At 57.5% G+C, this 138,576-nt stretch overlaps 2 protein-coding genes, 1 long non-coding RNA gene, 1 other non-coding gene and 1 pseudogene across 10 annotated transcripts; 2 read left to right on the top strand and 3 right to left on the bottom strand.

Moving 5' to 3' along the window:
• Positions 1–269: 269 nt before the first annotated feature.
• LOC107501206 lies at positions 270–2,665 on the top strand. Of its 2 annotated transcripts, none has more exons than XR_004952161.1 (7): positions 270–385; positions 1,007–1,129; positions 1,214–1,331; positions 1,603–1,713; positions 2,112–2,264; positions 2,374–2,428; positions 2,526–2,665. It is a non-coding gene; the product is annotated as an uncharacterized LOC107501206 (long non-coding RNA). The 2 variants fall into 2 exon arrangements; XR_004952160.1 differs by having other exon boundaries at positions 277–462.
• A 12,132-nt stretch (positions 2,666–14,797) lies between these two features.
• Positions 14,798–92,904, top strand: HPCAL1 (hippocalcin like 1). Of its 6 annotated transcripts, XM_016127103.2 has the most exons (6): positions 14,798–15,088; positions 74,470–74,557; positions 87,263–87,375; positions 89,084–89,476; positions 89,977–90,082; positions 92,067–92,904. In XM_016127103.2, exons 4-6 carry the CDS (start codon positions 89,099–89,101, stop codon positions 92,162–92,164), a joined length of 582 nt encoding a protein of 193 aa, XP_015982589.1. In that variant the 5' UTR covers positions 14,798–15,088; positions 74,470–74,557; positions 87,263–87,375; positions 89,084–89,098; the 3' UTR covers positions 92,165–92,904. The 6 variants fall into 6 exon arrangements, with proteins under 6 accessions (XP_015982589.1, XP_036079908.1, XP_015982585.1 ...); XM_016127099.2 differs by lacking the exon at positions 87,263–87,375 and having other exon boundaries at positions 14,799–15,088; XM_016127102.2 differs by lacking the exons at positions 14,798–15,088; positions 87,263–87,375 and adding an exon at positions 15,583–15,875.
• An 8,242-nt stretch (positions 92,905–101,146) lies between these two features.
• ODC1 (ornithine decarboxylase 1) lies at positions 101,147–107,907 on the bottom strand. Its single transcript, XM_016127112.2, has 12 exons — positions 107,752–107,907; positions 105,396–105,508; positions 105,171–105,304; positions 104,717–104,890; positions 104,347–104,519; positions 103,956–104,090; positions 103,756–103,837; positions 103,579–103,662; positions 102,508–102,670; positions 102,315–102,427; positions 102,019–102,233; positions 101,147–101,628 (listed from the first exon to the last, which is right to left on the bottom strand). Exons 3-12 carry the CDS (start codon positions 105,270–105,272, stop codon positions 101,484–101,486), a joined length of 1,386 nt encoding a protein of 461 aa, XP_015982598.1. The 5' UTR covers positions 105,273–105,304; positions 105,396–105,508; positions 107,752–107,907; the 3' UTR covers positions 101,147–101,483.
• On the bottom strand, positions 106,420–106,555 carry LOC118605875. The gene has a single exon (XR_004952273.1). It is a non-coding gene; the product is annotated as a small nucleolar RNA SNORA42/SNORA80 family (small nucleolar RNA).
• A 29,002-nt stretch (positions 107,908–136,909) lies between the features above and the next one.
• On the bottom strand, positions 136,910–137,028 carry LOC118605997 (annotated as a pseudogene).
• Between the last annotated feature and the right edge of the window lie 1,548 nt (positions 137,029–138,576).

A 138,576-nucleotide genomic window follows, 5' to 3' on the forward strand; every position in this document is an offset into this window, starting at 1 on the left:
TGTGAAAGTTCTTTCCAGGCGGACACTGTTGCCCGGGGCCGCACCCCACGCCCCCCCAACCCCCCGCACTCGCCGCCCGGGCGAAAGCACAGGCGGGAGGGGGCTCGCGGGCCCTGCTTTTCTCTTTTTCCTCAGACCGGCAGATTCACATTTTCCAAAAGGCCCAGTGACCTCACTGTCTCTTTATCGCTCCTGTGGTTCGAGCGGGGTTAAAAATTTTTTTTCCAACTTCCTTTTACTCTTTCCAGTTCATTGAACTTTCCATGCTCAAGGCCAAATCACGCACCAGTTACTTGGTCCCAGTGAGCAGTGCCAGCGTTGGCTCAGCCTTGGAGCAGGCGTTGGGTTCGGAGGACGGGCCCTCCCAAGCCCTCTTTCCCTAGAGGTGGGAGCTGAGGCCGCGAGGAGGGAGAAGGCAGGGCTGGGCAGAGGGGCGGAGGCGACCCAGGGACCGGTACTGCGGTAAGAAGGGCCTCTCCGGCCTGACCCCAAGCTCCACGCCCTGAATGGCTGTGCTGCCCTCATTCCCACCCATCCCTTAGGGCTGGGCGGGGGCAGTGCCAGCTCTGGAAGCCGACCTGGCCCCACGAAGGATGCCTGCCCCTCTGCTACGGTTGAACCATGTCCCCTCCAAATTCATGCAGTGACGTCCTGGTTAATCGATCACGATTGCCTGGGGTGCTATTAACATGTGAAAGGCACGATCTTGTTGGGTGAGGTGTCAGGCAGGCTGCCTGACAAGTGACCTCTAAGTAGGGACAGAAGAAGGAGCAGGGGCTGGGCAGGGGATGGGGCATCAGAGCCTGAGGCATTGGAGCAACAGGAAGAGACTGAGTTGTCTCTGCCTTGCAGGGAGGGCAGGAGGCGGGAGAGGGGGCTGGCGCTCATGGGCATTCAGGCCACACCTCGCAGCCTGCGCCACATTTCTGAGACCAATGGGAGGCTTTGGGGACTTATGCAGGGGAGAGACATCTACTCCTGATCTAAGAGCTGATCTGTTCTGCAGGGTAGTGAGAAAAGGTCGAACACCAGAACCAGGGAGAAGCTCCCCCCGAAGGCCAAGTGCGAGAGGCTGGCAGCGGTCATGGAGATGGAGAGAAGAAGACAGGCATGAGGAATATTCTAGAAGGTGCGCCATGGGGACTTGGCGGTGGATTTGGTGGAGGAGGTGAAGGAGGTGGATAGGTCACAGATGATGCCCACCTTTGAGCAGCATGAGGCCTTGAGTCAACCCCAGCTTGGACCAGGGGTGAATGGAAGGGGTGCGAGTGGAGACCATGAGTCCTTCCAAATTATAAGACGTTCGAGAAATGGAAGAGGAAGACAGGGCGGTGAGTGGGAAGGAGCGCGGACTCCTGGGGAGTGTTGCTGTTCTTGTTTTTTCGGTTATGACTGGGTTTGGCCGAGAGCCTCTCATGGACTGAATGTTCTTATCCTCTGGCTTCATAGGTTAAAGATGTAACCCCCAATGGGATGGATTAGGAGGTGGGGCCTTTGGGAGTTGATTGGGTCATGAGGGTGGAGCCCTCATGGAGGGAATTAGTGCCCTTCTAGGAAGAGGAAGAGAGATCAGAGTCTCTCTCTCTCTCTGTCACCTATAAGGACATAGTGAGAAGGTGACATCCGTAAGCCAGGAAGAGAGCCCTCGCCAGGAGTCACATCCGCCGACACCATGATCTCGGACTTCGCAGCCCCCAGGACTGTGAGAAATGGGTATCTATTGTCTGAGCCACACTGTCCGTGGTGTGTTGTTACAGCAGCCCAAGCCGGCTGCTCCCGAGACCTGCAGCGGGGTCTCAGACTCACATCGGGAAGGATGCTCAAGGGCTGGCTGTCCAGGGCTGGAAAGAGGTGACCCCCTTATGTCTGCTGCCCTGTCTGGCAAGTTTCCCGGGGCCCAAACACGTGTCTCACACACACGGCCCAGGGGTATCACTGCCTCCTGATCTCCCTCCCGCACTGGGCTCGGAACAAGGCCGCGACGTCCCACCTGCAGCCCCCTAGGGATCAGGCACCAGGCAGAGGTTGACCAGCTGCCTTGTTGTCTGGGAAGTGAAAGCCCCGGGCTGTGTGGTCCTGTACACATGACCGTGACTGTGCTGCTTCCCCAGGGGCAGGCAGGACGCAGGGCGGGCCACTCTACAGGCCCTGCACGCCCTCACCTCCCGTCCCCGTGAGGAGCTCCCTGACCCGAGTGCATCCTCTGGTCCCTCGGGAGGCAAGGTGGCCCGTCCCGTGGAACTGCACTTCAGCCGAGTCCTGAGGTGAGGGCGGACCCGGCATGGCTAGGCCCGGGAGGGAGAGAGGGGCAGGCGGCCAGGGAACCTTGGAGCGCCCAGACGCAGACTGAATGTGTGTCCCCTGCAACTTCAGATGCTGAAGACTAACTTCCATGGTGGCTGTGACTGGAGATGAGGCCTTTACGGAGGTGACTGGGGTTATGTGAGGTCATAAGGGTGGGACGCTAATCTGATAGGACTAGTGTCCTTACAGGAAACGAGAGATCTGTCGTCTGTCTCTCTCAGGTGGGGACACAGTAGAAAGGGAGCCTTCTGCAAACCAAGGAGACACCCCCCCCACCAGGATGGAATCGGCCAGCACCCTCATCTCCGGCTTCCAGCCCCCAGAACTGTGGGGAATAAATGTCTGTTGTTTAAGTCACCCAGCCTGTGGTGCATTGTTATGGCAACCTGTGAAATTGCGATTTTTAATAAGAATATATATTTGGTCTTCATTTCCCCCACCCCCACTTCCTGGCACAGAGTTGCTAAAACCCTTGGGATTTCCTAAGTGATCAGAGAGAGAAAGGTATCTTTTGTTATTCATAACAAGCCCCTTTCAACCACCCCTGAGTTTATGTTAATGAGGTGACTCTTGGTAAGCCCCCTCAGCCTGGAGGCTGGGTGCTGGGAAAAGCTAATAAATGCTTAGAGGGTTGAAACTTTCGGTCCCACCTTGTAGAGGGGCTGAAGATTGAGCTCAATCACCGACGGCTGGTGACTTAATCAATCGTGCCTACGCAATGAAGCCTCCATAAAAAACCCACAGTATCAGAGAGCTTCCCGTCATGAGCACCTGGAGGCGCTGGGGCGATGGCACCTGCAGAGGGTGTGGGCGCTCCCGCCCCTCCCCCACACCGTGCCCTGAGCGCCTCTCCGGGCTCACCGGTTCTGAGTGGTGTGCTTTGATGGTGAACTGGTCATCCGGTAAGGAAACCGTTTTTCCTGAGTTCTGTGAGCCACTCTAGCAAGTTAATCAAACCTGCCAAGGGGGTCACGGGCACCTCCAATCTAAAGGCCGTGGCTGAGAAGCACAGGGGGCGACCTGGACGTGTAACTGGTGTGCGAAGGGGGTTGGGGGGGGGCGAGCCCTTGACCTGTGGGATCCAACGCTATCTCCGTGTAGATGGCATCAGGATCGAGGTGAACTGCAGGGCACCCGGTCGTAGAATCGCTTGGTGTGGGGAAAACCCATTCACTGGGGGTGCAGACGAGGCTGTGAGTCGGTGGACCACGGGACCAGACCAGCACGCCAGGCCCGTGCCCAGCGCCACGAGCGACAGAGTCGAGTGCACATCTGCTTCCCGCGCAGCCCCCGACTGGGTGCCTGGCCCAAAAGCCCACCGTGTACGCAACCCAGGGAGGGAGGGGACGGAGCGCCTGGGCAGCGTGAGCAGCGGGGAGGCGGGAGGCCATTCAAGCGCAGGGAGGGTCCACTGCCCTCTCTTTCTGTGCCGGAGGGAAGCGGTCCTGGCCGAGGGCGGAGGCGAGGGAAGGTCAGGCGCCCAGAAATGGGTCTGGCGGAGGAGCTAGTTAAGGGCAGGGGCGTCGTAGCCATGGCCTTGAAGCCAGAGGAGCCGAAGGCTGCCCGCCCTCTGAGGCCACCACGTCCACCTCTCTACCCCAGCCCTCCCCCGCTGACCCAGTTATCACGCGGTGTCACCAGGCACTGCCCAGCTCAAAGGCTTCTTCCCGGCATCCGCCCACACCTGCCGGCCCAGCAGGCCCCCTCTGTGGCCGCTGGTGTCCTGGGCATGGCGGGGAGGGGTCCATAAGTGCCCTGGCCTATGGGGAGGGGTTTGTTCATTAACGATTGACGCCTTGGTCAGCTGCTGGATCCTCCAGCTTTGTCCCCAAGTGGTCCTTCCGGAGGCCCACTCACAGCCCCTCCCAAGCAGCTCACCACCCTCCCCCCTCGTCCCCCACCCCCACAGGACTTCTGCGGCAGGATCAGTGCCCAGCCTTGGGAGCTGGCGCCCTCATCCTCCTTCTCCTCCCCCCGAAGCCCTTGTCTCCTGCTCGTCCACATTGCACCCTGGGAACCTGGGTTTTCGTCCGCAAGGCCAGGCTCGCGGGGGACCCCCAGACACCGCCTGGATCCGCGTTTTCTCCTGGGAGGCGCCTCGCCCCTGGGGCGGGGGCAGCCTTCTTCCGCGGCACAGACAACGAAGAAGAAAAAGTCGTGGTTTCCACCTCGAGCCAGGTCGTCCTGTCTCCTGTCTTTTAGACACTTGTTGTCTGGGCCCTAACGACGTGCCAGGGATGCCTGGGAATAACACTGGCTCCTACCCTCGGCTCCACTGGGGCCGAGGCCGAGCAAAGGCTTATATCACAGGGCGGAGGCGGTGCCAGCGAGAAGGTGGCTCGGAGCCCCGGTGACTCTGGGGCGAGGGTGCCGACTGACCCCGTGCCCCGCAGCAGGGGCCCTGAGGCCCGGACGCTGGGGTGCTTCTGCATTCCCGGGAGAAGATGCCACCTATGCCTCCTCTTCAGGGAGACCCTGAGCCCCCACACCTCGAGCCCTGAGACATGGGGGGCTGAGTGGAGCCCCCTAACACCCCATGTTCCAGGGCCCTCTATCTTTAGGGTTCAGGGAGCTTAGACCTGTGACAGGTTTCTTTTGTCATAGCCTGGTGCAGTGTGTCCTCTGGCAGGTGCTTGTTAATGGACCCTGTGCAGACAGCCACAAACAAGTGCAGCTCGCAGGGGACCTGGCACCCGGGGCAGAGGGCTGCACAGCCTCCCCTCCCGGGATCTGCCTCCCGCCTGCAGCCGCATGCCTGGCAGGCACGCCGTGGCCACCTCGGACCCAGATTCTGGAGGAGAGACCCTTCCCACTGCCAGCCCCACAGTCCTGAGTTTTGGTTCGGAAAACATGACCACAGACCCCAGGCCAGCTTGTACCCCAGGAAGCGGATTGCTGTGCCCCTCATGACCTGCCCCACCCCGATTGCACTAACCTTCCAAAGCTTCCATTTCAGAGAGTGCTTCCTACACACGGGCCATTCATTCCCCATGACAGCCCTGTGAGCGAAGCTCTGACAGCTCCGCCAGCCTCCGAAGCTGGAGTCTAGCAGGGAAGAGAGCGGGCGACCCGACCCGGGTACGCGGCAGAGGCGGAGACCGGTACTCATGGTCCAGCCCCGGCCAGTGCCCCGGGTCCATTGCCACCGCGCCTCCCCTCTTGCAAGAAGGAAACTCCCCCAGAGCCTCTCCCGGGGCCTCCTGGGGACACACGGAGAGCCACCGCCTGGTGCCTTAAGTGCTGTCGTGGGGAGGGGTGCGAAGGGCCGCAGAGCAAGTCCCCTCCCGTGCACGCGGCCTCCCCTAGGCACGGCTGAGCCGGGCCTGGGAGCGAGTCGCCTGCAGACGAGGGACGGGACGTTCGGGAGGGAGGCCGCTCTGTTCTGGGCTCAGCGTCAGGGGAATGCTGAGTTCCAGCCCCTGTGTCTCAGAGACAGGAAACCCAGACCCCGAGAGGTTGTGCAACGCACCCAAGGCTACACAGCTGCGAATGGTTTATCCGAAGTTCAAGTCCAAAGGTCTGATGCCTGGTTCAGGGATGGCAGCTCAGAAACAAAGGCCCCGGGCGCTAGGAGGCAGAAGGCTCCCTGCCGGCGGCTGGCCTGCGGAAGTGGCGGCACTCGCAGTAGGAAGCCTGTCTCCATTGCTGAGTCACTCTGCCCCTGGCTGGTGTGGGACAAGAGGAAGGTGGCTGCTCAGGGTGCAGTGACTGCTCCCCACGGCTCCCAGCAGCCCCACGGGCCCTGTCCAGCGGCCTACGAGCCAGCCCGCCGATATTGCAGGGCCTGGGGCTGCCCTGTCCCCCTCGTCCCACTGCGTGTTCACTAGGCTGGGGGTACCCCCACGGCCATGATGGAGCCCCCCCCCCGATGTTCTGAATACAAGGATAGGGGTGCGGGCAGGCAACCAATCGTTGTAAAGCTGGGCCATATGCTGTGAGGGAGGAAGACAGGAAGTGGAGATGCAGAATCGGGGGGACCTGGCGCAGGCTGCCAGAGAGGGGCTTCGGTGGGGCTATCTCTGGGCTTTGAGGTGAGCTCTGAAGAGTGAAGGATGCTCTGTGCATGGGGAGGGTCTTCCCAGCTTGGGGGGTGGTGGTAAGGCCCACATGTGCAGATGCAGAAGGGGTTCCATGCCGGCTGCTGCGGACTGGCCTGCAGGAAAGGCAAGGGCGGGGGGTGGCCACCTTTCAGGCTGTTGAGCACCTACACTTATGGGGGACCCCGAGTTCTTGGCGTGCTCTGCTGCGATCAGGTGTGGGGCGGGCTCCTGGCAGAGAAGGCTGACTGGGTAGTTGAGGGGTTCTGCCTCAAGAGCAGCCGGGGGTGGGGACTCCTAAGAGGCCTGCAGCGTCTGAATGTCTTCACCGAGGTCAGAAGACAGAGGTCTTGGGTGCAAACCCTGAGGGAGGGTTCCTACCCCCTGTCTTCCCGGATGTGAAGCTCGGATGGAGAGTCCCTTCTGGAGAGCAGGCCCGTCAGGGGAGGGAGAGAGCGGCCTCACTCGACTGCCCGTGGGCGGCCCTGACCCTCACTTCCCTCTGCCCTCAGCCAGGGCAGCCAGGCCTGGGGCTACAGAGGGTCCATGGGCACCAAGACCTGCTCCTCTGAGCTGACACCTTTCCTGGCAAACAGGGCAGTTGGGGCCTCCTGGGTAGGTGGTAGAAGGAGGAGCAGCCCCTGAGCCCAAATCAGCAAATCAGCTAAGCAGAGCTCAGTGCCCGCCAGGTCACCCGGCCCGCCCGCAGGTCCGCAGGAGACGGACAGTACAGGGCGCTTTTCTGCCAGCAAAACGCTTCCAGGGTCCTTCACGGCCAGTGTCCCGCCCGCCCCCCACCCGAAGTCAGCAGCGTGGAGAGCTTCTGGCCTGCGGGGCTTCTTTGGGCCCAGTGTGGGCACAGCGCGGGTGGGACCAGCAGCAGGGGAGTTGGGGGGGGGTGCAGTCAGGGTGCCCTCGCCCTCCTCCACCTGTAGCTGACACGGTGGGATGTTTCAGACTCTGACACCCTGGAGCCTCCTGTGAGGCTCTAGGACAGGGTGCCTGGGCAGTGCGGGGCGACATCTCAAAGCTGGGTGTTCTGTTGGCAGTGGTTCTGAACTCCAGGGACAGTGGGAATAGATAGGACCGCCTTTTCCCTGAGCCAGGGCACGATGCTGTCCGGGCAGCCCGCGTTAGCCCTGATGTAGGCCCCGGGCTCAGCCGGCTTCTCAGGTCCCCAATGGCTTTCCCTGGGAGAGAAGGTGAACTTATGTTATTTCTCTGTTTTGCTCTCTCCGGGAGGGGGAGGGGCGGGCAGGGGGCCGGTTTTTGAGTGCAGAAGGGAGAAACAGCCAGTCATAACGGGTCCTCGGTTCCTTAACTCAGCCAGCGTGAGTGACAGCTGCCTCTGTCACAGCCTGCCTAGGCTTTGGGTACAGAGATGACTACATAAGACAAGCTCTGGCTGCCAGAAAGCTCACATTTGGGTGGCGGAGACAGGCAAACATTGAGCTGATAACGAAACAGTGGGATGAGACTTGTAGAGAAATACGGGCGAGAACAGGAAGGTTGCTGCAGGGCCCGCGGCAGGGCGAGCGCGTGAGGCGCCCAACTCACGCGCAGAACCGAAAGAGGCGCCGAAAACTCAGTCGTCGAGACAAGTTCTATTGTAATGTTTCTAAAACCCAGAATTAACGTAAGAAAATTTGTGATGAACAAAACGTCGCAGTTTTAAATCGAGACAGGCTGTTGTTTGTTGTACGACCCTGAGTTATTGTGCAGTGGGTCCAATCTGCCCGAGGTCACGGCTACGGAGCCTTCGAGTCCCCTGGGTAGGTCTCGCAGTGGCACAGACTGTTGGTTGACAATGGTCTGTGAGCAGGTGGGGTGCACGGTCTGTCAAAGCCCCGGGGGCAGGAACGCTATTGAGTTGACCCCTCAGGAGGATGCAGGACAGTGAAATCTTTTCTCCTTTTTTGGAGGGACAGCTTTATTGAGATATAATTCACATAATACACAGTTTGCCCATCTGAAGTGCGCAGTTCGATGGTCTTTTTTAGTATATTCACAGTCGTGCAGCCATCACCACGACCAATTTGAGAACATTTTCGTCACCCCCAAAAGAAACCCTGTACCGTGTAGGAGACACCCCCATTTCACTCCGATCATTGTCTCCAGCCCCAAAAAACCAGGAATCTGCTAAGAAAATAAAACGATTTTTACGTTAGATGTTGGGTCTCTGCAGATCGACAGCGGGCGCAGGTGTGTGGCGACATTTCCATCCACTGCCTTCCCTGGAAAAGCCGCCTGTTGACAAGGCTGTCTTTCTTTCATTACATTGTCTCGGCGCCTGTGTCAAAACCAGCCGATCACACGTGGGAGGGTTTAGGCCTGAATCTGCAGTTTTACCCCACTCACCGACCTGTCAGTCCTTATGCGGCACCACGCTCGGCCACTGTAGCTTTGTAGGAACCTCACAGTTTTCCCAGATGTAAATCAGAAAGCGCATTTCTCGCTTGCCTCCGAGGACGGTGGAGGCCAGTGGTTCTCCAAGTGTGGTCTTCTGACCAGCACAGCCAGCGTCGTCTGGGAACCTGTTAGACACGCAAATTCTCAGGTGACGGCCCAGACTTTGTGAATCTGAAACTCGGTTTTTGCAAGCCGGTCGGGGGACTCTGATGTACCCCGAAGTCTGAGATCCACTGACCTACATCTGCACCGTCTGTAAAATGGCCATCGGCCATGTGTGGCTATTGAGCACTTGAACTGCGGCTAGTCCAAACTGAGATGCGCTGTGAAGTATAGAACACACCCTGGATTCCAAAAAGACTTTTAGTATAAAAAAACAAAAATGCCAAACATGTCTTTCAAAATTTTTAGATTGATTACACATCGAAGTTATCCTATTTTCTACATATTGGATTAAGTAACATGTATCATTAAAATTAATTTTACCTGTGTCTTTTTACTTTAAAAAAAAAAAAAAGTGCCTCCACATGCGGGGCTGTGTGGGTTCCTTCCCCTCCACGCGAATTGTGGGGCTGTCTCAGGCAGACGCCTATTGTCCTGCTCAGGCGTCAGGAGCTCTGTTTTCTGGAAGGGAAGCCACCGGGAGCAGAGCTGGAAAGGTGAGCAGCCTTTTCTGGTTTGAACTGGCTTGACGCGGCGGTCAAAGCTGCTGCTCGTGTTTGGCTTTGGGCTTTGTGATTGAGCATGAGTGATGCGCAGCCGGATGACTCTGGGGTGCTCCCCTCACGGTTCAGCGGCATGGGACAGGCGTCAGGCTTGGTGCGCAGAGCGCTGGGCTCAGGGAGCTTACATACGGGGGTGGGGCTGGCAGGCTGCCGAAAAGGGGCCCCACTCCTGCACGGGGCAACCACGTTACACGCAGATGATGAGGGCGTGGACGCAGGCCCTCGTCCACCCAGCTGTGCGAACCAGCAAGGAACATCTGCCCCCGGGGGTCTAGTCCCAGGCCACGCTTCGCTGCGCGGCTCCCTTAATGCTTGTGGTCCCGGGCGCGCACTGCGTGCCAAGCCGGGTCCCTGTCCTTGGTGCATCAGACCCTCTCTTCTCCAAGTCACCTGAGCACGGAGCACTCGTGAGGAAACAAGCCCAGCGAGGTACAGTGTCCTGTTCAGGTGACAAGAAAAGACGTACCAGAGCTGGGACCAGACCCCAGGCGTCCTGAACGAGTCGCCGGGTTGGTCTTTGCATGTCTGCAGCGGCCGGTGAGCCTGCCTTCCATGAGGACGGAGGCAACGCACTTACCGTTTGTCGAGGGTCTATCATGGGCCCTTTACGTGCATCGCTTCCTTTAATCCAAGGGAGATATTAATATCCACATTTTACAAATTAGAAAATCAGACCCTGGATTAGGGTTCCACTGGGCTGCTGAAGAGAATGTTCTAGGCTTGCCGAAGGCAAGGAAAGGGAAGGGAGGGAAGAGGGAGGATTTGAGATTGTCCAGTGTTGCTTCTCTAAGCCTCTCGACCACCCCATGAGGTATTCAAGAGGCTAACCGAGGTTAAGGGACCTCCCAGGGTCCTGATGCGAGTGACTCCAGGAGCTGGAACTGGCCAGGTCCACCTGCCCTGGCTTCCTGCTCCTGAGCCCTCACCGGCAAGCCGGCCTCCCTTCCACGCCCTCACCCTGTTCCCTAGAAACCAAGGTTGGGGAGAGGGTGAAGGAGCAGGGGCAAGAGGGCAATGAGCTGCTCAAGGAACGAGGTCCTCGAGGCCCTGGCCTTGAAGATGGAGTCCCGGGGACCCCAGCCTTGAGATTGAAGAGGGGCAGCAGGGCTGATGGGGTCGGGGATGGAAGAGGAGAAGACACAGAGGGTGTGTCTTAGCTCCAGCTGCCACAGCAACATGCCTGAGAGTAAAACACCGTAGGCTTAAACAACAGACATTGATTTCCCGCAGCTCTGGAGGCTGGAAGTCCCAGATCAAGGTGCTGACCGACTTGGACTCTGATGAGGATCCTCTTCCTGCCTCGCAAACAGCTGCCTACGTGCTGCGTCCCCACACGGCCTTGGTCGGGAGAGAGAGAGAGAGAGAGAGATCTCATTCTTTCTTTCTCTTCTCATAAGGCCGCCAATCCTGTTGGATCAGGACCCCACCCTTACGAACTCATTCAACATTAACCCCCTTCTAAAAGTCCTGTCTCCAAATCCATGTGCATTATGAGTTAGGGCTTCAATATATGAATTTGGGGGGGGGGATACAATTCAGTCCATAACAGGGCAGTTGCTCCAGGAGAAGGGACCGTCCCGTTTATAGCGAGCCCTTGGAGCTGGCAAAGATGAACAGAAGAGGAGATTTATCCCAATGGGCCTCTGAGTCACACTTCCTGGGTGACCCATGGGCCACAGCATCTGCTTCAGGGGCTGTCGTGACCACTGGCGGAGGCGGCTTATAATTCAATTTCCCCACCTCTGACCCACCCCTGACACGAGGTGGAATCCAGTGACACCTGCCGCTGGTGCCGCCAGCGTGTTTTCCGGCCGTTTCCTCTGCTCTGCGCTTCCGGGGTCAGGAGAAGGGCGGGCAGCCAGAGGGGCCACCTCTGCCCTGAGTTAGCATTGCTTAGTCTATTCCCGGCAGCCACGCTTCTCCCCTCTGTAATTAGAAATGAAACAGTGACAGACTCAAAGAAGGACCCAGAGAGAAGCTGGCCTCCTCCTCCTCAAGCATTCGAGGGCAGGGTTTTGTGAGCTAGAGCCCCATTTATTTGAAAGAACTTCCCTAGGAGGATACGCACTCAAGTTTATCAAAGAACAACAAATAATTTTTTTTTTTTTAAATAGTATTTTTGCCAAAGCCTGTGCGGGCCCAGTTTTGAGCCTGGCATTGAGTCTGGATTTTAGACCAGGCTGTCACTGATTCTAATATGTGACCCTAGACCTTTCATTTTTCCAAGCATAGGCGTCCTCATTTGTAAAATGTGGAAAGAATTTCAAGAATGTTGGAGGTGGCATTTGCCAAAGTGCTTCAAAAATAATGTCATAAAACGAAATCAGACATTATTATTCACAGTAATCAGAGTCATTCCTGCCTTTAAGTGTTTACGGCCATCTTACAGAAGACGAATTGTAGGTATAGCTTGGCACCTGTCATGTGTCAACGTGTGTCCCCCCTAAAGATGCTGAAGTCCTTACCCCTGGTACCCGTGAATGTGACCTTATTTGAAAATAGGGTCTCTGCAGATGATCGAGGTAGGAAGAGGTCGTTAGGGTGGGCTCTGATCCCATGTCACTCGTGTCCTTATGGAAAGGGGACATTTGAACACAGAGACAGACACACGCAGAGGGAAGAAAGCGTGAAGACACCAGGAGGAGACAGCCTCGACCGAGCCCAGAAACACCCAAGGCTGCAAGAGCTGGGGGAGGGGCCTGGAGCAGAGGTTCCTCACAGCCCGTGGGAGGAGCCGAGATTGCTGACACCTGGACCTTGGCCTTCCAGCCTCCGGACCTGAAACGATAAGTGTCTGTGGTTCGAGGTACCCAGTTTGTAGTAGTGCTTTGTTACAGCAGCTCCAGGAAACCGATACGCTTTAGTCCAAATTCGCTTTCCTACTTGCTCTGGTGTCTTAAATGCCAAAGTACTTACTGAGAAACGACTATATGCTCTCCCGCCACTCAGGTGCCTGAGGGGTTTATCGTCCCTGTTCCGAAGGTGCAACAGACACCGAAAGAGACCAGGCCGAGTCTCACCTGAGGGAGACACGCGCCTTTTCAGAAGTTCAGAGGACAGAGGAGTACAGGTGAGCTGAGAGGCCGGGCGGCGAGGCGAGAGCTGAGCTGAGCCTTGAGGAATGGGTAGGTTCCCGATTGGTGGGGAGAGAGGGGAAGCCGCGCCAGGCGACAGACCTGGCCGGTAGCCGGGGCATGGAGGTCTGCGGGAGAGGCGGGGGTCTGGGAACTCTGCTCTCGCCATCTCCGTGAGCTGCTTACTGCCCGCCCTGCCTCTTGCCTGCGTCTACCATGCTCTGCCCTCCTCGTCTTTTCAAAATCTGTCGCCGGTTCTGTGAGCCTTTCCTGACCCTCTTCCCAAGAGCTGGGTTTGCAAGTGGTCAGAGCCCAGGCCTTGATGACGGGAATTACTGTGCCCTGTGTGGACGTCTGTTGCGCTGTGACTGAGCGTGAGAGAAGTGTGCCCCGTTTCTGTGGCAGAGACATCATGATGCCCTCAGCAAAGCGACCCCCTTCTCCTGGGCAAATAAGAAGACTGCAGTTCCCCGACCCCTTGCATCCACGGACCATGTGACTAATTCTGGTCAGTGATTGTAGCCAGAACCGATGAGCAACCCCTCCAGGCGTGGGTCCTAACGACCCGGAGACCCTGGCTAACGCTTCCCTCTTGCTCTCGGCTGCAAGTTGAGGGGCCAGTGGAGGCTTGGAAGCTCCGAAGGAGGGTGGCCATCTCCAGATGGAAAGTGCCGGGCTTCCTGACACCTGTGCAGAGTCTTCTCCCTGTCCCCCAACCTGCACTGAAGTGGGCTTAGGTGGGTGACCACAGCAGAACATAAGCTATGCATGCTAACTCAGCGTCTGCAGCTACCTGGCTGATGGGCCTGGTCTGAGCATCTGACAGGGCTCCTCACCTGGACCCCTACGCTCTGCATGGATATGCTGCAGGAAGCCTATGCAATGACCTTGGCCGCCGGTCTCTGCTGAGAAGGAAGGGTGGTACCCCAGGTACCAGAGCTGGCTCTGTATGGCATCACTGCCGTGGGTGCCTCTGATGCTCACGGACATTATTTCATGTGATCCTCACATCAGGGCCAAGATGAGACTAGCAACCTCCGGGTTTGTTTTCGCCTTCTGCTTATAGAGGGGTCTGGGCTTGGACTGCCTTGCCTGCCAGTCCCCAGCCAATGGCCCCTCCAAGCCACCCACCAGTTTCTCTCTGCAGCCTCCTGTGTAGTGGGAGTTCACTCACTGGGTTTTTGTGGAGGAGGATTTGAGTTTTCCCCTAGAGACGCTAGGAAGACAGTTTGTCTCAGCCTAACACTAACGCCCAGCTCCACATTTACGGCTGTTTCTGTGGTTACCTTTCTTCAGGGATGTTTGGGGTAGGTGGTGGTGCTAGTGGTGGGGGTGTGTATATATTTGTTCTAAGGCCTGGATGTTCAGGATGAGGAGTTCCTTATTCCTGCCCTTTCACGCCTGTGCCATTATTGTCAGGGGATGGAGGAAGTCTGCAGGAAACACGGTCTGCCTCTCCTAGGAGGCCACCTGTCCCTGGGACTGAGATGCCAACCAGGCCCCCTACTCAGCAGAGACTGAAGACCCACAGCATGTTAGGGAGGGAAGGGCCGGGAGAAGCCTGCTCCTCCTCCTGTCCATTTTACAGGTGGGGGAACGGAGGCCAGGGAGTCTCAGGGGCCTGTCCAAATGGCCTGGAGTCCGCCAAATCAACTAGAGCCGAACGCAGGTCTCCCTCCTCCCGGGCCCAGGCTCCTTCCTTGAAGGTGGCTCAGGAGGCTGGTGGTACCTGCTCAAGGGAAGGGACGGACGGTGGGGGTAGGGAGGGGAAGCAGGGACAATGGGGCCCGGCAGGCGGCCTGGCACGACTCTGCCTCTTCCCCTTCTGGGCCACCCGGGCCCTACTTCCTGCAGAGGACTCCGGAGGCGGGGAACCGGCGCGGGGCCGGCCCCTCCCGAGCGCCGCCTCCCGGCCTCTCCCAAACCCGCAGGCCAGAGGCCAAGGGTTTGGGAGGCGGACTCGGTGCTCGGCTCCTCCCCTCGTCCGAAAATCCCCGTGGGGCCGGGGCCGGGTTAGGGCCGCGGCTCCGCGGGGAGCGAGCTAAAGAGGGGGGTGTGCGCCAGCGGAGAAAGGGCCGGGGTCCCGCGCGGAGGGGACGCGAGGGGGCGTGGCTCGGGGCGGCGCGCGGCGGGCGGGGCCGCCAGGGGGGCGCGGCCCCGCCGGGGGCAGGTCCGCAGGAAACTCGCGCGCCCGCCCCCGCCGCGCGCCCCGCCCCCCGGCCCCCGCCTCCGGGCCCCGCCTGCGCGTCCCTTCCTTCCCGGGGCCGGCGGGCGGGCATCGGAGGCTGCAGGCGCTGGGCCGGCGGACGGGCGGACGGACGGGCGCCGCCACCTCGCTCCCTCCCTCGCTGCCGGCTTCCTTTTGTCTCTCTGGGCGGCGATGAGCTCAGGGCTGGTGCGGCGGCTGCGGGCTCGAGGAGGCCCGCGCTCCTAACCACCCTTCCCGGCCTCGGCGCGCTCGTCCCGGGAAGCGGCCCCAGCGCGGCGGCGCCGAACTTGGGCTCGGGAAGCCGGTGGTCCGCGCCCTGCGCCGGAGCAGGTAGGGAAGGGGCGGGCTGCGGAGCTGCGGGGAGTGCGGGGTGTGCACCAGCGTCCGCTGCGATCGAGCGCTCTGCGTGTGTGTGTGTGTGTGTGTGCGCGCGTGCGTGCGTGCGTGTGTGTCGGGAGGGGGTGCCTCCGTTTCTCCGCGCTGTGGAGTTGCGGGTGAGGACTGTGGTGTGCCCCTGGCATTGCGCGTCCTCGTGGGGAGCCGTGCGTGCACATTTTGGGCTGCGTCTGTGGAACTGTGTGTCGGAGCGCAGTTGCTGGTGCGGACCGGTGCCGGGCGGGCGTCCAGTGTGAGCGGCTGTGCGTGGGACGGGAGTGGCGGGGTGGGCGTGGGCGGCCCAGCCCGGCGCGCGGAGCCCAGGTCCCCAACGGCCCGCACAGTGAGGAGCTCCGGAGCCCGGGGGACAGTTGGGATCTCCGGGCGCTAGCGCGGGCCTCGGGGACAACCCGGACCAGCCGTGCGGGAGGGGGTGCGGGGGGAAAGGCAGGTCCGCGCGGCCCACGTGGGTCGCATTTTCGCTCTGGCCTGGGGAGAGGGCGCAGAGGTCGGCCATCCGCTCCCTCCTCCGCGGCGGAGGGGCGACGGACAGAGCCCTGTTCCCGAGGTAGGAGCCCCGGCATCTCCGAGACCCGCACTGTGATCTGGACCAGACCCTCCGCCTTCCCGGGTCGCGATTTGCTTCTCTATCGAATGGGGACAGTTTCACCCTCGGGGTCTGTCGTGACAGCTATAATGAGGGCGTACTAAAGACAGCTCTTGACCAAGCTCCTGGCACACGGTATGTGCTACGTTCATTGTACTGGAGTCCGTTTTTTTAAAAAATAGGGTTTTTTTCTTTATCGCGGGTGGGGCTCTTACATTCCGCCCCCTACGCGTGTTTCGTGCCTTTCTCTTGGCCCTAACTTAACCGCGAAGCACCCAGATTCGAGAAAGTTTCGGCTGCTGGGCCCCGCCTCCTCGCCGCACCTCGCGGGCGGCTGCAACTGGGGTGCGCGGGAGCGCGCAGCTCCCGCCCTTCTCCAGCCCCAAGGCTCCCGCGCGGGAGCTGGTGCCCCTCTCCCGGCCAAGGTGGCGGCTGCGGGGGTCAGGAAGCCTTTTTGTTCAACAAGTGCCTCGTCCCCGGGGTTTGCAGTTCCAGGAATTTGAGAGCCAAGGTGTGAACGTGGCGCTCCCCGCAGGGGCAAATCTTGGGCTCCCGCGGCATCCCGGCTGGGCCTGGTCACGCGGAAGGCCGCCCCCTTTGCTCCAGGCGAGTACATGTTCCCCGTAGAGGAAGGCGTTTGCCAGGAGAGTCCTGCCTTGGGCCTCCGCATTGGACTCCCTTCGACGCCACCCACCCCTCCCAGCCTGCTTCCTTCAGTCAGTCTTGCAGGAGGCTGAGCGTCTGCCTGGAATCCTGCCTCCTAGTCCCACACCTTAGTTTTTAAAATATTTAGTGTTGAAACCTGCTGGTAACATGGAACTGCAGTGAACGCGCACACAGCTCTAGCCGCGGTGCGCTCTTGGGGAGAACCCTGCCAACGGCCCCATCCCGCTGGCTCAGACCCAGCAGGGCCAGCTGGCCCCAGCTGCACTGCCACCTTCTGCCAGAGCCAGTGGTTCCTTCCTCCCATCTCTGTGGTTTCTTCATCTCAGGACCCTTCCCAGTCTGAACGACAACTGATCTTTCACCAAGGGAGCAGCTGACCTCACAGGTGCATCAGGCTCTCAAAATGGAGCTGGCACTGGAATGGGCAGGGGGCCGGGGTGGGCCAGGCTGCTTTCCAAGTGTCAGGTGCTCCCGCCGGTGTTCTCAGGGGAGCTGGACTACTCTGCGTGCTTTAGGACACAGGAGCAGAAAGCTCTGGTTTGTCTTCCAGCAGGTCGGGGGCCCTGAGATCTCTGCAGTGATGGGGGGCTGGGGCCACCGAATAAGCTAAGTCTTCATTCGGGTTTGATGGCAAAGAACACTTAGAATGTAGCCTATTTCATAAAACGATTTTATATCCTAGAGGAGCAAGGGCTTTTCATCTGAATCCTACTCTCTTCCCTGTAATCGGATTCGATAATGATATTAAAAAAAAAATCTGTCGGGCTTTCTCAAAAGACAGACCAAAGGCTGTTTTTTTTTTTTTCCCCTCCCACCTCGTTAAAAACCAGCCCTTTGTCTCAAGCAAACCAGTGTTTTGGTCCTAGATCTATTTCTGTTTCACTTTTGAAAGTGCCTGTAATTACTGAGCTCTTGAGGTTTTATTGGATAATGTGCCAGCTTCTCGCCGGCCCAGGGGGCTCTGCCTCTCGTTGGCTGTGGGACATAGTGCCGAGATCGAGCCTTGCCTGCCCTCTTTGGGTTCCACTCTTATGCTTTTTGTAAGGTGGAAAATAGATGTCCACATGCTTAAATTGGGAGACTTGGCATTGGGAATCAGGTGCCCAGAAGGTCATTTGACTTGTGGAGAAATCAGAATAAGCCAGAAGAACCCCAGAAGAACAGAGATTCGCCCAAACTCTAGCCGAAGATCCATTCATTTCCAACAAGCCCTCCTAGCGAGGGCCTCTAAGAGAAATAAAGGACTTGGACCGATTCCTTCAGAATTGATCTAAATGCTCCCTTCTGGCCACAGGGCTGTGTGGAATGAGAAATACAAGGACAGGAGTGGACTCCCCTGGTGCACATGCCCGAGGCGGAGCCTCTAACTTACCTAGCTTCATTCATTTCTACCTGGAGCTCCTGTGAATTTTCATCCAGGTGAAGTGGGAGCGCTTGCTTCGGGGGCTGCGCGCACCGCCTGCAGGGCCTCACACGCACAGTTCAACGGGCTCCCTTTCGGATAAAATACCATGCCGAGTGTTGGCGCCTGGGGCAGTCTGTGTCCCCATTACTTCTATTGTCCTTCTAGCCTTGTTCTAAGACCTTGTACTGCCAGTCATGGGTTAGGTAAAGTGCCAAGTTCATAAGCACCAATTTACGAACCAGCCATAATCCGGGATACTAATCAGGAGCCCCAGAGTTTATTTGGCACCAAAGGGTAGGCTGCTTGGCAGCTGAAATGTTATCTAGATTGGGATCAGGTTTGTATTAGAATTCAGCATTCCAGTCAGCCCTAAATTATGCCTGTTTGTTGTGGGATTATGCTTCCAATTTATGAGTTGCCAGCCCAGACTTGATGGGGGATTATGTGTCTTTTGCTCATATGTAGCACCTGATGTCATTGTGCTTGGGGAAGGAGGCGCTATAGACATTAATTGTGCTCAGCTTGGGGACTCACCATTCTCTCACCGTCTCATTGGGTTTCTTCAGTGTTTTCGTGCCCACATGTAAGGCTGTGCACCTGCTCACCTCATGTGATCCTTTGGGTTGGGATTCTAATTAGGGGACGACAGAGGATAATTTTATATGGAGATAGCAGAGTGGGCTTAGGGAGCCTCTCTTGGTGCTACTTGCCCGATGGGGGGAAAAGATGTTTCTTTCACATCACTTTCCACCACATGGAGAGGTCGGAATCTAGCGGCATGGGTTTTAATGTAATCATTTAAGGTCATCAATAAATACAGTTCGACAGGTGGATCATTTCTTAGGCACTGATGAGCAAGGTCCGACTCTAAAGAATTTTTTTTTTTTTATCATCTGAAAAGCACAGTAAATCCTTTAAGAGAGCCATACCTTGGCCATGTCGTTTCAAGTATAATTGAATTTCCAAGGCAAAGCTTCGTAGCTCTGCATTGATGAGGCGTGACTAACTAAAGACACCTTCCGAGAGCGCTCGGGCTCTCTTCCCGTCTGCGGCAGGGGAGGCGAAGACGCCTTCTCGGGTCACTTTTCACGTTCCTTTATAAGCCAAGCGTACCCCTTACACTTGCTAATCCACTGCTGTTTGGGGGGTATTTGTTTCTTCTTAGCACTCAGATGGAACCCAGGTGGCAGGAAGCCAGGAGACTGGGGTAGGGGTGCCGGGCGTCAGCCCCTCCTGCCTGGTGAGATGAGAAGTCTGAGGAGCGCGGGATGGGTCTCCTGCTCTGGCTAAGAAACACTTAGGATCGTTAACTGCTTATTCCACGGACAAAGCTGCCGTGATCCTGAAGACAGGAAGACGTCTTTGGGGGTGCGTGGCTCCCCACGTGGAAGTCTTCCCTGATGGCCTCCGTACCCTGCTGCTCTAACCGAAATCCCCCCTTGTCCCCTGACTCAGGCACTGTGCCAGGCGCATTGACAGGTGAGCAGCCTGAGCTCTCCCGGCGCTCAGACCCGGCGCTGTCGTCCAGAACACATGAGGCAGAGCCCTCCTCCCACCGCCACCCCAGCAGAAACCCATCGTCTCCCTGTTGCGGGGCAGATGACGCTCGCTTGTCTAGTCCTTTATTAACAGCTGGAAATCCCGGGAGTGGCTTTGTGCACTTTGCCCTCTTTTCCCACCCACCGAGTCGGCCAGTTCCCATCGGTTCCCGTTCGCCCCCGCCCCTCCCGCCCCGGCCTCCTCTTCCCAGGAGCAAAGCCTCTCATCCCTTCGCCCGGAGCGGGGCTTCCGGTTCCTTCCCTGCTGTCACGCTGTGGTCAGGCCAGTGTTTAAAACGGGTTTCGTCATCTCGCTCTCGACTCCGCCACCCCCCGGGTTTCTTCTCTTCCCCAGTAAGTGCGCCTCCGAAGACCCGCTGTGCGCCCTGCTCCGAGCCGGCTCTCGGAAAGCTGGACATAGCCTCATCCCTGCCCCAGGTGATGGTGGCCTTGGCCTAGGGGTGGCGAGAGCATCGGGCAGGCCCGCGGAGCATGATGGGTGCAGCATGATGGGTGCAGCGGAGGGGAGCGTCTTCCTTCCCCGGCCTGGGGCCAGGGGCCTCTGGGAGATTCACGGTCCAAAGTGACCTCTGCGAGGGACAGTGGCTGCAGGTGGGACTGTGGGGCTGGGTCGTTCCCGGGCCTGCCTTTCTTCTCTCCCACCCTGACTTCTTTATCTGCTAAACTTCTACTCATCCTTGAAAAAAAAATTTTTTAACAGCTTTATTGAGGTATGGGGCAAATCGTAAGTGCACGATTCGATACTTTTCAGGAAACGCACGGAGGTGTGCAGCCGTCACCACGATGCAGCTTTAGAACATGTCCGTCACCGCGAAAGCTCCCGGGTGCCCATTTGTTGTCCCCGCCTGTTCCCACCCTCAGCCCCAGGCAGCCACCAACTGGCCGTCTCTGGATGCTCCTTCCTTCCTACCTCTCCTCGGACAGATCGGGCTCCGCAGCCTCGCTAGTTCGTGAGTCTCCAGTTAGAATGATCGCTCCCTCTGCACTGGTGGAGTGGAGGGGCGTTTTTCCTCTGCGGGGCTGGTGCAGAGTCCTTTCCCTCAGTGTCTGGTCTTCCTGGCCCCTCGTCCTCCCCTAGCGAGTCACTGGGCACCTGCGAACGCCCAGGCCTGCGGGCCCCACTCAAGCTGGGTCTGCTCACGGCTCTTTTGTGAACTCCCGAGCATCCAGCAGTGTGGGAATTCAGAGGGCAGAGCGTGTAATTGCGATGTGGGGCCAGCTAGGTCCATTATCTCCTTTCGGCAAGATCGCCTCGGGCCAATGGGATCGAACCCATTTGCAAATGAAAAAAATCAGGGATGCCCAGAGCAAAGTAAGCAGCCCCAAGCCGTGGGCAGAACAAGCAGCAGCAAGAAGGCAACCCAGCCACTTACCCCTCGGGTAGTATAAGGGTATTTCCTTATGGAGCTTCTTATGGGCCGATGTTCGCTTTTTCCTGCCACTCCGTCCCCAGCAATGTAAACTCCTTTCAGGGCGTGAGTGGTGCGTGACACACCTTCACCTGCCCCAGTCCCCGGCTTGCAGCCGACCCGTGGAAGTGGCTCCCTGTGAGTGTGCGCGTGCGCAGTCTCCGGACCGAGGCGCGGCCTTGGGGCAGAGGGGGAGTGCGCCTCCAGGCCTTGCGTATTTCAGAATTTCTCTCGTTGCCTCATTTCTTTTGTTGAAGAAAGCGGCATCTTACAGACGTGCAATCCGGGGCACAGAAGTTGGGTACCCGATGCGCGCAGGCGGCTCCGGGTCTGGCGTGTGGACCCCAGGGCCCGAGTGGCCTCAGTTTCACTGATGCAGAGAACTTTCTCGGTGGACAGTACGAGTGTCTTATTTCTTCCTGAAGGTTCAGGGTTATCGGACCCTGTCTTGCAAGGTATCCCGGGGGAAAACCAGGAGGGGGCCAGGGAGACCTGGGTTTGAGTTTACCTCTGCTCGTGTCTTTATTGGCTAGGTGACGCTTTTTTCTGAGCCTGGGTTTGCTCAGGTGCGAAGAGGGTTCTAGGCCCGCCTCAGGCAATCACCTGAGCCCTGGAGGTGGAGCATCCAGTAGAGTCTGGCTGCCCACAGGTCTGCAGCAAACGGTGGCGACTGCTGTTGCTACTTACATGTTCTTGGGGAGGGGAGCGGCGCCTTTTCTGCTACTAAGCATTTCTTTTTAAATTCAGGTTTATTAGGCATATTTGACCCAGACCGCAGAAGCGCGGCGTTTGTCATGAGGGCCTGTGAATGTGTGTGTGGAGGCCCCTGGAGGGGGTCTGGCGAGGGTCGTGATTTGGAGTTTGGGGAGCTGCCATTTTTGGATTGTTCCGGTTCACGTCTTTCGAGGACCATCTCTTGGGGTCCTTGATGGTGACCCTGAACTTGGGGGTCGCACAAAGTGGTTTGCAGTTTGTTCCTCGGGCATAACGAGGTCCGTTCCCTTTGACCCCTGCCCCCCGTGAGTGCGTGGCACACTCCTGGGAACGTTGGCAGAGTTACGACTCTGTGCAGTGGTGGGTAGAGATCACGGTGTTCTTCTCCCAGCAGCAAAATGCTCAGGTCTCTGCTTCCTTCCCGTGCATTTAACAGACATTTCCAGAAAACAGAATGGGCTGCCGTGCACCCCCCCCTTCCCTGTCACCCCGATCCTTTCCCTTTGCTGTGCTGCAATCCATTTTCGGAGGGCAGCGCGAGCCTCTCAAAATCAATCACTTGGGTCTCAAAACACCCTTCCCAATGTCGTACAGTCTTCTGTGTTTATGCGTGTGGCTGGAGAGTCAGTCCCGGCAGAGTGAGTGTGGGATGTCCCCAGAAAAGCCAGCCCCAGTGTAGGGCTAAGGCAGGGCCGTGGGTGGGCAGGACCAGTAGCTCGCCCCTTCTCCCTGCGTCCCTTGCTGAAGCGGGGGGCGGGGGGGGGGGGCGGCAGTGGCAGGAACAAGGCTTTATTAAAAATCCTTCAGTTGTGCAGTGCCGATTGCATGCTTGGTGATGCGGCCTGGACAATCTGTGTCGGCTGCCAGGGGTGGGAGACAAAATGTGGCGGCCGCTTTGGCTTCCTTGGGTGTCTTCATTCTTCCCAGTAAATCAAGGCAGACACAGGCCTCAGGCAGGTGCTTCGGCCCGGCTTTCCTTCGCGCTGGACCTGCGGCGGGTTTGACGCATTCCTCTTCTCTGCGGCTACTCTTCCTTTCTCTCTGAAGCCTGCATAAAGCGTCGCTGCTTTAATGGGCACGTGGTCTTGGCGATATGCTCTCACCTGACCTAAAGGCAATATGCTTGTTCTCAGAGCTAGCTGGAAGGTGAATGCTTATGCTTTGGGGGGTAATTTTCACCACTGTTGGTGGGAATGGGGGCGGGGAGATGTCACATGGGTAAGGAATTCCAGATTCTCTTGGCCAGGGACCCCCAAGCAGTGCGAAGGTCTCACTGTGCCCATAGCTCCTTTCCTGTGTGTCTCGTCCTAAGCCAATTCCTAGCTTCCTAGTATAGGCGCACCTCCGTTCCCATCCTCATTCTCATCCTCACCAACATCAGTGCCATCGCCACCATCACCGTCACAGGCATCATCATCACCACCATCATCAGGTCTCAGCATTGCTCCCTGACCTTTGAGCCACTGCGTCACATAGCTCCCGTCTGCTGAATTTTTGCTGGAGGTGGGGCGGAGGGCGCTGTCGTTGTGGGAGGGGCGGTTAATGAGGAGAGTTAAGGCAGGGTGGGAAGCGCAGGGAACCCGAGTGGGTGGATGCTGGAATGTGACTCTGAAAGTGGCCGCATAAGAATGATCTGGAAGATTCTTGGAAAATCCCCGTTGTGGTGTTTAATTTCATGTGTCACCTCGACTGAGCCTAAGGATGCCCGGATAGCTGGTAAAGCCTTGTGTATGGGTGTGTCCATGAGGATGTCTCGAGAAGAAATTAGCATTTGAGTCAGTAGACTGAGTAAAGAAGATCGTGCTCACCACTGTGTGTGGGCTGCGTCTGGTCCCCCAAGGGCCCAGATAGAACTCGCAGAGGAAGGAGGTCTTCACTCTGTCCCCTGAGCTGGGACGTCTGAAGTCCTGGCTTTGCAGGCCTGTGCATGTGTTGGGCAAGGAGGTGCACGAGAGCTGTTCTCTGTGCTCATCGCTGGTTGGGGTGTTTATTTGTTTGTTCGTTTGTTTGTTTGTTTGTTTTTATACATGCCTCAGAACTGCAGGTCTAGAAGCCATCGGGGCTTTACGGTTTGGTGGATGGAGTGACCCCCATCCTGTTATTAATGTCTGGCTTTAAAAAGCATAGGCGGCTTTTTATCTCCACAGCTCAGTATCCTCATTTGTCAAGTCGAGCTCAGGGCAAGAAAACCTCTGAATTCTGTCAGTTCTACAATTCAAAACAAATGTTTGAAAACGTACCCTCGAGGTGTAGGGCACATCCGACCTAAAGCAGAGAGAACCGTCACAGCTAAACTGACTGCAAAAATAAACGAACCTCTTAGAAGACACTGTAGAGCTGGCATCGTCATTCAGAAGAAGAAAGTGATGATATTGAGGGACCGGTCTGTGGAGTTCGGATTAGAAGGAAGGGGTGGGGCCAGAAGGTCCTCAGGTGAGGGGGGTGAATCTGTCGTGTTTCCTCTGCGTGTCCGTCCACGCAACGCTTTCTTCTAACATCTGTGCCAGGAATGGCACCGCGTGCTAAGGAATCTGAGATCAAGCAGACGGGCCCGTGGTACACAGGAGGTGAGCGGTTTCAGTGGGACATTCGCTCTGGGGGCACAGAGGGCGGCTGGCAGTGGAGCTGACTTCCTGGGCTCTAGATCCCATGCCGCAGGCAGGAACTTTTTACCGTTCCTTTAAGACGACACTAGCAAGAAAAAACCGGCGTCCAGGATGCTGTCCTCCTTCGTAATGGGGCAATTCCGTTCTTTCTAGGAAGTCTTACCGCTGACGATCTCAGAAACCGGTGGACTCAACTTCTTGTTTTGGCTGCTTGTGAGTTAGAGAACCATCGGAATTAGCAGGTGTTGCAGAAGACGAGTAATTGTATTATTTTTAGACAGAAGTATATGTATTCATGCAAACTCCTGACCAGGTTTCACCTCAAATTGGTCTTTATGATGAACTACTAAGAATTCTTTGAAATGAATACAAACGGTAGTAGGCTAGTAGGTATTTGCTAAAAGGGTTGAAAATAAGCAATGTAAACATTTCTCCTCAATATTGGTCTGGGAAGCAAGATATAGAACTATACAGACAGTTTTATTTCAATTCTGTTTGGGAGAGAAAAAAGAGGAAATAAGTGGGAAGTAAATAGACCGAACTGCTAACAGTGGTTGGTTGAGTCTGATCATGGGTGGTTTTCTTTCCTGCTTTTTCATATTAGTCTCGATTCTAAAATTTTATCGATGCGCATATTATTTTTGCAATTTGGGGGGAAAAAAGTTTTTAAAAGGAATCCAAGAACACATTTCTCCGATAACCTTGTTTACCTTCTGTATTTGCTTGGCAAACTCGTTATAGTCAGACTGGCTGGAACCCACGAATTCCATACTTGTGATGAAATTTTAATTAATGGAAATTTATCATGATGCATCATTAGCATTTGTTAACCTCATCTAAATTCAGTACCGAGTAACTATTAACCAGGATATAAAGAAAATGCTCTGTGTCTTCCAAGAAATTGATCATTTCAACATGGCAGAGGATGGGCTAAGTTTATGATCTAGAATGTGTTCCTTTTTTATTTTGCTTGAATTTGGGTGTTCGCTTTGTTTCCTAACCTGGAGCCGGCCCTCGTGGCTCCTGCGGTGTTGACTTCGGTTATTTTAACGGGGTGATTTGATGTCCTTGTACAGCCCCCCCCCCGCCTCCTCCCCCCCTGTTTTCCTCTTTGCTTTTCCTTCCCTTTTTCTAATCACCGCGCATTCGTGAGATGGCCCCCTTCCAGGAATAACCTACTTCTCGTTTGCCTGTCAGGCTGCTGTTTCTCAGCTCCCTTTTTGAAAACAGCTTTCTCCGTTCTCCATCCCTGCCTTTCCTTCGCGGCGCCCCTGGAGCAGGACTGCCGGTCTTCGGCTCCTGTGAGGTGGACGACTCCTAGGGGTGCTCTCTCTCTCCCATCCCCGTGCTGCCCCCGCTTCGAAATTCGAGTTGACCTTGAGCTGACCTTGGGCTGGCCTTGGGCTGGCCTGGGGTTACCTTGGGCTGGCGTTGGGTTGACTGTTTATTTACCGGCTGGTAAGCAGGGCCATCGGAGCCTTTGTTGCAGCCGTCCTGACTTCTGGCGGCATTCCTCCAAAGGCTTCTTAGGCTGTTATCCATCGTTTTTCAGAGGTTTAATCTGTCTGAGTCCAGGATATTGAGTCAGCAGTGGAAAGTTATGAAAAGGAGGCCAGCCGTCAGAGAAATTGGCTAATATAGAAGATTAATTTCGGGGTAAATGAAGGGGAGAGATGCTTGGGGCCTGGGCTGTCTCTCCAGGCAAATCATATTCCTATAAAATGTGAGAAACCAGAGGTTGCCTTTGCTACCAGCTCGGTGCCTGCTTATACTTCCTGGGATTACAAAATTTATTTTAAATCACATTTTAGTCATCTGCTGTCCATATTTATGATCTTGAGAAAAAAGATCGAACTGTCAGCAAAATTTATACACATCCGGTGAATTATTTCAGGATCTTCACCGTAAGGAAATCATATTTAAAAAAAAAAAAATTAGTATGGCTCCAGTGTTCGGAAATTGTTTTTTTCAAAAGCCGGGCCCTCAGGTTATTGCAGGATTCCATACAGAGACAGGAAGGAAGTCCTATCACTGGAAACAGGTAGGTAGCCATGGAGACTGGGTGTGTCCCGTGGGTTCCTGGGTATCCCAGTTGACCTGGGAAAGGAATAAGCCTCACCTTATGTGCTATTTCGGAGATGATGTGTATGAATTGAATTTTTCTAAACAAAGGTCATAGGTTTTAGTTGACTCACTAAATAAGTGATTTCTGATGTAATTTTGCCCTCCGTTCTGCTTGTGTAATTATTAACACTGTGTAACCCTACCTTTCCTGCCAGAACACTTCAATGCATCGAGGGAACACCTCTCCGAAACAGCCAGAAGAAAATCTTTTAACAAAGCTAGGAGTGCTCTCTTTAACGCGTATGATGAATACCCCGTATAACCCAACAATTATACGGTGTGCGCCAAGCCTGCTCTGGGCCCTGGGCTGCACGGCGGACGAGATCACCGGGGCCGGTCCCTCGTCCCTCGTGGGTGGTAATGGGCTCCGAGGCGGGCCCGTGGGCTGACCCGCCCCCGGCTTACGCCACAGCCACACTCGGTGTCCTGTGGGGTGAGCCGGCCCGGGTCCCACTGGAGCGAGGCCTCAGGGGCTGCTGGGTTTGACACGTCCCAGTATGCAGAACAGTGCTTTATCAGTCTGCTTCCCATCATTTTACATGCTAAAAAAAATCCCGTTCGCGCCTATTCTTGGGTCCCTCCCCATTTAATCGCTTCGTTCGTTTGCTGGATGGTTAATTGTGTGGAAAGCTCTTTGGCTTCTGGGTCTTGTCAGACACCTGGCAGGATTCTTTGTCCTTTCATCCGGTTCTTCAGCGTCCTCAGACCCACGGAAACGGGGCGCCCACAGCACCAGCAGCGGGGGGCCCGCGGCGGGCATCCCTGCCCCTCTCTCCCGCCCTGCGGCTCTTTGCAGTCGGTTGGTTCATCAGTGAAGGCACGCCAACTCTTTTTCCTCCCTTTGCGGGTCTGCCATAAGCAGAGGCCTCCTGCGGCCCTCCTCCCGGACAGCCCATTCTGCACCAGCTTGTCCACTGGCGGGGACCCCCGGTGGGCTTGTCACGACCTGAAGAGGCCGCACGTGGGCGCAGGACAGAGTTGGTGGCCCGGTGCTGGGTGTTGGCAGCGCCGAGAAAGCGGCGGGCTCCAGCCTCTGTGTGCACCGTGGCCTGCTGGGCGAGCTCGGTCCCCCGGCCACACAGGATGCTGCGGCGTGAACAAGAAAACGAGCCTCAGGTCCCAAGCACCCGGGGGGATGTCCCACCTCGCTGAGCTCCAGGTCTCACGGAACCGCAGACCGGAGGTGTCTTCTTGGTGCCGTCTCATGGATGGCGAACGGTGTTCTTTCTACGGGAAAAGGTACCTTTACCGGGGCCCTGTTCCTAACCTGTTCCCCTTCCCGAGGCTCACACGGCATCCGCCCTCACCTTCCCTAGAGTCTGCAGTGAAGTGGGGATTATAAAACCTCTCTCCCAGGGTTGCTGTAAAAACAGCCATTAGGCCTCTCGTAAACTCTGAAGTGCTGTTTAAATGAAAGGACCATCCCCACCGTCATCACCGCCTGCATTCGCCATCATCGCCGGCACCATCATCGCCGGCACCGCCGCCAGCATCACCATTGAGCGCTTTGTGTCCCTGTCCTCCTGCCTCTGACGTGATTGTCTAAAACAGCAGATTTCCGTGCTGGGTCTTCACGGCTCCTCTTGTGGAAATGGAGTTCCCAGTCTGGGGTCAACCCCTGGTTTTCATTTTCGTCCTGCAAGATGTCAACCCGCAGAAGGGGCCAGCAGAGCGGATTGTCCAGGCCCCACAGAGGAAATGGGTTGGCATCTGAATCTGTTCACCCACTTCCCTGGGTCGTGGCACCTGCCCCATCTTTTCTGCCTGCCAGGCAGGGGAGTGACTGGGTGTTTGTGGGCTGGGCGGCCTGGGACCTTCCTGTTCAGATTAAAAACGCTCGTTTAAATACAGTCACCTCGGCTCATATCAGGGCACGTATTGAGCAAGCAGTTCCCCTTAAACCTGCTCCTGGATCTCAGCGGGCAGTGTGGTCACCTCTGTCGGGGTGGGGCGGGGCCTCGCGGTGTCAAACTCTCAGGGGTCTGTTCACATGGGACTCGTGCCTTCTGAGGGAGCTGGCGCCGGGCTGCAGGGCGCTCCCCGTCACGGGCCTTGGTCCTTGGGTCGTGGGGGAGGAAGGACAAATCTTGATTCTCGGCGCCACCATTTGAGGAGAGGAACATGTGCTTCTCACTAACCCTCCTGCCCGGGAGGCTCTCTGGCTCCTTGCGCCCTCCCAGATAGCCTTCGCAGCTCCCAGTCTTGTTCAGGCGTCGCCTCCTCCAAGAAGCCTCCCAGGCCTGCTCAGACACCTTGCTTTTCCTGGTGCATTGCTGCCCGGGCTCCCACGGCCCGGCCACCTGCCACGTTCTGGTCCTGCCTGGCCCAGTCGCCTCCCAAAGGCGGGTGGGTCTCATTTTTCCTCCCTCCCGGGGACTCTTAAGGGTGGTGCCCATGTAGGGAAGGGTGCGTCCCCATCGGCAGCTCCCTGACAGAGCTCTTGTTCGTTCATTCATTCATTCATTCATTCATTCATTCATTCACTTAGCTACCACTGTGCGCCAGGCTCTGTGCAAGGAGAAGGATCAGGCGAAAATCCTGCCACCTCGGGGCTTATGTTTCTGCTTGGGGGCAGCAGACAGTAAACGAGGCAAGGCGGCTGTGCAGTATAAGGCAGTAGGGCTTCGCTGGAAACTCAGTTAGTGAAGGGGGGTGGGTGTTAGATGGGGGGTGGGCGAGATGCAGTTTTAAACGTGGCGGCCAGCGGAGGCCTCACGAGAAGGTGGCGTTAGAGCAAAGACCGGAAAGATCAGGGCGCCGGCCGCGCGGAAGCGGGTGGGACAGGAGGACAGGGCGGTCACAGGCCCTTCGACTCAGCGCCTGGACAGCTCGAGGTCTCGCCTTCCGGCCGGGGCGCCCAGTGAGTCTGAGCCAGCGAGGCGTCGGTTCCCGGCTGCCGGGAGGCTCCGTCGCCCCAGCTCCCTTCCCAGGTCAAAGCCCCAGTCCCAGGACAGAAAGAAGGCGCTTGGCCCCTTCCTCTTCTTTCTGCCCGGAAAGCGGGTGCACGTTCTGGAAGCAGGGCAGCCAGCCTGTGACCGCGAGGCTGACATGCGCGTGGTCAGGACGGTAAAGGAGGGCAAGGCTCTGGGTTTCCGACGGCGTTCTTGACCCACTGCCCCTGGACACAGGGGAAACCCTTTCTTGCCTGAGCCACTGCTCGCGGGGTTTCATGTTATCGGAGGGATTATCCAAACCACATACGCTGCGTGCCCCCAGGTGTGCCACACAGACCATTGCCTGCTCGGACACACAGCTCGCCGGCCCCTCCTCAGCCGCCCTTCTCCTCTGTCCAGTCACACCGGTGTCTAAGTCAGTCGTCAAGACTAAGATCCCTGCTGCTGCGTTCACTGTCCCTTGCCGGCATTGCTGTCAGCTTCCGGCCAGCTCCTGAACCCCCTCCCTGACCTCCCACAGGCCGCCCCCCCCACACACACACGGCCCCGGCAGTGAGCCCTCCCAAAGCCTGTCACTCACGGGGCTCCAGGCTCCGAAACCCTTGCTCTCAAGAGCGGAGTCCCGATGCTCAGCGTGGCCGGAACAGCCTGCCTTACCTCTTCCAGCTCTTCGGCCCGCGTGCTGACATCTTGACCTCCGTTGATTGGCAGTTCCCGGTCGCCCTTTCTCTCCTCTGGGCCTTGGCACGTGCTGTTCCTTCTGCCGGGACTCGCCGAACTGCCCCTGCCCCGCCGGGCGAGCACCCACGCATCCTTCAAGAAGCGAGCAGGGCTGCTCTTGCCAGGGGACGCCTTTTCCCTGCGTGGGCCCCGGACACCCATGCTCCACTGTCTGTTAGAGAACCTCTCGGGGGGAACGAATGGCATTTTTAAAAAGGCCTCCTTCTTCCCAAGTAGCTAGAGACCAAACGCACCTCCGTTCTGTGCTGGGCTTTGCACCAGGCCCAGTTGGCCCTTGCGGCAGATGGAGGTTCAGTGGCATTGTTGAGGCAGTCACAGGTGTTGGTCCCAGGTGAGGTCCCTCCCCTCCCACCTGCACCCTGTGTCCTTACAGCACGAGGTCTCAGCACCTTCTCTAGGCACAAACCGCGCCTCGCTTATGATGAACTAGTAACAGCAACGGAATCGCTGGCTCGTTTGTCGGAGTTGCGCGCGGTTTGTCTCAGGTCCGAGGACGAGCCCACATTCATCCACTCGACAGTTACCGAGTGCCCACTGTGTGCCAGGGTTCCTTCTGGGCACGGGTCACGTCAGTGGGGAAAAAATAAACCCCGAGAAACAAAACCTCTGTCCTCCCGGAGTTCATAGGTCCTCCCATCGTGGCCGATGCATTCTAATCTCTACTTTTAAAATGCGGCGTAAGAACAAAGTCTAAAAGATGAGCTTCAACATGCAAAAAAGGCCTTGCTGTCTTCTGGAGTTGGGGGCGGGGAGGGGATTAAGCAAAATGTACTTCCAGAAAGTCAGTGGAGAATTCTTCCAAACAGGAAGATTTAAATGATTAGCTTTCATCTTGCTGCGTTAAGGGTCCTACTCTGGAAGCACGCACCTTGTTGGTAGTTATTACTACAGGTGAAACCAAAGACTTATGTAAAAGCCAACTAAAATAAATTGAATGCAAATACTGTTTCATTGTAATGTTAATTTTGAGTACTGGATCAATCAAAGGTTGTGGAAATGCCAAAGTTGTTAAGGCCTCAGTTGCCATGACGACAGTACCATACTTGCCGGCCTGGCCTGTCTTACGGAATTTCCTTCTCATCTGGCTCCGGGTGGGACTCTCCGGAGTCAGGCCCTGGTTCTGCGGGTCTGCCTGCTTCCTGACCTTGGGAACACTGGCCGTGGGCCTCAGTTTTCTCCCGTTAGGGACAGCCACTCAAGGGCGTGAGCATAACACAGCCGCTCTCGGCCCTTCTCGGAAATCACTGAATTCAGCTTTGGGATTGCTGAAAGGGCCGCTGGTTTCCGGCCTGCATTCTTGGTGACTGTGCCCAGGGAAGGTGAAGAAATAGCTCCTGGTCCTGCCTTACCTACCTTCACTGACCTTTGGCGAAAGTCGAGTTCTTTATCGTCTTGGCGTGGCTAGTGTGCAAACTGCCTGGGCCGCTGTTTGTTCTGGGGTGGGTGTGTGTGTGTAGGGAGGGTTGTTGGGTTGGACTGTGAGCGCTTTTAACCCATTAGCTGCTATAATCACATTTCCCAGGAGGTTTTTCTTTGGGACTATAATTGTTTGACAGACGAGCACACCGGGATTCAGAGGCGACCTGCCCCTCCCTGTCCATGGTCTTGGCCGTCAGGTGGCCGTGCAGGCTTGGTGCGGGCTCCGGAGTGCTGGCATGCCTGTCTCGCAGGGAGCCCGGGGTCCCGCGCTGCGGGGCCTTTCCTTGCACCTGCCTCTTCCGAGGGCCGCTCGGAGCCGGTCCCAGCCACGTTCCTCGCCAGCGTCCGGCTGACGAGGCCTCCGTTCCCAGTGCTGGGGCCAGGGCCACCATGATGCTTCCTCTGGGCTGTCCCTGCAGAGTAGCGACCTTCCTCACGCACACAGTGTGTGGCTTCTGGGTGTAGAGCGCCGGAATCGCAGGTGCGGTTAACACCTGCTCCAGCTGGGAGGAGAGCCCGGAGTGTCGGGTGCCACCTGGCTGGCTCACGCTCCCTGCCCCAGGGTCCTGCTCTCTCGCTGAACCGGGGCTAATTAGTGCCTGTGTGGGACCGTGTGGGACCGCAGCCTGGGTTCTTACTGGTGAGACCTGACTGGCCTTTTCCCGCTCTCTGGGGGGCGGCGGCTGGGGAATGATGAAGCAGTTGGGGATTTTTAAAGCTCCCCTGAGAAGCAGGTCATTGCAGTGACCTTTAACCCGCTGCAGAGCAGTCTGACTGTTTGCCTGGGCGCCAGGCCCGGAGGATGCAGATGGCCCTGAGGTTGCAGGCTGTTTGCTGTGGGCCATCGTCTGTCCTCCGTCCGGGTACCGATGCCTGCTAGGTGCTCCCCGAACACGTTCTGGATGGATAAAGCCGGGGGCGGCAGGTCGCCCTGGAGGGTGTAAAGGGTAATTAAGTCAGCCACATTCTCTTGGCATTGCTTCTCAGAGTAATTGTGGAGGGGTTCCCCTGCCTCATGGGGTCACTGGCCAAGGCGCCGCAAGCGAATGCTGGCGGGTCAGCCCCACACAGCACTGGGAAGGTAGGAGGCGGCTTCGGCGCGTGCGAAGGAGGCTGGCATGTCATCCCGGCTGGTTAAGCAGATGACGGTGTCCTGCGGTTGACTTGATCCTGCTTTCAAAACGTTGACCAGTCACTCTTTAGGGGTTGGAGAGTCGGTCAGGTGGGGGTGGCTGGACTCTCGGGTCGGGAGTTAGCAAACGGGGTGTGTGCTGGCCCGCCTCGGCGCCCCGAGCCTCTGTGTCCTCGCCTGTGAAGTGAGGTGAGGCCCCCTGCCCTGGCGGGCTCGCTGGGCCAGGGCGAGGTCACAGGGGAGGAGGAGGGGGAGGCTGGTTCGAAGCCGGCGGAGCCTGCGCGAGGGGCTCGCTGCCCTCCCTAGCGCATGAAACGTGTAGTTTCTCCTTTTGGGGAGCATCGAGGAAGTGTCACTTGACACTTGTTCTGCTTTTAATGGCGCACTCGCCCCCTCCCCGTCCCCACGCACGCTGCGATTGGCTGGCGCGGGCCGACGGATGCTGCGCGCCCAGCCCGGGCCCCGGGCCACTGCGGCCTCTCGCCCCGTAGCCGTCCTGCGTTCCAGCCGGGTCGGACCGTTGCCATCGCCCACGTGGGCCCTGCCAGCCTCCAGCCCTTCTGCTTGCTGCCTCCCGCTCAGCCCCAGGCATCGGCTCCTCTGGGAGCCCTTCTTTGCCAGGCTGCTGTGCGAGCTCTTTGTCTGGGTGGCCGGAGCATGTGGGGCTGGCTGGCCCTTTTTAACCTGTGGACCCCATAACTTAGAGGGAGGTGGTGCCGGTGCCCCCGGGCTGCAGCATCCCCAAGGGGGGGAGCGTGACCAGGGCCTGAGCGGGGTGTGTCTTCCCTGGGGCCCCAGCACCCCGTCCAGCGTGTGGAAGGCTCCCGTCACCTGAGTCAACCTGCAGTTCAGCTTCACCTTCTCTGTGATCGGCAGCCATGGCTAAGAGTTGGGAAAGTATTTTGCGTTGCTCTAGGTCACGTTAGACGAAATTTCAAGATGTATGTTGAGTGGGGTGTCTTTCTGTTACCCCAACAGGTGCAAAGCAGCTCTGCAGGTGTCTGCTGTGGGCGATGCGGGCAAGCTTCAGGAGAGACTGTCCTGCTCGCTTCTTTGGGTCCCTCCCGATGGCTTGTGGCGGGACTAAATCCTGGCCATCTGCTTCCTGGCGCTGCGAGCCCGAGCATGTCGCCTGGCTGCTTAGAGCCTCAATTCCCTCACGCGTAAACCGTACGGACCTGGCGAGGCCGTCACAGGATTCTGTGAGCTTGTGTACATTCACGTGCTATGTTCATGTTAGTTTATTAACGTTGGGGCTCAGTGGGGTGTTTCTGATTTATTTACCTTTATTTTTAAGACTGGGCAGGGACCAATTTACCAGAGTCATCTGTGGGTGTATCTCACCTTCAGCCAGGACTTAATTCTGGCCAGGAGCGGCGTCTTATTTTTGGTAGAGAACAGTGTTATTCAGAGCCAAACTGTACGGGACCGAATTCCTGGGTAGCATTTTTCTGCAGATGGCGTTCACGCTAATGACTTTCCATATTTATATCGCAAGTGGGTGATTTACGGTTAACACCAGACCCGTAACTTTTCGTCTCCTGACTGATGTATCAGAAGCTTCATTGGCAATGGCCTTTTAGATTTAGCGAGTGTGAAAAGCCTGCAGTCGAGGCCATTTCTGTTCCCGAGCCGCTCACGTAATTCGGGAGCCACCCGGCCCCGTGTGCCGGAGAAGGGGGGCTCAGTGACAGTCTGTGTTGGGACACAGTGTGGAACGGGGCCTAGCGCAGAGCGGGTGCTCAGTAGGATTCGTTGATGAAGATGCGGGTTACCCCTCTGCCCGCACACTCTCTGCCCCAGGCCTTCGGGCCTGTGGGGGCTTCTTGGGAAGATGTGCAATGCAGCTTCCCTGCCCCACACACCCCTCCTGTGTCGGGGACAGCAGGGGGGGCCTCAGAAGGCCTGTGAGCTGCCCGGGGGGAGGGAAGTGTGTGCAGCCAGGAGCTCGAAACCCACTGCACAGCTTTGTGGAATCCTCATGGTTAAAGGGCTTTGGGATGTCAGTGAGATTGGATGTCTTTATTTTTGTATTTATTTATCTATTTGTTTATTTTAACTGGAATGAGACCATTTTAATCACTGCAGAGAGTGTCCTGGACTATGTGGGTGGGCCCAGCGCCATTGTTATGAAATGCCTCCTTAAAAGGGAGGAGCCATCCCTAGCTGTGGTCAGTCGATGAGGAAGGGGATGGAGGAAGGGGCCGTGAGCCAAGAGATGCGGGCGGCGGGTGTGAGCGGGAGAAGGAGTCCCCTTCACGGCCTCCAGAGTGGGCGCAGCCCTGCAGCACCTCCGTCCCAGTGAGGCCAGTCTCTTCCGCCCACCCCGGGCGAGCCTTCCCTCCAGCACATTCCCCTTTCCCGCCTTCCTGGCCGTCGCCGTCGGCCCCGCCCCCGCCCAGGCGGCGTAGCCAGTGGCAGGAGCCCCGAGTCACCCGTCCCGCCACCACGTGCATCTGCGGTGATCCTGGTCCCATTGGCTCAGCCTCAGGGGTGCGGCGTTTTTCCTAAGCCGAAGCGGCTCTGCTGAGCTGGTGTGCGTCGGGGCACAGGCTGTGGCTGTGACGAGCACAGGGCCCCCGAGTCTGGCTGCATGACTCCTGAGCAGCACAGTAGGACCGATCCGAGCAACACAGTGGGACTGATCTGCTCCTTCTGCCTGCACGTGCGGTCGTCAACCCTCAGAACACTTCCTGTTATTTAAATCTTGATCCTTTTGAATGTTTTTTTTTTTTCCTTTTAAACCAAAGACTTGCCTCCATGTAGCGTCTGTGGCGAGCTAGAGGTGTTTTTCTGAGTGGCAGGTGCACGATGAGGGCCTTGTGTAGGTGCCCCAGGGAATGGGGGACAGCGAGGCCAGCTTGATGGCCCAGTCTAGATGTTTCTGATGCGGAGGAAAGACGACCAGCCCTGAACTTTGGGCTGGGTGACGGACCCTTTCACGGCAATGTCCTCATTTAGCCCTCTCAGGAGAGTGGCCGGGAGCACTGGCCCTGGAGCCTCAGCGGGGGACGAGGTCCCCCACTGCCCCTCCCCACCTCTCGGCAGGCGGGTCACTCAGCCGCACCACGCTCAGCGTTTTCTCTGACCGCGCAGCTTAACCGTCAGCAAGTCATTCTCTCTCAGTTCCGGAAGCCGCAGGTCTGTGCTCAGGAGGCTGTCGGCAAGGTGGGTCCTTCTGAGGCCCGTCTCCTTGGCTGGTGGACGGCCGGCGCCGTGCCGTGTCCTCACGCGGTCGTCCCTCTGTGTCTGCGTGTGTCCCGACCACCTCTTCTCAGGACACCGGTCAGATTGGATTAGAATTACCCCTCTGACCTCATTTTAACTTAATCACTTCTTTAAAGAGCCCGTCTCCGAATACAGCCCCATTCTGAGGTCCCGGGGTTAGGACATCGGCCTGTAAATTTCGGGTGACACAATGGCCCGCGGCCCGTGGGAGGGATAACGAGGCTGTAAGGGATTAATTTAGATGATGACATATTCGAGTGCTTAGCACTCACCATGAGAAGGAAGAGGCATTTCGCTCGAGCGCCAGGTCTAGGTCCTCGCTTCGCGCGTGTGACACTCGCCGTCTGCGCCACGCTCCCCAGGGTGTGGGCCCTAGCCCCCGACCTGAGCACCTGAGCGTGCACACTCCCAGGCCCCGCGCCCCGCTTCTGGGGTCAGAGGCTGCTGGCCTGGGGCCTGGGGATTTGCATGTTAAATAGGGTTCGGAGCACAGCGATTGCAGTTCAGAACCACCGCGCAGAGCCGCTTGGCCCTGCCCCCGTGGTGTGCCCCCCCCAGCACACCCTCTCACCCTCGTCCCCCCCCCCCCGACCCCCCCACCTCCCCGGGCAGCGGCTCTACTTCCATCTCACGCCTCCCACCTCTTCTCCGGCCACGGCCTCGGGAGTGACTTCTCTAGGGTGCATGACCACGCCACCCCCCTGCTGCACGCCTCGGGGACTTGCCCGTAGTCTGCAGAGAGCCCTGGGGACCGGCTCGTGTCTGGGTTTGCCCTGCCCGGGATCCTGCCCACCTCTCCCGCCACTCCCCAGGCGCCCCGGCCCCAGCCCTCGGGAACGAGCCTCTGCTGCCTCCTCGGCTTTGCACGTGCCCTTCCTGCCCGGCCCCCCTCCTCCCGCGCTTCCTGCTGCCTGGGTTCTCAAGCACAGGGCCGGGCCCTCCTTCACGTCCTTTGTGTCACTGAGCACCGTTTCCGAAGCCAAGAGACACTCAGGAAATGCTTGTTGAACGAAAGGGTACGGGGAGTGCCTTTCCTGGGTATGAAATGAACTCCCGGGGACTTTTCCGAGGCCGCGTCCCGGCCAGCGGCGACGCTGAGAGGGACGTCCTGCCTTTCCCGCTGTGCTCCTTGGGCCAGGCCGCGCTCGCAGGGCCGAGACCGCCGGTCCCCGGACTCCGGCGCGCTCACGTCTTTCGCACCATTTTCCGCCGCCGCCTCCTCTGTTCACGGCTCCGTGTGATCTCCGGCCGCTCGCTCCTTCCTCTTCCTCCGTCGCGGTGTTTCTGATCTTCTGTGGGCCGCCGTCGATCGCTCAGCCGCCCCGGCCGCCCCGTGGCGGCCCCAGCCTGGCCGAGCCTGCGTGCAGGCTGCAGCAGCGCCCTTGGTGGGGCGTGCCGAGGGAGCCCCGTGTCCCCGTTCTCGCCTGAGGGAGCACCATGTCACGTGTCATTTCGAGAGGGTGCTCCTTGTCACCCGTTGCCATCCCAGCAGGGGGCCCCGATACCTGCCGTCACCTCGCGCCCGTGGGCTTCCGGCTGTGCGGCATCCCCCGCACACCTGGGCCCTCGCTCCTCTCCACGCGGGCCCTGGGTGGGGCCGCGTCGTCCCGGCTGACCGCTCTGCAGAAGGGCCGCTCGCTGGGGGTGACGGAGGACAGGGCCTAACTGGGCGCACCCGAGCGGGCGGTGGCAGCGCTGCCTGCCTGGCTATCACCCTGCGTCTGCAGTTGTTTATCGAGCGTCTGGGTAGGGTTTCATTTTAAAATCCTCAGCCAAAATGTTTGAAAACACTGACCCAGACGATCTGTAAGGCCCTTGCAGTGCTAACCTTGTAAAACATCTCTTCATAGCTGTAGGTATATTTGCTAGAGGTCGCTGAGGTCGGGGGGCCTGTCCCAGCCGTCCCTTAGGGCTGCCCTGGCTACCCAGAAAGGGAAGGTGAGCGTGGCTGAGACCGGAGCCAGCTTGGGGCGTGGCGGGCGGAGCTCCCCGGGGTGGCGAGGGAACTGGCATTTGTCTTGGCCTGGGTGTCCACGGTGGTCCCCTGCTGGTCGCTTCCCAGAGTGAGGTGGCAGGCAGGGAGCTTCGAGACTCGCTCCAGGCCACACGGCTGAGCCTTGGGCCGCAGCTGACCTCTCCCTGTGGCCTGGCGGATGTGAGCCTGGGAGCTAAGTTTTAGGGGACAATCAGAGCTTTGAGGAACAAGGAGACGTGTGGGGGTCCACGCCTGAGCTGATGGGAGGTGGCAGGTGCCGGATGCTGAGGCTCCGTGGGGTTCGGTCGGCGGTCGGCCTGGGCATCGGAGCCGGGGGAGAGGGACGCCGCTGTTGTCCGCTGGCCAGCGCCGGGATGAAGCGCAGCCTGCCAGCGGGCCGCTTTCCGGAGCGTTCTAAGTCTAAGAAAGCCTGTCAACTCAAAGGTTAGTTTTGTGCGTTGATTTGCTCCCAGGCTGCGGGATGTGGATTTATTTCCCTGGTCATGTGACTAGCATCACACCTGGAGTGTGTCGCGCCTTGGGGGCAGGGTGGGTGCAGTCCCCTCTTACCCAGATGGACAGGAGAGCAGGACCGACAGGACAGGACGGACGGGAGGGACTTGATGGCAAATGCGCAGACCGGCGTGTTCGGGACTGCCGGAGACGGTGCCTTACCTCATCCCCCCTCTCCTCTGAGGGGGACAAGGGCGGCTCCAGGGGCGGGGACTCGCCCGAGGTCACAGAGTTAGAGGCAGCTCGTCGTCCAGCTGCCGTCCTTTTTCCTTCTGGTCCCCTGAGCATTTCCCACCCCCTTCCATTTACAGCCTCCTCACCGGAGCACGAAGCCTGGCGCGTCCTCCGAGCTTTGTTGAAATGCACGTTCACGTCCCACCTCCCGGCAGGTTGCTCTCTTCTCTGCATCGGGGCCCTCCTCCCCTCCAGGCACTGCCCCACCCACCACCCCGAGGTCCTTGCTTGACCCCCCCCCCCACCTTCGGGCAGCTCTGCGGGTGTGGTGGGTGGCCCTGAGCTCCCCAGCCGGCGGTCATTCTCAGACTGGCCCGATGTCAGGACGACTGACGGGGGAGAGGACGTGGCGCGGCCAAGTGGGGAGTCACGGCCGAGGAGCAGAGTGAGGGGCACAGTGGGTGGACTCTCGAAAGTTAATGTAGTCTCTGTGATGGGAGCACTGTCCTCCTAGTAGGCGCTCGGGCAGTAGAGAGGAGCGTAAATCAGGCGGCCACAGTTCATTGTAGACGCTCGTGCCTGCGCGCGGGGAAGTGGTTTGGCATTTCTCCTCCCGACTGCCGCGCGCTGTGAAGCCTCTGGGGGACATTTTGCCCGCGCAGGAGGTCGAGGGAGCCAGCATGCTGGGCTCGGTGGCCGCCGGCCTTCAGCGCAGGCGGCAGGAGGTGGTCCCTGCGGGGAAGGCGGTGGCTGCAGCCTCGCAGGCAGCTGCCCAGGGCCCTGACAGCAGGTGCGCCTTCACCTGGCCCCAGACTCTCCGCCGTCTGCCCGGAGGGGTGCGTGAAGTCTGGAGACAGGCGGGTAAGGCGCCGGGTTGTCGAGCACATCTTCCGTCTGCAAAGGAATAGACGCTTGTCCTCCGCATCCAGACTTTAGAGGTGCCTGATGGCTACGGGTAATAGAAATGTGTCTATTTAGCAAAGAAATAAAAATAAAAATAAAATTTAAAAGAATCGCATTTTCGTTTAGTTTTGACTGATTGTTCTGTAAAGGCCTGTACACGTGACAGGCCCCGGCAAACCCGCCTTTCCTTCTCCGGCCCTCCCCTTCCCCAGGGGGCCCTCCGCCGAGGGAGGAGGGGTTACGTCCGCGTGCGATTTCTGTTCCTGCCGCACGCACGCACAGCCTGCAACAAAGCGTCGGTTTTTGTGAGTGAGAGGTCCTCGCGAGCCGTGTTCATGCTTTCTGTTCTCGCCCCTTCGCAGTTTGCCTCTGCCGTCGCGTTCGGCACCGTCTCTGAGCGTCCGCGTGTCGATGCGTGGATGTGGCTCACGGTCCTCTTTTCTCTCTTTCATTCACTGCTGTCCGGAGTTCCCGTGTCCCGCTAAGCCCCCATCTCCCCGTTTCCTGAGTTACGTGCAGTTAGGGCATTTGCGTTTTCTCGGCATGATAAGGAAATGTCACGAGCGCCGGGCTCCATGGAAGGGGAGCCTCGGAGTCTGTGCCTGTGGCCCCTGTGCCCCGGCATTTGCACCTTCTGGAAGCCCCTTCCCTGGAGTGTGGTCGGGACTTACTGATTTGATTCTAGCCCATAGAAAACAGCGGAAGGGTGGGCCGTCACTCCCAAGGTCAGGCGATGAAGACTGTGGCTCCCACCCTGGGTGCGCTCCCTCCCTCTCTCTTGGGTCCCTGGTCCCGGAGGAAGCCAGCTGCCACGTGGCGGGGAAGGCCGCCGCCGACCCCATGGGCGAGCTGGGAAGCAGAGCTCCACACGTCCGTTTCAGCCGAGCCTGCAGGTGAGGCCGCAGCCCTGGAGAACGGCACAGCGGGACCCTCACGTGAGACCGCGAGTCGGAGGCACCCAGCTAAGCCGCACCCAGATTCCCGACCCAAGGACCTGTGAGATAATCGTGTTTGTAGTTTTGCACCGCTAAGTCTTGGGGGTGACTTGTTACGCAGCGATAGACGGCCACCGCAAGCAGACCCCGCGAGTTCCCGCAGCCGTCTGGAACGCCGAGTGTAGCATTCCCCGATCCTGCCGTGTGCTCCTGCTCACGTTGCTGTTGGCTACAGAATCGATCTGCAAGGTGTTCGGGGCAGTTTATTCTCTTCTCTGCAAGAATAAGCATCTCCTTCCCCCCTCCGCACCTCTCCAGCACTCGCCCTGTCGGATGTTACCATTTTAACACAATGTATCTGATGAGTGCACAATACTATCTCACGGTTGTTTTAACTTAGGCTCCCCTGAGTTCTAGGGAGGTCGAACCCGCGTTCCGTGTTTTTATTGTCTTTTCTGGTTTCCTCTGCTGCGAATTACAAGTTCGTTTTCTTTGCCCCATTTCGTTTTGAGTAGATTATCTTTTTCTTATTCACTTTTAGATTTTTAAAAATATTCTGGAGGTTAATCCTTTGTCAGCAATACCATCGTACACTTTTGCTTTTTAAAGTGAACGGCATACTGAGAATGTTTTTCTATGCCAATGTGCATACCATGTTACTGGCGTTCTATAGTAGTGTTATATCTATGTGATACATATTAAGGTATGTTACATAATATATGACACATGTTATATATATAATTACGCATGTAATTTATTGAGCTGGCCATGCGGGTTGTTTGCAGTTTTGTGTTAGTAGGGACAGAGCTCTGTATCAGTCAGCTGGGTTACGTTCTGGTAACAAATGACCCACCCCCCCAACCCCCCCTGCATCTTCGTCATTTGCAATAACTTAGCTCGCTTTCTCCCTCAAGTTACACGACCGACCGCTGATTGTTGGCCATGGCCCTCTCTGTGCCCTCGTCTGTCTGGGACCCAGGCTGCTAACGGCCTGACCGCTGAGGTATGACCCACGTGAGGCATCACCACTGTCACGTCAGGGAAGGAGATGGTGGAGCGACATGAGGGTTCCTCTTGCCTCTGCTAAGGAGTGGGACTGGACACGCACCACCGGCAGGCCCCCCGCATTCCATTGGCTAAAGCGAACCGCACGGCCAGGCTGCCCGTCAGTGTGGTGGGGCGTGCGACCCCCACGGGAGGGGCAGCGAGCGAGCGCTCTGCCCCCCAGTCTGCGCGATTTTGCCTCAGGATAGATTCTTAAAAGTAGAATTGCTGCCAGGTTAGAAACAGGCACGTTCTTTAAAGCTTCTACTGTTGGCCGTATTAGCTAGGTTTTAGTCTGTTACTGCATGTCTGCTGTGGAAGAAAAGTGATTATTAGTCCCAGAGACCATTTTTAAAGGGGAAAAAAAACACCTTCGTGGAAATACTCCTCTGCGCCAACCAACAAAGTGTCTAGCTCGATCGTGACCGTAACAAAGTGTCTGGCTCGATCGTGACCGTAACAAAGTGTCTGTCTAGCAAGATCGTGTTCAGATGACTTCCGTGCGGCTTCCTTCATGCTATTTCCTGTCTGTGGCTGCCCGTGAGGTTCAGCGTCGCAGGTGTCCTTTGCTGTTTTTACAGACGCGACGCCCGGGCTCAGAGAGGCAGAGGACCTTGCTCAGGGCTGTGCCGCTGGTCTGCGGAGCGGGCCTGGCCCCTGGGTCTCTCCCTGCCGACCCGGCCGTTGGAAGCCGGGGCTAAAATCTCCCTCGGGCTGCGTTGCCGGTTGCGCCCAGCGTGAGCCGTGCAGTCTTCTGGGAGGCTCTGGGCCCTGTGCCTTGGCCGGTCCCGTCTGCGTCCCTGGGGATGGCCGCATGGCTGTGGCTGCAGCGGCTTAAGGTGTATTAAAGTGTCGCTGATCATCCTTGGGCTGGGGGAGGGGAGTTGCTATTTTTAGGAAAAGTTGAGGGAGCGGGTTAAGGGTTAATCCCGTTAGTCAGTTGGCAGGGTTGAGGAGAAAGAGGTGTGATTGTCTATGGAGGAGGGTGACTTTTTCTTAGGAGTGGCGCTTTTTCGACCAAGTAGATCGGCGTGAATGCGGCTTGGTTAAGGCCACAATCTTTACAGGTGGAAGGGCACGATTCCTTCCTCCGTCCCTCGTAGAGCTCACTGCAGGTGTCTGGTCGGCCTCCGGCCCGGAGAAAGAGTGCCTGCTGCTTTTTGTTCCTTTGCGATTGAGGTGACATGCTATCAGCTTTGAGTCAGGTTATTCGTTTTCTCTGAGCCGGCAGGTCACTCATCTGTGAAAAGTAAAATCCTTCTTTGCCTGCGTTATACGGATGCTGTGAGGAGCCTGTGGGGTCTCAGAGGCATGTCATGTGACCTGCCAACGGGGACCCCCCGCCCTGGAAGGCTAGAGTCACAAAGGTGGGTGACCACAGTAACAGGTGTTGGCGAAGACCTGGCGAAGTTAGAAATGCTGTGCGTGATAAATAGATTTTGTTTACACAATGCGGCAGATCCCCACAATGGAAAGTTAGTCACCCAAAAAAGGAAGGACGTACTGATGCGTGCTACAACACGGATAAACCTCGAAAACATGCTGAGCAAAAGAAGCCAGTCACAACAGGCCACCTATCGTATGGTTCACTTATACAGAATGGCCAGAAGAGGTACATCTAGAGAGATAGACAGTAGATTAGTCATTGCCAGGCTTGGAGGTGAGGTGGGACGGGGAGTGACTGCTGATGGGCAGGGGACTTCTTTGGGGGGATGAGGAAAGTGTTCTGAGTTAGGTAGTGATGGTAGCATAACCTCGGGAATATGCTAGAAACCTCTGAATTGTATACTTTAAAAACAAAACAAAACAAAACAAAAAGCAAATAGCGGACAATATTTTGACAAATCATTGGGAGGCAGCGTAAGGGAATAGACAGGCTTGGTTTGGATATTAGTTGCACGTCTTTTAAAACAGATCGCTTCATCTCTTTAAGCCTCAGTCTCCCCGTCTGTGAGGAGGAGATGATGGCCGCCGTGCAGGGCCGAGCTGCAGACTCGGCGAGATGCTTGCCTGGCTCGGCGCCAGCGTGTGCTCGTGGAGTGGTGGCTGTGACTGTGCGGCCCCCTTCTCTGCACCCGGCTCGCCGAGGCGGCCGTGCCGAAGCGGTCGCGTCGTCGCCGTTCTTTGAGGACGGCAGGGAAACGAGCCGGCGTTTGCCGAGCACTCGCCACGCGCCAGCTGCTGGCGCCCGGGTGATCCGCGTGTGCCGTCTCTTTAATTCTCAGAGCAGCCCCAGGGCACACTGAAGTGGTTAGTGATGGACCGAGGATGTGTTTCCAGGGAGACGCCGGGCGGGGGCAGGGAGCACGGCCCAGGGGAGGTGCGATGGGCCTTCTTCAGTGGGGCTTCTGAAGCCTGGTGACGGGCGCCCCATCGTTTATCACCCTAGCATCTCTGTTGTAGACATACTGGGATTTTTTCTTACAATAAAAAGTTTAAAAACCAACAACTATACGAGGTAGGTACTATTATTCATGTTTCGGATGGAGAAATTGAGGTACGGAGCGTGCAAGGTCACGTGGCGGGACCAGGAGACGGCTCGGTACCCTTCTATGAATTGGGGCTTAGCAGCCAGGCTGGCGACGCAGCCCCCTGGGCCAGCGGGCCTCTCGGGGTTGGTTACCGGGACCCAAAACGGCCGCGGGCCTGGGGCACCCGCGCCACCCCACCACGGCTGACGTACGTCCCTCTCTGCCCAACCCCGAGAGACGCAGGCTTGACAGGTGGGAGATTAAGGCTGGGGATTAACGAGGGAAGACATTTTCCTTCTGTCTCTAAGTGCGGGGGGCTCTTGGGTAATCTGGGCTTCGCGATGTTGGGCTGAAGTTCTTTCGCTTGATTATGTTGATCCGGTAAAATCTGTGGGCACGTGACATCGCTTTGTTTCTCGCACTGCGACCTTCCAAAACTTTGGGAATCGAATGCGAGGAGGGGGTGCGCCTGCACCTCTTCCCCCCGGCCGTCCCCCCCATCCCCACCAAGACACAGACCTGAGTGTGGAATTTCGCCCCCGACGAGCTGTGTGCTGGGGAGAAGCGGCCTAACCCCTCTGAGCCCAGCCTCCGGCCTGCGACAGGAAGGGTGTGATGCGTCCTCCAGGGCTTGCCGGAGGTGTCCAGCCCGCTCGACCTCGGGGGACGTGGCTATTATGTCTCGGGGCCTGTTGCTAAAAACCGCACCACAATCTGGTGATCAGGACGATGTTTTCCAGGGATTGGCAGAGAAATTATTGTGCCTTTCCTGTGGGAAAGCACAGAATGTCACTTACAGTGGGAGAGGAGGTGACTTTGAGAGGCCGCCTGTAAGTAGTTGCGGGAATGCCCGCCGGGGTGGCCCCTCGTGTGTCCCGTGGAGACGCTGGCTTGGGGGGCACAGAAGCTGCGGGCCACACACGTCCGTCGGTGGCCGAGCCGGGCTCCAAGCCTGAGCTTGTCGCTCCCAAGCTTCACTTTTCTGCTGTCTCTTCAGATGCCGGGGAGGCCCCCTTGGGACTCAGTCTGATCGCTGAGGCCCGTCTGAGAAGAAGCTGGTTTGCAGGGCCGCACACACGTGCAGGGCCCTGTCTGTCCAGCGGGCACTGCCCAGACCCCTTCACCTCCCTCTGCCTACACGTCCCCGTCCTGTTCCCTTTCCTCTGGGTGAGAAGGAGCTTTTGCAGCCCTGACGATTTCCTTTAATTCACCCTGAAATTGCTCTCCTCTGGGCTCTCTCCTAGACCCACGGAAGCAGCCAGACGACTTCAGATACTGAGGCGGGAGCCGCGGGCTTTCATAGCACTGTGACGTGATTCACGGCCGCCAAGGCTGTGTCGCAAGGCTGCGGAGGGGGTGGGGAGGCAGGCGCAGCCGGGGCTGGCGTGGACCCAGCGCTGCCTGCGGGGTGCCTCGTCTCAGAGGCAGCACCGGGGATGACCCGGGGGCAATGCACATGTCTTGAAAAGGACCCCAGGTTTGGAGTCGAAGGGGGTCCGGGGTTTCACAGTTGTGTTGTTCCCTTCGGATGGGGGTTTGAGAGGCTGAACACAGGATTCGTGTAGCGGGGGGGTCATTGTAGCTCGGGGGTGAGGGCCGTGGGCTCTTCAGGTCCAGGGCGCACACCGCCTTCTCTCCAGGGCGCCCCGGAGTGCCTCAGCTCTGCCTCCCGTGTGCAGGGCCTGACAGCTCTGCGGCCCGGTCCCCAGCCAGATGGAGGGCGGCCAGACATAAATAATAGTGCCCATGGGACGATCAGCACCCAGAGGGCTCCGGGAGGGACTAATTACTGCAGCCCGGGAGGGACTAATTACTGCGGCCCGGGAGTGGCTCTTGCCGGGCCTTTGAGGCCTCGGGCATGGGAAGAAATTGGGGTGAGTGCGTTCCACGCACAAGGAACAGCACGTGCGGAGGCGCCGTGGCTCCGTGAAGAGCCACGTGCGTTTAAGCCACGCGTCAAGTCCTTTCCGGGGCTCTCTAGCTGGGTTTTGTTTTGTCACCAGACAAGGAGGAGGCAGGGTCTGTTCCCGGGCGGAGCCGCCACACTCCGGAGGCCGACCCGCTGGCCTCTGAGGATTCTCCTCGCCTGTCTGTCCTGTGACCTTGAGCTCAAGGCTATGGCGTGTCCTGAAACACAGCGTGCTTGTTACTCATCCTCTCTTCCCCCGCCCCGTTGCTGAGAAGGCCCTTCCTGGCAGTAGCGGTGGTTAATTCTCACTAGCGTGTGAAGGACTGGCGGCACCTTGCTCCCCCCGCCCCTAGCAGTGTGCGGATGGCGGGCCACCAGGCGGGCAGGCGAGCCAGCCGAGCACCTTCCTGCTGCTTCCAGGGTTGTTTTTCCTCTTGCCTCCGGCTTCGGAGGTTTCTCGAAGTCCGTAGCGTTCGCGGAAGCAGGAGTGGCTTTGGTTGGGGCCCCCGGTGAAAGGGTTTGCAAGCCGCAGGGGCCTCTGACTGCAGAGCCTGGACTGGGTGTGGCTGCTGCCGGGTCAGCGGTCCGGCCACAGCCGACTCCGTTTGAAGGCCAGAAACAAAACGCATCTTTGCCGGGGGGCAGTTTAGATCGGCCACTGCTGTCGAGTCTTTCCGCTGTCCTCTCGTGGGGAGGTCGGGCGGCTAAGGGGGAAGAGAAGAGGACCTCTCTGCAGTCTCTCCACGGCGCCCGTGCTGGACGGCGGCCCGCGGCCCCGCTCTTCCCAAGCTCGTCGTTCAGAGCAGGCCTCCTCCGCCCTGCCTCCCGGAAGCCCTGCAGACCGCGGGGAACATTCGAGCACCAGGTCTTGGACGTGCACGCCCAGCGGAATGGGGCCAGCAGTGCCCAGAGCCGCTGACCTCTTGTTGCTTTTTAACTAGGTTATCGAGCTGTTGACGACCAGGCACGAAGGGTCCTTATAAAAACTAAACAAAAGCCACAAAGGCAGAACGAGCCGCACAGAAGACCCGAGTGCTGCGGTGAGCCCATCAGCCTCGTGGCTTTGATCTTGGAAGACATGGTCTTTGATCTTCCCTCCTTCTCCGAGGTGGCCGTCCCCGAGTGAGGCCGTGAAGGGAGTGCTGTGCCTCTGAGCCAAGGATTAATTATGTAACAGGGCCCCGGGCGCGGGGTGGGGGGCGGCCGCCAGGAACGGGCGCCAGAAGGCCCCCGCCCAGGGCCCGGTGCCCCCGCCGAAGGCCCGGGCATCTGGGAAGCGGGCATGCACGCACACCTGTTTAGGGGCAGCCTCGGGCGATGTTCCTTAAACTGTGCAGCCACCGTCTGTCTGGAGCTCCCGACTGGCTTCCTGGTGTCACTCACTCTTCAGGTCCCTGAAACGGAGCCCCGTGCGAGGAAACCAGGAAAAGCTATCGGGGCATCTGCAGCCGCCGTCGTGCCATCTGGCGGCTCAGAAATATTTTATAATCAAATGAGTAAGACAAGCTTCTCGCATGCCGCACACACGGTGCCCCTCTTCCTGCAGGATCCCCATCCTTCCCCGCTCCTCCCCCTCCCTCCCTCCCCCCCTACCCCCCCCCCACGCCCCTCTGAAACGCTGGAGAAGCCTTTTCTCCCAGGAGGGAAGATGCCGAGCCCTGGGTTTGGGGCGCGTACGGCTGGGTGGCTCCGTTCTCTCATCCTTGGCGCTGGTGCCCAGTGCTGTCGCGTGAGTCAGATGAGGTTCATACACGAGTGTGCCCCGCTTATCACGAAACTCACTCACTGCTTGTCTGAGACTTCTAAAAATTGTGTGCTTGAACTTTCTCTGAAAATAAATGTGATGCACGCGTGTTCACTGAGGAATATCTGGACAATACAAAGGAACTGGAAAACAAGTTGATCATCTGGGATTCCCCCTCCCCTTAAAGGGGCAGCCACTGAGAACACGAGGCCACACTTGCGAAGCGTGAGCCACTCAGGCGGCCCGATACCCAAACCACGAGGAGGACTTGCACACGTAAATGGAAGTCCGAGTGTGTGCTCTGGAGCGGGGTGTGTGTGTGTCCGTGTACGTGTGAGTGTGTGCAGACATGTGTGTGAAGCCTTGGGGTCCAGAGAGCTCCCGTGGTCAGAGCCGGGGACCACAGCTTCTGCGCAGGGCACCGGCACAACTTCCAGAGCAAGTGGGGGGGCTGGTGTTGCAGGGGACAGGGGGCGGGGGACGCGGCTGGCCTCCCCAGTGACCTCTCTCAGCAGAGCTGCAGGTGAGGGAGTGGTCGGGTCCAGCAGAGCCAGGCCAGGAAGCCGGGACGTGGCGGAGGAACTTCACTCGTCCCGGGGTCGCCAGGAGGAGGCGGAAGGGGGCAGCCCCAGCTTGTCATGCACCCAGCGGCCCGTACGCCTCCTGCAGGGCCCACCTCAGCAGTCTGGGAGGAGGTGCCCCCCGCATCTCCAGGCGCTGGCCGTGTACCCCGAGTCCCCTACCCCATCTCCTCCCCTTGTGGCTTTTTCCCTCTTTGAAGCAGGAAGCAGTTCTTCCTTCTAGAGACAGTTCAACAAAACAAACCTGCCGCTACCCATGCGGTGAGCCGGTTGGTATAAATGATCGATTAAGGGTGTCCCCCCAGTTGGGGTGAGCGGTCAACGAGCTGAGAGCCACAGACCCGAGACGGGCGAGGACTCGGCGTCCTCACCGTCCAGCGGAGCTGCGTGGCTTGTGTTTGCAGCACGACGGCGTAGGAACCAGAACGTGACGGTGCCTGACGGCCCCCTCCCCGTGTTCCCCATGTCTGTCGCGGCCCCCGACTCCCCACACGTGGTCGCGGACGCCGGCCCTCCCCCTCCAGTTAGAGTCAGGACAGGTTCCATTTTAAACCTTGCTCCTCTCTGCCCCCCCTCCCCCCGCCACCCGCCCAGACTGGTTTCTAAGGGATCTTTATCAGGTTCCATTTTAAACATTGTTCCTCTCTGGCCCCCGGCCCCCCTTGCCTGCCCTCCACCCCCTGCTCAGACTGGTTTCTAAGGGACCTTTATCAGCGTGTGGAGCCTGCTCACTGTTTTTGTCCCCAAGGAACAGAGTGCTCAGAGATAAGCCTGAGTGTAGCATTACTGGAATTCACCTTCAGAAGTCTCTAGAAACCCCTGACCCAGTTTATGTGGGTTCAGTGTGACGTGCCGGCCGCCCTCAGGGAGGGGGAATGTGCCTGTCTGCCCAGGGGCTCTGGGGGCCCAGCGGAGGGCCTCGGTCTTTGGAAAGACCTGCTCACTCGTTCATTGGTTTGGTCATCAGGTACCAGCCCAGCCCTTCTGGGTCCCTCCTCGGGCTCTGCCAGGTCAGGACCACATGGGGACGGGGCGCCCAGGGCAAGCCTCCTCCCAGCCCGTGGGGTCTTGGGTCACAGTGACCTCACTGTGCCTGCCCCCGCCTGGTAAAGCTGTCCCCCTCAGCCGCGACCTCGGTGTGGATGAGGCGGGTGGCGGGCAGGTGGGTGGGGAGGAAACAGGTTTCGGATGGGCGCACCTTCCACCCCTCACGTGGAGGTGCCTCCTGCTCCCCTGGGGTTCCGAGGTCTGATTTGGGGTGTCAGTTCCATCTGGCCACACCCTTCCCTTCCTTCGATCCTAGGTCGCACACCCTGGTTCCCCCGCAGGTGGGAACGCCCCGCGATTCTCCCCCGTTCCGTGGCTTGGCGGTGCGCGTGTGTGTCTGAGGGGAGGCTGGGGATCCGTGGAGGCCGCCTCCGTGCCCCGGGACCCGCCGTGTGCCTGGCACAGAGCATGGGCCAAGGCGACTTGCTCTCAGCTTCCCCAGCCCCTGGTTTCTGTGTCCTCGCTGACTCAGACAGCGTCCCGGCTGAGCACACTGTCTTTCTAACGTGAGAAGACGTGATTACGAGAATGCGGGGGGGTGAGCTACGACAGAAGGGGCCCGGTCGCACTGCGGTGGCCCGTGCCATTGCGGAAGCCTGGTCCCGGAGGAGGCCCGGCGGCCTGGTCAGCCTCATCCCTGCTTCCATCCCCGCTGTCGGCCGCCTGCCGTGGACCCAGCATGGCGCAGGGACGTAGACGCAAGAAGTGTGGGGACAGAGAGGGACAGCCCCCCTAACCCTCTTGTTTTGCATATATCAAAGCAGAAAACCCATGTTTCTTTCAAAATACTCTGAACCCCGGCCCTCTCCCAGGAAGCCCAGGTCTGCGTGGTGCGACGTTACCCGAGCCGGTTTGGTCCAGCCGCCGCCTCGCCTGATTACGAGCCTCCGTCTCCGAAGCGCTCGGGGAGGGGTCCGGCTTCATTTCGGCCAGTTTAAGGCGCGCATTCCCGTGTCGATCAGTTCGCGGCGACAGCAGCAGCACACGCCGCTCACGTTGCTCCTTCCCCGTACTGCCCCCCGCTTCCCTTCATCGCGCTGGGGGTCCTTTCTCCAGGGACAGCGCTGACCAGGGCGGCGCGGCAGCCCCGAATTTCTTCCTGTCGTTACCTGGAAGAAGTGGAATCGGAATCTTAAAGAAGAGGTGTCACCACACAGTTCCTGTACCATAAAAGCGGTACATACCCATTAGAACGCCTCGAAAATACTGAAGGGTAAAAGGAGATAGAAAAGAATGACATCTTGTCACACCTGCCCAGGGAAACCACCGTGAGACTCGTGTCCAGGAAAAGCACTCCTCGGTGCGATCAGCGTTGGCAGCGAGTTGCTTAAGTGAAAAAGGTTATTAAAGAGAGGATCATAAAAGCGATACAGACATTCCACGAGCATTTTATTTTCCTACAGAACATTTCGTCGTAACATAAAACATGCATTCATTCCCCCGTCTCCTAATTTCGGGCCAAGGCTCCCTCTTGGATTTTACGGAAGCGCCGGATGGTGTCTGCATTATCCTTTTTCTGTTATACTTTAATGGGTTTTCCATGATTCTCAGTTTCTCTCACGTGAAGCGGGAACCGAGTGCCCAATCCAGGCAGATTTTCATGTACCCCTAATATCATAGAGCTGTTCTGTTCATGCCTAATTTAACAGCGATAGCCCCCAAACATTCAGCTCTCGTTTGATGAAAACAATTCATTTTTAACTCCTATTCCAATGGTTTACGTAAAATTTAATTCAGTTACATAATTATATAAGTACAAGTGGTATGAGCAGGTGTGAGTCTTGGTCAGCTCAGAGAGCCCCCGCCCTGAGGGTCCAGCAGGCCCCTGCCTCACAGAGGGAGCTGAGCGTGCCCCCTAGTCCAGGGCAAGGTCAGGGCAGGCAGCTAAGGAAGCTCTGTGTTTTCCTGGTCGTGTGTGTGTGTGTGTGTGCGCGCGCGTGCGTGCACGCACGCGCATGAGTGCACACTGTGTATAGAACATTTTGTGGGATTCCTCTCTCTAAACTACTTGGAGAAACCTCACAATGTTATCAAGTCTAGGTTGAAATTTTTATTTTTATTTATTTATTTTTTTCTAAAATTTTGAGCCCGCGGAGACGGAAGAGCAGGGCTGAAGTTTTTAAACTTGAACGTGTGACAGATAACATCGTACTTCGTGGTGAGAGACGAAAGCTTTCCCTGCAGCCTCAAGAACGAGGCAAGGATGTCCTCCACTGCCACTTGTATTTAATGCTGTATTGGAGGTTCTAGCCACAGCAATTAGGCAAGAAAAAGAAATAAAAGGCACGTAGATTGAGAAGTAAGAAGTAAACTATTTGTAGATGAGACGGCCTTTTTTTACAGAAAATCCTAAGGAATTTACTAAAAAGCTATGAGAGTTTGTAAACAAGTTCAGCAAGCTTCAGGATATAAGACCAATATAGAAAAATGAATTATAATTTTATACGCTTGCAATGAGCAATCCGAAAGTCAAATTAAGAAGATAAATTAAGAAGATAATTCCATTTTTAATAGCATCGAAAAGAAGAGAATGCTTAGGAATAAATTTAACAAAAGAAGTGCAAGACTTACACCCTGAAAAACCACAAAATATTTTGGAGGAAATTAAGACCTAAGTTAATGGAAAGGCATTGCGTGTTCATGGACTGGCAAGCTTGGCATTGCTAAGGTGGCATCACTCCCAAATTAACCTGCAGATTCAGCTCAGCCCCCCATGAAATCTTCAGCTGGATTCTTTGCAGAAATTGACAGTCTGATTCTAAAATTTAAATGAAACTCCAGAGACCCAGAATAGCCAAAACAGTCTTGAAAAAGAAGAACTGAGGAGGGCTCACACTTCCTGATTTCAAAAATTATTACAAAGCAACAGTAATGAAGACAGTATGGTATGGCATAAAGATAAACATGCAGATCGATGGAACAGAATTGAAAGTCCAGAAAAACCCTCATGTGTGCAGTCAACTGGTTTTCAAAAGTAGCAGATAATTCATTTGGGAAAGAATAGTCTTCTCCCCAAATGGTGCTGGTACATCTCAACAGCCACGTGCAAAAGAATGAATTTGGACCTCTACCTCACACCATTTGTAAATATTAACTCCACATGGATCAGAGACCTAAATGTAGGAACTAAAACTGTAAAATTCTTAGAGAAAAATCGGTGTAAACCTTCTTGACCTTGAATTAGGCAAATGTTTCTTAAATACCAAAAGCGTAAGTGACCAAAGGAAAAAAATAGATGAATTAGACTTCATCAAAATTAAAAACTTTTGTCCCTCAAAGGGCACTATAGAGAAAGTGAAAAGATGGCCCACAAAATGAAACAAGATATTTGCAAATTATATATATTCCAGGCTCGTACCTAGGCTCTATAAAGGATTCTTACAACTCCATAATAAAAGACTAACCACTTAAAACACGGGCAAAGGCCTTGAATAGACATTTCTCCCCCCTCTTTTCCTCGCTCCTGATCCCTCAGAGCGCCTTCTGAGGATGTAGGATGCACCCCGATCCCCATCTTCATGTCGCTAAAACTTCTCCATTCCAGTCTTGGCTCTCTTTCTCCTACTTAATGGACTGATCTCCCAGTCGATTCGCGTCTGGATCTAAATTAATTATCCTGGAAGCTGTCGACTTCATTCCTCCCTCAGCCGGTTCCCTTGGCAGAGGTCATGCCAATGACCTCTGTGGCGAGACCCAGGTTAACTGCGCGGCTGTCCTGGCAAACTCGTATGCTCCCTGCGAAGCCCAATTCGAAAGTCCTCTCTCTGCCGCCGCTGCCCCCCAGGAAGGTGCCACCCGCTGTTCCCCCGGCCTTCAGAAGGCGGGGCGCACGTGCCCCCTTTGCTCCTGACCTTCCACTAGCCCGCGAGCTCCGAGGACACTGCTGTCCTCGTCTCTTGTCTCACCAGCGCCCGACACAGTGCCTGGAACACGGAGCAGGCTCTGTGGGCTGCTCAACCGAAGGACCTGTGAGGAGGTGGCCATAGCCTGCAGGTCAAAGGCGACATCGCAAGTTAGGACAAGAGGCTCTTGGAAAACCTGGCGCACTTGTACGATCAGCCGCAAGTCTCCATCCCTGCCTTGACGATAGGGAACGATGGAGAGAATGTGAGATCTGCAGCCAAGCGGCCTGGCTTTGAGTCCCGAGGCCCGGGCCTCCGACTGTGCCGTGAGCCCCGGAAGGGCCAGGTTACACACCCCCGTACAAGGAGGATGATGATGCCCCCAGGACACCTTGGCAAAGGAACCCGGATGGCAGTGGGCCCTGGCCCCGGCCTTAGCTTGGCGAGGGCAGCCTCGGTTCCAGCCCAGAGTTTCTGAGAAGAGATTGGAGGGTCTGTTGAAGTGAGCGGCCGGGTGAAGTGGCCACTCACAGTTGAGGAGCAGGAGGGCAACGGGAGGCTCTCGAGCTCTGTTAACTGCCTGTCAGGGAGGGGCACTCAGAAGACATTTGTGGAATGAAGAGAGAGGGTGTGGACGAGCTCACAGCCGAAGGGCTGTGGCCGGGGAGAGAGGGCCGACTTCCGCTGGGCCTGGCGGCGCTGGCGCTGGCGTCGAAGGCGTGGGAGCCGAGGCCAGCTGCGGAATGGTTGCGCAAGGGATTGCCCAATGCCGGAGTGCGCGCCCCTGGGGGAGTGAGCACGCCGTCCCTGGAGGAAAGCAAGTGCAGAGCAGACGAGAGAGAGCCCTTCGCAAGACTGTGGTCAAAAAGACCCCGAGCGCCGGGCGGGGGTGCTTCGAATAAAAACTCTCTCAGAAAGACCCTTTCCACGGGGTTTCAGCAGCCACAGCTTAGGCCAAGGGGTGACGAGCTCCTATAAAGGATCAGAAAGAAAAATGTGGGGTTTTGCAGGCCCTAGGGGGTGTGTCCCAGCTCCTCAGCTCTGCCTGTCTGGTCCTCACGCCAGAGCAGCCAAAGAATGGTGTAAAGGGTGAGTGAGCATGGCTCCCCCAATACACTTTTATTTGCGGAAACAAGCAGGGGGCTGGCTTTGCTCTTGAGCCGCCAGTGGCCTCCTCGAGGGATGCTGTAGGCAGCGGCTCCTGCCGCCTGGCGGGTGCCGAGCCCACGTCTCTGCCTTCGGGACCGATCTAAACCGCCCCAGGCGCCCCGTGCTTTCAGACGTCCACCGTCCATTTGGCTGTTCTTGCTGCATTTGCATATATTTGAAATTTTCTACAATAAAAAGTTTAAAACAGAAACCGCCCCAGAACCCGGACCTTTTCGGAAAGCCTGCTTCGTCCCGGGGGGTGGCCGAGTGGGACGGAGCAGGTGTGCCGGGCGCACGGGAGGCCGGGCGGCAGGGGGAGCGGGGTGCTGGCCCCGTGACAAAGCACCCAGTCCCCGGCCGTAGCCCGGCGCCACGTACGGACTATCTCAGGGTTTGTTCCTTCTCCGTGCATTTTCCTCATTCTTCTGCAGTTTCCTTCTCTTTCTTCTTCGCCGACGGTGCGAGCTGCGTGGGGTGAGCCTTGCTGTGCTGCGCCGGGGGCCAGACAAGTCCTCCCTGACTGGGCTCCCGCCGCAGAAATGCCTCCCGCATCTCGGTCGGACCCCCCCCAGCCCCGCCCCTGAGAGCCGCACAGAGCCAGGCTGGAAGTCACGACCTTCCCGCGCCGCGAGGTGTTTGCCTAACGATGCCATTTACTTCCGTGGCTTCCCCGCCTGCCTTTCGGAGAGGAAAGCCGAGCCTTCACGCTTTCTCTCTCCCATGCGATCCCATCCCCGACGGGAATAAAAACACAACTGTCTTCCTGTCACGAAACGGCGGCAGGTTCTCTGGGGGGCAGGAGTGCCGCGCGTGCCGGGCAGGCGGAGGCCTCGGCAGTGCCGGCCACGTCCTCCCCCAGGCCCACAGCGCAGGGCTTCTGCCCCTGGGAAGCGGTGACCGTGACCTTGAGCAGTCGTCCCCCCGTTGACGCCCCTCAGCGGCTTGCCGTGTGCCGCCCCCAGTAGAGGAGGCGTGCTCCTGGGCCACGAGGAGTTGCTGGAAGGAAGGACGTCTGCGTCCGGTTTCTGGCTGAACGGCCCTGAGTGAGTGCAGGGACTGGTCCCGCTTCATCAACGGGACGGATGTGGTGTCAGGTTGTCGGGCTGGGGGCGGGGGTCAGGCGCTGGTTTTTTATTAGAAAGTGTGCGGGGAGAAACAGGGATAAGTCAGCAGCGCAGCCATCTGAAGAGCCTTCTCTGTCTGTGGAAATCCCGGCTGACCGCGATCGTGGCCGGCGAGGGGCTCCGGGCAGCCTCCGGGCCGAGCCGAGCCGCCAAGGGCATCCGGGCGCCTGGGCTGCCCTGCGCCTGGGTCCTGGGTTCTCCCACAGCTGTGTCCCTCGTGGCCCGCACAAGCCGCAGCCCTCACTTCCCTTCCTCCCGGGACCCTGTCTTCAGTCACGTCACTGCACCGATGGGCGGTGGCCATCAGGCCGGCTCCTCCCCACTCCGGGTGAGGTGCCCACCCCGGACCGAGCATCCAGCGGTCCCAGCAGTAGGGGACAATTTGATCTCTGTATTTGCAGATGCATTACCCCTCCTCAGAGGAGCTGGGTGACTCTGCTGTCTCCCCACAGCTTGGGGGACCCGGAATTTGCTTTTATTAACCCTTCCCCGCCCTCTCTGTCTCTCCCCCCCACCACCCCCACCCCAGCCTGTCTGTCTGTCTTCAGACCTTTGGACTTTCTTGTTTTTCCTTACTCGTCCGTAAGCATTCTGTCTCTTGATCCCCCCCGGATCCTGGCGTGTGCCCCGCATTGGCAAGGTGCTGGGGAGGTGTGGGCACGAGACGGCCAGACGTGGGCACTGCTTCCTGTCGGCCGGGGACTCATCGGGGCGGGTGTGACTGCCCTGCAAAGCCCGGTGTGCGCGGCCACTGCAGGCCGCTGTCACATCTGAGACTCGAATGTCACTCTGATGATGGCCTTCAAATCACTGGAAGGGACGACTCCCCACAGAGGGCCTTGGCCAGGCCCGGCAGTCAGGGTCTTGGGGCCCTCTTCTCGTTGGCGCTGGGAAACCAGTCGTGTGGGAGCTTGAGTTGTGGCGACCTCCGTGTGACGTTCTTAGCATTGTGCCGACGGCCCTTGTCGCGAGCCTGTCTGTCATGGGACCATGGTCTTTTCATAATGACATTATCGACACATCTCTAGCTCTCAGGAGCTTGCCTGATGCTCTCCCGTACAGCAGCGTGTTTGATTCCCACGGTAATGCTATGAACTGGCGCGATCCTCTCTCTCTTATAATGAGGAAACTGAGGCTCGGAGAGTAACGTGCTCAAGGTCACACGGCTGGGAAGCAGTGAGCAGGACCTCCGGGCTGGTTCAGCGTGACTCTGCCGTCACTGCGTTCAGGATAGTCAACCAGCGAGGCTTCACGGAGGGCCCGCAGTGCGCTGGCAGCGTGGAGGGGGAGGGCAGGCATGGCAGTCCGAGCTCCACAGCTGCACTGCGGGAGGTGGCAGCCGGGGCTTGGGAGGACCTGGGCAAGGGGGAGGAGCCCGTGGCCAGTGTGTGGGCGGGCGCTTCGGGCGTCAGGCAAGGATGGCACCTGCAGGAAGGTAAAGTGACAATAGGCAGAGCTCCGAATGCCTCTGGGTCCTGCTCCCCGGGGGGGTCAGGCTGCAGGTTCCCAGGGTTCACTTCTGCGGGGGATCATCCGGGTGAGTGGGCAGGCCCGGCTTCGCGCGGCGGGGAGAGCAGAGAAGGACCGCCTCCGCGCGTCCCTCTGTTTCCTTGTTTGGAGGAGTCTTCGTTCCTTCGGGAGAGAAAGGTGGGCCGTGGGCCGTGGGCGCGGAAGGCGGCCGTGGCCTCCGCAGCGCTCTCTCCCGAGGCCCGGCAGCTGGCGCCCGGCCAGGGCCTGCGGGGCGCGGATCTGCAGCGGCGGGACCCGGGAGGGCATCGGCGCAGTGGCACTGGAGCCCGGGCGGGGCCCCCCGTGCTGTGCGGGGCCCTCACGCCTCCTGAGGTCCTGGCCCCGCCTGCCCTGGGACCCTGTGTGTGCACACGCGTATGTGCGCGTGCGCGAGCACGTGTCTCGGTGAACATGTGCATGCGTACGGGCGCGCACACGTGTGTTGTATGCGTGCATGCCCTCGTATGTGTGGGTGTGCCTGTGTGTTGATTACGTGCTTGTGTGTGCACACGTGCATGTCAGCATGTGTGTGCGTGCACATACACACGTGTGTATACGTGTGCGCGTGCCCACAGACACCCGTTCACTAGACCGGAGCCCCCTGTGGGCAGGGCAGGTCCCGCCCGTCTCTGCCCCCAGCGCCCAGCACAGGCCAGGCCTTCAGTCGGGCACTGAGTGGCGCCGCGGCGGCCGCCCGGGGCCTCCCCTGCCCGCCTCCCGACGCCCCGCCTGCAGAGAGCTCGCTTTCCCTGAGCTCCACGTGGGTCAGCATGTCCCCAAGCCGCTCACCTCCCGAGGTCTTGTCAGTATCAGCTTGGGCTGGGCCCTTGCTGCCTCCCTCGGGCCCGCCGTCCTCAGCCCGCCGGCCGGTGGCGCCCCCGCTGCCCGCCTCCCGCACAGCGCCAGGCTCAAGGTCAGCAGGTGTGTGTTTGGGTTGAAAGATGATGTGTTTACTGAGCGTCTGCACTGGCAGCTCCAAATGACATTTCAGGAATCGAATTACAGCGTTTCAGTATTTGCAGAATTCGGAGAGAGATAATTCGATTGTATCTGTTGGAAGTCCTTGCCACAACTGGCTCCGTTTTCCCGGCGGGGAGCGAGGGCAGGGCAGTGTCTGATGACCGGGTTCTCCCCAGGGCGCGCCTGCCGAGCTGGCGGCAGCCCGTGGCCTTTCCCTGGATGGGAGCCCAGGGTCTGGAGGCCGCCCCTGGCAGGGCCCACGCCGCCACTGCCTGCCGCGCACCTGTCTCCCCTGGCAGGACCCGCCCCACGCCCAGCCAGCCCACTGGCCCTACAGATGCTGCTGCGGGGTGGCGGCTGCCGCAGAGGGCTCTTCCCCCCAGTTCCGCGGGCCCCGGGGGAGGGAGCGGTCTCGTTCAGCCTCGGACGGTCACATGATGCCCGCGCCCGGAGTCTGTGCCCCGTCTGGCCCTCAGGGGTTGTTTTCTGGGGGCTCATGCGTCGCCCGGGCCTCAGCCACCGCCGTGGCCAGCTCCTCTTTCCTCCGTCCCTTGGGAAATGCTCTGCGCATTTTCTCAGCCCCACGGCATCATGAGGCCACCTCTGCGATGCCCTTCTTGGCCAGGCAGGGTCCCCGTCCCCTGCCTTTAGTGTCCAGAGTCCCTAGCGGTTTCGAGGCTGGGAGGCTGGGCTGGGCGCGATCGGCCGCTTGCCCCATGCGGCCTTGGGCTCTGCGTGGAGCCGGCCCAGGGTGCGAGTCCAGGGCTGCCTGCCGCTGCAGAGGACCGGGAGCTGCGTGTCCCTTCCCAGCAGCGGGACTGGAAGTGGGCGTGAATCCCGCGTGCCTCCCGGCCCCGCTCCTTCCGCAGAGACGCGAGTTTTCCTGAGCATCTTCGGAGGAGAGTTTCGCGTGCACAAAACAGCTTCCAGCTCTTGGCATGGCCCCTCTCGCTGCGCCCTGCACCCACACCCCTTGCCGTGGACGTGGGAGCCTTGCTCTGGGGCGATGTTCTGTGTGGGGCCAGGCCCGCCGGGTCCGCAGCTGGGCCTCTCCACTTTTGTCTCCTGCCTGAGGATATCTGTCCTAAGAGATGAGAGTCTGGCCAGCACATGAGTCTGTTGTTGACAAAATGTGCTTTTGTTTGTGGTTGTTTTAATGGGTAGTTATAGATACCAGAGCTTGTGGGCCTCCGGGTTGCCTCACAGGTCAGTTCTGTTTCTTTGTAAGCACAGGCCTGTTTGAAAACAGGGACCCTCCCTGCCCCTGGGCCCTCAGGGTGGCTCTGGTGGGGCTCAGCCAAGACCGCTGGTGTAAGCCGGAGCCCGGGGAGGGGAACCCGAGGCCTTCCTGGAGGAGGCGGCGGCTACGCCAGCCAACCACGTTGGACACGGTCGCCCTTCCCCTGTTCATCAGATGATGATGAATATGTCGTGCTTGGATCCACCGGGAAACGCGGAACGTGAGCTGAAGAAAGCACGAATGCCACTGGACCAGAATCGGTTATGCTTTAGGGAGTTCAGCGTAGGATTCTGAAACAGGAAGAGGCTCCGGCCCCGCTAGGTCACCCCCAGCGCGTCCTTGAAACGGTTTCGCTCCTGGAAACGTGCTGCTTAACACTGCGGAAAGAACCACTGTCTCCCTCTATACACGGCCGTCGACTCGATGCAGGGCGCAGGGCGCAGGGCGCAGGGCGCAGGGTGCAGGGAGCCCCAGTCCACTTATCTTCAGGAAACCACCGGGCGAGGCCCCGGGTAGTGGGGACAGGTACGACGTTTGGCCTTCGGCCCAAGTGGAACTACACGCTTGTCTGTCATGGGGCCCCAGGGGAGAGAGGTCGGCCAATCCAGGGGCCATTTTCCACGTCCCCCCAGTCGTGACTACTTTCCCATTCCAGAAACGTTCTAGTTTTTTCTCCCAGTCTGGTTTCCGGCAGCCCTAGAGTGGGTGGGGCGTGGGGCAGGGGACAGGGCAGCAGCTCGTGTGGGTCTCGAGGGACTTGCGGGCAGCAGCCCTGTGGGGGGAGGGCGCGGGTTCCGGCCTCCGTCCCCGTGGGCCTCAGTTTCCTCATCTGTGAGGCGGAGGGGCCCGTCTGGACTGCCACCGAAGTGCCCATGTTATGGAGCCCCCGCCTTCGCTTGTGCGGAGCTGGTGCCTGTGGCAGGCCGTCGTGAGTCCCCGGGCAGGGCAGGGGGTGCAGGACTCGGGGGCGGCGGAGGCCGGCGTGGGGACGGGCGAGGTGGGCTCAGCGGTGGCGTGTGGTGTGCGTGAGGCTGGAGAGGTTGGTTGTGAGCCTGGCCGGCTGCTGGGTCAAGACGGAGGCCCGGGGGGGAGAGTGGCCTGTGCGAGGTGAGCGGCCAGGACGTCCCGAATGGAGCGGCCCGGGCCGGAGGGGCTCGTCTGGGACGGGGCAGAGCCGGGCAGGCCTCCCGCAGCTTCTCCATCCACCATGCGGCTTCGCCATGAATAAGACATGAGCGGGTGGAGGCCTTCAGGGATCATCATTATCCTCCGACTCGATAATAGAAAAATTAAAATTTAAAGTGATCTAAAGTGACAGGCGACAGGAACGTTCCTAGAAACCGGAGATTGGGTGTGAGAGCAGAGCTCAGCACAGATGATATCAAACACAGCCTTGTCCAGAGTTGGTGGATTTTCGCGTTTCAGACTTCTAAGCCTAGGACAAAAGGTTCTTTTATCTGGGGCTCTGGGGGTCCCTCAGTCTTCATTGCTCTGTATCGTGGGCTCAAGACTGAGTCTCACAGTTTAGTTTATTTCAGGGTGGCTGCCACCCTGGGGTGGGCTTCTTCCCCTGTTGGAGATCAGAGCTGGACACCCCAGGACCTGAGGCCCCCCCATCCCACTCAGATCCCCCACCAGCCTTGAGAAGCAGAGTCTCCTCCCGCCTGGCCCTCGGCCTTCTGGAGCCGGCAGGGGCAGTCAGCTGGGCACGTCCCGGCCCTCGGGACAAGCTGGGAGATCCGGCCTGGCCCAGTAGGACCACTGCATGGATTCGTGCCGTCCTCGGTCCATGGGAGGCCCAGCCCCTGTGTCTGGGAAGTCCCCCTTGTGTCCCCTAGGAGCTTATTGGGGTTAAAACTTTGTACCAGAGTGCCTGTGGGACCTTAGTCCAGCCTGACCGGCCTCCCCTGGACTCCTGCACGTTAGCCTCGAGGTCTGCGTTTTCCCCGTGGGCCTCGAAGAAAAGCCAGCTCAGACAGTCTCCGACTGGCTGTCCTGGGAGCTCGGGCAGCCTGGCTGGGGCAGCGAGTCTGTGGGCCCTAGGCTTCCAAGCCCTCCTTCCTCCTTCAGGGTGACCTGGGTGCTCCCCTGAGCGTCCTCCAGGTCAGTGGGGCGGAACGCCATTGGTCAGGGACAGCGGACTATCGGAACACTTATTTTAATTAGAAGAGTTATGCAACACTACATCAGAAAGTTGGCAAAATGCAGGGAAAAAGAAAAAAAAGAACCGCCGTCGGCGGCCTTCTGACTCGGTCGCTTGCGGCGGGCCCGGGCGCCTCCCACGGTGCTGGCGCCTCCGTCACACGTTGACTCCCGACCCCGTCCATCCGTAGTCCTTGCCGTCCTTCGGGGCTGCAGTGCCCAGGACGCAGAGACAGAGGGCCCCGGCCCGCCCCCCCGGGAGCCGAGCGTCCAGCCGGGACGCACAGTTCGAACCGCCCAAGGCTTTATGGCGCCTGCTGTCTGCTGGCCCGTGCTGGGTCCGGGTGAGGTGCGGCTTTGAGCCAGGCCTGCCCCCTGGGAGCGTGCAGGGAGAGACACAGGTGTTTAGTTCAAAGATAAAATATGTGACAAGGGTTCAAGTAGAGGCAGAAGTCGGGCATTGGGGCCAGGGGGTGCTGGGTGGAAAGAGAGAGGAAGCTGTTGACTGGACGGGTCTGAGGAGGGCCAGGGAGCTGAGCTGGGTGTGTGCGTTGGGAGGATTTGGGCAGAGAGGGGGTGGGCAGACGATTCTCCCTGTCGGCCTGGAGGTGGTGTCCTGACCCATCCTCCCGGCGGGGACCTCAGTCCACAGTTACCTTGCTCGGTGTGATTGGTTGATGGTCTGTGTCCTCCTCTCGGGCAGAGGATGTTCGTGGGGTGGGGACTTCCCTGACCTTACTCACCACACAGAACAGATGCCCGAACGTGTTGACAGGAAGGATGGAGCGGGACCAGGAGGAAGAGGCCGGCGTCTGTGTGACGAGGGATTCCATGGGCGGGCTGCAGAAGGGGGTGGGGGCCTGAGCCCGGAGGCAAATCCGGGGTCTCTTCCTTAGCCAGCTGTCTTCTGGGACGAAAAATTAGGAAATCACACAAGAACGAAGAGGTGGGGGAAGGGAGAGAAGGATGCCTCCCCGTGGCGCCAGCACGAGAGGGGACGAGCGTCTTGGAGTCTGTCCTGCCCCAGGGTCCCCCCGCTCCACCGGATTCCTGGAGAGTAATTTCGGATTCACACCACTCCTTATCTGGTGTTTGAAAAACGGTCGTGTTTACTTAGTGACTCTCCACCCTTCTCTAGAATCCCCCGGGCAGGGCTGTATCGACAAGACATCCTCCCGCCTGGACACTCAGCTGCTCGGCGTAGGGCCGGGGGCCGCGGGGACGTTTCGTATCTGGGTGATAAAGGAACGGGAAACCAAAGTGGGCCATGGGGACGGGTCGGGCCACTTCACGAGGGTTAGGAAACCCCAGGCGGAGCCGTCAGGCGGAGCGCGGAAGGATGAGCGCTCCTTCCAACAGCGAGGCTGTTACTCCAGGTTATTACGTTAGCCCTGCTGTTATTCTCTGGGAGGAATGTGGATTCTGCAGTCAGAACAGACCTGGGTTTAAGCCCTCGGCAGCTGCATGACCTTGGCCAGGTCAGCTCCCTTCCACACTGCGGTGTGCCTGCGAGGGTGGCAGGGAGCGTTCCTCCCTCTGAGAGCTGGAAGAGGAAATGGAACCCCAGAATCTCTAAGATAGCGCCTTCCCCATGCCAGGTACCCAGCAAGTGCTGGCTCCCTTTCTGCCCTGCTTTTGTATCTGGGGGGGCAAAAAAAAATGAAGGAATCAATTGAAAAACTATCAATTAATAAAATAATCACAAGAGTAGTTGGAGAGAAGTACTACAATTAGCCGTGACCGCTCACTAGACGTAATTTCCAAAGATCCCATTCTTGTGCTGCGAATGGTATGCCCCTGGTTACGCAGCTCTATACATTTGTCTATACGTTTGTCAAAACTCACCGAACCATATACCTAACGGGAGGGGATTTACCGTGTGCAAATTATACCTTAGAGAACTCGACCTTAGAAGAAAAGAGCCCATTCTTAATGTGGCCAAAGCGGGTGAAAAGACAGTCGGATGTTAAAGAGAAATGTGCCCGCCCGGCCTAGATGAAGGGAAAAACACGACACTTAGATATTTTGCCTTTGCTCGTTTTCCGTTATTACAAAGAGTGTGTGTTAATCCGTCATTCAGCAGGGGTCGTCGAGTGCCTGCTCTGCGCCAGGCACTGTTTGAGGCTCTGGGGGATCTGCCTTCGGCGGGGGGGAGGGGGCACCACAGACTTGATGTGCGAGCCAGTCGTGGCTTGCGTCAGACGGTGCCGCCGGCCGCCGTGGGGACCCGAGCGGGACCACGGGGCGCGGGCGTGGTGGAGCATCTCGCAGGCTTAGATGAGTCGGTGGTAGCAGACCTCACTGAGACGGGACGACTGCCAGGGCCGGCGGGCGAGGCGGGGCAGGCGCAGGGCATGCCGCGAGGAGGAGACGGGCCTGGCGGGCCCGGGGAGCCGCCCGGGGAGCGGGGAGCGGTTTCGGGAAGCTTAACCCCCAGGAGGAGGAAGTAAACGCTCCAGCCGGGCAGGGCGGTTCTACGTCACATTGTCTTATCTTTCCTACTCTCCTGAATGTCACAAAAATACATATATATTTTTTTAAGTTTACCATAATGAGACTGTGTTTTTCACATACTGCGACGTAACCTGTTTAACATAATAGCGTTCTGGATGCGTTTTTCCGTTTTATTGCAGTCATCCTTTGTGGCCCAGTTTTGCAGTCTTTGGCAGCATTTCATTCCTGAGCATTCGCTGTAATTTATTTAACCAACGCCCTGCTGTTCAGCACTCAGTGCTTCCAGAAGGCACCAGGGAGAGGCATGGGACCAGCGGGACCCGCCCGGTCCAGGACGCAGGGCCTGGGTGAGGTTGCTGTCCCGTGGGCCTCTGCGGTGGAGAAGCGCGTCCTTCAAAGTATTTCTGGTCTGGTTATATACGTTAGGTGCTCATTGTCAAACAGGTGGAGCCTGCGGCGGAGGAGGAAGCAGATATAACCCGCAGCCCCGCAGAGTGGGAAGCCGCCGCTGAGCCCGCGCGCCCCCTCCAGCGGCCGTCGCGTGCAGGGCGGTGGGGAGGGGGGCCGGAGGAGGCGCGCTGCTGTCGGCCGCACGTGACTCCACGGCCCGCTTTTCCCGTTCAGTATCGTGACACCCCGTTTTCCCGTGTCATTAAAAAGCGTGCTCGTGTATTTCTAAAGTGACAGAGGTTTGGGGCTTGGACACGATTCAGTCCAGGCTCCTCGTTCCATGAGAGGCGACTCGTGTGCGCGCGGTACCCTCCTGGAGACATCCCGGCAGACGTGAACCCCCCGCCTGACCGCCCCGCCTCCGACTGCGGGAAGCTCGTTTGCGTCTCCCGTGAGCAGGCCCGCGATCGTCCACCCGGGCAAACGGGTCCTTCCAGAGACCGAATCCGAGGCCCCGACACGTCCCCCAAACCCCGCCTCCCTCTTTCTGCTGGTCAAACGCCCTTCACTGCGCATCTCTCAGAAAAATCGTGAAGACCAGCACGTTGTTACCCGTGGGAGTTACTTTGAAGGGGCGGCGTCGATGGCGCCGGGAGGCGGGTCGGAGGTGGCCACACGCCGGGGCGCTCGCTGGGGCTCCTTTCCCGGTGGCCACGCTGGGGGAAGCGAGCCGCAGACCCAGCCCTTCAAGCTCAACAGGTGGCGCCTCCGGCGATGCGGGGCTGGCAGTGGTAGCTGCATGACCCGACCCCAGAGGCGCGGGTGATGGGGTGACAGTTGCCCCTGGATGTCTCTCGACAGGTGCCACATGGCTGCGCCCTGAACATGACAGAATGTTTGGTCCACCACTGTATATGAGTGGCACGGATGTCGGATTGCTGAAGATAAAAAACCAGAGACAGATTAAAGTCCAGAAACTCCGGTAGGTTGAAAGGAGGAGCTGAAAAGAAGATGCACTCAAACAGGGGCGAGGGTGAGCTTGGCACTGTGGTTTAGGTACAGATTTGCTCGTTCACGGGTGTACAGGTTTGAGAAAAATAAAAGGCGTGGGAGGCCCGTGCTCACGCCGGCTCAGCGTCTCTTCTCGGCGGATCCCCGCGGGCTGCACGGCGGGCTGGGCCTGCCTGTGGGTCCCTTGGGCAACGCTTCCGGGAGCCAGGTGTGGCCTCTCATAATGGAAGGCGGACTCCCTGGCCCACGTCCACCTGGAGGTCCAGTCAGGAAGGGCAGTTACCGTGGAAGACTGTGTGGTCGTAATTGCACAAGTGCCTACCGCAGAGACGAGATGCGCGAGGAGCTGGTTGTGCAACCCTGGGCTGCTTTTGCCTTTGCCTCAGTAACTGTGCAACTAGAGAACATCCAGTTCTCAGGCAGGAAGTGCACGAGGTCTGGTGTGGAGGCTTCTCCGCTCCGGGGATGGCGAGTGGTGTGTGGGCAGGGCGGCGGGAAGGCCCGGGTTTCAGCCTGCCCTCCTGGTGGGTGCACCGGCCACGAGGGTCCGCGTGCGAGAGTCCGCGTGCCTCGGCGCAGGGCTGCGGCCGTGGGCGGGGCGGGGGCGGCTGCTCGCTGTTTGCGTCTTCAGTATGACCAGCCCCCCCTCCCTGGGGCTTTTCCAGCCAGGCTGGCTCTGCCGGAACAAGCTCCCCCGTCAAGGCCTCCCCAGCTGGGATCCACTCAGCCGCCTCTCACGTGACAGCTAGGGGTGCTGGCCGCAGCTGCCCACTCGCTCCGTGGCGTCTCATTGGGGTGCCTGCCCAGGCAGGGTGACGGAGCTCCTTGGAAAGTCCCTGGCAAGGAGCTCCCTGCACCCCACCCCTTTGCGTTGTCTTCCCTTTCTCTCTCTGCACGGCGAACTCTTATTCATCCTTCGGGTCTCTGTTTAGACGTCGCCTCCGCCTAGAAGCCTTCCCGGGTCCGTAGGGCTGTGGGCCTCTGTGCCCCCCCCACCGTCCTGCGCTCGCCCTCGACCTGGCACGTGTCACTTTGCCCTGTCATCTCCTGGGACCCTGGCGTGAGCTCCTTGGAGGCAGGAGTTGGTTGTGTTCACTGTTGCACAATGACGGTGTCTGGCAGAAACTAAGAATTCAGTTAAATGTGCTTCGAATAAGAAAAAAAAAAATGCATGAATGAGACTTAAGTTTTAGCTCGAAGGCCAGCCCATCACCCCGATGAGAAGGGTCACGTGTGGGGCCCGCTGGGCGCCTCAGGTGGCCGGGTCGCCCGGGCTGCTACTCATGCAGGGTGGAGGCGGCCCCCGGGTCCTCACGGGGCGAAGGCGCAGAATGGGAGGCCTGCCGCCCTGCATCGAGGGGCCCGGGCGCCCCTGAGGGGGGTCCCACCGGGGAGGCGCTCACCGTGAAACACCAAGGAGGCCCTTGACCCACACAAGGAGCCGCCCACGGGCTCCCGGAAAGGGTCTAAGGTCCCTAGGGATGCCGTGTGCTTCGAGCGACACCCCAGGCAGGCGTCGGCGGGGCCCGGCAGCAGCCTCGCCGCACGGTCTGGCATTGGGCGCGGACGCTGATATGTCGGACAAAGGGACTGTATCCGTCTGCCTGCCTTTCCTCTGAACAACTCGGGGTGTCCTGGCCCCCTTCACATAAACTCCTGCCAAGGTCCCTGGTGCCACCGAACCTAGTGGCCGTAGCGCTGTCCAACAGACTGAGACTGGCCGCAGAGCAGCCAGTCGCTCCCGTGCGATCTGAAAGAACACAGGGCTCCCAAGCAAAATGCGACCCTGAGGGCTGGGCTCCCCCAAACACCGTCCCCCCGCTCCTGCCGCCTGTGGTCTGCATGGCGAACCGGCTGCAAGGGCGGCACCTCACCCTGCTCCCGCCGGCCGCCCGGCAGGCCCCCACACTTCCCGGATGCTTGGAGCGCGGCTTGCTGGAGGCCCTCCCCACCCCCCCACCCCCGACGGGGAGAAGCGCGCCGCGGGCATGGCTCCCCGCGCAACGACCGTCCCAGGGCTGCGCCCTGCGGGACCCGGGCCCTCCCGGGCATCGGCGTCTCCTTGCCGGCCTCCGTCACTAGTGGAGAGGTGACCCTGAGAGACGGCACGGGGGACGTGTGCGCCGGGGCCTCTCGCCCCGGGCGCTGTCCACATCTGGGGCTGCGTGCTCCTTCGCTGGGGCAGGCGGGCGTCCTCCGCGCCGAAGGATGGGTGACCGCAGCCTTGGCCTCCACCCGTTAGCTGCCGGGAGACGACCCCAGGACCCTCGCTGTAATAACCAAAAATGTCTCCAGACATGGTTGAGCGTCCCAGGGAGGGCAAGGGGCCCTAAGTCACATGTGTTTCTCACCCGGGCGTGCACACGCGCGCACTCTCACACACGCACGCCGTTCTGCGGGTGGTTCTGGGCGGACCAGCTCGCTCTGTGGCCAGAGTCGGCTTCCTGCTACACACTCACACCCTTAGAAACACACTTCCCAGTCAGAGGCAGACAGCCGAGCAACCGCCGACCTTCGCTCTCGCGGGGCAGACTAGGGGAGCGGGCGAGAGGCTGGAAGCCTGTGAGTGCCGTGCTGGCAGAAGACCCCCTCGGGGCAGGACAGGGGCGGAGGGACAAAGCCCGCCTCCCCACATCCCATGGGGCAGCTCTGTGAGGAGAAAGCTCTCAGTTAAATGCCCGGCGGCATGATTTGCGTTGAGTCACCTGCTTCACCCCCCACGCCGACCATGGGGCTCCATGCCGGGTGGTCAGCTGGGCCCCGGGTAAGACCCTGTCCCCTCTGCTGCCCTTCCCCTATGGGGCCACAGACACAGATCACGAATCCCAGCAAAGTGCAATAAAGAAGACTGTGCAGTGCTATAAAAGCGAGGGGCTAGGCATTTGGGGGTGTCCCCGGAGGAGGAGCGTGAGCTGGGATCTGAAGGGACAGAGGTTCTGTTGGTGGGGCAGAGCTTGGCACCCTTTAAAAGACCTCACAGCCTTTTCTCCCAGTCGCGAAGTCAGCCGAGTGGACTGGAATGCAAGACACAAGACAGGGTTGCGGGGCTCTGCAGAGAGCGGCTGCGTGGCCGCTGCCGTGTTGGTGCTGAAAGTGGCTTTGCAAATGCTTCTTCTCGTCATCCTCAGAGCACCGGGGGCCCCAGACGCCAAGACCCTGCCCGGGGGCTGCGTGCCGTGCGTGGGAGGCCGGCTGCTTTGTGATTGATCCGGGGGTGACTCTGGGACGGGAACCCTTGCTCCTGGTGGCCTTAGCTCTGAGCGCTTGTTGGAAGGCTGAGTCTCGGAGGTCACCTGGGCCTGGGAATCTGAGTTTGAGCACCTGCCAGGCTCCAGGCTCATGTCCCCGACCAGGATGGTGGCTCAGACCCTGGAGGGAAGGTGCGTGTGGATGACCGGCGGCTCCTGGGGGCCGAGTGTCTAGGGCACATGTGCTCTGCCCCGGAGCCCTGCGTCTGCCGGGCCGGCCGGGCTGCCTGTGATTTTCCATTTGATGCTGTACAGGACAGAGACCCGTGTGGGCAGATTGTGGGGCCACAGGGACCCGGCATCTGCGGGCTGAGCGGTGTCGCCAATGCGATTCGCCGAGGCCTCGGCTGTTTGTGGCGCGCTGGCCGGTGCAGGAGCCCAGAGGCTGCTCATTTGTGAGGAATGAATAATTTATTGGTGTTTTCAGATGACTTGTCCCTTCATCGCAGAGAGGCCGCCGAGCCCCGCGCGCTCTGTCGGTTACTGAGTAAGTGGCTTTAAGTGGCTTCGGCTGCAGAACCCGCCTCACTCCGCCAGGCCCTGGACGCCTGTTTCCGGGCCATTGATTTGCAGGCTGCATTCCAGGGGGCCCGGAACTTGTCGCCCTCTGGTTTACAAGGTCCTACCACAATTGTGCTTAAAACAAAAGGCGCGCTCCTCCCCAGCCCCCAGCCGCCCTCCCCGGCCTCCCCACGTGGGGCGTGAGGGACGACTGGGGTGCCTGGCTCTCTCTCCCCCTTTCATTTTTTACCGACGTTTAACTTGCACGCATTAAAGTGCACAGGTTTTAAGCACACGACTTGTTAAATGTTCACGACATGAGCAGACGCGTGTAACCAGCGCTCCGAAACGCCCCGCAGCCCTTCCTCGTCGCCGCCCCGCCGAGGGAAGCCGCTGCCCTGCTGTCCCCGGCCTCGCCTCCGTAAGGGGAGCCGCACAGTGTGGCACCATTCGCGTCTGGCCACCTCAGCCGCACCACGCTGGGCGCGTCATCCGTGTTGTGTGGCGTGGCGTAGGGGCTCGTTCCGGTGGCCCCGTGGCCTTCCGTCGCGTGGGGACTGTAGTCTGTTTATCCACCTGTTGCAGACGGCCATTGGGACAGCTCCCCGTGGCCACCCCCAGCCGTGCGGCCGTGGGCATCCTTGGCGTGCGTGGGTCCGTCTCTGCGGGGTGATGTGCCGCTTCACGGGGGCGGAGCCTTCAGCGAATGCGTCTAACGGGTTTTCGGAGTGGTTGCAGGTGGCAGCTTCCTTTGCTCTGTGACACAGCTCAGAGACACCGGTTGTGGCAGTGGACTTGGGACGGCCCCAGTGTGACGGAGCACACGGCCTGGGAGCCGGAAACGCGGTTGGCCAGCGCCCCAGGCGGCCGGAGGGCAGGTTCCGGGCCCTGGTCGTGGCCTGCGGGGCTCAGGGCTCAGTCACCGGGGCCGTCGGGTGTCTTTCCAGCCCTGACCCTCTTGCAAAGCTTGCGGACTGGGAGGTCTCGCCTGCACTCGTTAGCACCCACAGTGTGTGGGATGGCTGTCCCCAGACCGGGCCGCATCCCGGGCACAGGACATGCAGGACACCCAGCATCTCTAACTTGGCTCCTGGAGTGGACGACGGAAGGCAAGGCCGCAGCGAGGAGATGTCCGTGTGGAAGTGTCCGCAAGCAGCCGCCTCGCCACGCGGGGCCGCGGGGAGTCAGTCCTCGCCACGCGGGGCCGCGGGGAGTCAGTCCTCGCCCCGCGGGGCCGCGGGGAAGCCAGCCACCCCCACCGTTGTTGTCACCCCCAAAGCATCCATCTCTGGTTCCAGACCCCACTGTGTTTCTCCCCCTCGGGGACTTTGCTCCCTAATTAAGTTGGATCTCAGGATATATTAAACGAATTTGTCATCTCGAGCACGCACTGCCCCGCTGTGCGCGGGGAGCAGAGCCATCGGCCTCCCGCAGACCAGTCAGTGTGGGCGCCCGGGCGTGTCCAGGAAGAAGACGCTTTCCTAGCAGCCTCTCCCAAGGACTGGCCCACGAGGACGATGGGCGCTGAGCCCCTCCGGGCCTGGACCACTGCAGGGGGACCTAGCCCCGGAAATGGCCCCAGAGCCGTGAATTCTTAGGTGGTGACCCGTAACACCCTGGGGTGGCTGCCTGGGCCGCTTTAGGAGCTGAACTGAGAGTTCGGTGGAACCTCCTTACTGACCGGGCTGCGTGTGTGTCCCGAGGGACTGTCCCCACCCCGGGGGAATGGATCACCCCCGTGAATGCAGGCAGATAACGAGGCACCCCTGACACCTGGCGTCCCCCTGAGTGTGCCCCGCTGGGCCCTGGGCTCCTCCAAGGCAGGGCCGGTGTCCTCACGCCCAGCATACACGTCGGGCGCTCGGCCGCACCCCTGGACCTTGGGTGGCAGGTTCTCGCGGCGGGCCGAGTCCTGGCCGAGGCCTGTGTGTCCCCTGGCGGCAGCACCCGGGGGCCCTGCGGTTTGCCTCCCTGCTCCTGTGACGCGGCTCTTTGTCCTTCTGCCCTCTGGGGCGGAGGAGTCCGAGAGCATGGCCTCAGACTCCTTTGTAAAGAGCAGCTTCATCGAGACACGATTCCCATGCCGCACGGTTCGCTCGGAGCGTAACGTATGCCGTGCAGCGTTTCCAGCGTGTGCACACGCGTGTGCGCCGCCGCCACGGGCGGTCTTACACTATTCTCCCCGCCCGGAAGGCGACCCCACCCTCGTCAGCTGTCCCCGCTGAGTCTCCTGCCCCCCCCACCCCCACCTCCAGCCCTGAAAAGGCACTGCCCGCTTTCTGCCTCTACGCAGCTCCCCTTCCGGACACGTCACGTAACGGAACCGTCCGACGTCTGTCCCTGTGGGCCGGCTTCTTCACTCAGCGCGGCGTTTCCCAGGCTTGTCTGCGTGACCGACGGCCTGTGACGTCGTCATGTCATTCCTCCTCACGGCTGAGCGGCGGCCCGCGGTAGGAGCGGAGCACGTTTCATGCATCCGGCCGCCCGTCGGTGGACGCGTGGGTCGCTGCCGCCTTTGGGTCGCTGCGAGGGTGCTGCTGTGACCACTGCGCACGTTTCCCCGTGGACGGGTGTTTGCGTTTCCCCGGGGCGTGTGCCCGGCAGCGCGGTTTCTGGGTTGCGTAACTGTCTGATCGTTTGAGGAGCCGCCGGGCTGACCGTTTGAGGAGCCGGCGGGGGGCACACGTTCTCCCCAGCGGTGTGCGAGGCTTCTCGCTTCCCCAAGTCCTGGCCAGCACTCATTCCGATCTGACCGTTGGCGTCTGGAAGTCCCAGTGGCTGTGCAGCGGTGCCTCGTGCTGCTTTTTTGATTTGCATTTTTTTAATAACTAATGACGCGAGCATCTTTTCATGTGTCTATTGGCCTTTGGTCTCTCTTCTTTGGAGAAGTGTCTGTTCAGATCTTTTGCTCATTTTTTTAATTGGGTTATTTGTCTTTCTATTGAATCGTAAGAGATCTTTATATGTTCTAGATTCAAATCAGGGATATGATTTGCAAATATATTCACCCTTTTTATGGGTTATGTTTTCATATTCTTGGCTGTGTCCTTTGAAGCAAAGGTTTTACATTTTAACGAAGTCCAACCTATCTATCTTTTCTTTGGTCATTTGGGCTTTTGGTGTCATGTCTAAGAATCCTTTGCCAAATCTAAGACTGTGAAGGTTTACCCCTATGTTTTCTTCTAAGAGTTTTATAGTTTTAACTCTTACATTCAGATCTCTGATCCATTTCGATAACTCAAACCTTTCTTCTAGGATGGGAGGTGAGGGTCCATTTTCATTCTTTTGCATGTGGGCATCCAGTTGTCTTTTGCTTGTGGTTAAGCATTTGTCGAGAAAAGACCCTTTCCCCATTGGAGGGTCTGGGCTCACTTGTTGAAAACCAGTTGGCCGTAGGTATGTGGGTTTGTTTCTGGATTCTCAGGTCCATTTCACTGTCTCGATCACTATTGCTTTGTGGTAAGTTTTGAAATTGAGAGGCGTGAATCCTACTCTGTTCTTTTTTAGAATTGTTTTGGTTCTTCTGGGTCCTCTGCGATTCCACGTGACTTTTGGAATCAGCTCGTCAGTTTCTACAGAGGAGTGAGCCGGGAAATGCATTGACTCGACAGCTCATTTTGGGGAGTCCTGCCACCCCAACAACATTAGTTCTCCTGACCGTGAACATGGGGTATTGTCCCAATTCATTAGGTCTTTAAAAATCTTTTTCAGCAGTGTTTTGTAGTTTTCAGAGTGTGAATGTTACAGTTCTTTTGTTAAATTTATTCCTAAGTACTTTATTGTTTTTATGCTATTGCTGATAGAATTGTTTTCTTAATTTCATTTTGGAATTTTTCATTCCAGATATATAGAAATACTGTTGACTTTTGTACCTTGATCTCGTATCCAGCAATCTCGCCGAACTCGCTGGTCTTGTAAACAGGTGGCATAAACTTAATGGTATTAATTACAGTATTGGTACAGTTCAGCACTGCTTATGTATTTTCTCTATGATTTTCTTAACGACATTTTCTTTTCTTTAGCTTACTTCATTGTAAGAATACAGTATATAATACACAGAACATACAAAACATGCATTAATTGTTTACGTTATCGGTCAACAGTCGGCGGTTAGCAGTTAAACCTGGGGGGGGAGCAAAGTTAGTTATACATGCATTTTCGACTGCATGGGGGGCCAGCACCCCTAACTCTCGCGTTGTCCAAGGGCCAGCTGTATTTCTTTATTTCGGGTCGTCTGTTTCCTCTCGGGTCGGGTTCAGTGGTCCGTGACTCCTCGGTGGGCATACATCATAGCGAGCGTGTTTTCGAGGCCTGTCTCTGCTGCTTCAGACGTCACTGATGTTTTCGGGTTCTTCCCATGTGCCGAGCATTCTTCGGACCATCCGCTCGTTGAATCTTCATGGGGACTTGATGAGCTGGATAGGATTATTATCCCCATTTTACACGCTAGGAAATTAAATACTGCGTCAGGGTCACACGGCTGGGACACAGTAGCGCCAGGACCTGAGCCGGGTCCGGCCACACAGACCTCTGTGCCGTCCCCCTCCCAGCTCTCCCAAGGCCCTGCTCTGTGCTAGTCAGCCGGTCACTGCCCGAGCCATTCCCCAGAGACCCCAAACCTACGAGAAGGGAGAGGAGCGCCTGGGGCCTCACGTGAGCTGGGAGGTCGGGGGTCAGCGATGGCCCCACAGAGAAGGGGACCTATGAAGGGGGCCTTGGAGGAGCAGCCGGGGCAGGGGTGCAGGTGGGTGAGTGTGGGAGCGTGCCCCTCCCAGGGGCTTTGTCTCCTGCATCTGCTCTCCCCTGAGTGCTCGGGGAAAGGATGTCACAGACAACCGCGCCCCCGTCCCGCCCCCGAGGCCGGAGGAGTCTGGAGTGGGAAGCAGGGCCCGCGGGTCTGTTCCAGTCACCCAGGCCTCGTGGTTTGCCTCCTGCAGAGGACGAGGCATGACCATTTCTATAGCAATTGCCAGACAGAAATCAGGAGCAACCAGACATAACTCAACATAATGATTTCTGCATAATGACTTCGGCTACAATTTGGTCTGGAGCAATGACTGTCATCTTTATCTGTCACGGGAAAGCTGGTGGGCCAGGAGCCCCTGCAGCGTAGAGATAGAGCCAGGAGGAAATTTGCAATTGGAGTTAATGGGCTGTCTCCCCGAGCAGCCTGCAAGCCGGAGCCTTCACGGCCTCAGGAATGACGGTCCCTCCTCCTGTGGGAAGCCGGGTGTCAGAGCCAGCCCTCTCCCGGGGGTTTGGCCCACCTGCTTTGTTACAGATGGGGAAACTGAACCACAGAGACGAGAGGGGAGCCCGAGTCACAGGGGCAGAGGCGCACCTGGGGGCGAGCGCTGCTCTGCGGTCCCCGGTGACAGCGGTGTGTGTCTCAGCGGGGCGCGGTGGGTGTGGCAGGAGGTGTCCGCGTGGCTCCGCGGAGCCGGTCAGCGAGCATGTTGGTCACGATGCCTTCTGCCCGTTTGTCGCATGCAGGGGCTAGAGCTTGGCTGTGGACGCTGCTGGGAGCCTGCCCTGCGCCAGCCTTGCCGTGAACCACCCATCTGGCCCTTACAGTGACCCTGCGGGTCAGAGAGCGAGGTCAGGCCGCAGGCCGCGGCGCGACGAGCTGCCCTGACTCAGTGGTGCGGCTGGCACTTGAATCCCGGTTGCAGAGCAGAGGCCGGGGGCCACAGCGAGCTCTGGCTCAGGCCTTACCCGGGGAGTGGCCGGTGTCTCGCTGGGCGGTGTCTCCCGTCAGTACCGTGGTGGCCTTCCCGCCCTCCTGGTGCAGGGGGTGCCCATGTCCTGGCCCCTGCCCTGAGGTGCTGGCCCGAGGCCAGCAGCCAGGCTCTTTCTGTCCTTGGTGTGGGACTTGCAGAAGCTGGTGCCCCCACGGGCACCCGGAAGCACCTGGCGAGGGAGGCCCTGGGCCTGGACGTTCGTGACCTGTAGGTCCTCTGTTTCAGGGCATGGTCTAGGGGCCCGGACAAGGACGTGGACCCAGCCCCCGGAGGCTCCGACCCCTGTTCTAGCTCTTTCTCCCTTCCGTCTCGGGTAAGTCACTCCGGGAAGCATGATGGGTCTGGGGGCCGGGGAGAACTGGGGGCCGGGGCGCCACTACTCGATGGGGTCCTGCCCCAGTGCCGGCTGGTGGGGACTTGACCCAGCTCAGCGGAAAGCAGGGCGAAGGCGGGGAGTAGGGGCACAGCCGGCCAGCACCCCTGTGGGATGAGTTGGGAACCTGAGGCTGCGAGATGAGACGCCCCCCCAGGCCCCACGGTGCCCTGGGCTCGCTCCCTGAGCCGCCCGCGTCTCTCTGGGTGAATCGTTTGACCGAGGGGGTGCTGCGGTTCCGGGATGCGTCCAGCGAGAGTCGGGACGTCGGAAGTACAGAGGGGGCACTTAGAAAAGGACGTCGTGGAGGAGGCGCAGGGGGCGCCCTCTGCCTGTCGTCTCGCTCCGGGCCACCCTCACGCCACTGCCTCGGGCGCAGGGGAGACTCTCGCGAAGCGAGTGGCCGTGAGCCCCCCGGCCTCGGCTCAGGGGGCGCCCGCTCCCTGGAGACCCCCGCTGCCCTTCGGTAGCCTGGCCCACTCCTGTGCGCCGCCTGCCACGGAGCTCGGGGTTCTCGGGGGCCGACCGCCTGTGCCCTGGCCTCAGAGGCAGTCCGGAGGGCTCCCTGTCGCCCTCATTGCCGCCGGCGGTGCTGAACAGGCGGGCGGTGTCTGTCGTCCTGAGGAGCCAGGTGACGGGTGGGAGAAGGGTCTCTGACCTTGGATTTGTGCGCCCCCGATCTCGCCAGGCCACTAAACGGGCTCCCCCATTCTCGTTTATAAGAGGGTTAATCACGCCTCGCTCTCCAGGGCGGTTCAAAGACTTGAGCTAAGAATAAAGCAGCCACTGCAGTGCCTGGGGGGCTGGGGGGCGGGGAAGACTCGGTCACCCCAAGCGCCTCTCCCTCCTCCCCCCAGCTGTCCAGTAAATAACAGAATGGCCATTAATCGTCAGCCTCAGTACTGTGTTAGCTGAGGCAGGGATGTGGGGTTCAGAGGAGGCCGCCATCGGGGGAGGGCCTTTGGGTCTCAGCCCAGCCCAGGGGAGCCTACTTCGGAGCCCTCACAGGAAGTCTGGAACTTTCCAGGACCCCCAAGCAGGGGACACCCCTCTGTAATCCTCATCTTCCCACCCGGAAGGAATCACCTTTAGGCGCTCAGCCACGAAGCTGAGACTTGGATCCAAAAAGCTGTTGACGCGTCACCGCCATCATTCAGAGGCTGCCCATGCTCAGCGTGACCCCTGGTGTGTCAGAGGGTGGCGAGGCAGAGGACAGGTACCAGGTCGTCGGTTCCGCTTGAGGACCCCCACCCAGCAGGTGTGAGCTGTGCAGGCCAGACGGCAGGTTCCCCACAGGCCCCCGGCGTGGTCACACCCGCACCGATGTCTGGGGTGGCCCGGGTGGTGCTGCCCAGCTAAGTGCTCCCCTCCCTGACGCCGGTCTCCCCGCCCCGGGAAGCCACAGCCCCTGGGCGGGGCTTTCCTGCCTCTCTTGGGGCCTGCCTCCTGCCTCGCCTTCCCGAGGGAGGGGCGTTTCTCCCACCCGGCCCTGCCTTCTCTGCCTCCCGCTCACCTTTGCTCACCTTTGTGAAGGTGCTCACGCGGTTGGCACCAGAGATCTAGGTCAAGGACTCCGCCTCTGGGGACAGATTAGTTAGCGGTGGGGTCTCTGGGCTTTTCTCCTGGACATAAACAGACACATCATGTGGAAGACACTTTCACTGCGGCCGACCCTCAGGCAGCTGCAGGGTGAGGGGCACCGGGCCCCTGGGCAGCCAGAAACCAACAGACCCTCCTCGACTCCTCAGAAACGCACCTGCAGCCATCCCTCAGTATCCGCAGGGAACAGGTTCTGGGCCCGTCTGCCCCGCGCCCCCGGCCCTGCGGACGCCCCCGTCGGAGGATGCTCAGGCTCCTCGTGTAACATGCAGGGGACAGTGCACAGGGCCGGCCAGCGGGCTCTGCGGGTTCCCAGCCGCAGGCCAGAAATGCTGTTTCCAGCCCACGGTCGGTCGAACCCTCAGATCTGAAACCCAGGGATGCGCGGGGCCGACTATCCGTTTGTGTGTAAGTGGACCCGTGCAGTTCAGACCCGTGTTGTTCCGGGGTCGGCTGCAGTTCGATCTCCTTCCGCCAGCCCTCGTGGCGCTGGGCGTGGGAGGGATAAATCTGTGGGCATCACCTGCAAGCATGCAGCCCGGGCGGAGGCCCGCGGGCTGGCACAGGTGCACAGGGGAGGCGCCTGGCCCGACGGGGTCCTGCTGAGGCTGGCAGCCAGGTGTCAGGATGCAGGAGCAGGCGGAGGGTGCCTTGGGGGCCGGAGGAGGTGGTCAGCAGCGTCTCCTCCCATCCCGAGGCCCCCTGGGTATTTCACTGCACACATAGCAAATACCCAATAACCCCACCTAGAGATGAGGAACCCTGGGAATCAGATGGTACTGCTGGTACCTGAGCATCCTTGGCCATGGACTCCTCGGTCAGGCGATGGACCATGGGGGGGACCCCCTGCTCTCTGCCCACCCTAACCCCGGGCACCAGAGCGGAGACACCAGTGTGCTCAGGCGGTGGGTCCCAGTCTCCACACAGCAGTCACACATTCATGGACTCAGCAAGTAGTTACTGATCACACACTCTGTGCCAGGAAGTTTCCAGGCTGTGGGCTGCCAAAGGAGAATAAGCCAGAATATAAAGCCTGGCCCCAGGGACCCTGCATCTGCGTTTGGGGAAGAGAGACAACGAACTCGATAAGTGCAAAGAAAAAATACAGTAGGAAAGGGGGCTCCAGCACGCAGGTCGGGGCTTCGGGGTTGGAGCGCATGCTTGGGGAAGACCTCGCCCACAGCCTGGGCCCAGACCTCATGCAGGGGAGGAAGCGGTTTTATATCCGAGGAGCCGCCAGTGCGAAGGGCTGGCCGCAGGGCGCGCCCGAGGTGACAAGGAGCAGCAAGCAGGTCATCGTCATGGGGGGAACGAGCGAGCGGGGCATGGAGGTGGGCCGGACGGGGGGCTCACACCTGAAGGGCAGGACACTCGGAACGCTAACCCGGCCGGGAAGCAGGTGGGAGGGGCAGCTCAGTGCGGCCGAAATCACTCTCCCGACGGGCCGCCTACATCCTTTCGATGGCGACCCGTCCTCACACATTCCAAAGATAACTGTTGCTCGTAGAGATGTTGAGCCACAGTCCTTCCGGAAGATGTTAGATTAATAGGCGCATGGGGATTTCGGGTTCTGTAGGAGAGCATGACCGGGCTAACCTCCCCTCTGGGTGTCAGGCTGATGGCTCCCCAAAAAACGTTGGCTAGTCCACAGTTCCCAGAGGGCCGTCCACCTTGCCTTCCCGAAATGCCCTGCTAAGTGGAAGCCGCAGTGGTTTGAGGCAGGACCAGGAAAGGGGAATCCTTTCTAGCTTGTAAGTTGAGGGTTATTTTTAGAGTGATTTGGGGTGACTTTGCAGTATCACTTCCTGTGGGCGTCCCTGTCAAGACTCAACCACAGGGGCAGATTCTGCATAACGAGCACTTTGAGAGAACACGTGTGTGTGTGTGCGCACACGTGCACACACGCACACACAGTGGGCATGCGCAACTTAAGGGGGCATTCTCATCCGCCGTGGGGTCCGTAGGGGTGAGGACCATTGTCCTGGCCTATGTGCAGGGCAAGGAGTCATGGCCCTCTGCCTGAATGAATGAGGTTTGGCCACACTCTAAGTGAGACCCAGCCCGGGCTCACCGCCTGGTCGGGGAGATGAAAGGCAGAGGTGAGAGGGAGGGCGCCTTCACGGCCAGTGAGTCCTGGCTCAGTGCCCAACAGGGTTGGGGGGGGGCAGGGAGGCTCCACAATGAATGAATGAACGAATGAATGAATGATCTCGCTGCTCGCCGGTGCCTGGGTCGGGCCCGAGCCAGGCCTGAGCCCCTTCGATCTCTCCGGCTCCACGTCGCCGGCCCCTCGGGGTGAGCCCACACCCATCCTTCCCATTTCCCCAAGCGTCTGTCCAGCACAGTCCCGGGCACACAGCCCAGGTTTCTGGGACAGCCCGGCTTCCCCACTTTCTGCTCTGTTGACCCCTTGAACATTCTTGGACCCGTCAAATCCCACGTGCAAATGTTCTCACTGCGAACGTGCTCAGCAAATCCGCGCTCGCTCCATGGGCTGCCTGGGACCTGGGGGGTTCTCCGGGACACCGGCTGCCTCTGAAGTTAGACACCCTGCGGGCCAGGAAGTCTGTCTCCGATGGAATGCGGAGACGCGCCTTGCGGGGAGAGGGTCAGGAAGGGACCTGGGCCCCAGCCCGGAAGCTGGAGCCTGCCGGCTTCTCTTGAGATGCTGCGGTCCTGTGTGCCCCCTTCTGCCACCCAGCACCCCGCCCAGCACGGCGCCCGGCTCCCAGCGGCAGCTCCCTCGGTGCGGGGAAGCGGGAATCGATGCCTTGCATTCCCGGAGAGACCAGAAGCCCTCCGGGGGCGTGCCACACTTCTGTGCGTCCCCAGCGCGCGCGCCGTGGCCTGTCCTTAGCAGGTGCCCGGTTATTGCATGCCGATGGACACTTTCCGTGTGTGAGTTTGTGCCTCGGCCCCAGTTCTCCCCGCAGAATCTATGGCTTCTGGTGGCGTGATTTTTAAAAATGACAAAAGGCAGCTTTTACGAGCTGTCTTCCCCCCGGATCATAAACACACTCTAATAACAAGTGCAGACTGCAGCAGCCGAGGCCACCAAGGGGCAGCTGGCATGTGACCAGTCGTGCGCCTGGCATTTGAGCCTGGCTGATGCCATCTTCACTGAGAATGACTGACTGTTTTTATTTCTTCCCAAAGACATTAAACATGAATCAAAGAGCATATGAGATGATTCACTGGAAGTTTTCTTCCAAGTGTAAAAAAACAAAAACAAAAAATCTTCTTGGATCGACATGCTGGGCATAAACAATACCAAACAGGGGACTGGCGCCAGGCCTCCCTCCAGGCGCTGTGGGGTGGCCGTCCCTCACGGAGGGGACGCGCCCTGAGACGGAGCCCTCCGTCGGGGTGCACAGAGCCTGGGGGGCCAGGCGTGCCTGGAAGACAGCCGCAGCGTCACGTTCATAATCACATTCTCGGAGTTTCTGTCCAGGATGTCTTAGAGTGTGGCCAAACCTCATTCATTCGGGGCCCACAGATTCGAAATTTGGAAATGGTTCATTTGGGGCCACGAATTGAAACTTTAGTCATCACGCAAGCGGGAGCCTGGCGGGCGTTGAGCTCTCTAGCCGTCCCCTGGGACAGGAGCTGAGTGCGGGGGGCTGCCAGCCGGGGTCCTGGGGAGAGGGGCGGGCGCGCCAGCTGAGTGCGGGACGCCTCCGCCGCTGCAGAAGCCTCGGCCGGGGACCGTCGCGAAGGCCTCGTGTGACGTGCCTCGGGGCCACGTCGTCCAGAGTCGCATCTTACAGACGAGGAACGTAAAGCTGCGAGGCGCGGACTGACCCAGGGCCGCCTGGGCCTCCGACCCTGTTGTGAAGGTGGGGCGACAGACGTGCAAACCGCCCCGCCACGAGCCCCCCCTCAGCTGCCTCGCAGTGCCCGGCGGGCCCCGTCCTGCCCCCGAACCCGCAAAAGAATCCAGAGGCGCCGCATCGAGTGTTTTCGACGAAGGCTTCGCAGACTCGCGCTGCCCGGTCGAGTGATTCGTCCGAGCTCCTGGGGTGCTGGTGTCTGTTCCCCTCACGCATCGGTCAGTGCCTCCCCTTGACCCACGCCGATCCAGCCGGCTCCGTCCCCCGTCTCCTTCGTACGGCCATCGCGCCTTGTAGGCGTCCGGGGAGGCGACGAGCTCAGAGCCGTGTAGCAAGCGCGAGGCGCTCGCTCGTGGTGGTCTCCCCAGAAACTTGGACCTAGGAGCCGCTGAAGCTGAGATGCCCTCTGGGGCTCCCTGCAGCCCCAGGGTGACGTCCAGAGGCTGGCCCTGCCCAGCTCTCGAGCCGGCCCTGGTCTCCTGACGCGCCGCGGAGTCCCACAGCGCGGCTTTGACCCCTCTCGCCGGGCGAGCGGGCAGTGCAGGAATCCCTTCCTGGCTCGGGCCGCACCTCCAGCCTCCCGGCCTGGCCCTGTGTGACACCGTGATCAGGCTCGCTGAGCATCCCCCACATTCCTTCCATTGGAAAAGCTGCGACGAAGCCTCTGTGTGTTCGTCCGATGCTTTAAATCAAAGCCCGTCCACACTGCTCATGTTCCTTCATCCTCGTGGCTGCGCCGCAGAGTCGGCAGGTAGAGACCGTTCTTCCCGCGTGGCGCTCAGAGAAACAGGGGCCTCCTGAGAAGTCAGAGACAGCTGAGACCGTAAGGCGGGGGCGGGGCGCTCGAGGAGCCCGGGGCGGGCCATCGGCTGTGTGCCCGCTGCCCAGCGTGAGTCCCCGACACACACGGCCACCATCCCGGTCCCCGAAGCTGGCGTTCGGTCCCGTTTTATAAAAGAGCAAACAGAGGCTTGTTCTGGAGCTTCGGGACTGGGGGTGGCTCGACTCCAGGCCCTGCCCAGCACCCCAGTACCTGCCCGTCTGGCCGTGTGTCTCCTCCAGGGTGTGTTGGGCCCTGGCCTGCAGACTCGGCTCCCACCTGCTGGGGAGGACTTTGTCCTGGGGAGGACTCTGGCTCACATCTGGGCCAGGAGCATCAGAGAGGAGTCAGACCCTCTCCACCGGCCGGAACTTTCCCACAGCCCTGACTAGTGCCTGAGTCATTCTGTGCCCGGCGCAAGTAGCCAGAAGGAAGTGACTCCGAGATGTAGGGGTGCTGGCATCCCACGGCTCCACTCGTGAAGACACGGCCAAGCCTGTGGGGGGCCCTCCCCTGACTCTGCCCCTCCAGGGCTGACCAGACGGGGGGCCGGATCTTTGGAGGGGCTGGTGAGGCGCGTCTGAAACCTCAGACCAGCTTCTGCCAACCGTCCGATCACACAGTGATGGGGTCCCCGGGTCCTGACTGGTCCATTCATTCTGAGTGTTTTCGTGGGGCTTGGAGTCTGGGGGGAGGCAAGCTGGGGGGAGCTGCAAGGGATCCCACGCTCCCGCCTTCCAGTCCCCTCCCGGGTCACTGCCTCCTCTGCAGTCAGCACTGCGGTCTTGGCCTTCACGAGCCTGCCGGATACTGACATCCCAGCCTGTGAGGCCTGGCTGGGTGCTCTCCCGGCCTCCTCCCCTTGTCCCACCTGGAGAGCTCCTGGAACCTTTGAGCCCAGCTCAGACCTCACCTGTCAGACCGCTCGACCGTCGCACAGGGGTGAGGGGACAGGCCAGCTCCCCTCTGGCTCTCTGGCCCTCATGAGGGAGGCTAACTATGTGCATTACCCGTGTGTCTCAGGGTAGGGTGGGGGCTGGGAGGACCATGGGCCTCTGGGAAGGGTCTGTGTGTCTTGTTCATCCAGGTGTTCCCACGGCCAGCACGGGTGAGCCTCAGACACGTTTGCATACACAAGGGGACACACTCAGACTTCACTCTCCACTCCAGCCTGGAGTTTGGGGGGTCTACCACCATAAGCCCCAAAAGCAGCCCCGGGCTCTGTGCCCCGGATCCACAGCTGGGTTCGCACCCTCTGGCCCACCCCGCGCCTCGCCTGCCATCCGGCACCTTCTGCAGGGACATGGAACCCACTGTGGACGGACACACACGGCCGCTGCAGCCTTATGGCGAGTCACGTGGCCTTGCTTTCGTCTCGCCTGGGGTCCTCGTCCTGTTGCGTGGGCAGGTTCTGTGCTGGAGAGGCTCCTTCTCTCTGGCATTTCCTCTTCCTCTTCCTCGTTCTTCTGCCAGAGGCTCCTTCAGGTCCACGCCGCTCACCTGCCTTTCTCCATTGGGGAAGCGCCTCCCCAGCAGACTCATGTGGCGGAGACATTGGCCCTAGGCTGAGACGGCACCGCTTCCCCGGCCGGGGACCCTGTTCCCTGGGGAGGGAGGAAATGGCTCCGGTTTAGTGACCCCGAGTCTGACACGCCCCAGGCCCTCTTCCCGTGCTGGCCGGTGGAGGTTTCCACAGCACCCCGTCTGAGTTACGGAACAGCCTGTCTCGGAGCCTCGGACCTGAGCCAGCGAGCACTTTGCCATCCTGATGCCTAATGTTCTCGTGTCCCTAGTGCTGGGGGAGCCGCCAATGTCAGAGCGAGAGGGGCCTGGAGGAAGCCCACCGGTCACTCATCTGCGCCTGCATCCGGGCCCCGCGGGCGCAGCGGGGATGCGGACAGTCGGCAGACGCGTCACATTGTGCCACGCGGTGGGAGACGCCAGGGTGAGGGGCAGGACGCGGGACCAGGGCGTGAGGCAGGTGCTCTTTGGGATGGTTCCTCAGAGGAGGCGCCCCCAGGAAGACTCAGGGAGACCTGGCCGTTGAGGGGCGTGCCCTGCAGGTCCCCAGGGGAAGGAGGAGCGGGCCGGTGGAGGGAATGGCGAATGCCAGGGCCGTGAGGCTCGAACGTGCTTAGCGGGTTCTCCTGCTGGCATGGGTGAGACACTGTCCTCAGGGAGCCCACCTTTTCTGAGGGGAAAACACAAGTAAAACGATGCACTAGAAGTTGAGGTCATAATAGAAATAGTTAAAAAAAAAAATAATAAAACGGCTGCAGGAATGCAAAGGGAGGAGCAGTCGTAGCGGGGCTGGGAGATGCGTGCCTGAGGAGGTGACGTTTGAATTGGGTTTTTGCTGGATGAGTAAGAGTTCGCTGGGCGGCTGAGGCCAGCAGTCACATGGATGAATCAGTGTTTTCAGAGGTACAGGGTATGTGGGGAAAGTCGCCCACAGATCCTCTTCCTGTTGCATTAGCTGTTTCTTTAAGGGAAAGAACATTCTCTTGGGGGTTTTTCTTTGCTTTTCTCTCTCTCTTCCTTTCCTCCAGCCTCCTTTAGGGCACTTCGACCTCAGGATAGTGGAAAGGGAGGACGGCTCAAGATGGGGAGGGGGTTTCGGTGCCTTGCCTCCCTCCCTGCCTCCCTCCTTTTATTTCTTGTTTTAAGCTCTCAGGAGTCATGGGGATATTAAGACTCTGGGGATGGGCACAGAAGTCAGGAGCGTTTTCAGTTGGATTTCTTCATCACAAGTCATTGGCCTGGAGCCCATCTCGCTGGTAAAAACAGGTTTTCAGGAAGCCGTCTGGAAATGGGCTCCCCGAGGTCAGCAGGCAGAATTCGATGCAGGCACAGCTGGTAGCTGTGCGCTCCAAATGTGTTAGTGACCACCTCCTTCCTGGGCTCACTCAGAGGCTTGCCTGCCAGTTAGAGAGGGGGAGGCACGCTCCTTTTCCGCAGCCCCTCCCCCTCTGCCTTGCACCTCACCTGGGACCAGACCTGACTGCAGCTGCTGGTCTCTGGCAAAGTTCTTGAAGCTACTGGAGACAGAAACTTGTGGGACTCACACGTAATTGTGAATGCAAACACCATTATCTTTACCCCAAGGGCACCAAGGAGTGAAAGAACCTCTCCCAGCTGGGTTACAGTTCACATTGGGCCTGTAAACTGGGTGCTAAGGAACTTGGAGGGTCCCTGTTTGGCGGCTCCAGATCCATAGTGTCCCAAGGATTATTTATCCAGGGCTGACCAGCCATTAGAAATACATCATCACACACATGTGTAGTTTTAACTTTCTAGTAGCCACAGTTCAAAAAGCAAACAGAAACGATGAGAGTAATGTTACCGACATGATTAATTCAACCCACTGTATCTCAGATGGTATCATTTATCACTTCACATGTAATCAGGATAGAAAAATTACTGAGATGTTTTACATTATTTTTTCTGCATTAAGCTGTCAAAACCCAATGTGTATTTTACTCTTAGGGCACATACATGAATTCAGACCGGCCACATTTTAAGTGCTCAATAGCTACATGTGACTGACTGGTGGTCACTGTATGGGGCAAATCTAGTTAATAGATGGAGAAACAGGGTCCCACGTGTTGGAAGAGGCGTGGCCGGGGCGGGGACAGGAAGCCAGGGGGCGGGGCTTCCCCCTCAGCTCCTGGGGAGCCTGTCGGACTGCGCCCTCTAGCGTCCGCCAGGGCGCACTGCAACTAGAGCCTCCCCTGGCGACTGCTTCCTGAGCTAGGTCCTGGCAGCTGTCACCCATTCCCTGGGGACAGGACTGGCCGCCTCCTCCTCCTCCTCCCCGCCCCCACCGCCCCTCGGAGCAGCTGCACTAGAAGCCAAGGCTGCCTGCTTGCTCTCACCTGCTGACTTGGAGGACAGGAGGACCCAAATGCACCAGCCCTTCTCCCCCTAGGACAAGGCTCAGCCCCTGGAAGAGCATTTGTCCTGAGGGCACCAGGAGGGAACCCTGGGTCTGGTACTGTGTGCGAAACGGCACAGACTGCCCCTCCTGCCCCCACTGCCCTGTTCTGCCCCAGACAGAACACGCGTTCATCTCAAACGAGCCCTCTGTTTCCCTTGAAGTTCAAATTCATGGCAGACACCCCTCCAGCCTCATCCTGAGCTTTGGTGTTCGGGAGGGAGTTGGTCCCCCCCTCCCCATCATCTTCCCTCCAAGTGTTTCTAAGTCTGCTTGGCCCAGCAAGCTTTGGAGATCTGAGCTGATGAGCGTTGCAGAGCAATGGGATGAAATGTGGCCCCATGCCATCAGCCAGCACTGAGCCGTGATTAATGGGGCATTCGAGCACTTGGTTCCCAGGAGCCTCGCCGGGCAGCTGATAGAACTACGCCATTAAAAAAGCTTTAATTTGCAGGCAATACTTACTTTGGGTTAAATATCTTCATAGGGCTCCCCGGCTACGTGTTTATGTATTTTTTAAAAATTTAGCACATTCAGAACAATAAGAGCATAACTGAGAACCAGAGAGAGATGGACATAAGTGCCACATTAACTCCCTCCCCCATTTTTCCATTACTGTGAATTAATGTCATCTTTGATGCTCTCAGAAAACTATTACTTGTCTGATCCAAGCCCTGCTTGGCGATGAAGCTTTTTAAGCCAAGTGAGAGATGCCTCTGACCTTGAATCAGCCCCCCTCCCCTGGCACACACATTCTCACTCCATCTTCGACTGGAGATGAAAGTGAGATTTTCTGGTAATTGAAGGCTGTGGTGTTTGCCTAACGACCAGGGCCAGGAGGCCACTTCTTTTGGGAAACAGGAGCGGCGGCTTTGTCTTTGCAGAAATGTTTGCTTTTTGTCAGCCGTCTCCCAGCCAGCCAGTCATCAATAAGGTTTGTTCATTGTCTTAATTAATAACGGAGGGGTCACCGTGCATCCAGCACCCCACCCGTTCCCGCTCCTGGTGAGGCCTCCCGCTTCGGGCCGAGAGCCTCCAGGAGAAAGCACAAATGAGGTTCTTCTTCTGAACGATTTCTTCTGGGCCTTCGGCGAGCGCACGCAGCCTGGCCCTGAGATGGGCATCCGCGTGGGGCTGCGCCTGGCGTCCGCGGGCTGCACCTCATGGCTCTGTGGACGTCTCAGTGGGAAGGCCATCTTGCGAGACCGTCCTGGCGAACAAGTTTAATGGCGAGGGAGCAGAGCTGGACACCAGCTGGGGGTACCTCAGTGGCCTCCACACTGCCCGTGGACTAATTGTGCACCATCCCTGAAAGGACTGAGAAAATGGGCACTCCTGTCACCGAATGCAGGTGTGGGCACGTGAGGAGGCCTGGCTGGGAAAGACTATGAGGTCTCTGCCCTCCCAGGCTTCCGAGGCCTCCCCTGGGTGCTCTGTGTCCAGCAGGCTGGCACATTCCATCAGCCAGAGCTCAGTCCTTGCCCACCAGGCTGCAAGGGACTGTGCCCAGAAGGAAAAGGAAGCAGGGTGAGAGGAACAAGGCTCCGTTTCTTACCCGTACTGTCAAACCGTCCCTCCCACATCCCTTTCCAGCTCGTCTTCCCTCACCTCCCAGGGCCCTGGGGGTCCCCACTCGCTGACCCTTCTGGAATGTTCCGTGGTGCCGGTCGGTGTGCATCTCCTCCCTGTCCCCTTCTCTGCAGGCCCTGAGGTTTGACTCCCCTCTTCCCTGCTCTGTTGTTTGCCTGCCTTCCGCTGGTGTGTGTTGGCTTGGGGTCACAGACGTGACCTCATAGACGTCAAGGTCACAGAGTCCCACGTGTGGCCTTTATTTTCTGTTTCTTGTTCTCCTCGTTGTTGGAGGGGGCGTGGGGTTAGGAGAAAGGGGCAGAAATATTCCACCATCGTGGTGTCTCTATACTCTTCGGCCACACGGTTATGCTGGTGGAGTCGGGACGTCACGATGAGCAGGTCCTGGTGTCAGACTTGTTTCTGTCAGCGGAACCCTTTCTCCAAATGAGACTGGATGCGGAAACAGATCAAAGGGGTGCCACTCTGGTTGGTGCTAGGCCAGAGACGAGAGTCCTTCCTTCTGCCCTTTCTCCATCCCACAGGCCCCCGAAGCCCTCAGGAAGGGCCCCCCAATAGCACCCCCCAAAGGTGGTCACCCAGCCTCTATGCCAGCTTTGCCGAAAACCTCTCTGCTTCCAAAGTTAGCAAAACCTAAAAGCAGGTGTGAGCGTGCACATGCTCTGCGCCAGGCCCCAGGAGGCGCGGGGTTCTGCAGTCACCTGTGTCTGCCTCCTGGGACACGTGGGAGGGAGCTCGGAAGGCACGAAGCTTCCCCCGAGGCACACCGCGGCCCGCCGTACCTCTCGCCTCCTTACAGGTGTGTTGGCCGCACTCGTCACTCTCCCTCATCTGGTACCTTCCTTTCCGTGAACATTTGTTATTTCCGACAGAGGAGGTGTTGGGAGTTGGGCACTTCTGTGAGCTCGGGGAGAACGTGTGTCACAGCTGCCTCCTGAAGCAAACCGATAGCGTCGTTCGGAGCGGCAGTTTGCTTTTCAGCGAGGTGAGCGGTTGCCGAAGGGCCCCACTCTGAGCCCCGGGAGTCTCAGAACTCCACCGAAGGTGGACTGTTTCCATGAGGAAAAGTGCGGGAATGCCGATCAGGGGACGTGAAGTGCCGTGGACTGCCGAAGGTGGCCGAGCGAGGGCAGTGCTCGTGGCCACGCTGCCTCCCCCTGGACCGGCCTCCGCCTTGCTGCCCACAGCAAGATGTGGGACAGGTGGCCAGAGACACCTGGCCCGAGGGCCGGCTTCTTCACGCGCTGCTCCCTCACCGGGAAACGGACAGGCAAGTGAGGTGGAGATGTGCCGGTTTCCGCTTTTCAGGATCAACCGCTAGGTGAAGCAGAAAGAGGTCATGAACCCTGACAATGTGAAAACAATGGTCCCCACGGCAGAGCCGGACAGGGACGGAAGGCAGGGGCAGAGGACCAGCTCGATCTCATACAGGGAATCGAGAGGTTCCATGCCAACTCGCTAGATCAAGAGGTAGAGGTTCGGCTCTTTTTACTTTTGTGTATTTATTTTTTGAAAAGAAAATGCAGAACTCAACATTTTAAAATTGCAGAAGGTTTACCGTAAAAACTCCCCATTTGGTTCATCAGTGAGCTGTCTTTCTCTAGCCAATGTTGTCGTTTCCCCACGAGTCCTTCCAGACACACACACACACACACACGCATATTGCCTTCTCTCTTTTTTGCAAATGGAAGCTGGGTTATTACAAAGGCGCAGCACTCACACGTTATTTGCACGGGCTGAGGCGAATGTGTGTTTGTAATTTTGAAAGAAATTGCCCGACTGCCGTACCCAGAGGTTAGAAAAGGAAATTTAAGTGTGTAATTTAAAGTTACCAACGACGAGTATAAACCATGTGTGTATGTAAAGTAATAAACGCTGGGCGGGGGCAAAGAAGGAAGGAAGAGATGGCAGGGAGAGTCGGCGAGCTACACGATCTTTCATGCCGGGGGTTTGGCGTCTACCGTTGCATAAATGTGGGAGTGGTTCAAAGTGGTCACCTCCGGGACCCGGACGGGAACACCTTCTTATTGTCTAGTCTCCCACGTGCTTCAGAAAGGACGAAACAGGTTCACATGCTCCTGGTCGTCAGAAAGTCAGGGGTCAGGTGCAGTGATGTCTGGCAGTGACATCTCCCCAGGGCCGGCCCGACACCCAGGCCCGTGGAAACCGCACCCGACAGGCGCCTGGTGCTTTACCGCTCACATCCGGGACGCCGTGTGCTACTGCCTGCTGCTAATTCTGGGTCCGCCCACTCTACCTGTTCTAAGGACAGAGGCAGACCCAAGTGCCCGAAAGAGGAAGGAACTGCTCAGAGCACAGGGTGTGGGGTGCAGTCGGTGTGGCAACTCTGCCTGGAGTTGGAGAGGGTGACGGGACTGAGGCTCATCCCTCAGATCTGTACCCCCAAGTCCTCCCCCGTCAGTGGGCATCCCAGTGGTTTTAAATGCGTATATATTTTTTTTCACATTTCCTCATTCTCAAAGTCCAAATGCGTCCTGCAGTGCATGGGCAAAGCATCTCGGCCTTCCTAGGGGTACGTAGCCCCGTGGCCTGCCTTCTGCAGGGGTCCTGGACGGGCTGACAGCCGTGCACAGGGACAGCCTGATGGGGGGCAGGGGACATTTCTCGGCCTACTCAGTGGCTACAGGTGGGGCGCCCCCGTGTCCACAGCTGACCCCTTCCTCTGCCCGCAGGTGTAGCCGGCCGCCATGGGCAAGCAGAACAGCAAGCTGCGGCCCGAGGTGCTGCAGGACCTGCGGGAGAACACGGAGTTCACGGACCACGAGCTGCAGGAGTGGTACAAGGGCTTCCTCAAGGACTGCCCCACCGGCCACCTGACCGTGGACGAGTTCAAGAAGATCTACGCCAACTTCTTCCCCTACGGCGACGCCTCCAAGTTCGCGGAGCACGTGTTCCGCACCTTCGACACCAACGGCGACGGCACCATCGACTTCCGGGAGTTCATCATCGCGCTCAGCGTCACGTCCCGCGGCAAGCTGGAGCAGAAGCTCAAGTGGGCCTTCAGCATGTACGACCTGGACGGCAACGGCTACATCAGCCGCAGCGAGATGCTCGAGATCGTGCAGGTACCCGCGGCCCGCCGCTAGGTGGCGCTGCCCGCCGGCTCCGGGGCGCGCGCTCCTGCCGGGGGAGCTCTGGGTCCCCGGGGTCCAAATTCTTTTTCCTCGGGTCACCGCCTCCCTCGGCCAGCTGCGGAGTGCTCCCGGGCCCCCCCCCCCCCAGGAGGCTCCCTCAGGTGCCTTCCGGGCACTGTCCCCCCCCCCCACTCCCCCGCAGACCGCCCCCACCTCCCCGCCTTCCAGCCGTCACCTGCAGGTGGGGCGGGGGGCGCCCCCCGTGTCCGCAGCTGACTCCTTCCTCTCGAACTTCGCATAAGTGTGTCTGCTTCCTATGTCCCACCTGCATTATAGTGGGAAAGGGTCCTTTCTGGAGGCTGGTGAGCACCCGACCTCTGTGCCACCGCGATGTGGGCGGGCGGAAGCGTGCGCCTGCCTCCTCCCCCCCCAACCCGGGGAATGTTCCAGAATCTCTGAGCACACGCTTCCACGTATGCGCCCCTTTGCAGGCGATTTACAAAATGGTGTCCTCCGTGATGAAGATGCCCGAGGACGAGTCCACTCCGGAGAAGCGGACAGACAAGATCTTCAGGCAGATGGACACCAACAATGACGGTGGGAACCCGGGTGCCCCCGCGTCTGTGTGGCGGTGCTGGGAGCGAGGCGTGTCGGGGCCTCTTCCCTCCGCCTCTGCGGCTCCTCGGGCCCCCCGCCGCCCGCCCAGCCCTGGTCTCGCCCGGGCAGGGCGGGTGCTGAGGGAGGAGCCGGGACTCAGAGTCGGGGAGATCTGGGCGGGCATCCGGCTCCGTCCTCACGGTATTGCTGCCCCCTCCCCCCATCCCGTGGCCTCTGAGCTTCTGAGATGGGGAGACCAGCAGCCCCTACGGGCATAGCGGGTGTGTTCATGGCACCTGGGTCCTGGAGGAGGGGGCAGTCCCCCCTTCAGACTGTCCCCTCCCGCCCACCCAGGGGTTGGGGAGTTGGCTGGTACAAGTCACACCAAGGTAAAGAGAAAAACAAAGCCCGCGCACCCGTCTGCACGAGGGGGGGGGGGCGGTCCTGGGGAGGGGGCGGCTATCCAGTGCCGCCCTTGGTCTGGGTGTTGTTGCTTAGTCCCCGGGGGGCCAGCCCGCCTGCCCCCTTCAGGAGACCCACGGGAGGTCCCTGAGGCAGGGAGCATGTGTCCCATGCCGCCTGGTAGCAGCCCATTAACTGAGTGTCCCCCGGGCCAGGCCTGGGCCGAACCCCTCGGAGGCAGCTGAACCCCTCAGAGGCAGCCTGCGCGCTAACGCTCCCCACGGCCAGGGCGCCCCCGGCGCGTGACTCGCTGGGACGTGGGGAGGCCGCTGCTGGCCCGCGGCCGCAGAGCCAGAGCCTGCACGTCCCTCCTGCCCCTCCCCTCCCCCCTCCCCCTCCCCCTCCCCTCCTCCCTCCTCCTCCTCCTCCCTCCTCCTCCTTCCTCCTCCTCCCTCCTCCTCCTTCCTCCTCCTCCCTCCTCCTCCTCCCTCCTCCCTCCTCCTCCTCCCTCCTCCTCCTCCCTCCTCTTTCTCCTCCTCCCCCTCCTCCTCCTCCCTCCTCCTCCTCCCCCTCCTCCCCCTCCTCCTCCTCCCCCCTCCTCCTCCCTCCTCCTCCTCCCCCCTCCTCCTCCTCCCTCCTCCTCCTCCCTCCTCCTCCTCCTCCCTCCTCTTTCTCCTCCTCCCCCCTCCTCTTTCTCCTCCTCCCCCCTCCTCCTCCTCCCTCCTCCCCCTCCTCCTCCTCCTCCTCCTTCCTCCTCCTCCTCCTCCTCCTCCTCCTCCTCCCTCCTCCTCCTCCTCCTCCTCCCTCCTCCTCCTCCTTCTCCTCGTGTGCTGGGCCTGGGCCCCGGGCTCCCGCGGTCCCTCTACAGCTGTGCCCCATACATGTCACTGCTCCTGTCCCCGCTGCAGAGCCCCTCAGCCAGGCGGGATGCAGGCTCCCCGGGGCACAAGCCGCAGGGCACAGGGTCTGCCTCAGGCCTCAGTCCCGCCCGGGCCTGCCCTGGGAGAGGGCCCGCCCCTCACCAGCATCCCTGCCCCTGGGATTCAGCTGCTACGGCAACTCGGCCTTAAAACCTGCTTTTCTGTCTCCTAATCCTCGAAGTAACGGGGTCTGCAGGGGAGCAGGGAGGAACCGAGATGAGGGCGCGACCAGCTGGACCTCGGCCTGGCCAGTCTCTCTCGTCCTCCGCCCCCAGGGGACGGCCGAGCTGGACGGTCAGGGAATTGTGCCCTGGTCAGTGATACAGTGGGGCAGAGACCCTGTTCCTTCCGGGCGAGCCGCGCCTTTCTTCAGTGATGCGCGGGGCGACGTCTAAGGTGATTTAAGTCTCCCCACCGGCCGCAGCCTGCCGCCCCACGGGGTGTGTCCTTGAGCTGCCCGATGCTCCCTGGGGAGCAGTGAAAGCAAAACAGGTTTTTCCAGAAAACGCCGTCAAAGTGGCACCTGGACAGCGTCCAGTCTCAGGAAGGTTTGAGACTGGACCCAGAGTGGGTGGCCCTGACGCGGGCACTGTCCCCGTGCCCTGGAGAGTGCAGAACAGTGAGCCCCGGCTGACTCCCACCTCCCATCCTCCCTCCCACAGGCAAACTGTCCCTGGAGGAATTTATTAAAGGTGCCAAGAGTGACCCCTCCATCGTCCGGTTGTTACAGTGTGACCCCAGCAGCGCAAGTCAGTTCTAAGGGACCCGGCGTCTGGACAGTGACGGAGAAGCAGGATCGTCTCGCCGTTTAAGCTTTGCTTGCAAAAGTGGATGCCTCCTGAATCATTCCCGCTCTCCCGGGCCGGGCCAGGGGACACGGACCACCTCCCCGGCCCTGCGGCTAGCTGCGCCTCCCTCCTCCGCCTGGCCTCGTCCCACCCCCTCCCCTGTCCACCCAGGGCGACCCCCGGGGATGTTTACACGCAGGGCCCAGCGTTCCCACTTCCGGGGCTCTCCCCGCCCGCGGGGGGCCCAGAGGACGCTGCCAGGGACCCTGGTGGGACTTTCTCAGATGGTGCCCGGGCCAGCTAATTTATTTTGTGACTGCAGGCAACTCCGCGGGTCAGGCGGGGACGAGGACGGCGGGAGAGTGGGCGACGGCCGGCCCCCCACCCCCCCGTGCATGGCAGCACCTCGCACGTGTCTCTGCTGTGGCCCCCTTTCTTTTAACATATAAATTATGCGTATGGTGGAGTGAAACGTCACGCGTAGGTCCCGAATTTAATGCCTCGACTGCCTCCGAAGCGTGGCTCCCCCGTGGCCTGTGACCCCCGCCCCCGCCCCCGCCTGGTGACTTTGTGGTGTTTGTGCACTCGGTCTGCCCGCTTCACGCGGGAGTGCATGTGTGCCCTCCGTGCGCACAGCGGCGCCGGCGTCCGTGTGAGGCGCGTCCTGCCGTGGACTGGCCTGGCATCTCCCCGATTAAAACGATCAAATAAACGGAGCGCTCCGCGTGTTGTGTTGGCCCGGGGCCCCCGGCGGTCATCGCGGAGTCTGCACATCGTGCAGCCCATCCGTCGCTATCTGCCCAGAGGCGGGAACACTCGCGGAAACAGTAGACGGGTGTCCGTGACAGGTGTGACCGTGACGCCTCTGCCTGCCCCTCCCCCCGCCCTCCCCCTGCCGCGTGGTCTAATCGGCGAGGTGGCGGGACGGCCCGTGCCCAGTGAGGACGCAGTGGGGGCCGGGGGCGTCAGCACGGACCCTGGTTTCTCAGCCCGTGGCCATCGAGATGCTTAGGGTCCCAGCAGCAGAAAAGCCAGCAGAAGGTGCTTCAGCCGTAGGGGCGCTTGTCCCATGCGCCGAGCAGCCCGGCGCAGGGCAGGCTCGGCTGGTTGGGCGGCTGGAGGGCCCCGTCGAGGACCCCCAGGGCGCCTCGCCTCCCGCCGCCCCGCCCCCCCGCCCCCACCCCCGGCCTCGCTGTTGGCCTCTGTCCTCACCTCCTGTGTCCTCGGAGTCCGCACAGGGCTGTCACCATTCCAGGCAGTGCGGCTGACGCGGGAGTATTCCACAGGCAGGAAGAAAAGCAGCCCCATCTTCTGCTCTTTGAGAAGGAGAACTTTCTAGAATTCCCCTCCTTACAAGCCCCGCTTCTCACTGGCCAAAACCCTGGCCGGGCCTTGGCCAGGGGCACGAGGCTATGATGACTGGCCAGTCGAGATGCACCCCGACCGAGGCGGTCCCACCTCCCCCGAAGGGCATGGCCCCAGGAAGGGCGAACAAGATTGGGGTTCTGACTCCAAGATGGCCACAACGGTGTCTGTCACACCTGCCCACGGGCCACGCGACCTCTCTGAGCCTCACCGGTAGACGGGGCCCAACGGAGAGGCAGGTGATCAAGGTGAGTGGGCCGAGCCTGGAGCCTGGAGCCCGACTCACACAGGCTGTCAGGACGGTGGCTCGTTTGTTGGTTTTAGTAATCTTTAATATGTCGTGAGACTTCACGCTTCTGCACATAAACAATGAGCCGGTCCGTGAGTGCCTTCCAAGCTGGTGGCACCAGCAGCGGCCGGTTCCCGGTGAAGCTCCTGACGCGCCCACAGCCAGGAGCCTTGATGGACAGCACCATCGGGTGGAGTTGAGGGGGAGGCCCGGTGGCCTGGAGGTGGCCCCGAGTTGCTACGAAGAGGCACGATGCTGCCTTCGCCAACTCCGCCTGGGCTGGAGGGGTCTCCCCTCCCACCGTGGGGCTAGGACTTTGCAAAGATGGAGCTGGAGCTCGCAGAAGTGCGTGCTGGGGTGGGCCGCAGGGCCGCAGGGCTGCCATGGGGCCGAGGCCCAGCGGACACGGCCAAGCATGACCTCCAGGTTAGGGCTCTGCAGAGAAACCACCAATGGCTCGCTCTCTGTGGGACTTCGGATGTTAGAGACGGGGGCGAGGAGCCCTGTGAGCCTGGGCCTGGGGGCGGGTGTTGGTGGAGCAGACGTTCTGGAAGGTGAGCCTGGGGCTCGGCCAAGAAGGGCACTGCCAGGGGCCGAGGGAGCCGTGGGGTCGAGTGCGGGGGCCAGGGGAGGAAAGGCCGCCACCCCAGGAGGGCGGAGCACGGGCTTCCCCTCCACCTCCTGTGGGCTCTTTCCAGCCGCTTCCGGGACTGAGCTGGAGCCCGGACCCAAAGGGGGGCCATCTCCAAGGGACTGCCAGGCTCTCTGCCTTCCTGCATCACGAAAGGGCACAGTCGAGCCCGTCCTGGTCCTGGCCAGGCCCGGAGGAGGAAGCCACTCTCTGCTGCCTGCGGGCGGTGTGCGCTCGGGGTCCATGCACACGGACGCGCCCCCGAGGCCTGTCACGCACACATTCTCCAGCTTCGAGTCCGCTCTTACTTCACGCCACAGTTTACAAGGACTTCGGGGTGCACCTGCTCCTCCTGCAGGGGACAAAGAAACAGGCCCCGGGAAGGGAAGGGACCTGCCCCACAGACCTGTCACCAGCTCCCAGACTCCACTAGCCACCGGCCAGGCCCCTCAGGGCTCACCCGAGTCCCCCAACGGCAGTGGCAAGCTCAGAGCTAGCCAGACCGCCTGACCCCACCCCGATAGCGCTCCCGTGGGCGTGCGTGCACCATGTGCCTGCGTGACCGCCTGTGTGTGTGGTCTGGGGGTGTGTGGTCTAGGTGTGTGTGTGCGTGTGCAGGGGCGGGTGGCGTGGCCCCTTGCCGACTCTGCAGACGCGGCCCGGCAGGTGGGTCCAGTCCGGACTGTGCCCTGTGTGGAGATGTCACAGGTGTGCACCCCCCAGCGCGTCCTGTGTGGAGACCTGGCGGCAAGGGTCGGGAGCATCTGGCCTGGACAGGTGGGGGGCTCCTGGAGATGTGTGTGAGGCCGCGCTGAGTGGCAGCCCTGGTAGCTCATCCCGGGTGGGCGGGGAGGGGAGAACCCAAGGCCGCCTGGGCTGGCAGCTGGCCCGGCCCTGCTCCACCCATAGGCACCCACCTGCTCCTGGCCCCAGCTGAGCCAGCATTGGCCAACGTGAACTTTGTCTCGCCCACACACCAGGCCATTCCTGTCTCTGTGCAAATGTCCCTTCCTCCGGAAGCTGTCGCCACAACTCCCTAGACACTCCCTACACTCCCGGCAGAGTGGGGAGATGCAAAGCTCCCCCATGGGCCAGGGTCTGCCCCTCTGGCTCTGCTCAGAGCAAGGGCAGCAAGTGACCCCTGGCTCCCCTAAATATGGGGCCAGAGCTGGACCGAGGACCAGGTACCCCTAGGGAGCCCTGGGGTGGGGGGGAGCAGGGACCAGGGGGCTGTGCAAAGATGGGGAGAGAGGACACTGGTACTTACGTTCGAAGACAAGTGGGACCTGGACTCTGGCCTCAGGGCTGGCTCGGGGGCGGTGGGGGGCACTGGATAAGCTCTGCAACCTCCACTTCCCACTGCACTCGCACTTCTGCGGGGAGGCCGAGCTGCCCAAACAGCCGGAACTGGGCTGGGAGCAGGGCCCAGGGCCTGATGGGCGGCAGGTGGGCCCCAGGTGCTGCGTGGGCACATTAGGAGGTGACGGGGTGCACTACCCACTCCTGAGGGCAGGGGGAGCCAAGAACACAGGCTGCAGACACCTGCCAGCTGCTCGCTGGGAGTGACGCAGGAGGGCCGGGGCTGGCGTGGGCTTCCCTTGTGGGGCTCCGGAAGAGTTTCGTGGGGAGCATCCCGGCTGGGGACAAGACTGCCTGGGAGCCGCTTCCTCAAAGCCCTGGGTACCCTGAAGTGGCTGGCCCTGGAGCTGCCTCTCGGCCAGGCCACACTTCGGTTCCCACAGCCTGCCACAAGGGGCTCTGTCAGCATTCGCTGAGTGACCAACCGACCTGATAACTTAGTCACAGCGCCTGACCCACAGAGGAGCCGCCAGCACTGGGTGCTGCTGCCCCCTGGTGGCTGTGGACGGGAGAGCGGGCCTGGCCCTGCAGATCCCTATGGCCACCCAAAACCTGGTTTTGGAGCTGCTTGGGCCCGCTTTACAGTGGAGCTTTCTGTCCTTGTCCCACCTAATAGAGGAGAAGACCGAGCGCTGCAGGAGCACTTGATTTCCCGTGACCCACACAGCACGCAGAACCTGAAGCCGAGTGCCTGGTAGCCCGGACTCAGGCCTTGTCCATAGGGCTCCCAGTTAAATCTGAATTTCGGATAAGCAACAAATAATCTTTCAGCATTCATGTGTCTTGTGCAGTATTTTATATTTTAATTTGGTATCTGGTAATCCTACTTTTCAGGCCATGGAGCTGGGGCAGGTCAGAAGCTGGAGGAGCCAGGCCACCTCACAGGCTACCCACCCCCAGGGCAAGAACGCATGCCCCTCCTGGTGGACTCGGGCTCTTGGCCCATCCTGTCCTATGCTGGGCCCACTTGGAGGCCCTCCGCCCTCCTGCTCAGCCCTCACTGAGACCGCGCGGTCTGAGGAAGGTCACCCCTACTGAGGTCACTGCTACCTCAGTGACCGCCCCCCTGTGGCCAGAGGTAGAGTGCATCCTGGCATGAGCTGACCCTTCTCTTTCTAGAGTCAGCAGTAAGGATGGAAAAAGATCCTTGTACTCCCCAAAACAAGCAGCAAGGATTTCCAGGTGTTTTCACTCAGGGTGCTAAATTCTGAGCTTCCCCAGTCCTGCCTCAACAGCCCCTCCAGGTGGAGGCACGTGCCAGGCTTCCTTTTGAGGGGGAGGGACAGTCCCTAGGAGCTCCAGTGTCAGCTGTGTTGGTGCGGCTGAAGAAGCCACCTCTGCGTGCCTCGGAGCCGCAGGTGCTCTGGGTCTCCTGCTGCTGCCGCCCAGGGCAGGGAGGAGGCTGGGCGGGAGCAAGGACCAGGGGCCGTGGCCCTGCTCCTGGTGGGACAGAGGAGGAGGCTCACTCTAGTCGCGGTGGCCAGGAGCGGAGGTGGCCAGGGAAGCGGGAGACCTACAGTCCTCTTAACTGGCTGGCTCGCCGGGCACGGGCGCAGCCAGGCCAGGTGTCCCAAGTCAAGCTTGTTTTTGCACTTACGCACAGGTGACTTCGCTTGTTCCTTAAGGCCCTTGAGCTGGTTTGAACCCGCGACAGCACTTTGCTTAATATATTTAAATATGAAGAGCCCAGCGAGACAACGACTAAGTAAGGATGCAGACACACTAACGAATAAGATTGCAAGCATGCGAGGGTTTATTCATACCAGATCCTGATGGCTTTCAGTCCTGGCGGACCACCCGGCGATGCCGGCCGCGACAGACACACGACGAGCGGGAACGGTGAGCAGGAACGGCGCCGTATCGACGCCGGGTCAGCTGCCGGTCGATCAACCGTCGATCGCCGAAGAGGCCTCTCGTTCGGATGGGCAGAGTCTTGGACCAAGAAGGAAATCAAGGGACGGAGAGACACACTCTTGTGAGACAGAGAGAGAGCTCTGAGTCAGGCAGAGAGTCCTGGAGATTTTACGTGTAGCGTTGACGTCTTCAGTGTCTTATTAGCCAGGTGCACGGGTGTCTGGTTATCACTCTTGGTCAAAACAGTTTCACTCTTGGGGTAAACAACTTCAGTTCGGCAAAACAAGCTGGTTACACTTCTGAGGTTTAACATTAGTGGAGCCATTTTACACACATGTAATATAATTCAAATCTAGTTCACACGAGGGCAAATAAACTCACAATCCACATGTAACAAACCACTGCAACAGCGGGCTTCGTCCCATCTGTTAGGAAGGAATGTGGGAGCGCTCGCAAAGCCTTTCTTCAAATGACATCCACCCTCGAAACCCGAAGCATTAAGCAGGCTGGAACAGAGAGGGCAGAACCCCCAATTGTCTTCCACTAGTCACCCCCAGGTACCAAAGCTCAAGACCCTAGGTTTGGAAAAGGTTAACCTCACCTCCTCCAGGGCTAGTCCTCCAGCAGGGCCTAGGGGTGGCTTGAAGCGAGTCCCCAGGCCCGTGCTGAAGAAAGGATGGGGTGATGGCTGGAAAAGCCCCCTAGCAGAGGAGGTGACCAGCCAGCAGGCGAATAACCTAAGGAAACCTAAGTATAAATGGACTCTGCGTAGAGATGCAAGGTCGCCGTCGCAGGGGTCACTGGGTGGGCCATGGGAGCACACGACTGTAAGACAAGCTGGGCGAGGCCTGGGCAGAACAGCGGGTCACACCCGAAAGGTGGCACCAAGGGCGGCCAGCCAGGGGGGCGGAGGGAGGGCTGCCCAAGGCATGGACGCTGGTCTGTCCCTCGGCTCTGGCCCACCCCTAGGTGCAGACTGGTCCTTGAGGGGCAGTGGCCCAGCGGGGCGCGCTCGGGCACTCAGGGTCTGACCCTGGCCCCGAGGCGGACCCTGGGGGAAGGTAGGTGTTGACCCGTTACCGTTCCAGAGTGGACGGATGCTCTCTCCTTGGCTCCGGTGCCTCCGCTGTGTCCACCAGCCTCGCGAGCCGGGTGGCATCAGCCAGCCCTGGGGCCCTGCAAAGCTGAGGAGCCTGCCTCGGCCAGCCCCACCCAGGTCCCCTGACCCGACCGCCAGCGCAGGCGCCGCAGCACGGTGAGCTGGGAAGCACACACAGAGGGGACGCGCGAGGCACTCGGCTCGAGGACCTAACCTCTGCGCCTCTTTCCTCACTGGGAGGCTCGTTTTCAGATTCCTTTGAAATCAGTTTGCAGACATATGTCAAGTGCACGGGGGTCGGCCTCCCCCTCCTCCTCAGGCCTTGATTCTCCTGCTGCCGGCCTATCAGCCCCTCCTCCAGGAGCGCCCTGTGCGTGTGCGAGTGTGTGCGCACACACGGGGCGAGTGGGTTTGTTTTTTACCCACACGGGAGCACATTCCACCCCGCCCCTCGCCTGCCTGCCCTTCCTCCTGCTCGGAGACTGTCCCACACGGTTCCCGTCTGCGCCTCATGCAGCATGTCCCTGCCAGGGCCACCTCGTTGGCACCCTCTTGATTTGCATGTGGGTCGTTTCTAATGTGCTCTTCCTTATCAACAACGCCGCCATGAAAAGCCTTGTGAGTGGATTTATCAGGAAATTTTAGAATTACTGGTTCAAAAATAATGTGGATTGTTTTGATGTGGCCAAATTCTCTCCAGATTCTTGTGATCCGTTTTCCTATCTTTTGTGGGTGAGCATGCCAATCTGACAGATTTTAAACAGATTTTCAGGGTTTTAATATGCTTTGAGAATCTCATGTAAAACAGGTTTTATTTTCTTGGAACCTGTTCATGTCTTGCCCACTTCTATTGAATTGTTCTTTTTATTGACTCATTAGAGCCTTTTTATTATGAAAATTAGCTCCTTTCTTGTTTGCCGGTTTCCCCATTACTCCCTTGCCTTTTTGACTTCAAATGTTTTCTTGCAATAGTTTTGTGGTTGAACCTGCTACATTGAAAACTTTCATCTGGACTTGACAGTGATGTCAGCTGGGGATACTTTTATTTTTCTAGTTGGTTACTCAGTTGCCCCCCAGTTCCCACTCCGTGTCTGGGGTGGGCCCAGCAATCTGGATTTTAAGATGCTCCCTGAGTGATTCTTATTAATTCCTTCCCTTTTTAAGTTGAAGACCTCTAACTTACCAAGATTTTAGGCTTGATGTCTAGCTTGCATTTTGGGGGACTCTTAATTGCTTCATTTGTAGCAGGAGCAGCAGGCATCAGACCCCAAGGGAGCAGGCAAGGACGCGCTCAAGGACGTGGGGCCAGCCACCCTCTCCCCGCCCCTTCTCCAGGAAGAGCCCGTTTTCTCTGTGGCTCCTGAGAAGCCTTTTCATGTTCTGGCACCTAAAGCCACACGCTTGGGGGCAAGGAGGGAGGCCAGAGCTGCTGAGAAGCCATGCCCTAGTCGGGCTGAGCGGCCAGGTGAGAGGGATCAGTATCAGTGTCCATCCCCTTAGGCCTTAGGGGAAGGTGCTTTCGAGGACACAAACTCACTCCCCTCAACTCCTCCTAAGGGGCTAACAGCAGCCGCCAGGCGGCGTCCTCGGCTCCTGGGAGGGAACCGGGCCACAGCGCCCCCATCGGCACCACTTGCTGCTGACTCCCCCGTCCCTCCCATGCAGCTGGGGGCTTCCTAGAGCAGCGTGTGGCTTTATATGGCCTCTCTTCCTCACTCTGCAGCTCTGCAAGGGTTCAACATTCCCATTTTGAGGGTTAAGTAACATGAGCTTGCTTTTCTGGGGAATGGGGGAAGTTGGTAAGAAATCATAAGGCCAGTCAGGGGTCAAGGTTAGACACCTGTAACACAGAATAATTGAATTTATTAATAAGTTTACTGCCACATGCCACACTACATCCCTAACTTGTCTGCAAACCTGCAGCTTGTGCTGGGAGGGCCCTCCAGGTGGGAAGGGGGCGCCTCTCTCTGGGGGTTGGGCTCAGAGGGCCCCGCGGTTAACGAGGGGCTCCGGGCGTTCCGCGGTTCGGCCATCCCTGGGGACATGCAGGGTGGGCTGAGCCACGGAGGTGGACGTCTGCCACTCTTGGCAGCAGAGGACACGGCCGGTCTCGTCCACCCTGCTTCCGCCTGTACGTGGGCTAAACCCGCAGTCCTTTGTGAGAATCTACACCAACCCGATACAGGACTCCTGTACCTGAAATAAAAATGCCCAACAGGAAGAAGGCTCTTCCACGGAGCGCCTTAGTCCTCTGGGACAACCTTTCCAGCCCGTGGGGGATACGGCATCAGCTCCCACTTGTAAAACACACGCAAGGTGAGCGTTTGAACTGGACACACTGCAAAGATTTCCCAATGCCTAATTATTTCAAGATACTTTATTTTTAAAACAAGTCACGATACTAAGCTTCTGGCCCGTTTTGCCAATGTCCAAGCTACAAACGCTTGCTCAGCAGCTGAAGGGCCCTCTTTAGTAGCATGTCTGAAGAGTGAATAAAAATCCATATAAAACAAATATTCAAATAGTTTCCATAGGAACACAGATAAGTGTGACCCCACCTCCTAGCCTTCCATATTGTTCCATCTGTGCCAACCCGACTTACAAAACATTTCAAAACTAGCAGTAATTAAGTTAAAGGCCCCCCCAATCCCTTAATTCAAGCTACACTCGCAGTAACAGCTACAAGAACGGCATCTACACATTGACGCTGGCGGACGCGCAGGCCGCCGGGGGGCGCTCCATCCCGCTCTCCCAGGCGCACGACGTCCTGCAGGTGCCGATGTCCTGCTCCTCCGCTTCGGGCTTGAAGTCCCGCGTCTGAACCTGCTGCATCAGTTGCCTGAGCGTGAGAGAGAAGGAAGGAGCACAATCAGCACCCGAGTCACCCGTCTCTGGGCGGCTTCCAATCACTCGTCCGGGAGCCTATTTGCTTCCTCGGTCACTGTGTCATCAGGAAGCAATTCGCTGCACTTCTGAAGCAACTATTTCTTCAGAACCCGCTTTTTGGTAATAAGGAAACCACAGAGCATGTGCATTCATTAAAACATTCTCATTACCCAGAAACACCTTAACCGGTCTTTTCTAAAATGGGTACGCCACAGGGAAAATCTGAGAATACAAATCACTATCATTGGATTTTTCCCCCCAAATTTTCTTAGCGTGGGGAGAAAACAAACTCTGAAAGAGGTGCCTTTCCTCATCAGGACCGCGCACGCGCATTGCCACTCACCACGTGGGCCCCGACATCACGTAGTGGATCGTCGGCCTCTGGAACCCGTTGAAGGTGGACGCGGCGGCCACGGTGTAAGCGCCCATGTTTTCAAAGAGCATCCAGTCCCCGACGTGCATCTCGGGCAGGCCACAGCGCTCGACGATGCGATCGAGGCCGTCGCAGGTCGGTCCCCATATGCTGGATGAGTAATACTTCTCGTCTGGTTTGGGCCTCTATGTTTGAGAGAAACGTACCTAGTTACACCAGTCAGGACCCATCACTTAACTCTTACACACAGTATAGTCGGAAGGTACCTTCTGCAGAAGGGGCTTCACGTGCGCGTGATCATAGAGGATGCAATTAAACGATCCGTATACACCGTCGTTCACGTAATACATAAAGGTTTTTTCGCTCGACTCATCTTCATCTAGGAAGCAGAAAGTCTCCATTACCACTTTTTGTACTAGCTTTCAGGTCCGCACACCACGATTCACTCTTTGTACCCACCGTCAGAGCCCGTCTGCTCCTTTAACACGAGTTTCTTAGCGATGATGTTGACTGCGAGTGTGAAAGCTGATGCTACGTAGTATCTGCCTGGCTCCGCTATGAGCCTCACTCCCGAGTCGGACGGGAAATACTTGTCCAGCGCTGGGTTGATGACACTGGTGACCTATGAGAGTGAGACAGACGAGAGGGTCAGCCACCGAGGTGAACCGCGTGCAGGAGGACGCAGTGCTGCGACGTGACAAACGTTTCTGTTTACGCGCGGCCATCAGGAGGAGCTTAACAAGCAACAGCAGCAAAAAATAAAAATAGGAATCTCCCTGAAAACCACCTTCACTTCCCTGTGGCTTCACTGTGACTCCTCCTCAGAGAGCCTTCCTTCCTATCCTTTTTAAGATATTATGGGTTGGGTTTGATTTTACCAAACAGTATGAAACAAATTTATTTTCACCTTCTTAGTACCAAAGTGCCTAAATATTTTTTACATGCCAACAAGATAAAACACTTTTTCTGCCAACCTCACATAATTTTAACAAATAAGAATGTGGATCTTTTGTTATAAATTTGAGCACCATGTAATGTCTTAAGTGACTAAACACTTAAAATGTTTTAAGAAAACACAAATTCTAGCATAGCACGTATGGTGTAGAGCGGATCCTCCAATTACATTTACTTTGTCCGAATGTCATTTCACTATAACGTTGATGAGACGTCACAGGAACTTAATTCTTGTTTCTGTCAATTAGCTTGTGGTAAAATCGGTTTTGTTACACGTCCTTTCCCCTAAAGCTACAGAACATATTGATGTTAAGGACTTACTGTACTAAAGCCATCACGTTCTTATTTCCAGTGACATTTCTTAACGTCATCAATTATTTTCTAAGACTTTTTAGACTCAATTTAGAAAGCTAAATGATGTTAAATACAATTTTAAATCACACAAAGTCGCTTGGAATATCACACCAGGACATTTACTTTCATAGGTGTAGTCTCTTTTGGTATTGGCTAAGCAGTTTTAACATTCTAAAAAGGGACTTGCTACAGTAGCTCTAGTACACTGTCGTTGTGGATTACCTCCTCGAACTTAAGCTTCACATCCTCGGAGCCAGGAAAGCCGCCACCGATATCAAGCAGATACATGTTGAAACCAACCTCAGCCTGGAGTTAAGAAAACGAAGTCAGTCAAATAGCCAGAGTCATCATGCGTCAGTTCTGCCCCCCACCTCCCACTTGGGGTTCAGATATACTCACCCCCATGTCGAAGACACAGCGGGCATCAGAGATGGCTTGCACGAAGGTCTCCGGATCCGTACAGCCGCTTCCCACGTGAAAACTAGGAATAAGAAAGGAGAATCCACCATCCCTAAAAAGAACTACTTACAGTGGGGGGGAGGGGGCTGTCAAACTTGTGTCACCCAAATATCACCACCTTAGCCTCTCTACCATCTCACCTGACACCAATGACGTCGATGTTCAGCTCTCTGGCCCGTTCCAAAAGCAGCCTGCTGGTTTTGAGTGTGGCACCAAATTTAACACTGAGGCGACAGACTGCCTTGGAATCATCGGTGGCAATCCGCAAAACCAACCTAGAAGCAAGAAAAGGGCAGCAAATTTACATGATGTAAGGATCACCTACGGCCACGGTCAGAACACAAAGCGAACCTTTGGCTCTGATGATGATACTCTGTGCTTCAAGCCCAAAATGGTTACGTCAGTCTAGAGACGTTAAGTGACTTTCTACTTTGTCTCTGATCCAGTGCACAGATAATTTACTAAAGTGCAGAAATCTAACACGGGTGCCACACCGGACCCTCCCCTCAAATGGAGGAGAGAGAAACTCACTTCGCCTTTGGATGTGCCCTGGCAACTTTCATCAGCTCAACTTCGCTGTCAAAAGTCATCATCTGGACTCCGTTATTGGCAGCATATTTAATCTGAGACACTTGCTTACAAGGATTTGCATAGATAATCCTTTCTGGAGGTACCCCGAGACTCTGCACCAATTGAATTTCAGTCTGAAAAAGAAGAGGTTACACTGTAAGTTGCTAATAAATGCAAGAAGCAGAATAACGGGGAAGCTGTCACACCACAGTCCCCTCTACCTTTATCAGCATTTACCGCCCCAGAAACGTAACTCCGATCTGCCCCGCTGGGAACACCAGGGCCGTTTGGCGGGATCATTTCCGAGTCCTGTGGCTGGCTTTTCGCTTACCTTGCTGGCGCAGTCGAATCCCGTCCCGATGGCAGCGAGGGTCTTTAGTACGGTTCTGCTGTCATTGCATTTGACTGCATAAAAGGGGGTGACCCGGGGAAGAGCTTTCAGCCACTTCAGATGTTTCCTGAGAATGTCTCCCAGGTCTGCCACGTAGAAGGCATCCTTGTCGTCCTGCAGCAAGTGTGGTCACAGGGGACTCATTAGCTGCCTAATGCGTCCGGCATGCGGCCTCCCTTCACTTCCCGTCATTCCCAACGAACCCCACTCGCTTGAGTCTAGTCACCGACACGAATGTCGCTGTTATCGCTAAATAATCCGCAGCCAATTAAATTCTAAATTCCCTAACAAGACCTAAGTTCCATTACATTTCCTTCAGACCCCACTGAAGTTTCCCACTCATCAGCTCATCTCTCTCCGAGGTACACCGCCAACGTGGACTCATTCCACTTACGGAGGAAGAAACTTCATTAATTTTTTGGTCCAGAATGTCCTTGGCGGTAAAGCCTTCATCGAGGAAATGGCAGTCAAACTCTTCATTGACAAAGTTGTTCATGGCTTCTGGATATTCTTTCAAAATACAACGATCTGTGAATAGAGTGGAGATATTTACTCAGGAGCCTTCGAGATACTTAGTAATTTTTAACAAGATGAACTTGCAACAATCATGGATACTTACAAGGAAAACTAAGAGATGGAATTTAAAGAAACGATTGCCAGCTTCACAAATTCTCCAGGAGTTCCAAGTCCCGCTGAAGATGGGTATGTTCTCCGTGCAGCAGTGGAAATGTCCTGAGAAACACAGAATTTGCTGTCCCCATTAGGAACACATCATGTGGAAAGATCAGGTCCCAACCGTGCACACCCAGGAAGCAGGGTTACTCAAGCAGCTCACTCTCTGGGTGTGGAACCCCATTAGTCCTGGGTGGAAGTCTCATGATTCCCTAAACTTCTGTAGTATCCGAGGACACCAGAGTCAACACTGCAGATTTTTTCCAAGTAGCACACTAAAATTCCATATATAGCACTGTACATCTCAATAAGCACTTCGAATATTCATGGTAAAAAATGAATGTGGGCTCCAGCTTTCTTGCACTTAGTTCACTAATAAGGGAAAAAGTTTTACGATGGTCTGCTTACTTTATTTCAGAGGTGCCCCAGTTCTTCAGAAGCTTAAAACAGCGGTTGCAGCAATCCAAGTTGCCACATAGACTAGACATCCTGCCCTTTCCTACTTTCAGTAAGCCTTACAGTGGCTGACAGGCACCACGGGAATGTCCGGGTCTCCCCACTTCCTAAGTACTCGTAAGTTTCCTGAGAATTCTCTGAGCTAATTTTCATGCTATTTTACTTTCATGCTGGGCATCTATTTTTAAAAACTGCATCGTCATCAAATCAACATAATGTACTATAGCTACTCTATCTGATCAGAAGGCAGTATTCTTGAACCAGTGTTGCCTACTGAATTGGCAATTCTGGGACTCCCAGTGAGCACTCTAATATTCGCTTAGCTATGAATGATAATCACAGGAGAGTAATTTTTAGTCTTAAATGATTAATAAAAATAAGCATAAATGAATTATGAATAAGCAAAACTAAGCCTGTACCAATCAGAGCCTTCATGAAATGTGACATTGGTGAGTGACAGTTATCTTAAAATTATTTTAACCTATTTAACTTCCGCCAGATGGAGCCTTCTTTTCCAATGTGTAACCCGCTTCAGAGCCTGCAGCCTACGGGCACAGAGGCCAGGCAATGGTTCGGGGCTACGATTTGCTCTGGCATGGGGCACTATGAGAGGCCCAGGGGGACGGGCCTGCCATAAATCCAAACCCATGCACGGGAGAACTTGTTTCACGACGTGATCCGAAGTGACTTGTTGGCATTGTCAACCTCCTAAACCACCCCTCGAGCGAGGCAGCAGACTAAGGTCAGCAAATCCACTGTCTATATAAACATTTAAACAGGCTCAAGCGGTGACAGATTGGATTAACTTGCGTCTTGTTAAACATCTGTATTTAAGGCAAAGTTCAGGCTTAAACTTGGAAAGTTTTCTTTCAAATACACCGCTATCAAGTATTTTGCTTTCCTGTATCTTTGAAGCTTTATTTTTTGTAGCTTGCAATCAAGAAACTTCACCCAAGAACACCTCTTGGCGCTCTGGACAGCGAGGTTACTTGAAAAGATGAATTGATTAGCACAAGACAGCACTTTTCTGCTGAGTCTCTGCTGCCAGCGGGTAATGTAATAAGAGCCAGGCACCAATTTAAACCGAAACGGAAAAAAAACTGCACAAGTCAACTACATTACGCCCAGTTTTAGGTTTGAATAAAGTCAACACATTCTTTGTTCTCCCCAGACGTTTCTAAAAGGTTCTGCTCCCACATTTTCACGGTTACTTAGAACTCTCAAACAACAATCGGGCTTTTCTGAAAACCGTGGGGCTGCCTCCTACCTGTAACTGTCCCTGAACCGGATATTAATACTCCAGGCTTTTCTTAAATCACTAAGTCATTCACAGAGTCCTTAAATAGACAATACTCAGCCACCGCTAGCCGAGTATTTATCGCAGCTACCACAAGGCTGGCTTAGCGCTAGCAGCTCCTGTGGGTCCTACACCGGGTCGCTGGCTCCGCTCCCAGAGCAGAAATAAAAGCCAAAGGGGAAAAACTGCAGGACGAGGCGGAATGGTACGTCTCCTCTCGACGCCGAGATGCGCGACGGGAGCCGCGCGCCTCCCCTGCACCTGCCGCCCGGCTCGCCGCATGGGTGTAGAAAAGGAAAATAGCGGTTGGAGGACCGGCAGGGCCTCCTCCGGCGCTTCCGGCTCGGAACCCCACGTCAGCGGCGCGGCGCCCCGGGGCCCCGCGGGGCGCGCGCTGCGGCCCGGGGGTGCGCGCCCCGCTCCGCGGGCGGCCGGCCCCGCGACCACGTGCCCCGCGGGCCCAGGCGCGGGTCTGCCCGCGCCCCGGCCCCGGCCCGGCGCGCAGCGACACGTGGCCGCCCCCCCGGCGCCTCGCGAGCGCCCCTCTCACCTGCGAGCCGCGGGCGCCTCACGCCGACCCCATGCGGACGCCGCCGCCGCTGTGCGCGCAGGCCCGCCGGCCCCCCCGTCGGCGCGCCGCCTCGCTGCCCTCCGGAGCACCGCCGGCCAGGGGTGGCGCCGCAGCGCTGGCACAGGGGCGGCGGCGGCGACGCCGGGGGACTGACAAAGCCCGCCGCGCCGCGGCCGCACTACTTATAGCGCCGCGCGTGTCGTCATGGAGACGCACCAGCTCAAACCAGCCGCGATCGGTTCCGGCCGGGCGTCCGCCCGGGGAGGGGGCGGGGCGCGGGGCGGCGGCCAACCCGGGCCCGCGGCGGGGCGGGGCGGGGCGCGGCGGGGACGCCCGCGCGTCAGAGCCGCCGGGCGCCCCGCGGCTGCCCGCGCCTGCGCACGCGCGCCGCGCCGCCGGCACCCCGCCCCCGGCTGGCGCCCCCGAGTGCCGGGCCGCGCCCGCGCCCCGCGCCCCGCGCCCCGCGCCCCGCGCCCCGCGCCCCGCCGCGCCCCGGCCCGGGAGCCGCCGCCGCGTTGCGCAACCCGCCGCCGCCCGCCGCCCGCCGCGGAGCTGTCCCCCCACTTGGCATGGCACGCCTCGTGCCCGGGGGCAGAGAAAGGAAGTCGTGGGCGCGAGCGCGCCACGTGGACCCTGCCCGGCCGACTCCGGCCTCTCCCGCCCGGCGCCTCCTTTCTGAGGAAGGGCCTGGGACTGATTCTGGAGCTGCTGCACCGGAGCGGGACAGGGACGCTGGCGGGGAAGGGGCGTGCTGAGCGGCACCTGGCGAGCCACCGTGCCAGTAAACTGTGCCCGACACGTCCAGGTGCACATCCAGGTGTTTTCCACCGGGCTGGCAGACAGCGGTAGACGCGGTCCACCCGATTAAGCTGGAGACTCGTCTAAGGGCATTAGGGGGAGAGGTAGGAGACTCGTCTAAGGGCATTAGGGGGAGAGGTAGGTGACGAGGCCCCAAGCCACTGAGCAGCTCGCTGCCCTTTGCCGTGTGGATGGCGCTCGTCCTCCACTGGACATCTTTAAGGGCAGCTCCGACAGCCCTTGGAGTTTGGAAAACCCAACACGCCGACGTTTGCGCGGTAAATGCATATGGCTAAACCTGCGTAGGAAATTGGTGGTCCCCAGCCCCCGGGGCCACGATGGGGACCATCCATGGCCTGCGAGGAACCGGGCCGCTAGGCAGGAGGTGAGCGGTGAGCAGAGCTTTATCTGCATTTGCAGCCGCTCCCCAGCGCCCGCGTGACAGCCTAAAGTCCACCTCAGATGTCAGGCATTAGATCCTCATAGGAGCGCCGTCCCTGGTGCCAGAGTAGTTGGGGATGGCTGCCTAAGATTGTGGCCGGTGCCTCGGGTGGAGGACTGTGCTTTTCTGGGGTGTGAGCCACCAGCCCCAACTGGAGGCCCCAGGGAGAGACTGAAGGAATTTGGGATTTGATTTTTCCATTTTACCATTCCTTCCCTCGAAGACAAAATCCAACAGACGTTTACGTTCCAACCTAGGGTGTGGGTCGTGACCAACCCGAGGGCTTCCGGTAAGAGTTAAAGAACGTGTAAAACTAGCCCAGGCCAGGGTGTGGGTGCAGGGGGACTCTGGAGCTCAGGGCTGAAGCCTGGCCCTGGCCCCCTGCTCGCTGAGTGACCTTGAGTGGAGTCCTTCTGTGGGCCTCAGAGGAGGCTGGAGTAGATAACCCAAAGGTCTTTACAGTTACAGAACCCTGGGAGATTTTGAAAAACCTCCATATTGGCCCCCGGGCCTAGCCCCTCAGGCCCTAGAACCCAGAGATAGTTGTTCAAGGAAGGCATGCCCGAGCGAGCGATCTCACTCTCTCTGGAGTGGGCCTGGCCTCCATCGACTCCAGGATGGGGAAAACAGCGGTAAATAGGTAAATAGAAGCGGTAAACAGAAGCGAGTCTTCATATGTAAAGGGCCGTGCCGGGCAGAGTTCCCTTTTGTCTTGGGCAACCAGATCAACTTTATTTTTACGCAGTCCTGGAAAAACCACGGGGTGTCACCAGGGATTAGGGCGAGGGACCGGGGAGTTATCTCCGCCCTAATAAACTTAATTCTTAAGGAGGGATGAGATTAACAAACCCATTAGAGAGCATTACAGCCTCGGGTGCTAAATGGGGCAGTTTCGACTCCATGCGAACACATGGGGATTCGCCCCTGGTTTTCGTTCGCCTTCTTTGAAGAAATGTTTTGTTCCAGTGACACAGTTTTCCTCACACTCCAGAAGTCTTCGTGTCCAGTGCCGAGGCCAAGAGGGGCCCGCCGTCCGCCCCACCCAGCTGTCCGTGGCACAGCAATCAGCCAGTGATTGCAAGGGGAACACCGTCCTGCTACGCTACATGGCATCCTCCCAGCAGCGGGGACCGGACGTCTCAGCGTGCGGGATCCTGGTTGCAGCCTGGCATGGAGGCAGGGACAGCCAGCCTCCGTCCTGCCAGCAGCTCGCAGCTGTGTGACCTTGACCACCTCCCTGACCCTCTGTGAGCCTGTTTCTCCAGCCGTCAGGGAAAGAGTGGGGGCCGGATCTAGGGTCCTTTCAGCTCAGTCTGTGATTCTTTTTCAGGTTGAGAAGTATTGGCTGGAATGGAGAGTCGCGTTCTCGATGCAGGAGCCAGGCGGTCTCTCCCACTGCCGTGCACGTGGGCCACCCACACTCCAGTCACCCACACGTGCTGCCTCTCCTGACCCACCGCAAACACGCAGTCTCGCCCACACGCCGCACTCTCCTCTGGGGCGGCCAGGCCTTGTCCAGATGACCCATCTGACCCCCATGGGGAAGCAGAAGCAGGGGCAGGAGGCAGCACTGCTTTCTCAAGTGCTGGCCCTGAGCAGGGCCCGAGGCCTTAAACCCCGTCACTAACCTGATTCCAGAACGTAGTCCCATGGGGTCTCAACCGGCCTTATTCAAAGGCATGGCATTGATATCTTTCTATGTATTTTCAGTACACTTCATCCTCTCCCTTACTGTTTTTTTTTTTTCATTAAAGAAAAGCAACCGATTCTTGTAAACTGCGTGATACCCAACACCTAGAAGTTACTCCTAACGTGGACGTGAGGTTTTTATGTTTGGTACAGAAGCAGTGAAGGAAGCGAACAAAAACCGCGGAAAGCACATCGGGCATCGCCAAGGAGATCTGCATCCTTAGGTGTCCCACCTAAGTTCTGGGACCTCTCAGCTCCTCCTGAGGCCTTGGGCATCGCTTCCCCTCTGTGGGTCTTGGGCTCTTTCTGTAAGATGCTTCCTGGCTGGATTGGACTGGATTGGAAACTAGGACCTTGCACTCCGATCTTCTGTGAATCTCTGACTTCTCTTACAAGGAGAGCTCTGTATGAATCCGCTGACCACATTTTCTGAACTAAAAATGACAACATATCAAACAGAGGTGTGTTTTTCTTAATTAATGTATTTACACGAAAGGGCTTATAAAGGTGTGTGGTGATCGCAAATTTAAGGAGCCGTCTTTACTAGAAAGAATTAACATAAAAGATGATAGTGAGCATTTAAGTATGCAGGTACTCGATACTGGACTATTTGATACTGAGAACTTCCTAGAATGGGTTTGTATGCTGTCTGTGGTCATATTCTGCACCCAATTTCTCCCCAGAAGCTTAGTAAGAGTTGACTATGGAGTGAGGCTCCTGACATCTAGCCACATGGGGACTTTGGCTGGTTAGGATCTGTCTTGCAAGGGTGCCAGCAGTCAAGACCCCTGAGTAAAGGCAATAGTCAAATGGGACATTCTAGTCACCTGTGGATGTTTGGCCAAAAATAAGTGTTCTGAAGCTCAATCATCTACCAGCTCAATCACTCAACTCCAGGCTTGCCCTTGAATTGTTTTAGGTGTTTCCTACAATCCGATCCACCCTCCAAGGTAGGATGTGTGCCATCCTTGCCAATACCCGAATGACAGTCCCCAGGCGCAGAGAGCTTCCTGGAGGCCCTCCTCGCTCTGAGCAACACAGCTGTCATCAGAGGAGTGGAGCGCTTCCAAAAATATGTGCTGGAAGCCAGACACCCAGGTGTGAGTGGAAATCCCAGGATGTTTGTTTTATAAAGTGTTTTTGCGTCACGGCCCCACCTTGCCCCCGCCCTGGTGCGGCTCCCTGGGAAGTTGCTGGGACTTGGGCCATCTGGCAGGAAGTGGGCCAGGGCGTCCAGGAGCCCAGCAGTAAGCCCTGCGGCAGGTCAGTGACCACGCAGTACACTGCAGAGTCGAGGTGGCTTCTGTCCAGAGGCTGGAAGCAGTTCATTTGACTGGCAAATGATTTCAGCAATGCTTTCCTCCCACGGCCTGTGTTTCCATTGGACTGGAAACAGAGTCCCAGCCAAGCGTGTAGACATGCCAGCGTGCCAACGTGCGGGCTGACGGCAAGCAGAAGGGTTCAGATCCTACTGCTCTGCTCATTTATTGGAGACCCTTCACTGCTGGCGCTCGGTCTACAGGATGTAGTTCCTACACCTTGATCCGGTACCCGGGACACTCCAGGTCTGCCTGCTCGCCTTCCCAGCCTCGCCCGCCGCCGCTCCGGCACTCCCGAACTGCCCTGTCCTGCGGCTCCTGCCCACCTCTCGTCACAGCACGGGTCACACGGCGTGGACGCCTTCGGTCTTGTTCCTCCCCTCCCCTCTCACTCCCTTTCAAGTCCGGACCACGATTTACGTACCTTCATACATCCAGCTTCTAGCCCAGTACCTGGCACTTTCAATGTTGTTAAATGGAAACTAGTCCCGAGAAGTCTCTGATTTGTGGTTGCCACATGACCGATGGGCTCATGGGAGCTTCCCCAACTGCAATCTAAAATTAGAGGGACGAAAGATTCTAAGTATTGTTCCTCTGGTCATTTATTCACGCCTAATGCAAGCTAGCGTGGGGTGCGGAAGGCCCTCTCTGGCTGCAGCCGTGAGGTGGGTTCTGATGGGGCCTAACCTTCTACCCAGTGCGCAGAGAAAATGACCTCTTTTGTTGTTTTCTCCTAAGCTCCTGGTGACTGCCTCTGACGCAGCGTGTCACAGCACCTCTGCTGGGTTTTGCCGCTGCCCCATTTTTGCTGGAGCAGCACCCTAGTGGGGCCCCACCTTTGGGAAGCCCCAAACCTGTGAGAGTGAGTGCTTCCTCTCGTGACAGGGAACAGCGTGTGGAGGGCCCTTGCACAACCTGGGCCTCCTGGAAGGTGTGTGCTCCGCCTGGGGGCGGCATGAGCTCCACATTCTGCCACGTCAGAGCCATGACCCACAGACCGTCCGAAGGGCCTGCGGAGTCATGCTGGACTGAGCCACAGGGGCCCGTATGTCTGGGCTCCCAGGGGGAGGCAGCGGGAGCATCTGAAGGGGATGTTTGCGGTCGCCCTTCAAACAGCCTGGGTGGGGGCGAGCTGGGGAGAAGCCCAGGGCGGCCAGGGCACGTAGGGAGGTGACTGTCCCTGTGCCCAGCTCCCTTGGGGAGAGGACCAAGTGCTGTGAGCGGGGTCACTGTGCCTCAATCTGCATTCCCCATCAGCCCAAACAGATCCTGATGACAGCGCCCGGCCATCTCAGCAGGTGAGTTCGCCACGACCAGCAGGTACAAAGTGTTCCCCGTTGGCCCGTCACGCCCTGTGTCACTCGGGGCCTGAGCAGGCGGCGCTTCAGTAGGGGACTTTCGCATGGGAACAAGTTATGGAGCTATCAGTACGTAACGGCGGCGGGAGGCCCCTGCCACTCACAGGCGTGACAGCGAGGGCCGCCCCCAGCAGAGCCGCGGCCACCTGGGCGCTGTCCAGTGGGAGCTGGGACCACGGAGCAGCGCTGACCAGCGGGGGCGGGAACCACCGAGAGGAAGCAGCTGAGGGCACCGCTCGAGGCAGAGAGAGGAGATCCAGCCCTCCCCACCCTCTGGGCTCCCCCAGGCCTCCTGATCAGAACCTGTGGGCAAGCGTGCCGCTCCGTGTGATTTTCAGGGGTCAGCCCCCCATCTCCGTCCCACCCCGAGGAGCGGAGCAGAGCCCCGGTGGGCCGATGACAGGTGCACTCCTTTCCAAAGCTTGGTCCGATCTTCCTGGACTTGCGGGACTCTTCCCGAGAAGAGTCCCTGGGAGCACAGTGGTACCCTACACGCCGGCTTAAGCAACGGGGAAAATTAATCATATCAGATAAGGAGCCGTCTCCAGGAAGGGAGGCTTCAGTTTCGTTCCGTCAGAGCCTCACCGAAGACCCAGGTCTCACCTTCTTCCAGTGCCCAGGGTGTGGGCCCAGCTCCCTCGCCGGTCCAGAAGGCCACCCCAGCTCCCGGCATCAGACCCAGGCGAAGCAAAGGCTCGTGGAGAGAGGGAAGGGCCTCCCTCCTCGATGTCTCTCTTTACCCGAGAAACGACTCTCCCCAGCCGACGACGCCTCCTGTCTCACTGGGCCGATCGTACCCTGACCCCTTGTCTCCTCCGTCCCCAGAAAGCAGGGTGGGGCCTCTGTGCCGACTCGTACCAGTGTGCGGTACGCGGTTACACAGCCCCAGGGAATGCACGCACTCTCTGAACAGAACTGGGGTTCTGCGGCCAGAAGGAGGACGAGGAGAGTGGCGTAGCAGAAGCGACGTGGGGAGAACCTCGGACCTCTCCGGGCCCCCAGCGGTCGTGAAGAGCAGAGACGGGTGCATGCGGGGCCTCAAACAAGAGGTCGTGAGCTCGGAAGGCTGCGACTCGCAGAGCTCGGCCCCCGCGCCGCGGGGTCCAGCCGGTCCGGGCAGAGACCCGTCTCCCCTTGCTGCTTCTCGGACGTTGAAGGAGGGGCCAGCGCATCATTCAAAATCTCCCCTCTGTCGCCAGCCACGTCAGACTCCTGGGAGCCCCTCACTCCCCTCCCCGGAAGATCTTTCCCTCCTTTCCTCAGCAAACTGTCCCAGCCGCGTTCCCGCGACAGCCTCTCCCCTCGGGGCGCCTCATCCTCCAGCACCTGCTCCCATGCATCCTCCTTGCCCTCTGTCCACAGCCCTTGGGGACAGCCGGTCTCCACTCTGCCCGCTTTCCCATGTCTGAGCATGGGAGGGAGTGGAAGCCAAGCAGGTGGCGCCTTCGTGGATGTCGGAATGAGACAGACTGTTCAGGAATAATTCAGCGAGCCAGTGAGACAAGGCCTTACTTAAAAGATGGAAGAGTCTGAAATTTCAGGGTCCGAACGAATGTTTTTCACCGACGGTCCAGGGAAGCAGCTACTGCCTGGCTGCTGGTAAATGCCTTCACAATTCGGGAGCCACCCCGTACGTCCAAAGTCTCCTATCCGCTGCTTCTCCCACTGCTGTACTCCGAAATGCTCTCTGGGTTGGGCTGCGCGACAGACCTGTGATAGACCGGGGTCTGGAGGAGGCCAGACGTCCTAGGAAGATCCCGGCTGGGAGCTGATGGAGGAAGTCGGGACGAGTCGGACCAGAAAACGGAGAAGCGGGACGTGGCGGGTTCGACAAAGGCGGCCGCCGTGACGTGTCCAGCCACCCTCGTCCAGAAACGGAGTCTGGGCGGGCTCGTGACTGGTTTCATTTGGAGTGCGGGCAAGGTGATGCCGCCCCTCCCTCGCTAGCAGAGACTCTCGCCTTTGGAGCCCTGTGTCGCCTTGTCGGCCGCGAGGCTACCCCGAGGCCGCCACGCTGGGAGACGTCCCAGGCCGCATGGAGAGGGCACGTGCAGGCGACGTCCCAGCTGGTAGCCAGCGCCAGTTCTGGCGCAGGCGCGAGGACGCTGACGGACGAAGTCGAGCCCCGAGCCGGGGCGGCGTCACGCAGGTGCCGGCTCCTCCCGCCGAGGCCCCGGCGTCATGCAGCAGAGACACCCCCGGCCCCGCCGGCCCCAACCCGCAGAATCCGCGCACGTAACAGGTCATTGTTTCGCGTCACCAAAGTTTGGGGTAATATGTCACATCAGCCACGTAAAACCAAAAGCAGCAGCTATATTACTCTTACCAAAACATTCTCAGCCAGGCCCTCCCATCCCAAGCTTTGGGGGTAAGTACGTCACAGCAGGGTTAGCAGGAGAGTGGGCTCCGGAGACGGGGGTGTGGATCTGAACCCCAGCCGTCCCTGGCACAGCTGTTCATTTCCCCTGGATCTCAGTTCCTCCATCCCTAAGTGGGGGGTTGGGGAGGATAATAGAAGCTACCTCATGGGGTTGCCACGGGCGTTAAGTGAGATAATTCATGCGCAGCACCAATGATGTATTAACTATGACACTTAGAACAGAAAACTGTTTAACAACCCCTCCTTGAGACAACAAAATTGTTTTCTGTTAAAACTTGTGTGAAAAGCAGCAGTAATTATTATTTTCTTGACTTGTTCTTTAGGTTTAAAACAAACAAAAAATAATTTCAAAAGAAGAAACTTCCGTTTGAAAGATATTATTCAAATTAAGTTAAACATCTCATGTGTGAACTAACATTTGTACTCACCAGACAAAAATATTACATCTTGCCGTTAGCCCTTCCAGTGCTTAAATTTTCAGCTTGAAACTGCATGTGGAATGACAGAATTGAAATAATTTGAACCCTGTTCCTTTGCTTTCATTTCAAATCTGCCATGAGAGCGGAAGACATGACTTGTTCTTGGGCTGAGCTCAAAGGCAGGGTGGCCCGGGGTTGGAGTCTTTCAGTGCTAAGACAGGGAGAGTCTGGGCAAACAGGGGCAAGTCGGTCGGCCCACAGAAGGGTTGCAAACCAAGAGGAACTCTCAGAATGAATACCTGTAGCCAAGTCTGCGTGCATCAGGGGCCAGGTGTGGAACTGGGAGTTCTCCGAATTAATTTAGGTGCGGAATGCAACGTTTATGAAAGGGCGAGTAACGAAAACGTGACATTTACATACATGTTATTAAAAATCATAACCGCAGCAATTGTTGAGAACAAAGGAATGATTTTCAGGGAGGAGTGTTTTATCAGTGACATTGTTTAGAATTGATGGGCACGGTGATAATAACAGGCAGAGCAGCTTTTAGTCAGTTTTATTGTAATTTTCTAAATCATCTGCAGACAATGCAGGTCCTCACCGCCTGCTCCGTCATCCCTCGCTTCTGAAACCACAGCACCCGGTGTGCCCGAAAGGGAGCTCTCCCCACGGCTAGCTGCGGGCGCCCGGCAAAGCCCTTCCGGCTCTGGGAGCCTGGGCGCCTAACCGTTATTTTGCTGGGTTGTCGGACAGTAGAATTTTGTAGGGCTGTTGGCTGTAGGCTTATTCGATTAGCTGAGGCCCTGATGTTTGGAAGCGGCTCAGCAGTCGTCAGAGCTCATATCTGCGCCTGCCTGTTCCCTGGGCGGATTCCTCTCCTGGAAGATCTCGCCCTTAGATCTTTGCTGATCGAAGTTTGCCTCATCCCGAGTCCAGGAAGCCCCCGTAATTACATTCCTACAGATCTCTCCGCTTCTGGTCGGTCCGGGATCTCTTGGGTGCGTCTGGTCTTGTCCAGTGACTGCTTCTTTGAAAAGGGGGAGAATTAGCCCTCCGACATGTGTGCTGTCTTGTCACCCCATGAAACTGGACGGTCCTTGGACGACGGGGCCACGCTTTCCCTTCACTGACCTCACGTAGAGACCAAACACCCCGAGTCTCCAGTAAGTCGTCTTTTTAGGTGTTTGGGGTCCCATTCCATCCAGACTCTGGGCGCGGACTTCAGGGTAGGCACGTGGTCCCAGACGACATTTAAATGGGCGAAGATCCTGGTTTGCCTGGCACGGCCGCCCCGGCTCACGCTATGGCGCTAACGGTCAATGTGTCCACCTTTCACTGTCACGTGTTCTGGTGTGGCTGAGAAGTCTCCTGGTCCCTCCTTCGAGGCGACCCTCGCCTCCCGACTCCCGGCCCGCTCGGGGCTTCATCTGCACTCGCCTCCTCTCTCAGACCAGTCCTCGTCGATGGCCTGAGTGCAGTTACTGGGCTCTCGGCCAAAAGCAGCCCTTGAAACGCTGTGAAGCAAGAGAGCCGGCAGGAGGGAGGGGAGAAGCCATCGTCCAGGCCGTGACAGTGGGTGGCTCTCTCACGTATAGCAAAGAGAAGGATGAATCGAACACTTACAGAATGCCGTCTGGCAGTGAGCGTGAACAGCATAAAAAAAATAAAAATAAAAATAAGCCACAGCTTTTAACCTGGTGAGCCCGTTTTTAGGACATTATCCTTAGGATAGATCTGAAAAAGTATATGAAGTTTTATGCACAAAGTCATTCACTAAAATGTCACTGGTAACAACCGAAAATTGGGAACACTCCAAATACGCAACACGGATAGAATGGGAATAAAATTATACTGCAGCCGTGGAATAGAACAGTAGAAGGCCTTTCCAGCGACGTTCATGAATGTTTCCCGGCGCTATGGGAAAATGCCGTGCTGCGTGGTGACGTGAGGAGCACAGGTTTATAACGCTGTGTCTCTGGTGCGATTTTTCTGCGGTGAAATCTACCGTCGAGACAATTTTAAGTGTGTCATTCGGTGGCATTTCACAGTGGTGTGCAGCCCTTGCTTTTATCCATTTCCAGAACTTTTTCATCATCCTAAACCGAGCAGCGTGACTTTATGTAAGTACATATGAATAGATGGAACTTGTGTTCTCTTTTTAATGCTCTCCTGTATTATTTAACTCTTCATCAATGAGAAAATTACTTTGTTGATTTAAAACATCTGTAAAATGCTGTCTGTTGAGAGATACACCATCTTTATTTTCAAAATAACATGTTTAAGCGCCTCCTACAGTGCTTGGGACGATTTCTGATAGTCAGTATCCACACACTCTAGTATTTGCTACAGTCAAATGTATCAGGAAAGTAAAGGAGACGTGAACATACACTCATGCAGTTGCTAGTTTAACTTGTGTCTCCCCGCCAGACTGAGCTCTGAGAGTCCCTCTGTGTCTGTCTCTGTCATTGTCCCATTCCCAGTGTGATGGGCAGGGGAGGTTTGCGGGGAATGTCTGCTGAAAGAAAGATGCTGGGAACTTTATGCCCATTTTAGGCACAAAAGGAAGGTTTTTTTAAATTTTATTTTTACATCAAATAGAGGAGATAAAAGTCCTTACTCTCTAAATCTCTTGCAGTGTAGTGGGTCTATTCATTCATTCACTCCTGGTAGGGGTGTTCCCCGAGCACTCCATCGAACAGGCCCCACTCTAGACACATGGACGCTGAGGACCGAGGTTTGCGTCTTGGATTTACTGCTGGGCGTGGTCATCGTAAGCGACCATAGAGACCGTCACTGTTTCGTTTCTCTTTTCTGAAGGCGTTCTGGTTTATCTCATGCTCCTCGTACGGGCTCGAACTGGCGGGGAAGCTATGCTGTCTGTGTCCTATGCTCCCCTGGAGCACCCGACCTTCCCCAGTCTTGGAATGAACTGCCCTCAGGCTCAAACGGTTGGATACAGGGAAGACGTCTGCCCCAATCCTGCAGCCCGAGTTCCTGTGCCAGGACTGAGGATGTGAGCCCTGGAGCGATAAGGCAGGGAGGCAGGGCGCAGGCAGCCGAGGGGACCGTGCCAGCCCGTGCACACAGGGGACAGTGACACCGGGGCCGAGACAGCGGGGAGCGTGCGAGGGGGCGCGCACCCCGGGCTCCTGCGGACCCCCGTCGGCTCCTGTCGGGGCAGCCCCGCCTCCCTCAAGTTTCCTGCAACCTCCCTGACTCCTTAGAGTACATCTCTCTTTGCTTAATCTAGGTCATTTTGGTTCCTTAAAAGCAAACATACCCTAAGAAGAAACAGGAATATTTTCCTGGAAGAATCTGATTTGATTTATCATAATCTCTTCACGATTCAATTTCCAGGATCCAAAAGAAAAAGAAAAAGGAAAAAAAAAAAACCTCTTCCTCCCACAAAGTAGAAAACAAGAGGCCGCCTGTAACTCCTTTGCGTCTCCAGTGTGTCCTCACTCAGCGAGGTTTAGACTAGAACTCGTTCTGGGCAGAACCGATTTGACACCAAGGTGCAGCCAGCAGATTTCGTCCCACAGGAGCGGACTCTGTTCCCAACGGGAGATTTTCTGACCGCATCGAGATGCACAGACTGTCTCGCTCACTCGTGTAGTTCAGGCCTTTCTGACTGGGTCCCCTGGGTCTAATGAAATCCCCTTCGCCCACTCCCTCCAGCGGGGCTCACTTTCTCGGCCGGCACCATCCGATTCTGCAGCGATGGACGTGTCCTGTGGCTTTGCTCTTCAGTGTGGCCTTGCTGGCCGCGTGTGGCTCTTGAGCACATGAAATGTGGCCGCCGTGACCAAGACACCGCATCTGTAATCGTATTTGATTTTGATCAGTTTAAACAAATGGACAGAGCCGTGCCTGGCTGGCGGTCACCGCCCTGGACGTGGCAGCTAAGCCCAGCCCCAAAGGTGGGGATCAAGATGTACACGCAGCAGCGACACACCCAACACTTGCGCGTGCATGTCGAAGACCCCCTGAACGAACAAGGGCCATGGTCCCCTTCGACCTGGCCCCGCAAGAACTGCGTCCTCGGGGCGGGACCCTGGCCTAGGACAGGTTGTTCCTTGGAAAGTCTGCTCGCTCAGCACTTCAGAAGCAAGTGGGGAACCGCTCCTTAAGCACAGGCTGTGTGCCTCGGTTCTGGCCTCTTTGGAAGAAAGCACCCCTGTAGCTCTCCAGGGAGGTGTCATAAATTACCGGAGTCTGAGAGCCACCCCATGACATAATTTTAACTTTAAAACCACTGGTTTTTCATGCCGCTGGACAAAGGCGCTTCTTCCTGCTCATAAAACCAAACCCCTTATTACACTGAACGGACTCTCATCTACCCATTAGCCGTTGTGAGGCGCGCGCTGACCCACATGAAGGATCTGGAAAGATGCTGAGCTGCAGGTTTCGAAGCCCAGAGGAGGTAGGCACGACACTGTGACCCCTCTGTGAAGTCACATGTGGGCGGCTGCCAGACGTCACTGCACACGGCTCACAGAGAGGCCTTGTGGCCTGCCGACCGTAGGGGGAGATGCTTTCTTCCGACCTAATTGCACATGTGCAGTCAGGCCTGGGGGGTGAGGCCTGCAATGCCCCGACCTGCACCCCTCTGAGGGCAGCAGCGCACAGCTCCGCCCCCTCCCCCACCCTGGGAGCAGCACTGCATGCTGGGAGGCAGAGGCCTGGCTCTTAGCCCTGCTTCCGCCATGGTTTCGTTGCATGACTTCAGCCAAGTCGTTTCTCCATTCTGGACCTCACTTTTTGCTCTATAAAATGGGAGGGCGGGGTAGCTGACCCAATGAGCCCTCGGGGTCCTTGCAATGCTGACTTTCTCCAAATCAAAAAGAAAGCGATGGAGGGCCAGGTTTGCCCAGGGAGGCAGGCCGCAGAGTTGGGCAGGAGCTCCCACCCTCTAGTGTAAAAGCAGAGGCGTATTTTGGGCACTTTGGAAAAGTCAGGTGCATGACCCACCTTCACAAAGAAGTAAACCAGTCACAGGTTAGATAATTGCCAGTGATTTGGGCCAGAGAGAGCCTCTCTTCTCTGAGAAGAGCTGAGGATTTCAGCTAGACAGCTCGGGTTCTGATTCCAGCTTCCCGTGTGACTCTAAGCAAATTACTGCTTGTGTGTGTCTCGGTTTCTTCATATGTAAAACGGGGAGAACACCTGTCTTACAGGGCTGTCATGTCGTTGCACCCTTTATCTCTGCCTGTCACTTGTGTAAAACGACAATGATAATGTTAGTATTGGTCAGAATTGATCCCAGGTGCCAGGGCTACGCCTTCGGTTTAAACACTGAAATAATTCTGCAGCCCTGAGCTCTCCCTCCGACTGCGGCCCGACCCCTCCCGAGGGACCCTCCCTCCATGATTCAGCAAAGAGAGACCTGACGCCTTTCCCGGGGGGGAGGGGGGGACTGTGGGGCTCTGCTTCCATGGGACTGGCCAGTGTCTGTGTGGTAATTTTTAATTAAAAAAAAAAAATCAATAGATTTTATTTATTTTTTTAAAGCAGTTTTATGTTTATAGAAAAATCGAGCAGAAAGCAGAGCTCTCAAACAGCCATGCGTCCCGCCGCGGCTCCCCTTGTGCACATCTCGCGATAGTGCGCGGCGTGTACCGCAGCGGCCGCTGCGCCTGTCGCCTGTCGGGCGACGTCGCGATGGCAACACGCGGGCCGCTGCGCCAGTCCGGCCGACGTCGCGATGGCAACACGCCGGCCGCTGCGCCTGTCGGGCGACGTCGCGATGGCAACACGCCGTCGTTAACCGCAGCCCCGCCCCTCGCGCTGAGGCTCGCCTCTGTGTGGCGCAGTTGCGTGTCTAACGTCGCCCTTGGTTTTAACGATGCCCGGGGCTTCTGGAAGCCGCTGCGTGTCAGACGCGGACTGTTCCGGGTGCTTCCCGCACATCCCGCGTGTTCCAGCTGTCGGTCAAAAAGGGACTAGGAACAGGTGGCTGGACAGGCCTGCTGACCTGGAATGCCACGTCTTAGCTGAATGTTAGGATCACCTGGGAAGCTCTTCCGGTACCCAGGCCACGCATGACTCTTTGAGCCCCAGGCGCTCCTAACGTGCTCCGGGGGATGAGGACGGCTGCCCCCGGCCCCGGCCTTCAGACGGAGGTCTCGGGCCCACAGTAGCCCTGGAGTCTGTTAGAAACGCGGACTCTCAGGCTATCCCCGACCCAGCGAATCAGAACCCGCGTTCCAACAAGGCCCAGGGGACGTGTGCCCCCGGCGCTGGACACGCAAAGAGTTAGGCAGGCCTTCCCGCCCCTCCGGTCCCCTGTGCATCTGGACGTTAAAAAGTTGTCCAGGGTCTACACGGAAAAAAAAAGAAAAGTGCTGTGACGCCCTTTCTGAATGTCACTACATGCACCGTGCGCAGAAAGAGAGGGTTTTCCTTCCACTTTTAATATTCCGACTTAAAAAAAAAAAATTATGAGCAGCTTGTCTTCCTTTTATTTTATTTGGGTATTTTTATCTTTATTTTTGTGCGTTTATGTGGTTTGGACGGGGAGGGGTACTAATCTGAGGTGGCAGTGGGTCTAAGCATTTGCGTGATGATTAATTTTGCCATAAAAACAAACACACTCGGGAAGAACCTGCACCCGGAGCCTTCCAGCTGCGCTCGCTCTGTTCGCTTAGCTCTCTGACGTTTACCCAGTGTCGGTTTATAACGCCCTGTCACAGGCTTGCTCTCACTTCTCTAACTTGCTCTGTGAAGCAAGAACTGTGTGAAAGATAAGGGAACCGAAGCACAGGGCAGCTCTGTTCTCCCAGTCAAACAGCAGGACGCACGTGGATCCAGATCTTCTGATTCTGGAAAGCGGCCACCGGAAACACACAAGTGGAGCGCTAGGAAGTCGTCGACTTCCAATCTGCATTTACAGGCTGAATGAACAGATTACGGGTAGGGAAAGTCACTCTTTGGTTCCCCACACCCTGAGTTTCTGGCAAGTTCTTGTGATGGCATCAGCAGAAGTGACCAGACACCGAGGCATCACCTGCCTCCGGTGACGCCCAATTCTAGCTCCTCCTTTCAACACGTGCAGCCCACCGTCAGGTCCGACTCAAGTCCGCTGCGGTGAGCTGTGAGGGGGCTGTGCCACACTGCGTCCCCCACCCCGCGCCCCCGAAGGCCAAGGGTGAGAGCGGGCCCAGCGGGCTGAAGGGCCACGAGGTCGAGGACGGGGTGCCAGGGGACGGCCACGCCGGGCAGCGTGCTTTTGGCTCCGCTTCCTCAGCTGCTCTGCGTGTGAGGACCCACGGCACGGGTCTTCCAGGAAGACACGGCCCGGGGTTGTCCTTGGGGGGCTGGAGGTCCCGAGGGAGCAGGTGCGGTAAGAGCTCACGAGGTCTGGCCCCGTCTGGCCCCATGGCCGGGTGTGGCTGGGAAAAACCAGGATCCCATCAGTAATCTGGGGCCACTATTTATTTTTATTTGTTTCTAAGTGACAAGCTCATTCAAATACGTGGGCTGACTTGGTTTTGTGGGCTCTTTTGAGCAACTGGTTTCCTTTTGAGCTTTACCGACCCACAAGAAACAGGGGGCCGCAGAGCAGCCTGGCCGCGTTGAAGACGAAAGGGGGGAGGGGAGTCTGGCCTCATGGCTCAACACCTCCTCCTGCCAATCACAGCCCCGCGCCGTCCGACCAGCCAGAGGCATGCAACCAGCTGAGACCCCCAGAAGGGGCAGTCTGTGTGGGGTGAGCACAGACTTCAGGAGGGCCAGAGCACGTGGCCCCCAGATGCAGCCATAAATAAGTTACAGGGCACACGCACACACACACGCACACACATACATACACGCACACACACAAACACACGCACACGTGCACACGCACACGCACATGCCCCATCCTCATTCTTTTACATTTGTCCTCTTTGTGGTAGTCCAGAAACTTCTAGAAGGATCCATTGCAGTGAAGAATTCTGCTTCCCCTGAGTGGAAGGCTTACATGGCATGTGTGAGAGTCCTTGGGATCTGCTAGACACGCAGACTTAGCAAGTATTTATTTAATTCTGCTCCTGTTTAAATTAGAAGGGCAGTGTCGGGGGCAGACAGCCCAGAATAGGCAAGGACACGGCCCCCAGGGGCTGGGCTTGGGCGGGGCTGGCCAAGGCCAAGTCCTTGACTCTGCAGACCCAGAAACTCCCTGCTGGTCAGGGCTCGAGGGACTAGCTCAGACCGATCCAGGCCAGGAGGCCACGGGGAGAGCAAACGCGGGGGGGAGCTGAGGGCGTGCTGGGGTGCCGGGCCGGTGGCCACCATCTCTCCTGGGTTGAGGGCATCGCCCTGTCAGAAGCTGCCTGGACGACGCGCTGACAAAGCTGGGTCGGCATGGTGGCCGCATGTGCCTTTTTCCTGTGAGAGGCAGGTCGCCTGGAGACTGGCCGCTTCTGTGGCTGACGGGCCACCCCCGGGCAAGGGCGGTGCCCAAGGCCGCGCCCTCCCGGGCCCTGACCTTGTCGCACTCACCACCTCGTGAGGGGAGGAGAGCCCTGTGGCTCCAGATGCCTCCTCTGAGAAGCCCGGCGGCCCAGCGAGCCTGCGGTGGCCCAGACGCCCCCGGCTAATTTTGTTTCCATGTTAGGGGACATTCTTAGGGGACATTCTTAGGGCACCTCTGGCAATGCTGGCCCAGGACAGCAGGACACCCTTTGGCGAGGAGGGCGTGCCCACCCTGCCCACCCCCAGGCCACGGGCCCCTCCGCCTCCCAGAGGAACTGTACAGGCACAATGCCGCCGCCGCTTCGCCAGCGTCGGTGGGGACCCCGCCCGGGGCTCTGGGTCCAGGCCGGCTTTGCTCTGCAGGGCGGGAGGCCAGCGGGGCAGAAAAAGTGGAATCCCAGCAGGAACGTGGAATCCCAAGCCGACAAGGCCTCGAGTATGTGCTGGGAGGGTTTCTCACGATACGGGAGCATAGGACAGCTGAGCCTGAAAGGAGGTGTGACCTGAGGAGCAGGAAGGGACGAAGGGGACTCCGCAGGTAAAGGAGAGAGCAAAAGGTAAGGGGTGACACTATGGAGCTCGTTAAAACTTAGACATCGTCGTGGACCGATGCTTATTTTTTCAGAGAGACCATCCAGCAGGAACGTAAGTTCGTTTCTCGCGGAGTTGCCACATCTGAGAGAAGTCTGATCTTTCGGGCCACAGTCCCAGGTGCCTGCCCCTCATCTGGCGGCACCGGTTCCCAAGCCTGAGCTGGCAGTCCTGACGCAGTCAGGGCAGGTGGGATCCCGGGACGGCAGGACTCGAAGACTGATGCCCAGGGCATGCCCAGCCCTCAGCAGGACGGGGTCCGAGTCTCAGGGTCTGAAGGAGACGAGAGTGACCCCCACGGTGGGGAGGGGCAGGTCGTCCCGTAGGACTGTGGGCGGCACCTGTCCTGATGGCTCTTGGGTGCTGCAAAGACCTAGGGGAGGTGGCCACGACCCGACCGTGGCAGAAGCCACAAAGAATCGGGGTGAGTCATTCGGCTCCCTGGTGGTAGCCATGGCAACCGGGAAGCAAGCAGAGGAAGGCAGAGTACTGTCACTCACTAAGCACTTGCTCGATGCCAGGCCCTGTGCTGTGGGCTTTCGCTCATCAGTTCGTCTAATCCTCGTGACGACTCCTTCTCGTGATGAGGAAACTGAGGCTCGAAGAAGTTGGGACTTGCCCAGGATGAACCGGAAGTGAGTAGGGAACCGGAGTTCGAATCTGGGCTTGTCTGATTTCAGCAGTGACGTAACGGGGAAGACAGAGATGTGCCCCGAGCCATTCCACTGTCGGGAAGGGGTTTTGCCGCTGGCATGAGAGGCTGGTGACACGGAGCGAGCCCCGGCCTCTGGAGGAACCGGGCCCCGTCCTGACGTCCGCCAGGCTCGCTGAGAGGATTCCTGAGCGATGCACGCGTCCGAAGACAGAAGCTGTGAGCCTGACCTGGCTCCCGAGAACGCTAAGAACTCTTTGCTCCTTGCCCCTAGAAATGCCACTGGAGGCTCAACCGTCCTTCCTGCGACACACGTGGGGACCCGGTGTCAGCCGCTTGCGTGATCGGATCGCCTGTCTTTGAACCAGGACTTGGCCGGGATCCTGGTTCCGCTGTGTGACCTCGGGGGTGCCAGTTCACGTGCCGAGCCTCCGCCGTTGTCCTCGGCTGTGACATGGGGAACCCTGCGGGGTTGCCGTAAGGGTTCTAATTAGAGGGGCGGACACAGGCCAAAAAGCTGCTTGCACGGCGCCCGGCCTGCAGAAGCTGCTTGGTTGGGTCCGAATACGAGGGAAATGGGAGTCCACTACCCGAGACAGTTTGTAGCAGAAGCATTTGGATCTGAGAAGTGGGTCACAGGCTTTGCTCTATTCGCCTGAAGATAGGCCAGTGCCTGAGTCAGCCTAACTAATTCCCCAAAACGCCTGCAAGCCGCACAGTGTGCATTTAACATGGACAAGGCAATCAATTGAGGCCTGCCCATCAATCATGCCCTGGGGCTTGGGGACCAGCAGGGGACCCCAGTGGGCCAAGAGAGGCCCGAGACAGGCATTCTGCAGGGTCCTGTTCAGACTTAGCTACTACTCACTGCTTTGGGGCCTTCGGCAAATTACTTAACTTCTCAATGTCTCGCTCTCCTTATCTGTAAAATGGGGATAATAATACCTACCTCACAGGGCTTGTTGCAAGAATTAATTAAAGTTTATGAAGTGCTTTGAGAGTCCCGGATGAAAGGCCCTACAGAAGTACAAAGTATTATTATTATAATCCAGGAGGCTATAAAAGATAATTTTGCAGGAAAAGGCAAAAATTTAATTTCTATACAAGCAGAAACAAAGGCAGATATAATCATAGAAAGTTTTTTTTTAAGTCCAGAAGATAATTTATATAATTTTTAAAAATTATAACATGTTTTCTCCCTACCAATAATCAATGTAGAATGATAATTAGAGATTGCAGGCACAGACCAGGAAATCATAAGGGTGCTGGGCCCTGGGTCTGGGACTTCCTGTGAGTTGTCTCCCAGAACCCCACCACAACCCCGTGAGGTAAATGTCATCAGCCTGGTCTGACATACAAGGAGAGGACTCCAGGGCAAACTCTAGCATCCTCTCATGGCCTTGGCCACCGGCCTTGATGCTCGAGCCCTGGGGAAGGCTTGGGGACATTCTAATTCCGCTTGACAGGTGGTCTTTAAGCATATCTGAGATTCAAACACAAGGGCAAACTGAGGCATAGGCCGGGATCAGGTGGTTTGAAGGAAAACGAGCTGTTGCCATCCTGTGCTCTAGTTTGTGTTCAAACACCCATCTTCCCCCTTCCCCTCAGCCCCCCCAAAGCACCCAGCTCACATCTCTAAGCTTCCTTATTCATAAGAAAAAAGGAAAGACCGTCTCTGCCCGCCTCTGAGCTACGTTGGGCGAGCCAATTACCTTCTTCTAAAAAGCGAATAGATGATAAATGGATAGATAGAGCTTTCAGACGAGAGGCCTGTGTGTGGAAAAGCTCCGTGTTGCTGATCGCTTTCATCTCCCCTTGGAGCCTTTCCACACACGTGATTAAGTGCCAGGCGGGGAGCCTGGCAGCTCTGCTATGACCCCTGGGCCACTTAGTCAATGCGTGGAAAGCACCCGATGCTAAAAAAAGGTGATTGTTATTATTCTTGTGTGTATCAGATGCACAGAGAAATGGGAAAATGCAAGGTAGGCAGAACAGTCATATGATCTCCCGACTTGCCTGACAAATTGAGAAAAATATATTTAGACTTGGAAATTATAACATGAAATGAATGGTGCCCACAGGGGAGCAGACGGTCTACCTGCCTGGCTCATTCCAGGGCCCTGTGTGTCTGGCGAGGGGTCTCGTTGGAGGTGGGCCGGGGAGCTGTCTGACGGAGGAGAAGGGGGGATGTAAAGTGGGGTCCTGGGAGAGCAGGCCCCTGAAGCAGGTATTGGGGTCCAGCCTACCCAAGCCACTCCCTCTGGGCTATAAATTGTGATGAACCAAAAATTCCCAGTCACTTTTTTCAGAACTCAGCTTTGCCACTCACTCTCTGTGACTTCAGGAATATTTTAGTTTCTCTGGCCATTTCTTTATCTGGAACATGGGGACCCCCTCCCCCCAACAGAGTGTCGTCAGCACTCAAGGGGCCAGCGTCTGGCTAAGCCCCGTGCAGAGGGCCCTGGCCCTGTAAAGACCAGCGATGCCAGGCTCCCGGCCAGCTCCTTGCTAAATGTGCTTTTCTCTATTTTATTTCAATGATTCCCACAAGGGATCCGTGAGGCGAAGGGTTAGGATTTTAACTTTCCCCTCGAGAAGTAATTTCTCACTAACTTTCCTTCTTATGAGAAAAGAGAGGAAGATGAAATTGGTGACATAATGGAACATGGAGACAGAATTCCTCCCTCGGTCTCCCAGGTGCACAGAGCAGCCGCCTGGCGAGGATTTGAGCAGGAAGTGGAAGCTTCCAGAACACCTGGTAAGCAGAAGAGCCTAGACACTCCGTCATCTCCCAGAGTGCCCGCATTCCTGCACAGGTGACTAAGAGCCAGGGAGGGACGAACACCTGGAGACCCAGCCGGTGGGGCTGCCATCCCACCAAATATGGGCACTCGGAGCCGGCCCACAGTTCTTCGTGGGGACAGACCCCCAAAGAAGGGCTGGCACAGATGCGCGTGCGGAAGGGAATCTGTGCTCCTCGATTCTTGGAATTCGAGGAGTTAATAGAGCTTTGGAAGAGACTGTGGGGATCGTCTAATTTTACAGATAAGCAAAACGGAGACTCAGAGAGGCCTGTGACTTTCCTGCGGCGAGCTGGTGTCAAGGCAGGGGAGCCTGCTCCCCCCAAAGAGGGAGCCATGGCTCCCTCTCTGCACGTCACACTGGTGCTGATTTGGGTGCCTCCCCAGCCTTTGGTTGTCCCACCTGCAAAACCAGGGTCACAGTCACTCCCCTGCCAGTCCCACAGGATTGTCAGAGGCCACATGGATCAGAAGAACAGAAATTATGGCCGGGGGAAGCCTTGGGAGCTGCAAGTGACTGACGGGAGCGAGCACCCCGGGAATTACCTGTCGGTAGAGGGAGGGGCTGGAGGGCCCTGCTGGGCCCGCCTTTGGAGAAGTGGCCAGGGAAGGGTCGCTGGAGCGTCGGCAGGGCGTCGTCCCTGTCACCCGGTTCCGGGCAGCTTCCCCAGCTTTTGTCACCTTCCTTTCCCCTCTTCCACGGGAGGCTCCAGGTTCCCGCATCGTGTGGCTTAGTGCCACACTGGACGGCAGGGCAGAGGGTAGCGCAGAGTCGACCCTAGCCTGCAGCCTTGGAGAGACCCCTTGTCGCAGCGGGCCCTGTCTGTGACGAGGACAAAGACGCCCGGGCTGGACCCGAGGCTGTTCAGAGTCCCCACACACTGGGCAGAGTGGACAGACAAGATTCTTGGGACCTCAGTGTCCTCTGTCAGGATGAAATGGTTCTAGGTGCTGATTTTAGAATGAGGCAAATCTCCATATTCTTCTGTGGAAGAGATCTCCACGATGCATTAAGAGAAAGGATGGTGTATATGCAGTATGCTGATATAAAATTTTATATGTTATTTATATATGGATTATATACTATGTATATAGACATATATGATATATACACGTTCAATATATAATTAGACTCGGAAGATACATTTGCTTATTTTTCACAGAGAAACAACGCAAGAGTAAACCAAACGTCCGTTTTAAAAGGGCTGCCTGGAGGAGGAGGCTTAGAGCGCTGGCGAGTCTGGTGGAAAGACCTCTCCGAATTCCTATTGCTGAAGAGAAACCCGCAGGCCCAAAACGGAGTCGCTGGTGCCCCCAAACCTAGACTTCGTACCTGACCTGATTCGAGCTTCTCAAGGATGTAATCTTAGTTGGTCAGGACCAACCAGGTAACCCGTCACCTGGGCCCTCTCCATCCTCGCTGCCCCGCCCCACCCCCAGGCTAGAAGTGAAGCTGGAGCCACCTGCCTGGCGAGACCCGCCTTCCCCTAAGGGAAGGTGATCTGGCCCGAAACAATCCTTTCTCCTAGCTCGCAACTCTCCTGTCCCACCTGGTTCTGCCGCTAAACGCCCTCCACACTGGACAGCTTCTGGGGCTCCTCTACTTGCTGGGGGGGTGCTGCCCGATTCCCGAGGCGCTCTGTAAGGCCCACCAGATCCGCAAACCGCGCGCGGGGGCGGTTTTGGCTCTTTAACGCATTGCTGATTCGGGAACTGCGCACATGGTTTACGCAATTAATAAAAACAGAGGTTAAGAAACAACAGCAAAGGGATCCATCAACAAACAGAGACGTGCGGGTCGCCTCACGTCTGCATGTCGACTCGGGGACAGAAACACCCCGAGAGGAATGATTTCCACTGACAGTGACACGACGGCCCTGGCGGCGGCGAGGCGCGCAGCCCGAGGACCCACGGAGGAGCTCCGCACCGTGCGGCGACCTCCCGAGCCAGCGCAGGCTGCCCGCTGGGACGCACGTGTCGGGGCGAAGGCCCAGCGCCAAGGCCCGCGGAGTGGGAGAACGAAGAGGCAAGCTGGATGCCAGGTCTCCGGCCGTGTGTCTCTGAGCCCAAGGGTCCCCTGGGGAGTCCGGGACAGAGCCCACCGGAGTCTGCGCCCCGCCGGCCGCTCGCCCTGCAGCACGGCCTTTGCTAGCTGGCTTCGTGGTCTCGGGGAGCAAACGCCCTGGTTTGGAAGAATGTTTCTTTGCTTAAAGGGAACGAACCGTCTTAACCCCTGAAGGAGATGAGCGTTAGCTCCCCCTCGGCGCTGTCCTGTCGTGGTCCTAGAGCTCGGACGCTCGGCTACAGACGGACGCGGAGCTTGTGCCCAGCTTAACGCTGGGGTAGAAGCCACGTGCGAGCTGAAACTGTCCCCTGCATTGCGTGAAGCGCTGCCCTGCCGACGTCCTCTGGCTGGAGTCGTCGCCTGCTCTGACCCCTGCCTCGGGCTGAGGCTTGTCACCTTCGAACCTGCTATGTTGCAAACTTATATGTCGCCCCTGCATCATCCTCTCCAAGACCTTGTGAAAAGGGAATTGTTAACCCCGTTGTCCCAGGGGAGGAGAGGGAAGTGGCCCAGCCCCGGGCCCGGCTGGGCAAGGGTGGGGCCAGAGGCTGCGTTTGGCCCGACTGAACCCACGACTCATGCTCTCCCCCTGAGCCCCGTGCACCTGTCACGGAGAGAATGGCTCCCTGGCTCTTTCTAAATGTTTGAGAATGACTTCAGCCAACAGTAAAAGGACTTAGTAGCAGGTGGGAAAGAGTCTCAGGGCCTGGGAATGGCCTCGTCCCACCCTGGCTGAAGAGAGGGGTCTAGACACAGAAAGATTAGCGACCACTTGGTAAGCCCTGCTAACCTACCTCAGCTCGTCAAATCTCCCCCACGCGAACAGGACAAGTGTTCTCCATATGCCACAGGTGGGGAACCCAGGCTGAGAGAAGAAACGCCTTGCCCAAGGTCGCCCAAGGTCACAGGAACGAGGAGACACAGCTCTGAATTAGGCTGCAATACAGCAAATTAGTCATCAAGAATTGTAATTTAAATTTCTGCAAGCTAGGATGGGGACGGCAGCTAGCTAGAGGAGGAGACGTTTTTCTCACGGAAGAAGTTTCTGAATCAAATTCAGGTACCAAATTTTGTTTAGAGCCAAAGCACAGATTTTATTGGTCTAGACCGGGGTGATTTTGGCCTCCCAGGAGACATTCGGCGAATGTCTGGAAATATTTTGGTCGTTGCAACGGGGAAGGGCTGTGTGCGCCTGGCCAGGGACGCTGCACGCACCTCACCAAGCACGGAGCAGCGCCCACCGTGCCAAGGGTAAGAAGCCCCTCTCGGTCCAGGCCCTGCAGAAGGCCTCCCGCACCAAACCCCCGCTCTGTTTTCAAGGGAAGTGTTCTTAAAAAGTTCTCCCTTGTTTTCTGAATGTTTGCAGAGCCGTCTCCTTGGGTAGTTACAGGGGAAGTGTCTCTTTCATCTCTCCGGGAGGGTTGGATGTTGGGAGATTTGTTTGGGAATGCCACGTGATGCCAATTATTCAAACGGGCTTCTCCTCTGAGGATCTGCTCCTCTCTGAACTTCAAACATCCTGACCAATACTAATTTAGCAGCGGAGCCTCTTTGGGAAGATTCTATCTGCTCCCGAACCAATTAGTTTGACTCCAGGCGAGTTTACCAAACATTCTTCTTTGATCAGAGAATTTATTTTTTTCAGAGGGCCTGACGTTCTACCCATTTGTCTTCCTTTGACATTAATTTATAGGAGGAGAAGGAGAAGCGTTGGTGTTTCAGAATCAGGTTTAAAATGCTGCGTTTTCCACGGTCGTTTCTGTAACTTAGTACGGGAGAACGAATCTCGGGGTTTCGAGGGATCCAGCAAGCGCTCCGAGATCAGAATCCCTAGTTCCAGGCTCCATCAAAGGAGAAAGGTCGTGAAGTTCCCTCTGATTCAAAAAGAAAAAAAGGAAAAGAAAGTGGTGTGGGGTCAGTCGCGTGATGGCCTTTGTTTCGGTCACTCTCCATTCGCTGCGAGGCCCCGCCTGAACCAAGCCCTCTGGGAGGTGCTGGGGCTGCCGCCGAGGAAGAAAATGCCACCCCAGGGTCACAGTCCCGTGGGCGAGATGCAGAACCCGCAGGACGGTTACGGCGTTGGCGGGGGCCGGAGCGCTGCAGGCCTGCCGCGCCGTGGGGCGGCCTGAGCTGGCTGTCCCCGTCCCTCTGCCGGGCATGCGCACCTGCCGGCTCTCTTCCTGGCGGGTTCGCCCCTCTGCCGGACCCCACCGCAGAGTCCGCTCACCCTGCCAGCCTTCCCGCCCAAGCGGAGCCGGCGGCCTGTCTGTCCACTGAGCCGCCGGGGCTCCCCGAGCGCCCCTCCACCAGAGGACTTGCTTTGCTTTTCTCTCTCTATCCCTGCCCCCAAATGTCAGCTCCTTGAGGTCGTCGCCTGGGTTCTTTGTCTGCATATCCCCAACACGTGGAAGACACTGGATATGTAGAGAATGGACTTGTGAATGAATGAATGAACAAACTGATGAACGAATGAATGAACAGATGAATTAATGAATGAACAAATGCATGAACTGGTGAGTGAATAGGTGGGTGGAGGGAGGGATGGAGGGGTGGATGGGCGGATGGGTGGATGGGTGGAATCGTGTACCCGGGCACCAGGGCGACGGGGAGTCACGGTGAACGGAGGTGGGCGAAGGCCTTCCTGGCTGGTGCTTTGTCAGGACTGTTTGCGGGGGCAGTTCTGGTGTTTCCCCCCGGGAACAACGCTGACCGGCGTCCAGCCACACGAGTTAGAGCTCCCTTCCCACCTCGAACGCCTCGTTCCCCGGGAACAAGTCCGCACGGCAGCGTGTGGGTGTGCGCCCCACACAGGGACCCCGCCAGGAACCACCCTGCGCTCGCCGGCGACTTCCTGTTCGCAAGGGCTGAGGCTGAGGCTCGGCTTTCGTCTCTCAGAAGAGCTGTTGACCCCCGTCTGACCTTGCAGCTTTGTCATGGGGACCACGGAAGAAGGGGTGGGAGGGCGGGGCGGGGAGGTGGGAGGGAGAACGATGGGCGACCATAGATACGGGTGCCCCAAGATCGGAAGCAAAAGGAGCCCTGGTCACTTGTGAAGGCCATAAACTTTGTGCCCGTGGAATATTCTCCTGGAAGTGTTATTTTAAAAACGATCACTCTTTTTTAAAAAATTTATTTAAACGAACAGAAAAATGGAGGTTCTCTTCTCCTCAAGAGAGTAGAAATACATTTCTCTTGTTGTAGGCAAGGTGGATTTAGAGCTAATAACAACTGTTACACAAACTCCTTCAGGTAGAATTTAAGCTGCCTCTAGATTAAAGTTAATATTTGAGTAATTCTTGAATAAGAACGATCACGATTTAGCAGTTCTGGAGCCTCTAACCCCACTCAGTTTAGCCTCAAATTGCTACACTCATTTGAAAACATTTATCAGCTGCCGTTTTGTTTCGGGACGGCCAACGGCCCATGGGCTCACCCTGTGGCGTCGTGATACCTTTCATAGCCTAATGTGACCCCAGGTCTACCAACTCCTGTGCAGGTCACACACAAACATGCAGCGCGACAGTGTCAGGGAACCCAATTCCTTACCTTGTTTGGTCAACGAATGAGCATCGGCTTGGTCTTCAGTAAGGACTTGCTAAGCGCCAGGCCCTGAGCTCGGTAGCTGTCTACCCGCCTCTGCCAGACCCCTGAGGCCGTGTGACCTTCACCAGCGACAGATGAGAAAGCAAGATGAAGCCCGGGGCACAGAGCCCTGCAGCCAGAAAGCGAGATGGGGGCCCAGTGGGCCGCGAAGGGAAGGCCCGCCCTCCAGGACAGGGCGGGGAGCAGGGCCTGGCTCACTGCAGGTCCGCAGAGGCACGCGTGAACCTTTCGCCTGTCGGCCCCTCGGCCCCGGCTGTTGTGATGCTGTCTGTCCCGGCCCCTCGTCTTAGTGGGGGACACCTGCCTTTCCTCTGTGCTCTGTCCAGGCACCGCTTCCTTTCTACGACCAGCAAACGCAAACTGTTGTTATTTTTTAGTGTTCGAGGTAAAGAGAGAGAAAGGACTTGCTCTCTCCTAAGTGCTGTGCGTCTGTCCCCAAGTGTAATCAAACCTCTCCGGCTTCAGGGTTGGAGATATAGTCCCGTGATGGAATGAAGGTCGTTCCATAATTTGGGGGGTGCGAAGATGGCCACAGCTCTCGGAAGCACCTTTGGTGACCAGGGGTGCCTCTTCCTCACCCCTGCACTCTGGGGTCACCGCGACAGACGCTACGGTGTGAGTTCCCTAGACCTCAAGAGGCTTTGCGGCCTCTGCCCTCGGGCTGGGAGCCCTCTGCCACCAGGTCCGAGGTAGCCTGCCGGAGGATGACAGATGTGTGAGTGACCCCGAGCTCAGCTCAGCCCCGTGGGACACCCTCACTGAGCCCCAGCTCAGACCACGACAATCGTGCGCTGAATGAGAGAGTCGTTTTAAACCACTCCGCCTCGGGGATACTTCTTACGCAGCAGCAGATAACCGGTGCACAGGGCAGGTCGTGGAAGCAAAGCCCGGTTCATGGGAACTGACGCCGGGTCCTCTCCGGTTCCTGCTGCACGTCCACCCATCCCCCACCTCCCTCGGCAATCCCACCCCGTCAGCCCCCATGGTCGCCCCAGCTCCAGCTCAACATGGCCTGTCAGAGCCAGAGCTCACGATCACCGGGGGACTGGTCCTGGTGTCTTTTCGACTCACACATCCCCTGAACCCAGGTGGCCTGGCTCGGCTGCCGGAGTCACGTGGCCCCTGCGGGCAGCAGGCGTTGTGGGCGAGGGGTGGGGGGTGGGGGGGGTGGGGGAGCCTGTCTGAGGAGGGACTCATGGTGGGGTAGGCAATGGAACGCCACATTGCATCATCCATGTGAGGGAGAGACTGTCCTGCGGCTGAAGAAGCTACGGTAAGAATAATTTCACTGACTTGCGCTGAGTCTTATTAAGCGTGAGCTGATGAGCCGGTGTCTCGCAGTTCCCACTTGCTTAAATATCAGAGAAAGGCATCCATGTGTCTTCATCACCAGATGGGGCAAATCTCACCGGACTTCACCTGGGTCTAGACCAAGCGCGAAGGCCCAGAACGTGACAGCCCCTGGCTTCTCTTTCGGTTTATTTTTCTTTTGGGGGCGGTAACTTCTTTCCCTTCCTTTTCCTACCGGCCCTTCATGCCCCCTTCTACAGCATCTCCCCGGGGCGGCTGTGCTAACGACCTCATATACAGTCTCCTTGCTCAGGTCATAATACACGAGCACATAAAGGGTTTTAATAATAACGTTTACAAAAATAAGGTCATATTTTACATAGATTTCTGCATCTAGTTTTCTCAAAAAAGTCAACAGTCACAGCTCTAATTTATTCTTATTAATGGTTACATAATATTCTAAGGCGAGAATTACTACGCTTATTCAAGCCTCTCCTGCTGATGGATATTCGCTTTGTTTCCACAGGTTTCCAGGACTGTGATTCTCGAATATAAAGCCTTATGTACTGCTGCTTTTATTTCTACGCGTTAGATCCGCAAGCATGAGATTACTGCTGGGCTGAGGGTATACGTGTATTATTTTAATGGATGTTGCCGTATTGACTTTTGATTAATTATAACCAGCCATTGAGTGCTCATTTCTCCATAGTCCCGAGAGCGAGAAGTGTTATTGCTATTTTAAAATTTTGCTAGTTTTATAGTTATGAAGAATTACATCACTGTTATTATAAATTATATTTCCCATGCTACTAGAGCATTTGAGAATCTTTAAAAAAAAGTTGCGTTTGTCACTTGTATTTGCTCTTGTGTGAATTGCTTTTCTATATCCTTGGTCTATTTTTTTGGGGGGGGGCAATTATCTTTCATCAATTTGTCAGAACACTTTGTATATAATAGATACTGAGTCACTGTCTTGTCTCTGAATTGCAAATATATATAACTGACACCTCGTTTAAGGTAACTTTTGCCATAAATGATTTTAAGTGGTTTAATACTGACAAATGTATCTGCTTTACTTTTTAAAATAGCTTCTGAACTTTCATTCTTGGGTAAAAGTGTGTGTGTGTGTTTTTTTACACTGCTTAATTTTTATGTAGCCTTTTTTAAAAAAGGAAAAAGATAAAAGTTTTTTGTGTTTTTTTTTTTTTAAATTTTTTTAGGCGAGGCAACCCTTGGTTGACCTCACAGATTGCAATCCCTTATTTATTATTTTTTACGCCTACAGCACCTGATCTTCCTAGGTGGTCTCCCATCCAAATACTAACCAGGCCTGACCCTGCTTAACTTCCAAGATCAGACAGGATTGGGCTTGTTCAGGGTGGCATGGCCTTAGACTTGTGTATGTGTGTGTGTGTGTTTTTTTGTCTTGTTCTTATATTTATGTCTTTATCTGGAATTGATCGCTGTATAAGTCATAAGCTTAAAGGTCATTTAATTTATCTTTTCCCATTAGTAAAAGATAATGTTTTCCACACATTTGATTCTTAAACATATGAGGATCTATTTCTGCTTTCTGTTTGGTTCTAGATTTAGTTTCCTCTTCTGATCCCAATAGCGTATTTATTTGAACAGAGTGGCTTTTTGTTATGTCCTGATCTGGTGATGCAAATTCCACTAACTACTCTTTTTTAAAAAGTTGGTATTCCCAGAAATTTATTATTCCAAACAAGCTTTGTAATTGTTTTATCCAATTATTTGTCTTAAAAAAAACTTCGTTAGTATTCTATTTGGAATTGCATTAAGTATATACATTAATTTGAGAAGAGGTTACTTTAAATAAATATTATGTCTTCCCATCCAAAAATAGGGTACGATGTTCCCTTTATTCATGTCTCGGTTTTTGTCATTTGATAAGATTTTATTGTTTTTATGTAAGACCCTTTTTTTTCTTGTTACATTGTATTCCTAAATATTCAATAGCTTGGGTTGCTGCTGTGCATAATTTTTTCCCATTTCTAGTTACTTAAGGCTAGAAGAGAGGACTTGTCAATATTTGTACATTTATTTTAAATTAAACTATATCACCAAATACTCATTAATTCTAGTAACTTTTACTAATTTCTTGGGTTTCTAAGTTTATAGTTATATCAACAAAATAGACAAATTTATCTGTTTTTCTAAGGTTCAAACCAGAATTATACTTTTTTGATCTTATCGCGTTTGCTGGAACTGCCAAGACCATGTTCAATAATAATAATGGATAGTATCATTCTTGTTTAGTTCTTGATTTAAATGAATAAGGTCCTAGAAGTTCACTCTTTAGAAAAATAGTCTGTTGGATCTTGGTCTTTATTTCTAAAGTTCCCACGATCTATTCTTAAGAAGTTTTTAGAAAAAGATACTATATTTTTGTCCAGTGCTTTTTAGGCATTGTGTGTGTATGTAATTTTTTGTTTGAATTGCTCTAACTTTGTTTTTCAAGGTGACGCTTTTATGCTTGGAAACTTACACAGGCATATAGTCCGTCCCTTATTGTTTCTTATTTGAATTCATTTCTATGGTTTTTCAAAGACATAAATCAAGCAAAGTGTTGTTGGGATGTGATAAAACACTGTATCCTTTAAAATATCATATTTTAAAAGACTAATGTCATGGGAAGAGAATTGTGAAAGAGTTAAAGTGGGCCAAAAAAAAACAACTAGGATTCAAAACCATATACAGCATGATTCTAATTCTTTAAAACAAAACAAAACAAAACAAAACAATTTATACATGAAAAACCTCAGAAAGAAAGTACCTAATGTCCATGGAGATAAGGTTGGTTTTAATATGGTTTCTCATGGTTCCATGTATTTTCAGGATTTTCTACAATAAACTGGTTATGACGTTACAATCAAGAGGAAAACCACATTTCAACTTTGAGATGTCAGTGGTGAGAACCGT

This window comes from Rousettus aegyptiacus, unplaced genomic scaffold (assembly GCF_014176215.1).
Source record: "Rousettus aegyptiacus isolate mRouAeg1 unplaced genomic scaffold, mRouAeg1.p scaffold_m13_p_7, whole genome shotgun sequence".
NCBI classification, from domain to species: Eukaryota; Metazoa; Chordata; class Mammalia; order Chiroptera; family Pteropodidae; genus Rousettus; species Rousettus aegyptiacus.

Bases quoted from the DNA above. Each gene is read 5' to 3' on its own strand.
- HPCAL1 (XM_016127103.2), top strand. From the start codon at position 89,099: ATGGGCAAGCAGAACAGCAAGCTGCGGCCCGAGGTGCTGCAGGACCTG. The intron at 89,477-89,976 runs GTACCCGCGGCC...GCCCCTTTGCAG, and splicing joins AGATGCTCGAGATCGTGCAG to GCGATTTACAAAATGGTGTC. The intron at 90,083-92,066 runs GTGGGAACCCGG...TCCCTCCCACAG, and splicing joins GATGGACACCAACAATGACG to GCAAACTGTCCCTGGAGGAA.
- ODC1 (XM_016127112.2), bottom strand. From the start codon at position 105,272: ATGAACAACTTTGTCAATGAAGAGTTTGACTGCCATTTCCTCGATGAA. The intron at 104,520-104,716 runs GTAAGCGAAAAG...CTTCTTTTTCAG, and splicing joins GATTCGACTGCGCCAGCAAG to ACTGAAATTCAATTGGTGCA. The intron at 101,629-102,018 runs GTGAGTGGCAAT...TCTCACGCTCAG, and splicing joins GTGATGTCGGGGCCCACGTG to GCAACTGATGCAGCAGGTTC.